The 130,675-nt window shown below is 42.7% G+C and overlaps 1 protein-coding gene across 2 annotated transcripts; it reads right to left on the bottom strand.

Annotated features, from left to right (window-relative positions):
• Nucleotides 1–14,869: 14,869 nt before the first annotated feature.
• Nucleotides 14,870–93,181, bottom strand: Mrm2 (Mitochondrial rRNA methyltransferase 2). 2 transcript variants are annotated; one of them, XM_067117255.1, is made up of 6 exons: nt 93,047–93,181; nt 81,075–81,258; nt 50,017–50,156; nt 49,177–49,316; nt 15,322–15,462; nt 14,870–15,079 (listed from the first exon to the last, which is right to left on the bottom strand). In XM_067117255.1, the coding sequence occupies exons 2-6, from the start codon at nt 81,245–81,247 to the stop codon at nt 14,933–14,935; spliced, it is 741 nt and encodes a 246-aa protein (XP_066973356.1). In that variant the 5' UTR covers nt 81,248–81,258; nt 93,047–93,181; the 3' UTR covers nt 14,870–14,932. The 2 variants fall into 2 exon arrangements, with proteins under 2 accessions (XP_066973356.1, XP_066973357.1); XM_067117256.1 differs by lacking the exon at nt 93,047–93,181 and adding an exon at nt 92,812–92,841.
• Between the last annotated feature and the right edge of the window lie 37,494 nt (nt 93,182–130,675).

The raw sequence follows: 130,675 nt of genomic DNA, 5'->3' as shown, positions 1-130,675 counted from the left end.
AGGACAAGGTGTTATGTCTTTTCATCTGATGTCATTTGTTCCAATGTTACTTCATCCACGTCTTTTGATCCTACGTCTTTTGTCTGATGTTTCTCTTATCCAACGACATTTTTTCTAATTTATTATGATCACTAGTAAATAAACTTGATAAAAAAAACGGTGAATATCAAGAGCAAAAAATCCTTGAGAATTTTATTGATAGGATACAAGTAAAATACAGTGATAAAATGTATTTAAAAAAAAAGGCATTTAAGGAAAGTGATAAGATATAACTAATGATTTATTATGATCACCAGTAAATAAACTATAAAAAAAAGGGAAATAACAAGACCAAATAATCATTGAGGATTTTATCGATAGGATACAAGTAAAATGCAGTGGAAAATGTATTTAAAAAGTCATTTAAGAAAAGTAATAAGATATAACTAATGATTTGTTATGATCACTTAAAATTATTAATACAAATTATATGCCACATTCCTCAAAAAATCAATTTTTCTTGTTGAACCATATTCAGTGACCAATCTTTTGAGGTGTTTATTTATTTTTTTATATTGCGTATATGAATTTGACAGATCTCCCCTAAGAATTTGAGACTTTTTACCTTTAATGAACCCTTCCTCTTCCTTCAGAGTTCTGATTAATTTCTAAACATTCAAAGGTGCTTCACCCTCAAAACAGTTTATCACAATGAAACCCCTCAGCAGCATTATTTGTTCTTGGTAGAGCTGAAGAATGCGCTGATTAACATTCCATACAGCTATCGGGAATGTAGGTGGTTCTCCCCTTCGTCTAGCACCACATCCTCTCACAATGCCTATGTAAGTCAAGTTGAAGTAAGCGATGAATTCAGCAGGTATTTCTTCATCATCTATTAAATCTTCAGAAGTCTCTTCAACGTCTTCAACAGGGAGGAAGGCTAATGCTGAAAAACATTGAATTTTAAGACAGAATTCAGTCAGTATCGTATAGAATTCAGTCTGTATCGTATTTTTCTTTGAGCCTAAATCTGTAATTTTTCGAAACACTGATTGGCTCAAATGAAACAAACACGCCACGACAGATGAATTATTGGATGATGAATTAACTGCCTTGTGCACTGCAACCTTGAAATCTGCCATGATATCAAGCAGATCTGCATTAGGTTACATAATTTTCAATTGTTTAAAAAATAATTTGTATGTCTGCTTTGTTTTATTTGGCAGTAATACAAAGACCCGTGAAAAACTGCTACCTTTAACTTGTACATGAATGCAAAAAAGTTGAAACCACTGTTCTGGCACAATTTTGAAGGTTCCATCACATAACCAATGACAATATAATGCTATATCCTGAAGAGCACTTTCTGATGCAAATACTAGTAAGTGCTGTTGATCCTCGATGGCTGAATCATATCTCAGAAACTGTTTGCCATTATCAAGTTTACAATATTCATCAGGTATTTCAAAACCATGTCTAGCCGTTGGATTAGCTGGGAATCCAGAATTTTTTTGTTGGCACCTCTAAATAGCCCTTGAAAATATGAGCAACCTAGAAGTTGAGAGAAAGTATTTTCTGTTAGCTCCTTAAACTTGGCTGCTATTATGCTATGCGAACTTGCTGCTATGTTTTCCGCTGCTTCATGCTTTATTTCTGCAACTGCTTTTCTAGCATTTAACGAATCTACATCAGTTGAATGAAGGTGCTCACTAGAAAAATAAATAACTGACGGCTCATTTTTTTCCATTACCATGTGAATTTGCACTGAAAACAGCCTTCTTTTCTCACATCTCCAGTATTCTTTTCCTAGTTTTGTATTGCTTGAAAGAAAATCGTAGATGTAATTACTTTCATCAACTACTTTTCTTTTGTTCTTGGTCGACACAATGAACTTTGCCATTTCAGGGTGGGCAAATTCAGAAAGTTTACAATAATTTTAGCAATTTCTATATACAGTATCAGACTTAGAGAGAGAATGAGTATATTACAGTACTTTATCATATGGTTTTAACAACACAAATGACAGCTTTTAACAGAGAAGAAAAGAGAACGGTAATAACAATCCTTTAACGAGCTCATTAAAAGAAAGGGAACGGTAATAAGATTCCTTTAACGAGGCTCATTATAGTTTTTTTCTAAGGAGTTTATTTACAATTGGACAAAAAGTCACTGGACAAAAAAATCATTGGACAAAAAGACGTAGGACCAAAAGACATGGATGAAGTGACGTCAGACAAAAAGTCGGGTCACGGGACAGAGATCTGCTTCTTGAGTTTTTGTCACGACCTGGGTGTAATGATCATCTTTGAGAAGTCAGATCTCACGCCCAAGCAGAGGGTAAAGTATCTGAGCATCGACAGGTTTACAGAGCCAGTGCAGAAGTTCATGTTTCAACCTGCTTGGCAGTGACATGTCATTCTGGGTCACCTGTCATCATTGGAGAGGGTGGTCCCTCAGGGATAGCTTCACCTTTGCTCCCTTTAGTGGAGGATGAAGGAGTATTGGTCTCTGGTGAAGGACCCTCCTTTCTCTCCTGCTCCTATGTTAGAAGTGAGGAGAGATCTAACTTGGTAATTAGGTGATAGGAGCCTCTTTTTATACATATAAGTATTATCCTACTTACGGCAGGGTTAGGTTCCAAAAAACCCATTGCTGAAAAATAATGTATCTCGAATATAGCCTAGCCTACACTAGGGTATTCAGTACCATGAATACATTATGGCAGCCTAGCCTACACTATGAAGTATACTCTATACATACACGGAATAGTAATTATTAATATCAGCTAATTCTGGAGGTTCATGCAGAGTGACTTATGATAATTCAGTACAATGAGAAATTGAATAACAAACAAAAATTAGCTTAGCCTACACTATGGTAAATTGTATACATATACTCTGGTAGCCTAGCCTGCATTATACTGTACTCTATATTCACTTATTAGTATCATATTATACATACATCAACATAACGAATATGCACCTTTTCCAAGGATCTTATATTGCTTTTGTGTTATAAATTGCGAGCATAGCAATCAATGTTTTGGTTTGGAAATCGATTACGCGGTAAGTTTATTTTGCCATATTTAACTCAGTTCAGAGCACTTTTCTTGCTTCTAGTTAGTGTAAATGAATCTCTAGATACTTTATTTATATGGGTCAAGGTTATTTTTCGTTATACAAAGTGTTTTTAAGTCGAAAGTTGTTTTGTGTAAAAAAAAAATCAAGATTCTGTTCGCTATTTTCACTTGACATCATCATAATATGAGCTTTATGTATTTATTGTTTATCAGCGTAAAAACAGCAGTAATATGTGTTCTTTCATGTCCAGTAGTTTTGATTAAAATGCTTTCTCTCCAATTTTAATTATGGTAGAGTTTCATCCATGTTGCCGATGCTCAATAATTTATAGTCATTAGTAGCTTGAACATTGTTTTCTCAGCTTCAGCCATAACTTGCAGCTTAAATTTATAGCACATTTCCTTGCCGATCTTTTATCCATACCAAATAAGGTTATAATGTAAAAATATATCAGTCCTATTCTACTTAACGTCATTTGTAACAAAACTATGGTAATTGTTTACTACCGTATGATGGTCGAAATACAAGCAAAATGGCTGTTGTTATCCGATTCGGTTATAAGCAAAACAACAGTTTCTCGTTCGGTTGTTTATGGCTGTATGCATTTATGCAAGAGTATAACGTTTCTAACAATACTTTTACCATTCTCTTTTACTTTTTTAACTAGAAGATGGGATAAAGAGATGGAGGAAAAGAAGTTGATCTATTGTAATTTGGTCTCTCTTGCTGCCTTACTGTATGCTGCTACCTGCGCCTGCACAAAATTTAAAAATATTTTATAAATATTGTTGTATTGGTATTAATTGCTTACCCCATTGCAAAATCATTATTGTAAGGCAAATTATCATAACTTGAGCACTACAGTACCTGGGTACCTGAGTATTTTAATAGTTTTATCACAAAAAGTGCATTTAGTCATGAAAATGATACAAAAATACAGTAATTAGTAAATATTTTTCAGTGAAAAACACCGTGAATTGGCGAATTTTCAGTGAATAATGCGTATCTATGTTCCACAGAAAAATCTTCAAATAGGTGAGTCACAAATCGTGAGAAAGCGAATACTGTACAGGAGGGGGTTTACTGTATCAGCTAGGCCAAGACAGATGTGTCTAAGAACACAATCTGACAAGGTAGACAGGAGTTCAGTCCTGGTGAGAGCTCACAAAGTTAGAGGTATCACCCTGTCCTTTGCATTCCAGAAGAACCTGTCGCTTCAGCAGGTAATACAAGCAGGCATGTGTTTGCGGCAGACCATATTTACTTCTTTTACCTTTAGGACATTGCCCACAAGTCCTTGGACACATTTTCCCCTGGGTCTTGAGGTGGCTGCCCAACAAGATGTGTAGCTCGTCCAGCTCCTCTAAGGAGACTGGAAGCATCTTGTCTAAGGTGTTCGGTAAGTGAGAGAGAATGTGTGCAAGTGACTGGTCTCCTCCATTCTCTTGTACCTGTCTCCCTCGTAGGACAGAGGGGCAGGTAGCGAGCCGTCACATGCTGGATGGATGAGTTTTGCCGGTGACTACATGACGAGGGCATCCTGTCTTTCATCTTTTTGTAGACTGATTGGATGCATGTCCCCCCTTCTCACTAGACAAGGGGGGAGATGGATAAACAATGAAACAATCCTTTGGTTTTATTAGCAAGTTTTATTGTCTCTGCCACTTTTGGGTTCCTCCAAGCCTTCTTCAAAAGTAATGATGCAAACTCATTACTTTAAGCCCAGAAGTCTTACAACGTTGTAACACCCCGTATGTCCAACAAGCTAGAGGTGTGGGATTACTTTCTCAGCTCTTCCAAACATCCCAGGTGGGTAGAACCAACCCGTCAGTTCAGAGATTTGCCCAGACTCCCCCCCAACAATGAGTAAGTCTCATATCTAAAGAACGAGGGTTTGTATTTGTGAAGGAACAAATAGCAAATTTGTGAAGTAATTTGCATTTTTCCTAACATACAAACCTGAAGTTCTTTACATTTACATCCCTACTCAGCCACCCCTCATTCTGGTACCTAGGCTGAAAGGAAAGTGGAGAGCAGACTGACAAGTGGGCAGGGCGTCCCCCTACCGTCGGTGGTTAACGACCTTCTCTAAAAGTTAAACAGCCATTCCAGCTTACGTTTACAAGCTAAATCCTATGTTAGAAAAAAAACCAAATTACTTAAAAATTTGCTGTTTTAATAACAAAAAAATTGATGAAAGTTTTATCAAATATTCTAACCTGGGTAGTCTTTTATCCTCATTAAAACAGTTGATGCCCTTTCACCACCTAGGACAAGAAGTGCAGGACTGATGGTCCTCCTGTACTTCTGCAAGTGTATCAGGGTGAGCTTTTCTTGGGTACCTGGTCACCTGGTCATGTGGGTATAGATGGAATAAGAGAGCCGACAAGGCATCTAAAGAATCGTTAGGACTACATAACCAGGCATTCATAAATCCCCCACACTTGATTTTAAGCAAATTTTCCTTTTTAAATAAGTAGGAAGTGGCAAATTAGTTGGGATAACATAACTGGTAATACAAAGTTGAAGGCAATTCGACCTCCAGTTAAGAAATGGCATTTGTCAGATCATCAGGCGATTTGACCTTCAGTTACGTGATGGCAGTTGTCAGATCACCCAGACTGGAGGACTAGCATTATTGTAACAAGGCCACATATAGGAAATACACATGCTACATAGATACAGTACAGTAAAGCATTTTTTAATTGATTTCCCAGTTTTTACCCAAGAAACGAGAACTGCCTCACTACATGGCAGGTCCATGAGTGAGGTACTTGATAATAATTGTGAAGTCAGTAAATTAATGTTGCTTTTAAAGAAAATTAACTTTTATTTTAGAATTTAACTTTTATCAGATTTTACCAGTTTGTTTATTTAATTCATATAAAACTATTGTATATTTTTACAATTTTTATACCTTAATTTACAGTTTTCCTACACAAATACAAACCGTCAGTCTTTGCATAGGATTTTGCTTGCGAACATGAGCTGGAACGGCTGTTAACTTTCAAACAAGGTTGTTGGCTACCGACGGTAGGGGGGAAGCCCCGCCCAATCATCGGTCTGCACTCCACCGTGTTTTTGGCCGCCGTCATGTGAAGACATCTCTGTGCTTCTCTGCCTGACTGGTGTTTGCTTTCTTTTGTTTTGTTTTTTGTTGATATATTTCTGAGTGATTACTGTTTGTGATACAATTATATACAAACCCCTCAATCACTTTAGCCATTTGAAGAGGAAACCGCTGCATTAGACGCTGTCCAGGGAAGAACAGACTGTGTATTCTGTTTCTCTCTTTTTTGAGGCTGATCCTCATTTATTATCATATGTTACACCATGATGAGTATAGTAAACAATCTAACCTGACTTCTTTTTTCAGGTGTTGTGGAGGCCGAGGGCCTTAGAGAGTTATGTGCCTCTCTAGGCCTCTCGGGAGAGCTGAGTGTCTTTTGAATTTAATGATCACTTTTATGTTCGAAGGGCATGCCAGTATCTGCTCCGACCATGCCAGGGACGACTCACTGGCCACGGTGCCTGCTAGCTGTAGGACTGCTCCTACTCCCTTGGTAACCCTCATGCAGAATGCAAGAAGAGTAGAAGGAAGTTGTCATTGTTGTTTTTGCTTTTTTGTCTTCGTCGTTGAGTGCTGTCGCCTCCTCCCCCCTTCTTCTTCCAAGTTGGCAAGCTGAAGAAGAGGAAAGTTGCCTCATGCTCCTGTTGCCTTGTGCATGTATAAGTGCAACTGCTACCTGGGGTTCTCCAGAACCTCAGTATACCAGTACTGACCCCAATAGCTCGCCTACCTGGACCACCAGTGTTGGCCCCCAGTACTAGGCCTGGTATCTCGCTAGCAGTACTGTGGTACCTCTGCTCACATTGCCTTGTGCAAGGGTGCAATGGCTACCTGGGGTTCTTTGGAACCCCAGTACTATACAGGCAGTCCCCAGTTAACGGCGATCCGGTTTTATGGCGCTTGTCTAGCGATGAAAATCGGCAATTTTCGGCTGAAAATTGCAGATTTCCACTTATTGGCGCCAATACATACCTAACATAGGTGCCGATGACTGAAAATCGGCGCTTTTCGGGGCCGATAAGCCCCGAAAAACGCTGAAAAAGCTCCAAAAATCGCCATTTTCAGTTATCATCACACCCTCAGAACCAGAACCCTGCCAATAATCGGGGACTACCTGTGCCACTACCGAACGCGGTAGCCCGCCTACCTGGACCACCGGTCTTCCCGTAACAGGCCTAGCCTCTTGCTAGCGGTACTGTGGTACCTCTGCTCCCATTGCCGAAAAAAAAGTTAAGTATACCTTAGTTTAACCAGACCACTGAACTGATTAACAGCTCTCCTAGGGCTGGCCAGAAGGATTAGACTTATTTTACGTGGCTAAGAACCAACTGGTTACCTAGCAACGGGACCTACAGCTTATTGTGGAATGTGAACCACATTATATTGAGAAATGAATTCCTATCACCAGAAATAAATTCCTCTAATTCTTTATTGGCTGGCCGGAGAATTGAACACAGGCCCAGCGAAGTGCTAGCAGAGAACAATATTGACTCGTCCAACAAGGAAGTATCCCATTGCCAAGCACACAATTGCAGCTGCTATCCAGGGTTCTTTAGACCCCTGTTGTACTGGCACCGGCCCTGGCAGACTTCCTAACCAGGCCTTCAGTATTGCTGCTCCCATTGCCAAGCGCATGGGTGCAGCCACTAACCAGGGTTCTTCGGATCCCTCCCTGTGATACTGGCACCGGCCCCGGTAGGCTTCCTACCTGGGCCTTCAGTACTGCTACTCCTCTTGCTAAGCAAACAGTTGCAGCCACTACCCAGAGTTCTTCAGACCCATGTGGTGCTGGCACCAGCCGCAGTAAGCTTACCCGGGCCTTCAGTACTGCTGCTCCCATTGCTGAGTGCACAGGTGCAGCTGCTACCCGGGGTTCTTCGGACCCCCCATACTGGCAGCGGTGGCACTGGCCCTGGTAGGCTTCCTACCCGGGCCTTCAGTACTGCTTCTCCTGTTGCCAAGTGCATGAGTGCAGCCGCTACCCGGGGTTCTTTGGACCTTGTGGTACCAGCACCAACCCTGGTAGGCTTCCTACTTGGGCCTTCACTACTGCTGCTCCCGTTGCCGAGCATACGGGTGCAGCTGCTACCCGGTGTTTTTCGAACCCTCATGGTATTGGCACTGGCCCCAGTAGGGTTCCTACCCAGGCCTTCAGTACTGATGCTCCAACTGCCAAGTGCACAGGTGCAGCTGCTACCCGGGGTTCTTCAGACCCCCGTTGTACTGGCACTGGCAGCACTGACCCCAGTAGACTTCCTTCCTGGACCTTCAGTACAGCACTGCTGCTCCCATTGCCAAGCGCTTGGGTGCAGCTGCTACCTGGGTTTCTTCGGACTCCCACTGTACTGGTACTGGCCCTGGTAGGCTTCCTATCCAGGCCTTCAGTACTGCTGCTCCCGTTGCCGAGAGCATGAGTGCAGTCGCTACCCAAGGTTCTTCAGACCCCCTCTATACCAACACCAGCCCCAGTAGGCTTCCTACCCAGGCCTTCAGTACTGCTGTTCCCGTTGCCGAGCACACGAGTGGAGCCGCTATCCAGGCTTCTTCGGACCCCCATGGTACCCGCACTGGCCCTGGTAGGCTTTCTACCTGGGTCTTCAATACTGTTGCTCCTGTTGCTGAGTGCATGGGTGTAACCACTACCAGGGGTTCTTCAGACCTCCGATGTACCAGTCTTCCTACCTGGGCCTTCAGGATGGGTGCAACCACTATCTAGGGTTGTTTGCACCCCCGGTCTATCAGTACTAGCAGTACCATAGTACTGCTGCTCTTACTGCTGACCACACCAGTGCAATTGCTACCTGAGGTTCTTCAGACCCCTGGTGTACTGGTACCAGCCCCAGTGGCCTGCCAGTTCTGGCCCCATGCTGGTGCTGGCCCTGCACCGGTGCCATCCCCGCTCTAGTGCAGACCCTGTGCCGGTACTGGCCCCGGTAGCCCATCTACTGGGGCAGCAATGGTCCCTGGTTTACGGACCTGGTGGCCCAGCAGCCACTTTGGTCATTCGGGCAAGGCAAGACAGGGTCCCCTGCCCAGTCTCCTTCTCTTGTAGAAACCTTGACTTCTAATTAAAATGAAACATGTCCGTGGGACAGTCCCCGCTCAGGCGGACATCATCATTGCTGGTTGATGACCGCCCACAGCCTCGCTTACCTGCTGGGGCTTTGGTCTTTAGCAGGTGGGGTGAGGGTGTTCATGATCTATCTCTTGTTCCTTCCTCCTAGAATTTTATTCTGGGAGGCAGGAGCCAGACAGGTTTGGGGCTTGGGACTGGAAACGTTGTTCCCATTCCGTCCCATGACACAGAGGCTTACGTCCCTATACAGTCCAAGGACTAGACAAGACGCATGCTGAATGGTCAAGAAATTGCCAGGGACTCTGGTGAATGTTTCTCTCTGACAGAGTTAGAGAGACTTTATGTGGAGATCGTTAGAATGATATGTCTCTTTAATGATCCTGAGGAAGAGACAGGATCTTTTCTTGCTCCATGCTTTCCTGGCCAAGAGAACGCTTCCTGGTCCAGCTGTTCATACAATGCACTTTCTCTACCTCTAGCCCACCAGAGGAAATATCATGTTCTCTCAGAGATCATTGCTGTCTTTTAGGGTGGCCCTGACCTGACTCATCCGTGTCCCAGTCTGTCCCTAGAATGTCACTGTGTGAGAGAATCTCCCTATCGCAAGTGCAATGGCGCTGGACTTGACTGCCAGGGTAGCATTCCAATTAATCTCATAGATCGATCTTTGGCTTATCATTGACCAAGATTGTTTTTATCCTCAGAGCTCCATACACCTGAGGAAAATGCTGCCCTCAAGACAGTTACTCTGGGTGGTAGCGATATTATCTACCTTCTACACTAGACAGCAACTGGTGGGGGTGAGACACAGTATTGCTTCAAACTTCTAGGTCTGTTAGTCCTGAGTCAGCTTTGGTGCTCGAAGGCAGACTGGTTCTAGGATCCTTCCCCACTCTTTGCTAGAGGGAGGGGGAGGCTGCAGTGGATGGGCTTTGGCTCGTTCACAGGCAATGGCTAAGTCCTTTAGGTCTTTGCAAGGCACTGCAGTTTGACCTTTGGGTCAAGCTGGCCCTTCATCTTTGGTCAGAGAAAGTCCCAGACTTTCTTGACTCCTCGTAGAGGTACTCAGACTACTTCTACCCAGGTAGAAGACAGAGGACGCCAGGGGTGCGGCAGTCTTTCCCACTTGCTGCCAAAGGATGTGATGCCTGTCGAGCCATTGGGCAAGCTTAGCAGTGGCATGGATTGGAAGTTCGTGGTAGAGGATTGCCCGTCAGATACAGTTCTGCTACTCTTGGAGTCTTCTTCATCCCTCACCCTCTTTCCGGTCCAGTTCCAAATGTTTGTTCCCGGCTCATGGAAAGACCTCATCCTGAACCAGTTCATTTACCAGAACTGGCCCCAGGAAGAATTGCAGTACCCTCATGTGGAGTATTCCAAGACTGATGAACTTTTCAACGGATGCAAGGGTTCCTAAGAGACTCATCCACCTGTTGGACGAACAGGACAGGATGGAGAGGAAACCGCAGACTATATGAATGCATGATTGGACTCAATTGGGGGATGGAAAAGCCTGAAAACTCAGAGTCAACTGTCATCCCCAAATAGAGAATTACTTGAGTTGGAGTCAGTTGAGAATTTGGTAAGTTGATGAGTAAACCCAGCTCCTGGGCCAGAAGAGGGGTTTTCCGAAGGTCCTCCGTGCATTGTGCTCTTGATGAAAGCAAAGAAGCCAATTGTCTAGGTACAGGGAGACGTTGACGTCCATGAGGTGGAGCCCTGCGTGAGAGGGGCAAGAACACGAGTGAAAACTTAAGGAGCTGTAGAGAGGACGAAGCCCAGAGCCCAAAACTGGAAGACTCTGCCCTGAAACACAAACCTTAGGTATTTCCTGGAGTCCAGATATATGGGGACATGGAAGTATGTGTCCTGCATATCGACTGTTACCATCCAGTCGCCCTGGTGAATGAATGAATGACAGAACTGATTGGCTTGTTTCCATTTTGAATTTCGTTTTCTGAACAAAGAAATTCAGGGTGCTGACATCAAGGACAGGTCTCCAATCCCCGATGACTTGGGGACCACAAACAGATGGTTGTAAAAAACCTGCTGTGCTGACACCCTTGACCACCTCCACAGCTCTTTTCTTGAGAGGAGACGAGACCTCTTCTGTAAGGGCGAATACCTCTCTGAGCCCAGTGAGTAGGCTGTCAATGCGATGGGTGTCGACTCTAAAGAAGGATTCTCCCTGAACGGGAGAGAGTAGTCCTCTTTCAGAACTATCGAAATCCACTGCTCTACACCTCCGTCTTCCCATTTTTCCCAAAAATGGAGAAGCCTGGCTCCCACTGGACAGGATCTTCATTTACAAGCAGAAGGTTTTGTGGGGGCCTTTTTAATTGGTTAGACTGAGCACACATTGGAGTGAGGTCTGGGCTGGAATCTTGCCCTACTGCCATGAAAGGGCTGCTGCTGTAAAGGAGACACCATCTTAGCACCAAACGGGGCTGGCTCTTTGGGGCGTTTGGCTGACTGAGCCAGATGATCTTGAGTCAACTTCTTTTGAAGATCTGAGCCTATCTTTTGTACTCTTGCTTGAGGAAAAAGATGAAGACAATCCAAATGTGAAAACAGGGATGCAGATTTCTGGGTGGAAGTAACACCTTTGGTGGTGAAAGAATACCAAAGTTCCCTCTTCTTCAGTACACCCATGGAAAACAAGGAAGCCAACTCCAGGGAGCCATACCTAATGGCTTTGTTTGCGCAAGAAAGCACACCCAGCCAGTCTGCAGACAAATCCTCTGCGAGATCGCCACAGTCTTTGATCTTTTTTGTAAGAGCGCCAACGGTCCAGTCTAAAAAGCTAAGTACTGTACTTCAAATACCTTAAAAACATTCTTTACTAAATGGTCTAATTCTGTAGATGAGAACATGATCTTGGCTGACGCAAAGGCCGACCTTCAGGACGAATCTTTAAGGCCAGAGAAGTCCCCTTGGGAGGAGGCAGTGACTCCCACAGAAGGAGCTTCTCCAGTGGCGTAAGAGAGATATCTCCTACATGAAAGACGAGAAGGAGAAGAACAGAAGACCGGCTCGTCCTGCTCTCTCTTCTCTGAGAACCACTCTCCAATGTCTCCAAAGGCTTTCCTGGACAAAGGACAGTACCATCTTAGGAAGCCTGGAACTCTCAACAGGCTGGAGAAGGAGACATGTCCGGAGGGTCCTTTGTTACTGTAGGCGTTCTCTGAAGAAGGCCTAGAATATCGAGTTGGTGCTGAATGGACACAAGCGAAGGATCATTCTCCACATGACTGGGAGTAATTGCAACTGAAGAGGTGGTATCAGGCGCTTGACAGCTGGCACCAAGCAGATGGAAGATGGCGCCGAGCACTCAGAAACTGGCGCTGGGTGCTTGGACGCTGGGTGCTGGGCACCTAGAAGATGACTGGATAGGTGCTTGGGCACCAAATACTGGCGCTCTTCCACTGGACACTCAGGAGAAAGATGTTCTGAGAAGTCCCAGAAGCTATACAGGATAGCTGAGGACTGTGCTCAGACTCCTTGAGTCACTTACAGATCGCTCTTCTCTGCCTCCCTGCATGCCTCTTCAAAGGTTGGGATTCATCAGAGAAGCACCTTTGGTGCCTATTATCCAGGCTGGAATCCAAAGCACTGGAAGAAAGCCCATGCACATTCTCTTGGACACCTTTCCAATGGCTGTCTGCCGCTGAGACCTGGGGCCAGTCAACAGGCTCGACTGAGGGGGCAACTACCCGTGGGCAAACCCTGCTGACCTCCCTTGGACTTCCAGTATGCCTCCTTCCAGGTTTAGGGGAGTCTGACAGTGACCTTTGTCTAGGACCGTTGCTGGGACGCGTAGCCAGTTCTTCCACTGACACTGCACTTGCACTTGAACTTTTAACATTCACTTTGTCCATAATGACTCTCACAGATGTCCCCAACTGAGCAATAAAATTAACTATGAGACCCAAATTTCTGGCCAACACAGGCTTCAAGACTGGAATGGCATTAGGGTTGGAAGCATGGGAGCCAGGTAAAGGAGTGGGTGAATAATCAGAGGGCTGGTTAATGGGAAAAAAGCAGGTAAAGGAGATGACAGAACAGGTAAATTGGCTAAACTCACTTTAGGAGTACATTCTAAGCTGGCTAAGCTCCTAGCTTCAGCTCTAGCAGCTGCCTTCCTTTTCCTGTCTCTTTCAAGCTTATCTAGATGAGCTTTTAAAGTCTTCCATTTCCCCTCATCCCAGTCCTTGCATTCAACACACGTCAAATCAATTGAACAATTCTGCCCTCTACAATTACTACAGATTGTGTGTGTATCATGGGAGGCTTACATCAATCTAGTCTTGCAGCCTTTGCTGCAAAAACGAACTCTAGATGCACTAGAGTTAGACATCGTCAGAAATAAAGTTGTAATCAGTGAAAACTAGGTCTAAATAAACTTAAGCTATCTAGAAATAATGTGAAGGCTACCAAAATAATGAATACTTCACCAAATGGAGGACAAGTACAACCATCCGGCGACCAAAATACAAAATGAAGCTGCTCAAGACAACTGAAGTTCATTCGTTAACTGGCAGAAACAAATTGAGGTCTTCAGCTGTGTTGTACCTATTCTTCCCCAAAAGTGGGTGGGGCTAGCCACCTCCACTAAAACAAAGGAAGCACTATTGCAAATTTCACAATTTAAGCTGCCACAATAATTAGAAACTATAGCTATGTAATTACTTGGTAAGTTACTCATAACAAAATCCTGTGTAAAGACCTTCAGGTTTGTATGTCAGGAAAAATACAAATTCCTTTCAAATTTATAATTTTTGCATGAATTTTAGTTATACTGATATTAAAATCTAAGCAGTGAATGGCCTTAGTTGCCCCAATGCTTGACATGTATGCCTAAAATCTATAAATCAATCAACCAATATAAAAGGCAATTATTTGTATTCTTGTAAGGACAAATTTTCATTAATTCAAGGCTAAGAGAGTTTTTGATCAATGAACTGATAGATACCGTACTGAAATGAGATGCAGAATATAAATGATTAAATGTAGAAGTATGAATTAACCCACTCTCTCATATGAATGAAAAAGGATTCTTATTTAGTCTGCAAAAAGCCTTGCATTTGTTTTCACAAAAGTGATTACAGTATAACTTTCTCTTATGCAAGGACCTGGTGAAGTCGTAGTTGCATATTCAAGTCAACCTCAAGTAACAGCGTACAAGAAGAACGAATGGTAATGATGCTTTTCACGTACAGTAATCCTCAACTTGTACTTCAATTTATCATATTTCTTTGTTTATTGGTTTTACTACTATACTGTAGTAGCTTTTGCTAGGCCACCTGCTGACATGATGCATTTTCTTGATAAAATTTTACTGATAAATAATCTGAACTGAATGATAAATGCAAATTAGTTTAGGCTAGAAATCATATGGCATTAGTGTTAGCTGTTGCATATCTTAAAGTTTCTGATGTAGCCTATTGTGCCTGTTCCTTATCAGAAGGACATACCCCTAACAGCATCTGGTATGCTGAGGGCTACTGTATTATGGTGAAATGTTTTTTTACATATAACGTTAATTTCAACCATTTTTTCCAATATTTTCCTAGCGTGTGTTATCAAGCTCATGTAAGCCAATTCCATCTTGGGTCAAGAGCTGACTGTCGTGACAAAGAAGTGAATTCATAAATACAACCACAGTTACATTCCATTAAAAATGAATGATTTTATTGCAAAAACTATCCAATTTATTATTACAACTAGTTATCTACCAATCCCCTGAAAATTTTTGCCCAACAAAAACTTTTCTGAAGAATCTTTTCGACTAGCATTAGGCTTGATAACCTTGACACTGCCGTAATACCTCTCCATGTCACTTTTAAGCTTTGTGTCTCTACTTCCATCCCAAACCTGTAACAAGAATTGTTGTTGTTAGATTTAAGTTGGCCTTGTGTTAGTATACAGTCTTTGCTCTTAAAAGCAATCCCATGATGCATGAATAACTACAAATACTGTAATAAGTTTTGAAACAAAGGGTCAGAATACAGTAGTAATCTCTGCCCATAACCTGGGAGTAACCTATGTTACTTATAAATACATGGGACAATTACACAAATGAAAAATAAAGTATATAAGAATGGTCTTACACTTGCCTTACACAAGAAAGATGCTCTTAAAGCAGAATGCTGCACTGCAAAATTCAATGCTGAATATGCTAGATCGATTATATTTTCATGATCCAGTGCTCGTGTGCCACTTGCATTAGGAGCCATGTCAGAGAGCACCACATTAACCTGAAACAAAGAAGTGTCAATTTTCTCTACCTCAACCAAGATGAGAACTGAAGGGTGAGGCTTGAAATTAACCCTATCTATATTATACCCCAATGATAAGATTTAACTACTTTAATATAAAGTATTGTAAATATCAAAAAAATACTTTGGAGGATTATTCCCTTTTGTGTTAAATCCTGATTCCCTTTTCTTTATTGAAAAGCTCACATCATAGTTGTCCAGTTTTCATTAGGCAGTCCCCAACGTACATCGGAGTTCCATTCCTGAGGCACAACGGAAGTTGGAACACTGTATAAAAAATTTATAAAAATGAAAAATGGGGATGAACATTCTAACATGCGAGTGAATGACCCAGAGTAGGTCACTGTCCGGTCAACTACAATCTCAGAAACTAGTTCCAGTCTTTCGTTGCTTACGGTATTTATTTATTTTTATTTATTTATTCATTTTGATTTATTTATTTTTATTTATTTATTTATTTTCATTTATTTTTTTTATTTATTCATTTATTTTTTATTTATTTTTATTTATTTATTTATTTTTATTTATTCACGGCACCATAAGACTGAAATGATGTAACTTCCGAACATCCGCTGTAACCTGGAACCAATTTTTTCATGAATATACAGTATTTGAAAAGCGCCGTAAAATCAGAAGGACCTAAGTCAAGTCCGACATAACCCAGGGACTGCCTACATTCATAGAGGGGTTTAACACACTCATGGTTTTCAGTTTACTAATAAAATTACATATAAAACTGTGGATATGGCAAATGTACAAATGGATTTGACTGTTATGATACAGGGTATCTTATATATGGCTTGGTTGTAATGACAGCTTATGTTATAATGAATTAAGGTGAGAATGACTGCAATGTTTATGTGGTGACTGGGCAGGAATGTAGTTGTGCCAACATTTTCTGTAGTTGACCATGGGTGCTCGTCGCTGACTGGCTGAAACCTTTCTCAATCTAGTACTGTATTTGGCTAATGGTATATTTTCAATGATCATCGGACAGGTGGATGGCTCAGGATATTCTGAGCACATCGTTCCACAGGGCATCTCATTAACCCTTAAACGCCTACTGGACGTATCATACGTCAACTAAAATTGTTTGTTGGGTGCCAAGTGGACGTACCGTACGTCGACTACACAAAATTTCAACCTTCGGTCAACTTTGACTCAACCGAATGGTCGAAAAACGCAATTGTAAGCTAAAACTCTTACATTCTAGTAATATTCAATCATGTACCTTCATTTTGCAACAAATTGGAAGTCTCTAGCACAATATTTCGATTTATGGTGAATTTTTTGAAAAACTTTTTCTTATGCCCGAACAACTCAGCCAAAAATTTCAGAAATTCTTTCGTCATTTTGTCGTAATTTTTGCACTGTTCTATATTAGCCGTTACATAAAGTTTTATATATGAAAATGTGCGCAATTTCATGTAAAATACAACAGAAAATAACTCATGGTTGCAGCTTTTATCAGTTTTGAAATATTTTCATATAAATCACAATAACTGCCAAAATTTCAACCTTTGGTCAACTTTGACTCGACCGAAATGGTCAAAAACGCAATTGTAAGCTAAAACGCTTACATTCTAGTAATATTCAATCATTTACCTTCATTTTGCAACCAATTGGAAGTCTCTAGCACAATATTTCGATTTATGGTGAATTTTTTGAAAAAACTTTTTCCTTCGTCCGCGCCATAAATTCTTTAAATCACGTTGTCGTAATGTTTGCACTGTTTTATATTAGTCGTTACATAAAGTTTTATGTATAGAAATGTGCGCAATTTCATGTAGAATACAACAGAAAATAACTCATGGTTGTAGCTTTTATCAGTTTTGAAATATTTTCATATAAATCACGATAACTACCAAAATTTCAAGCTTCAGTCAACTTTAACTCGACCGAAATGGCCAAAAACTGCAATTATAAGCTAAAACTCTTACATTCTGGTAATATTCAATCATGTACCTTCATTTTGCAACAAACTGGAAGTCTCTAGCACAATATTTCGATTTATGGTGAATTTCGAAAAAAAACTTTTTCCTTACGTCTGCTTGCGCTGTAACTTTCGGCCAACATCTCAGAAATTCTTTTCATGTTGTCGTAATGTTTGCATCGTTTTACATTAGTCATTACATAAACTTTTATATATGAAAATATGCGCAATTTCATGTAGAATACAACAGAAGATAGCTCATTGTTGTAGCTTTTATCAGTTTTAAATATTTTCACATAAATCACGATAACTGCCAAAATTTCAACCTTCAGTCAACTTTAACTCGACCGAAATGGTAAAAAACGCAATTGTAAGCTAAAACTCTTACATTCTAGTAATATTCAATCGTTTACCTTCATTTTGCAATAAATTGGAAGTCTCTAGCACAATATTTCGATTTATGGTGAATTTTTGAAAAAACATTTTCCTTACGTCTGCTCGGTAACTCGGCGAACATCTCAGAAATTCTTTCGTCTTGTTGTCGTAATATTTGCACCGTTTTATATTAGTCGTCACATAAAGTTTTATATATGAAAATGTGCGCAATTTCATGTAAAATACAACAGAAAATAACTCATGGTTGTAGCTTTTATCAGTTTTGAAATATTTTCATATAAATCACAATAAATAGAAAAAAATTAGACTTTGGTCAACTTTAACTCGACCGAAATGGTCGAAAACTGCAATTGTAAGCTAAAACACTTACAGTCTAGTAATATTCAATCAATTAGCTTCATTTTTCAACAAACAGGAAGTCTCTAGCACAAAATTTCGATTTATGGTGAATTTTTGAAAAAAACATTTTTTACGTCCGCTCGTTAAAATTCATGCATCATTTTGTGATAATATTTTCTCTGTGTTGCTTTGATGGTTTTACAATTTGTTATATACCAAAATCATCGCAATTTAGTGTACAATACAACTAAAAAAATTAACTCATTAGCTTTAACCGTTGTGCTTACAGCGCAATTTGTATACAATTATATATGTTTTTTTTTTGCTGTCATATATTCCAATATTTATATATGATAATGATATCTTTTTCATTTCTGATGGTTGTATACTAAACTTCAGGCAATGACAAAAGAAGGAGCCAAAATGAACTCTTAATCTTAAAAACTAACCGTGCTGTGATTTTTAAAATAACTTTTTTCCGCTTCGTGCTAACTCACCGAACGCCGCCGGCATACAGGAGACGTTTTTGTAAATACAGGCTCGGCGTTTAAGGGTTAAATGGGCATGGTCCTGATGGGTAGTGTTGCTATCATGAAATGTGTTTGCACAGTGTGTCTTCCAATGATCATAAGCAGTAGGAAAATTATGAAAATTAAGAATTTCATCTAAGTGCTTTGGTTAAGATGTAGTGATGTTAGGGAGAGAGAGAGAGAGAGAGAGAGAGAGAGAGAGAGAGAGAGAGAGAGAGAGAGAGAGAGAGAGAGAGAGAGAGAGAGAGAGAGAGAGAGGCTAACCGAAGAAAAACTTCTTGCACGAACTCAAAACAGTGAGCGAGTATATCGCGCCCAAAGCCATAAAACCGACCGTAAAAGTTGGAAACTGTGGCCTCACAATTAGCTTACTCAAGTCATTGGTCAGCACCGCCAAAAAGCTAACATCAGCCAGCCCTATAACCCCGCCTTCAATAGGAGGCGTTTTCATGGAAATTCCAGGAAATTGGGGGCCGGACAAAGTGATGTACTTCAACACCCTCCAATCAAACATTCTAGGGAGGGGTCTTTCACACCCCCTCCTAAGACCATTTCCAATCAAGTCCTCTAAGGAGAGATTTGAATCACACCCACTGAAGTCCTTCCCAGTCAACTGTTTGAAGGGGAGGCCTTGCAGATAAATTCTTCCAATAGGACTAGAAGGAGGTGGAGATTGCAGATAACAAGAAATCCAGGGGTTCGAGAACAGGAGAGGGACTGAGGAGAAGCAGATTCAAGAAACCATCCAACAGGGAGAGTACGTCTCCCCTCGCTTTCGTGTTCCCTATAGACTGTGCTGAACTAATTTCACAAGAGTGATTTCGTTTATACTACTGTAACATGTTAAATTTGTACTGATCATTTATAACTTATATTTCATTATCAAAGTGAAGAAACTACAGAACTTGTCTCTATACACCTTCCTGAGAGATATCAGTGTTTTAAGATAATTTCTCTTCAAAGAATAGACTCATTTTATGACGAGAGAGGCGCTGTGGACAGCTGTATCGGCACTTAGGAGAATCTTGAAGGTAAGAACGTGAGAGTAACAATACTTAAAAGGGACGCATAACAAATTTATTTAATAATAATAATAATAATAATAATCCCTGCCAGAAGGCTGGGTTCCTTCTGGATTTTATATTATAAGGCTGATGATCTGGCCAGGATTGACAGGTTGGACATGACAGACTATGATATCTCTTATGGCATGTTCATGATGTTGGTACATATTTGGAAATCAAGTAGCGTAGTAGCACAGGAGGTAGTGAGGTTAATGTGGGTTTTTAGCAACATTCACGTCAGGGTACGATGTCCCTGCTTACATGAGTTACAGTAGAAGAGACTTTAGCCTTGGCAAGCAACTCTTCTAGGAGAATGATACCCAAAAATTAAACCAGCAGGTAGAAGGGACCCTTTAGCTTTGGCAGGCAACCCTTCTATGAGATGGTTACTCTGATTACAAACCTTGTTCTCCAACCTTGGACTATGCCATAGCCATTGTACTGTGGCCTTCCATGGTCTTGGGTTTGAGTTCCCTTGCCTGAGGGTACAATCAGGCATTTATCTTCTTTTTTGTTCACTTTTCTGCTTTTTTGACAAGTGTGTAGGACAGCCTGATGAGAAAGCAAAAGTTGCTTGGTGGATTATCAGGAAAGTGCCTTCATCTTTACCTAATCTTTTTCTTCTGAGCATTTTATAATTTCTTAATCCAGCCTGTCTGTTCTCTCCCAGTTGTTATGGCAAACCTGGTGGATTTCTTATTTGCCTAACACAGTGTGCTTGCCCTACCTTGTTGACTAGTTGCTGCTGGCACTTTTTTCAATGAAATAAGGTCACATTTATGTATAGTTTCAACAGAATTTTTGTAAATACTATTCTTGCTGATGATGATGTTGTTTATCATTCTGTTTATCATTATGTTGTTAATTTTAATTCTTTCAGGAAGCATTGAGCTGAAGCCTGGGCCTGTTACTCATTATAGTAAGAAAGCTGCCAAGTACTTTACTCAAATATTCGAGGCTTAAGGTCAAATGTTCTTGACCTTTAGAGTTGTGCCCATAACTACAATTCGATATTTTTATCTGAGACTCTTGTAAGTAGTAACAAGTCAAAGGCTGAGTTTTTAATCCCAGGGTTTGATGGCCAAGATTTCATTTATCATCACAACATCCCACGTGCACGAGGTATGGTTATATACACTAAGTCCGGATGACCTATTTATTGTCAGAAAAATTTGGAGTATAGTTACCATTAAGTTCTTTGTTTTAAAATTTTCAGTAAGTTCTACAATGTGTATGTATTTGCTGTTTACCGCAATCCAAACATCGATAATTCGATATATGACTGTCTCTTGGAAAGGATCAATATGGCTGTCTCAGAATTCAAAAGCTTCATTCGTTATTTGTGGAGACTAATGCAAAGCAGTGAGTGACTACATTCAAATCCACAGATCAACTTGGCCAGTCTGCTCTTGAGTTCTGTGTACCCTCTGATTTTGTCCAGCTGACTGAGGAACCAAAGCATATTTCTGGTAATAGATTTGACCTCATACTCAAAAATGTTCCAGCCAATGTCAAGCCCAAGGTCTGTGAATAAACATTATAGGCACTTATGATCATTGCACCACTGAGATGGGCATATCTGTCAGTCAGTATAAAGGTAATCCTAATGCCACCACTGGAAAAAAAGTCTAGCTAAAATCTACAGCCAACTGGGATCACATTAATGAAGCTTGTCAGGCACTTAATATTTCAGATGCTATTTTAGATCTTGATCCCAAGAAGAAGTTAAATGAAATGCTGATGGCTATTTTAATATGGTATATGTCCCTAGAAAGGTCATCAAATTCAGGACAAATGACCAGCCATGGTTTGGTGATAAAGTACATGTAGACGAGCTTATCATGACAAACAGACCAAATTCAACACATGGAGATGAAATAGTTCTAATGAAAATTACACTATTTTTCTTGAGTCTCGTTGTTTTGTGAACAGAGCTTACCATGCAGCCAAGAGGCTTGCCTTCCATTCCACCACTACTAACAGATGACAGTAGATTGGTTACTGACCCTAGGGAAAAGGGTGAACTGTTTCATTGAGCTACTGAAGCAAAGCTATCAGCTGAGGATGTCCCTCTCCCTGATACTTCTTATCCTGAACCTATTCTTACAAAATTTGCATTTCGCTAAAGGGATGTTAAGAAAATTCTGGATAATCTTGTTAGCTGGGGTGGAGATCTTGAGGGCTTCTTCCCTTTGTTTTTTAAAAAAGTTTCTAGTGTGTTGTCTCCCCAGATTAGTAGATTCTGTGGATTTTTATGTCGACGTAGTATCTTTGTGGATGAGTGAAAGCTTAGTAATACAGTGTCATTCCAAAGTGGCATATCTGCAGACTGCAGTAACTACAGGCCAATTTCTATCCTCCCTGGGTTCTCCACAGTTGCTAAAAAACTTTAAAATATTTTTAAGCAACTAAACTAGATTTAAGCCACTATGCTATACAGTATAAGTATCTGGAATCTAAAGGATTGTTAGCTGACAGTCGATAAAGTGCTACCCTGCTTTCTTGCACTTCACTTTCCGTGCTTCACTTTGTCGCGGATTTTTGTGGAAAATATCTTTCACTTTTCTGCAGGAACTTTCACCAATTTGCATATTTTTTCTGTGGACCGTATCTCTAAAATTATCACTACATAATTCACTTTTTTCATAGAGCAACACTATTTACAGTATTCACTAATTACTGTACTTTTTCATATTGTGTTCATGACTAAATACAGTACTGATTTTTAATATAAAAATGATTTACAGTGTACTGTACTTATTATGATTTACAGTGTATTTGTTATGCTCATTCCAGCTTGGGCCCCAGACTCAGCATAACAGGTGTACAATTCAATTCAATTCGATTCGATTCGATTCGATTCTCTCTCTCTCTCTCTCTCTCTCTCTCTCTCTCTTTTTCTCTCTCTCTCTCTCTCTCTCTCTTTTTAAGGGTAATGTAAGATGTATTTGAAATGATATTACTGTAAAGTGCGTTTGGATGATAGAGCATATTGTACAATATTCAAAATATTCGCTAATTATTTTAATTTTATTTCCAGTAAAAGCAGACTGAAAAATAAAATTAAAACAATTAGCAAATATTTTAAATATTTTACAATATGCTCTACCCTCCAAAAACACTTTACATAGGAAGAAGGAAAGAAAGGTCTCTTCCTGGAGACCAGAACTACTGTGGCCTTCACTGAAGGGAGCGGAGATGAAGCCATCCATAAGGGACCAGTTGCTTCATGGATGACAGGTGACCCAGAACGACCCACCACTGCCGAACAGGTTGTTCCTGTCGAGACAGGAACTTCTGTGCTGCTTCCCTGCACTTGCTGATGCCAGAGCCTGAAGGGAAAACACTCAGGGCTACCTGATCTATCAGTATGCCCAGGTACTTTATCTTCTGCTTCAGCATGACAACCATTTTCTCAAAGTTTATCACCACGCTGAGACTATGACAAAAACTTGAGAAGATGGTCTCTGTCCCAAAGCAAAGCAGCAATGAACTGGCTAGGACTACCCAATAGTCCAGGTATGTCAACAGACATATCCTGTGCCAATGGGCCTAAGCATTAGTCAGCATGAACACTCGAGTGAACACCTAGGGGCGGTTGAGTGCTTGAAACTGGAGCACCATCTCCCCCAGGGTGAAGTGGAGGTATACTTTCAAGAGGGCCGATGAATGGGTATTTGGAAATATGCATCCTTTAGGTTCATCATAAGCATGAAGTTGCCCTCTCTGATGGAATCTAACACCGAGTGATTAGTTTCCATCTTGAACCAGGTCTGGCAAACAAACCAGTTCAATAGAGAGAGGTCAATGACTGGTCTCCAACTGCCTGTCGCCTTCTCCAGGAACAGGTGGCTGTAAAAACCTGGAGACTGATTCCTTAAGACTTCTATTGCACCTTTCCACAGCATCTTATTTACCTCGGCCCAAAGGGCGAGATCCTTCTGCAAGCTGGGAACATAAGTCTGGAATCGGACTGGATTGACAGTGAGGGGTGGGGGACACTCAAAGGGTAGTAGATACCCTACCCGAAGGACATCCACTAACCAGGTCTCCGTTCTGTGTCACCGCCAAGTTGCCCATTGGCTCAACAGGCATGCCCCCACCATCGGCAGCAAGCAGAGAGGAACTCCACCCCTTGCATCCCTTCCTTGAATGGATAATGGGCTGAAAGGGACATGGCTGCATGCCTTTTGCTACCAAGGCAGAAGGAGGCTGGATTCCTCAACAAGAGGCAGAGGAAGTCTGGGGCTTTCTCTGACCTGAAGAGGAAGGGCAAGCCTGCAGTGGCACACAAAGACCAAGAGGTTTTTGACACTGCCTGATAGACAGGCTTGTCACTGTTCTCGACTCAAAGCCTGTTTACTGCAACTGCCATCTCATTCCGTGGAAAGAGAGAGGAGGATCCCAACACAGTCTGTTCCTGAGTGCCAATGCCAACTCTGGTTCAATAAACCTTGAAAGCTGAGACAGAACTGAATCTCTCCTCTTCAACACCAGGTTTGCCATCTGGTGGGCGAGTTAAGTGATGGCTCTACCTTCAGTTAGTATCAGTCTCTCAAAGGAAGCAACCTCCTTTGGTTTTCACTCTTCCTATGAGGATGTGATCCTGGCACTCTTGCGATGAGGATGCGACCCTGGCTACTGTGCGGGACCAAAGATCCAGCCAAGAGACCGTCTGAAGCGCTGACATGGCAATCAACTCCAGGGCCACTGCCTCCGCCTGTGAGGAGGAGACTATCTGCAAGGAGACGGTCGAGTGCCAACTAAGGACAGAGACGAGTCAAATCCGAGCCCACCTATTTGGTTGGTAAAGAACTCTTTGAAGAAACATATTTCCTCTGATTAGCCAGAGGTAGAGAGAGAGCAACTTACTGGACCACAGAGAATTTTCTTGCCCAGAAACAAGAGAATTCACCAGGTCTAAAACCCTGACAGCAAATCTCGGCCATAGTAGGCCGATCAGAGCCCTGGGTTCCTTCTGCAGTCCCTACAAAGACTTGATGGCTGAAGAACAGTCTGCAGAGCAGGCCACAATCTCTCCCCCAAGATCATTAAAAAGACAGATCACTTTAATGATCTCCACAAAGTTCCTTGGCAATTTGGGGGTGTCCGAGTCCCGGGGCATAGGACCCTCCAGTTCCCAGTCCTCTAAAGTTGTTCCCTCTGCAGGAGAGGGGCACTCACCAGAGCCCCCTGGTGATCTCTCTACCGCCCAGGCATACAACCCGTCCACTCTGAGGAATGACACAGGTATGTAAACCCGTGGTGGGGCTGGGATGGGATCGAGAACAGTCCCGGTCCCAAACCCCAGGCCTGTTTGGCCTCTGGCTCCCACAAAACCCCAAGAAGGTAGAGGGGACTGACAGGTGACAGAAGCCATGGGCAGTTGTCAACCTGCGGTGGTGACATTCACAAAGGTGGGGAAAGTGGCTCCACTCATGCAAATATGGACGGGATCTATCCTTTGAGCATGCCCTAGTCATCCTAGACGCTGAGGCTTCTACAGGAAGTGAAGACTTGAGTGTGGGACCTCATCTTGCTAGGTCTACGTGACCAGCCTGGGTGGAATCCCTGGGCCACTCTCTTTGAAGAGCAGGAGGGGGTGAAAGAGTATGCTTGCTCACATTCACCTTCTCTCACTAGGCTGTACTGGCAGATGGGCCTCGGTCCATAGACCAGGAACCCGTGCTGACTCGGGTAGGGGTACTGCTGAGGCCAGTGCTGGTACACCGGGGATCCAGAGAACCTTGGGTAGCAGTTGCACCCTTGAACTTGGCAAAGGGTGCGGCAGTAAACATGTTACTGCTAATGAGAGTCCCATCAGTCCTCTCTGCAGCAGAGGACTGACCGCTAGAAAGTCTATGAGACTTCTTGCAGGGAGATGAAGCAGACTTCTTCCTTCGCTTACTGGCTTTGGAAGAAGGGAAGGAGGTGACAGCACTCGATGACAACTACTCCTCTTCTTCGACTTCTTGGTGAGTGCAGCAAATGTCAATACTGAAGAGAGGGGTCTTTGACCGAACACCACAGGTTGCCGGTGGGTCCCCGTATCTTCTCAGTCCTAAGTGGGTAATGTTTTAAAGCCCTCACTCGACAAAATGCTCTCTCTTAATCCTCCAAATCTAAAATTCTACTAAATTCTTGATGCCAAAAGAATGAGACCTGGGTTTTGATGGAATCTCGTTCTTTGCAAGAAATCCAAGGGTATAAGAGCAGACCACATTGCCTTGAGCGAATCCAACTCTTCTGTCAATTGCATGTACTTCACTGACTCTCATAGCAGTGGCTAAGGCTACCAGGAAGAGGGTCTTCTTAAGGGACGTGGAGCTAAGAGGTTCAAAAGAGGGCCTGAGAGCCATTTTAGGACCACTTCTAGGTTTCATGATACTAGTTCCATATTCCTTTGCTTACAAGTGTCAAAAGATCTAATAAGATTGGATATATCCTGGTTAGCGGATAAGTCCAGGCCTCTATGCCGAAAAACAGAGCTAAGCATGAACCTGTAACCTTTAATTGTGGAAGAGGACAAATCTCTGGTGGTCCTCAGAAATAACAGAAAATCTGCAATTTCTGTTGAAGATGTCTTAGCAGACGAGATGCCATTTCTTCTACACCAAGTCAGAAGATAGACCACTTGTTCTGGTAGACATTGGCAGATGACTGGCGTCTGCGTTTTGCAACAGATTCTGCAGCCACCCTTAAAAATTCCTTAACTCTGAGTAATTTCTTGACAGTCTCAGGCCTGTCAGAGCTAGATCTGACAACCCTTGATGAAACTGTCTGAAATGAGGTAGTTTGAGAAGATTGTGCTTTTGTGATTGAAGTCTTGGAAAGTCTACCAGAAGTTCCAGGAGATCCGAGAACCACTCCCTTAGAGGCCAAAATGGGGCTGTTAGCATCATTGACACATTCTGGTGGGACCAGAACTTGTTCAGGACTTCTCTTATCATCCCGAATGGAGGGGAAGCATACAGGTCTTTGTTTGACCAGTCCTGCAACATGGCATTCATTGCCCATGCCAAGGGGTCTGGAACTGGTGAACAAACCAGAGGAAGACGATGGTTATTGGAAGTCGCGAAAAGGTCCAGAGTCGGTCTTCCCCAGTCTCCACAGGTCTAGGCAAACTAGTGGATTCAAAGTCCACTCCATGGGAATGACTTGATTGTGTCTGCTCAGCTGGTCTGCCAGTACATTCAGTCTGCCTTGGACGAATCTGGTTACCATTTTCATCTGGTTCCAATTTACCCAGAGGAAAAGATCCCTTGCTGCTTCGCAGCGGGAGAAAGAATGCGTTCCCCCTTGGTTGCTGATGCAAGACGGGGCTGTGGTATTGTCCGAGTGGACTGTCACTGTCTTGCCGAACACCTCTAAGGAAAAGGCTTGAACCCCAAGTGGACCGCCTTTAACTCTTTCACATTTATGTGAAACTTTTCTTGCTCTGGTGACCATGTCCTGGAGACCTCCTTGTCTCCCACGATAGCTCCCCAGCCTAAGTCCAATGCGTCTGCATAAAAGCTTAGGTTGGGGCTCTGAATGAGAAGGGGCTTCCCTCCCAGCAACCTGTCTTCAGAACTCCAACAGAGCAGGTGCCTCTTGATCTCGTGGGTTACAGGAAAAATGAAAGAGTCTGGGTGTTTTCCCTGTCCCAGCTGGCTCTGAGGAAGAATTGAAGAACTCTTGTGGTAGGCTCAGTTTGGGTTTGTATGATGAAAGACGTTTGTGTGAATTGATTGTTCTGTTTTTGTTGTTGTGATTTTTTTTTTTCCTATTAAGTTTATTGTGTGTGTATATGTTGTTTATGAATGTGTTGTTGGTGTATGATTGTTTAATTAATCGTTATTTTTACTTTTTTACTTGCAGTTTGCTTGAGTGAGTGTGTTAAAATAGGACGAGCTCCCCTTCACCTGAGCTGTTGGAGCCTACAGATTTAATAGGATTTGCATTGGCAATTGCCAGATTAGGCTAAGAGCTGGAGAGGATGAAACAAGCTGATTGCATCCAAGGAGCATCACTGCCTTGACCACTGGGATCGGAAAGCACTGATGGAGTGGGAGGACAAGAGATAAAAGGCAGATGGGACATGGGTGGTCGTAATGTGACACTGGTGGAGGAAAGTTAGGAGTAAATTTCTGGGGGCACATCTGTGGTTCATTCAGCTTTTTGTACTCGAATTCAGTTTCTGTCAGGAGGTGTAGTGTTTGAACAGAAGAAACAGAAAACTGTGCCAGATTGCAGAGGCAGGGTCATGTGTTTGGGGTGTTGTTGAGTTGCTCATAAAAAAGTTGGTGGGTTCTTGCCGAATCTCAATACTTTATTTATATGAGATAAGGTTATTTTTAAGTTATCTGAAGTGTTTTAAGTCAAAAAATAAACAAATACGTCTGATTGTGAAATTAATAATTGCTATTTTTTCATTAATAGATGACGCGTTAGCTTAGGGGAAGTTTGTTTTGTAAAAAACGAGATTCCATTTCATCATAAAAAGTTTACGTGATTTACTGTATTTTTATCAGCATGAAAACAGCAGTAATATGTTTTTCATGCCCAGTAGTTTTGATTAAAATGCTTTTCCTCTCAATTTTATTTATGGTTCAGTTTCATCCATGTTGCGATGCAAGATAATTTATAGTCATTAGCAGCTTGAACATTGTTTTCTAAGCTTCAGCTACAACTGCGTGCTTAAATTTAGCAGTATAGTTCCTTGCTGATCTTTTCCATAGCTTAATAAGGGTATAATGTAAAATTAATCAGGCCTATTCTACTTAACATCATTTGTTACATAACTACGGTAATTGTTTATTACGCATGATGGTTGAAATACAAGCAAAACGGCTGTTGTTATCCGATTCACTGTGATACAAGCAGTTTCTCGTTCGGTTGTTTATGGCTGTATGCATTTATGCAAGACTATAATGTTACTAACAATACTTTTATCATTCTTTTACTTTTTTAACTAGAAGATGGGATAAAGAGTTGGAGGAAAAAGAGTTGGTCTATTGTAATTTGGTCCTCGCTGCCTGATTGTATGCTGCTGCGCAGTTCAGTGGAAATTTAAAAATATTTTATAAATATTGTCGTATCAGTATTAATTGCTGACCTCATTGCAAAATCGAATTATCGTAACTTGAACACTACCTGAGTATTTTAACAGTTTTATCACAAAAAAGTGCATTTAGTCATGAAAATGAGATGGAAGTACAGTAATTAGTGAATAAATCTCAGTGAACAGTACCGCTATGGGCGAACTTTCAGAATAATGCGTATAAGCGTTATACGCCCCTTTACGTATTTTTATTCCTTTCCCCGCATAGAGAAGTCTAACATCGGGAGGAGAAGAGCAGGCACAGCCATGAGTGGCGAGCATTGTAGGCAAAAGTATGGAGAGAATGAAAGTGTGTGGATGAAGTGGCTGGGAGAGTTTTTGGATGAGCGGTTGAAGATGTGCCATACGAGTATGTGTGAGGGCGAACCAGGGTATGAGTCTGAAGGCTAGAAGTATCAAGCAGGTGTTGAGAATGAAAGGGCAGGCTGTGTACAAGAAGGATGATAGGCTAAGGAGCACAAGATGAAGGCTGGAGAGAGGAAGTGCTTATGCTCAGGCTGGAAGTGCTGGCCAGAAGGAGTATGGAGAGGAAGGACAAAGAAAAACACTCTCATGGAAGTTCTTGGCCACTATCCCTGAGAAGATTAGGGTCATTTTAAATGAGAAGGAAAAGATTGAAGCTGTGGTCAGAAAGCTAGACTGGGAGGGATGGCTTTGAGACCTAGAAGATATGAGAGTAGATGAGGATGAAGTGGGCTGAAATGTATGCTGGTCTGGTGGTAAATGGAAGGACTCATAAGTAAGGACGCTTAGGTGACTGAGAGTTGGCAGGATGCAGCCTTGTTGGAGGAATGTAAGAAAGACAGGACAGAAAGAGGAAGAAAGAATGTGCAAGTGAATGTGGGGAGTAATGGAAAAAGGAGCTCGAGCAGAAGTTGGGAGAGGTTTAGGAGTGGAAGTGTGGGTAGAGCAAATGGGAATATGAGGGAGAGGCAGATGGGAGTGAGTAGGCAGGTGGGTGCTTCTAGTGTGGGAAGGACTGGTCATGTGAAAGCGGATTGCAGATGGGCCAATGGCGAGTGTTTTGGCTGTGGAAAGAGAGGGCATGTGTTGAGGGATTGCCCGCAAGTGAAAGATTTGAAGTGTTTCAGCTGTGGAAAGATAGGGCATTGAGTGAGAGACTGCCAGAGTGGAAGGAGAGTAGGAGTAAATGGAAGTCATTGTGGAACCTGTGGAATGAATGGGCATTTTGCCAGAACATGTAAGAACCCTCGGAGTAAGTGTGAAGGATGTGGAATGGAGGGTCATGTGAAGGAAGTCTGCTGTACCAAATCCCAACCTCAGGGAAACTAATTGTGAAGGGGCTTACTGCAGGAGCTCCTCTGGTATGGAAGGATAGATACTTGCAATGTGGAGAGAAGGATTTGTGAGTTGGAACACTGGTTTTGGGGGGACAAGTTGATCATTGTTTGTGTGTTAGCCAATGTAGAGTGTTAATGAAAGCATTGATTGATACTGGTTGTAGTGGAAATGTGGTTTTCAGGAGAGGCATATGAGAAAATAAAGAAAGCATGGCACAGAATTAAGGAATGTGCTGGGATATGTGACAGGGATTGAGGACTGAGTAAGGGTGTGTGCGCAGGTTTGTTGAGTCAGCTATGTTGCAGGAATCGAGAGTGAATGAGAAGTATGATATGTTGCTGGGGTACACATTTTTGAAGAAAATAGGTAAGCAAAATTTAGAGGAAGAAATGATAGAAATAATGAATGGGAAATGAAACCAGTGTAAAGTTGTATGTGAAGGAAGATGGACAAGTAAGTTTGAAGATGGTTTCTGGAGTGGAGGTGTATGCGATGGAGGATGTACAATTGCCAAGAGATTCAGGAAGTGTGCGGAGTGTGAAAGTAGGGTGGAGGACTTAATGTTGGATTCGTGCAGAGAGTTTGGGAGAAATGTTTATGTTGGATGGTAGCTCTGCGTGATATGAGATAAGGTGGGTCGCACACGTGTTTCATGGGATTATGGATGTAAAGGACCCAAAGGTGTGTACAGGTGTGTGGGGATGTGAAAAAGAAAAGGTGGACAGGCATACATCTTGGTGATAGATTAGGAATTTTGAGAAGTGTAGTTGATATGAGTGATAGTAAGCATGTTAAGGGGTATGATGTGATGGCTGAAGGGGAAAGGACAGAAGAGTGGAGTAAGGAAAAGCTTAGGGAAAAGGTAAGGTTGAATGAAAAGTTCAGTGAGAAAGAGAAAGAGCACGTGTATGAGTTGTTATGGGAGAGAAAGGGTGTGTTGAGTCAAGGGATGAGGACTTTGGGATAGCTAGATTGCTGGAGTTCCATATTCAGATGACAGATGAAACACTGACTTATCAGAGACCCCAACATTTCCTGGCTCTGGTAATGCGAGAGATTGAACAGCAGTGTGAAGAGATGGAAAAGATAAGAGTGATTGAACTCAGTAAGAGTGCTTGGAATAGTCCAATTGTGCCTGTAAGAAAGCCTGATGGGAGTCTGCGAATGTGTATTGATTATCGGAGAGTAAATGAGGTAACAGTGAAAGAAAGATTCCCTATGAGTGTGGTATCAGACTGTGTGTACAGTATGCAGGGGATGAAAGTGTTTAGCAAGATGGATCTGGTAAGGGGGTATTATCAGATGCCAGTGGTGGAGGATTGTAGACTGATAACTGCCTTCTCGACTACGAAAAAACAGTATCAGTTCTATAATCTCAGTTTTGATTGGGCAAATGCCCAGCTGCCTTCCAGAGAGCACTGAATGTCGTACTGAGTGGTTTTCCGAATGTGTTATGTTTCTGGATGACATTTTGGTGATGAGTAAGACGGGAGAAGAGCACAAGAGGTTGTGAAGCTGTGTTGAAGAAGAAGTGTAGGTGAAGGTCAAAGTGAGTAAGTGTGAGTGGTCTATGGAAGAGGTGGAGTTTTTGGGCCATAAGGTGAGTGAGTCTCAGTGCGAAAAGTGGAAAAGTTTGTGCAGAAAAGTGAGAAGTTTCCCTTGACCCAGGACTACGTGCGAGTTGTGTGGATTTTTGGGATTGATCGAGTTTGAAGGAAGTTTGTGGAAGACTGTTCGGGAATTGCAAAGCCATTGTCGAATGGACAGGTTGCAGGGAAGAGTACAGCTGTGAGGTGGGCGAAAGGATGCAGAAAGCAAGCCGAGAAACTGAAAGAGAAATGGTGAAGGATGTGGAGCTGGTTCACCTCACGGCAATGCAGACAAGTAAGCCAGAAGTGGTATGCAGTGGGAGTGTCAGATGGGTGGATGTTTGATGCAGAAGCAAGTGGTGAAAGGAGTTGAAAGGGATAGAGTGATAGCATATGTAAGTAAGGTGTTTAGTTCGGGAGAGCGAAAGTATTCGACTGTTGAGAGAGAGTTGGCTGCCCTGCGGTTTTGTGTGAAAGCGTTACGACCGTTTCTGTATGGTGTGAGGTTTGTGGTACGTACTGGCCATCAACATCTAGTGTATCTGCAGAGAATGAAAAGAGTGGATGCTAGGATTGTGCGAACGGAGGATTTGAGGATTTTGATTTAGAAGCTGGAGTACATCCCAGGTAAAAGAAAAATACACATGGGGATGTCTAGACTACCTGGGGAAGGGAAAGAAGAGAAAATAAAAGACATAAGACCAGAGTATCTGCCGAGAGGATTGGTGGTAGCACATGAGAGTAAGGGGGGTGGTGATTCAATGTTTGAAAGTTTTTGGTATGGATTGAATGAACTGGTAGATGAAGGCTTGAAGGTGCAGGTACCTGGAAGTGTGAATGAACTGAGGGCGGAGGTGATTGAAGAAGTTTGCAAGAGACCTGGATGTTTGGGAGTGTCAAATGTAGAACGGTATCAGAAGAGTCTGAGGGCTATGATGTGTCCTGGAGTAGCCCCATTTCAGGATGTTTTGGTAGCAGTGAGTAAGAAGTATAAGGTGATTATGTCCGTACACATTGGTGGTGAGAAACCTATAGTGTATCGACATGAGGGAGTGAAAGAGAGTGAGCGTGAGTTGTATCTGCAGTGTTTGATTGGGGTGCACTATAACTGGGTCGTAGAGAAAAAGAGCTATGAAAGGAAGTATGAGAAGGAGGAAAATGTTGAAGAGAGAATGCCGGAGTTGTTGGAAGTGGAAGATGACAGTAAGAAGTAAGTGAAGGAAGTGGAAGATGACAGTAAGAAGTAAGTGAAGGATGTTTGGTTAGTGGAAGAGACAGATGTATGTGTGTACACAGAAGAGCAATGCAATGATTGTGACAGATGTCAATGGAGTGACAGTATTGTGGTTTGCTGACACCAGAGCGCAAATATCAAGCAGAACGACTCATAATTAGGGATGTTGAGAGAGTGAATTGGGAACGTTAAAAGGAGAATGGTGAATGTGTCAATAAGGGGTATAGCAGAAGACTGGGGTTGGAGGAGGAAGGAGGGGTTGAAGGTGAGGTTGAGAGAGTTTAAGGTAGTTTCTTTCAGTACTGGGAGATAAGCAGATGCCATATTGTTTATTGTTTGGGATAGATTTTTGAGGAAGAAATGGATTATAGTGGGATGTTGCTGGGACAGGAGTTCTAAGGAAAGATGAGGTTGTAATAGGGAAGATTCAAAAGTGAGGTGGTGAATAAGGCCAGGTTTGTCGGAATGACTGATAGGAGTCTGAGTGAGGAGGAGGATGTGGTGGAGTTGGACAAGAGTGAGAATGAATTGTTGGCAGCAGAGGACATTGAGGAGATGCAGCGGAAGTGTTTCATGGTGAGTGAGTTGAGGAGATGTATTAGAGAGGGAGTACCTGGGAGAAGATGGCCTCTGTTGTTGAGTAAATGGATGTGGTTTGCTGAGGGATTTGTGCTGTGTGAAGGAGTGGTGTATTTTTTAAGAGAGAAGATGGGAGAGTTGATGTATGTTCCAGTGTTCTAAATCAGTGGAGCAGTAGGGATGTGCATTTTAGTCCATGAGAAATATGGACATATGGGGAAGTTTAAGTTGATCAAGTGTATGAAAGAGCAGATGTTTTCCTCGTATTTGAGGAAGATTTGTATGGATGTGGCAGTCACATGCTAAGAATATCAGAAGGGAAAGTATCAGATCAGAAAGCGTATGCTAGCCCACCTGTTATGAAGCCGGGTATGAAAAAGCCGTTTGAGTTAGTGGCAATTGATTGTGTGGCTTTGCCAGTAACTGCGAGAGGAAACGTAGGAGTGGTTGTTATGATAGATCATAAGAGGAAGCTCTGTAAGCCAGCAGCTGTAAAGAATAAAACTATTGAGAACGTTGCAAGAGTGGAGTCATATGGTCTTGTTGCCTGTGTATGTGAGAAAGCCAGCAAGAATGTTGGAGTGATACGGCCAGAGTTTGCTGGTAAACTGTTTGGAGCAAATGTTGAAAGAATGGGGTATCATGCTAATGTAGTAACAACTCCATACATGCTGAAAAATAAATGGGTTGGTGGAACGAACCATAAGGACTCTGAGGAGATGTTACAAATGTTGACTGATAGAGAGAATGAATGGGATTTGTTGTTAAGAAGAGTGATAGTGATGTATAATGGGTCAGTACATACAAGCATACCTCCGAGTGAGTATGTGACGAATTATGAGAGGTATGTGAGAGCGAGGTTGGATTTGAATGAAGACGAGCGGGATGTGTGGAGGCAGGCAAATGAAAGGTTTGAGAGTTTCAGAGTGAGTGATAGGGTGTTGAAGGAAGTTGTTGAGAAGGGAAGATTGACAGCGAATAAGATGCGTGAGAAGTATGAAGGTCCGTATGTAGTGAAAACAGTTTGGTCTAATGGATTGAATTATGTGCTAGAAGACAGGAATGAAGAAGGAAAAGTAGGGGTAATACAAGCACATTATAATCAGCTGAGGAGATGGAGAGAACCACCTAAATACATAATAGAGCATAGTATTAGGAAGTTATTAAGGGAGGAAAGGGAAAAGGAAAATGAAGAAATAGAAGAAGATATAAACTGGGGAGATAAACAGCTAGTGTTGGTGGAACATAAGAGAAAGCCTAAAAGGAGGTGTAGAAAGGGTAAGGGTACAGTCAATGAGTTGTTTGCGGAGAGTAACCGAGATGGGTTGTTTGATTTTGAGGGGCTTGAGAAACCAGTAGGCATGAGAAGTGAGAATACTCTTGCTGTGTTGTTTGGTGGTAGTGAAAATAAGGGTGTAATTGATTTTGAAGGATTTGAGTGGGATGTGGAAGGAGTGAACTTGGTGAGTACAAGGAATGTGGATAAGATATGCAAAGAGTTGGGTGAATTGGAAACAACGCCAAGTCGTCAGGAAGACGGTACGTATAGTGTGTGAGTTTCTGAGTGAAAGTGTTGAAAGAGTGAGGTGAGTGAGAGGAGCAGTAACAGCTGGAGAGGCGGAGGAGTTTTGGAGCAGCTTGAGGCAGAGGAAGAATAAATGAGTAAGGGAAGAGATGATAGCAGCCATGTCAGGTGTGAGTGAGGTTGGAGCCAACATAAGTCTCCAGAGTTTGAATGAGCTTGGTGTAAGTAGTCCGAAACCAAGGCTAGGTGAGTCTAGTGTGGTTCTAGTGAAAGTGAGTGAAGAAGAGATGGTGCATGAGAGGCCGTGGACCCGAAGTCAAGGTTCAGTTCAGGAGTATGAATGGGTGGTAAGAAAGGGATTTTGAAGAAAAGGAAATGAGATTTCCTTTATTTTAGTAAGGGGGAGTGTGGTAGGCTAAGTTTGGGTTTGTATGATGAGAGACGTTTGTGTGAATTGATTGTTCCGTTTTTGTTGTTGTGATTTTTTTTTTCTATTAAGTTTATTGTGTGTGTATATATTGTTTATGAATGTGTTGTTGGTGTTTCAGATTGTTTGGCAATTGGCTATTTACTTTACTCTGCAGTTTGCTTGGAGTGGGTATGTTAAAATAGGATGAGCTCCCCTTCACCTCAGCTGTTGGAGCCTACAGATATAATAGGATATGCATTGGCAATTGCCAGATCAGGCTAAGAGCTGGAGAGGATGAAACAAGCTGATTGCATCCAAGGAGCATCACTGTTTTGACCACTGGAATCGGAAAGCACTGATGGAGTGGGAGGACAAGAGATAAAAGGCAGATGGGACATGGGTGGTCGTAAAGTGACACTAGTGGAGGAAAGTTATAAATTTCTTAAAGTACATCTGCAGTTCATCCGCTTTTTCACTAACCAATTTCTGCAAGGAGGTGTTGCGTTTGGACAGGAAGAAACAGAAAACTGTGCTAGATTGCAGAGGCAGGGACATGTGTTTAGTATTGCTGAGTTGTTTATAAAGCCAGGGTTCTGCCTCCACTGGCAGCCTCAAGTAAAGTATAGTTTGTAAAGAAAAGAAGAAACCAATTTCAAAGAGGGAGACAGAAAGAGTAGATCTGAGAAGTTGAGGTGAATGAAGAAAGTGGTACATTGAAGAAGTTGATGTTGACAGCAAAACTAGAAGTAAAAATATATAACATTGTATTTGATTTATTGTCAGTAAGGCTTAAAAGGATTTTGACAAAGGAAAATCTATTTGCTCAACTGTATGTCAACGCAGTGAAATAATCCATTAGCACTGATTTCTAGGTATAAGTACAAGTGGGCATACCAGAGAAAAAGCTAACCATAATGCCAGGTTACGACTCCCTGGATCGAACGCCATTAGATGGTGTCGGTATACACAAAGGGTGAGTGGTTGCCACTACCACAGGTCTCTGTCCTTATAGATCTCTCCAACCTCAAAACCCGGAAAAGTGAGGGGCCGTTCTAAACCTCATCCTCCGCACCCAGCCAACCACCACCCCGGCCGCCATCTTATAAACATCCTGCTAGCACCCCAAGCTTGGTATGCCACCGGGAGGGAAAAAGGCACAGGGATGGAAGCCGAGCTGGGTGACACAGGTTCCAGCAAAATAGATTTTCCCTTTGTCAATCCTTTCTGAGCTTCGACCTAGTCAAAGAAAGAAATATCCCTTTATTAATACATTTCTAGGTATAAATATTACAACATACCAGAGAAAGAAAGCCACCTGGAATGCTGAGAGTTACTACCTCAGAGCGTATCAATACCTATTATGTAACAGATGTCGGCAGGTAGGGTGAGTGGAATCTGTCCACTACCACAGGACTCAACTCCTAGAATGTCCCATTGTCATAACTCCCCGGTACGAAGAGTCAGTTTCCAGCGGCAACTCACCCGGACCTGTACCTGACGACCTGAGCGCCATCTGCCCACATTCCTTATTAGCACGCGTTTCTGTTATCACGCTTTTGCTTGTGCTCTGTGTTCTTCTCGGTTAATTTGGAATATCATGTCTTCTGTCACTGAAATCACCCCACTAAGTTAAGTACTCCTCTCCTAGCGGGTTTTAGTACAGTTGAGGCTGTATTTGGCCCTTAATCTAATAATTATTGGGTCAACATTGGGCTGCTCTCTGCGCCGCCTGCCCCGCCATGATGACTCAGCGGTACTACATAGACCAGTTCAATAGAGGTTTCATGGGTCATTTATGATAATGTTTTGTCTTACAATTGACGCTACTCTCTAGAGTTCATTTTGGGAATTTTATCTTACTTGAGCGGCCAGTGTGCTGGTATTAATATTTGGTGAAGTATCAATTCTTTAGGAGCACTGTCCCACGGTTTTATGCTTTAACCCTTCATAAAGAATTTGGCTGCCGGCAGATTTCCGGACCTCAGGCTGGTGCTGTCTTACAGTCGGTTTCTGAATTGTGATACAGTGGATGCACAAGTGATATTTATGGATTAATATTATCTTTTAGCTTAAGGCCAGAGCGCCATTTTGGTTGCTCACTTCCTGTTCGCCTGGGCCGTAGAACATAATTCTCAGCAATGTTGCTGGTTATTTTATAATTTTTTGACTTGTTTATGGCTGATGTATTGTTAGTTAAATTTTAGCAGTTTATATTTGTGTTTTTGTGGTACTAGCCTGACCCTCCTAATTTAACGTGGGTTGAAATGCGAGGTTGGGGCTTGCTCATTGACTCTGCTCCTTCTCTCCCAACTTTGTCGCTGGAGTCGTACTGGTAAAATGTGAAGGGAGCGCCATTGTCATGTTCCATCCACTGTTCCTCGTATGTTTTGGGCATGCTTGGATTCTCTGTTAATCCTACTCCCCCTCTAATGAAGGGAGAAAAGTGATTCGCAATGCATAGCCCTGTGCCCTACATGTCGGTCTTCGGTTGGCCTTCTGAACAAAAATTCTCTCCCCTTCACAGTTCCCCCCTACCTCCCCTTCCTCCACTCTCTCCCTTTTTTCTCTTTATAGGCTTCGTCTTCAGGGAAAAGATGGGAGTTGGGTTGCAGTAATCCAATGTGCTTAGCCTAACCTCTTTTCGTAACTTCTGGCAAGTGTCTGGCTCGGTACATTTCAACACCCAGTAAGGGGGTTGAGGTCAGTGTCTGGTGGTTTCCCCCACTCAGTCGGCCTTAGTATCGTGACACAGCCATGTCGTTACTTCCCACCTTTCCCTGTATAGCAGGTGATGTGCCATTCTCCTCGCGGTGTGGAGTGTCAGCCTCAGGGCAGTCACCAGGGGACTAGACTGGTCTCCTAATCGGAGGTTATCCACCTCCTGGTATCCGCTTTAATGTCACACACCGCTAGTGCTCTCGCTGTTCGCTTCATTTATTCGCTGGAACTCCGACACTTTCAGGGCCTACACAACCCTAGCTGACTCACGGTACCCCTGTTACCGCTTGGGTCTTTTCCACTCCGTGGCTTGTCTTGTAGGTTGGTTTTTTACTCACTTTTGTTCTCCTAATGACATTTATGAACGGTTTCAATAGTGAACCACCCGCCCCACATCCCGCAGAATCCAATGGCGGTAGTTGGTTTCGTCTTCAGTACTGAACGGACATGTCCTGCATTAAAAACTGCTATTCCATGTATTTAACCAGCGAATTTTCGTCGGTCTCCGCACCTATGGGCAATTATATTTAATTCTAAGTGTGCATGACTTTAGGTTAAGGTATATATATCATTCACGCCGATTATATCCTGCCAATTTAACTTACTCTGTCACGCTGCATGATTTTAGTTATATATTATTTCCACGTTTAACTCCGGCGTTCCTTAACTTATTTGCCATGAATAATATATTTGATTTTGTTTCACCCGACTATCCGTAGGACTGATCTACAATGCGAAGCACCTAAGTTATCTGCTCGAGCATAAGGTCTCTATCTCCGCCGGAGTTACTCCGCGCGCCTTCAGATAAGCATACTATATACAGTTTATCCATACAGATGGTACGCTGCCAGAGTCCGGTGCACCGTGAGCTGCACCAGCCTCTGCGGACATGTTATTCTGCCGCTCCCACCGCGCAGTCGGTGGAGACTTGATCGCTGCACCTGGATGGATGTGAAGTGTACACTTTGTTTGAGCAGTTCTAGGACGAGCCTGTAAGCCTAAAGTTACTGCCTTTAGTTTACCTGGTTCCTAGATCATTTTGATAGTTTATAAGGTTCTTGTTATATCCCTTATATATATTAAGTCCCGATGTGCAATTAGTTAGTCCATGTTATTTTTCAGGCCAACTGCTTAACGTTTTTTCCTTGGCCAAATTCTTTAGAGTTGGGTGGCTGGCTTTGGGAGGAACGTCCTGGTCGGGAGTGCCATACGCTCTGTCGGAGGCCATTCAGCCTCTTCCCGGCGCTCGTTCGCATGCATCCCAGCAGAAGTGGCAGCTCCCTTGATTGAGTCGAGATCTCAAGCACGAGCCCTCCCAGGATGTCATAGCAGAATGAAGTGTCAGCAGGCGATGTGCCATTAATCTGACCGGAGCCCATGAATGTGAAACCGGGACCAGGAGTGTAGGTAGTGTTGGTGGTGTGGGAGCGACTTCGCTTTAATTCCCCTTCATCCTCTGTATCTTCTTTCAGGGTTTCCAAACTCTCCTTACCTTGAGGATAGGTCGACATCGACCATCCCCAAGGCAAAAAGTCACTAAAAGGTAAGCGGGATATAAGTCCCTTCTCCGCAAGGCAACTCCCTTCGAAGTCACGGGCTTGGCCCGGCAAGCCTGCTAGTGACACTCCCTCTGTAAAGGGGTCGAGCAAGGGCAGCTGTAAGCCAGCCCCTTCAACCTGCTTCCAACTTCAAGAATCTAGCATGCTGCTTGATACAAATTAACAAGCAGATGGAAGAGAGGTGGAAGAACAGTATTGAAAGCTGGCAGCCAGAGACCAAGATCTCCGGCTCAGAGCCCTGTAGGTCAGTCACTCTTCAATTATTCGGACACCTCCGCCTTTCCTCCTTTCGAGCAAGTGGGAACCTCTTGGCGTTTGGCTCTTCATGCTCCCCAGCATGAGGATACATTAACCATTGAGGGCTCAGGGGACGCGTAGACTCAGGAGTTGGAGTTCTTTCCAGGTCTGCTTTCCCTCTCTACCCAGGCTTCGCTAGATTGACAGAGGAAGCGCAGAGAACAGATATGTCTCCAAGGAGACAGTCATCTTTCCTAGGGATCAGATCATCGCTCTGCTTCGCACTCCTTGGGCGGAGTGGGAAGCAGAAAACACAAAGTTGACCTCTCAAAGGAAATTTTACGATGTTTTCTTCGGGGATAGATCGTGAACCTTGCATGTCGAAAGTGGCTCAGGCAACTTCGTTCAGGGCATGCATGGAGGGTAAAGTCGCATGCCGCAGCCCGTGGAGACCATCCACCCTTGGTCCTCCCGGTGACCCGAATTCTGAATCCTAAGTTCATCCCACTTTACACAGGCAAGTCATCCAGACCAGGCCCACTCTCTTCATGAGCAGCTTCCCAAAAGTTCCGGGAGGCCCTCCTGGCTTCAGGTAGAGTTCACTGCCAGCAGCGGCTGATTTGCAACAATGAACTCCTTGGTGCATGGCAGACATGCACAGCTGTGCTGTATTCAGATGAACCCTTTTCCAGGTCCTACCAAATCTCTGCTGGTGGGATCTCCAAGAGACTATTTTGACTTTACAGTGCAAAGATTAACTGTCAAACATATTTTCGCAGATCGCCACTATTAGCACTTCCAGCCTAATAAACTGATGAAAAGCTCGATTTGGGGGCTAATTTATTCACCAGACCCAGGTGAATAAACATCATGGGGCAAACTAGGCCAACCAGAGCCTCCACTCCTGTGGGGTATTCCCCACAAACGCAAAATCTGAAATCTCGGCGGTTCCAAGTGGCAGGTCGTAGGAAATGGTATAAGGCTTAGAGGCCACAAACCCCAACCGTAGTTCAGGCTGCAACAGCCTCCCTGGTCGGTCAGCCTTCCACCCTCAAAGGCCCAAACCCCAACAGTTTGTGCTGGCAGTCAGCAAGGTACCCCCTTTGCCCCACCTTTGTGACGCCTCCGGCGCACAACTCCAGCCTATAAGTTTTCATGGTTCTTCTGTGGCTTCAATAAAATGGGAGCAGAGCAAGGGCTGCCTTCAGAGGCAAGGCACAGATTAAGTGTGTCCTCTCCTGGGGAAGATATGCCGGGCAGAGGAAGTAAACCTTCCCTTCCCAGTGAGAAGATTCAGGTAGGCGGAGGCTTCTACCTGTTTCTGAATCAGTGGACCTTCAGCCCAGGCCTGTTGCAGTTCCAAGGGGATCAGATGTGAGTTGGGTCAAGGACCCACCACCAACAGGTCTCCATCAACCCCTTCCACAAGTTCTGCGACTTCGCTAAGGAACTACCTAAAACGGCTAGTAAAGAAAGTGAGGCACCTGAAATTCCAAGGCAGACTGTTCAGTGTCCTCAAAAGGCCCTGCTCAACAAAGAGTAATCTGGATCTGTCTCTGCCTCAACCTTTACATACAGCGGCACAAATTTCGCATGCTTACAACTGTTAGTATCGACTTCACTTCCTCGGAGTCACAACACGCCTATAGATCTTTCAGACGATACTATCACGCTCCGATTATGGAGAAACTTCTCCTCCTTACCTAGGATTCAGGCTGGGAAGGCAAAGCTTATGCATTCAGAGTCATGCCATTCAGCTCAAATATGTTTCAACATTCACCAAGCTGGCAGAGACAGTAGTACAAAGTTGGGTTATGGTCCTTGGGGATCATGCTAGCCGCATACCTAGACAATCCTGATAATTTGGGCATCCACCGCTTCAGAATGCTGGAGAGCAGCATAGTGACCGCAGTTTCCTGGAGTCCCCAGGCTTGACAAACAGGAGAAATCCCGCCTAACCTCGAGGCTCGCTCTGTGGCCAGGTATCCAGTGGGACCTAGACTACAGACCGTCTCTTCCGCCAGCCAAAAGGAGAGAGATAGCAGCCAAGGCTACCAGGTGCCCTCAAGTGCAGAAAGCTGCTCGCAGGACTCACAGGAGAGATCCTGGGTTCTCTTTCTTCTAGTTCGCATCTGTCACAGATCTGTTGCTGAAGGTAAAGCTGAAAGATTATAAACAGAGTGGCGGAGACGAGCCAATATCAAACCTGAGGCAAGGTGTTCTAGTCCTCCAGTTTTGAGAAAAAGACTCGCCATGGCTGAACAGCCGGGCGGTCTGTCAAAATCGGGTGCTCTTCAATTTCCTCCTCCATCACTAGTAATTCAGCATAGACGCCTATTGCTGCCAGAGTGATATTCTCGCACAAAAAGGGCTAAGAACATGGTCCACAATGTTCCGCCAGTTCCATATCAAATATCCTGGAAGCAATGGTATGTTTTCGACTTGAAAAGCAAGCCTCTGCCCTTCCAAACAGATCCATATCAGGCTGAGCTTGGACAGTGCAGTGGTGGTACACTGTATAAACAGGGGAGGCTCCAAGTCGTAGCTGTATCAATCATGTGTTGATAGCCGCCTTCTCTCTCTGGCGTGAGTGCTAATGCGGCACCTATCAGCCACTCATCTTGCAGGGTCCGGGAACGTCATCATGGACTCTCTGTTCAGGTCAACTCGCTGGAGTCAGAGTGGTCTCTGGACAGAGCCTGCTCGATTTGCTTCAGGTTCCAGGTCTCCAGGCAGACTTGTTTGCTGAATGCGGAGAACAAATCCACAAACTTCCTTGTTATGTGGCCCTCAACCTGGACCTCTGTCATGCCACAGATGCAATGACATTAGACTGGAACAAGTGGCAGAGATTTACCTGTTCCTCCGGTAAACCTGCTGAAAGTGCTGCACAAACTCAGGTCTTTCAAGGGCAGGTGGCTCTGTAGCCCTAATTGGTCAAGAGCAGTTGGTACCCTCTGCTGAGCTGAAATCAAGTGTCATCTGTTACCCACCTGCTGACACAAGTAGTGTACAACAAGGACTGTGTCAGCTTCTCAAGAATCTCTGAATGCCCTGCTTTGTGGATCTTATGAAATTCGCTACCAGAGATGGCGGATATAGACCCAGTTAACACTCTGTTCTTGGAATCAGATAAAAGAGAATCTACTCTCAGGCAGTACGATTCAGCAGTTAAAAAACTGGCATCTTTCCTTAAACATTCTGAAGCTCAGGTTATGACCGCGAATTTGGCAATCTCTTTCTTTAGGTCATTGTTTGAAAATAACTAGCTGGCAGCTACACTCAATACAGCTAAGTCAGCCTGAAGAAAGTGTTTTGCATGGCTTCAACATTGACCTAACAGACTCATACTTTCATCAATCCCAAAGGCATGTGCCTGTCTGAGACCAGCAACCCGTCTCACACGTGTTTCTGGTTTCTAACGATGTTTTTGAACTCAGCATCAGAAACTGATAATGATAACTGTTCATATTTGCGCTCTGTTAAGGAAGACGTGCTGTTCCTAATTAGCTAGCTTCAGGTATGATATCGGAACTGTCCGCTCTCTCTAGAGGTGTTAATCATGTAGATTTCTCCGCTAGGAAAGCTCTTTCTTCCCCACCAAAGCCTTTAGCAAAGAATGAAGACCCTCAGGATAGTGGTCTCCTTTGGAAGGTTGTTCCTCTTCCACACAGATCCATCCTTGTGCCTAGTCACTAAGCACTGGGCTTACTAAGGAGAACTTCTCAGGTTTTGTCTGGTCCTCTTTATTAGGGAAAAAGGTGGGACACTTTCCTTAAAAGCTATCAGACAACAGATTTTATATTTCATTAAACAAGCTAACCCAGATTCAGTACCGAAGGTACATGATATCTGGGCAGTGGCAACCTCCACAAACTATTTCTACAATATGAATTTTTGATGACCTAAAAAGTATACGGGTTGAAATCTGCACCAGTGTTTAAGCACCACTATCTTAAATCACTGAAGATCTGAAGTTCCCTACAGGCTGCAGGAGTATTATCCCCTCCTAGTTGGGTCTTTCCCCATTCCCTCCCGCCTGCTTGCCCATTTGCTTTCCACATTTTTTCCTCTGCCACGCATGCTTCACATCCGGCCTCAGTTTATGTATATATAATTGTACCTGTTTTGGCAGTGTTAGGTTTAAGTGATTGTAAATTTTCTTTGTGTTAGTCTTAAGTTTGAGTACTGTTAATTGCTCATGTTTTACGGTTACTTTGGGCTTGATACTATCTGGTTCAGAACCTTGTTTGTCCAATAAAGATTCTTAGTCTAAATTTAATGTTTAACTTATTTTTCTACTGCTGAGATAATTAAATTAGCTTGGTAACGGTGCTTTATTTCTATTCTTTCTACCTTATTTGTCACTTATAATCTTTCACCTTTGCTTGGTATGATTCTTCTGATACAATTTCACCGCTGACACAGGTCCAAGCTCAGAAAAACACGTGTGATCTGAAAGGCGTATAAATTGGAAATGTTTAAGATGGCGGCCGGGGTGGTGGTTGGCTGCGTGCGGAGGATGAGGTTTAGAACGCCCCTCACTTTTCAGGGTTTTGAGATTGGAGAGATCTCTAAGGATGGAGACCTGTGGTAGTGGCAACCACTCACCCCTTGTGTATACCGACACCATCTAATGGCGTTCGATCCAGGGGTCGTAACCCTGGCATTATGGTTAGCTTTTTCTCTAGTATACTTAGCAATACTTATACCTAGAAATCAGTGCTAATGGATTATTTCACTGGGTGACACAGGTCGAGCCCAGAAAGGTTCTTTTGGGGATTGTGGTAGTATTACGTTAGGCTAAGTTAAGTACAGGAAGATTGTTTTGGTAAACTTTAGTGGTAAGTAGGAAATAAGTTAGTTTAAGTATGATAAGATGGTAATTACTAAACTGTGGCAAATGTAAATAAGATTAGGATAAGGTTCTGTTTGAAGGTCTTCAAGCCACTGTAATATTAAGGTAATACATTAGGTTAAGGAAAGTCAGAGTTTCTTTAGTAACCTTCAGACCTGTTCCCATCATCCTGCACCAACTGTGTCAAAATAAAAAAAGCCCCTACACTCTCATACGTAATCTTCCCAGGGAAACGAACTGTTCTATGGATGCCAGAGTTCCGAGGAGACTTGTCCATTTGTTGGCAGAGCAGGTCTGAAGCAAGAGAAACTTGTCTACCATTCGCAGACAGGATTCCACTCTCTTGGGGGACGGAAAAGCCCGAAAAACTAGAGAGTTCAACTTCATCCCCAAATATACTATCTTCTGAGAAGGAGCCAGCTGGGATTAGAAGAAGGGTCTTGCGAAGGTCCTCCATGAATTGTTCCTTCAATGGGGAGAGAAGGAGCCAATTGTCCAAGTGGAGTGCGATGTTGATGCCCATGAGATGGAGCCATCCTGCAAGGGGAGCGAGAATGTGAGTGAATACTTGTGGGGCCGTCAATAGCCCAAAACACAGGGCTCAAAACTGGAAGACCCGGGCCTGGAAAACAAATCTTAGGTACAGGTACTTCCTTGAATCCAGGTGCATGGGGATGTGGAAGTAGGCATCTTGCATGTCTATTGAGACCATCCAGTCTCCTTGACGAATGGATGCAAGAATAGTGACTTGTCTCCATTCTGAATTTTGTCTTCTGAACGAAGACATTCAGAGCACTGACCTCCAGGACTGGTCTCCATCCTCCTGAAGACTTGGGGACTATGAAAAGACGATTGTAGAACCACTCCTAGCTCACATCTTCGACTACCTCTACTGCCCTCTCCAAGAGGGCAGAAAACCTCTCTGAACCTATGGAGTAGGCAGTCAAGACGATGGGCTTCTTGACTAATGGAGGTTTTTCCCTGAATGGGATAGAGTAGCCCTCCACTGCTCTGTTCCCTTCTTGCTCCACCTTTCCCAAAAGAGATGGAGTCTGGCAACTATTGGGGAATGGAGGACATGATCTTCATTTCCTTGAAGAAGACATAGTTGTGGACTTCTTGATGGCTTGAGACATAAAGCGGATGTTCGATCAAGGTCTGGATGAAGATCTTTTTCTCCTGCCACGAAAGGGATGAGGCTGCAAAGGGGAGGCCGACTTCCCACTGAAAGATGGAAGATCCTTTGGGTGTCTTGAGGACAGTGACAAAAGGTCCTGGGTTGACTTCTTATGTGAGTGTGACACAACGTCATTAACGGTCGACTGTGGGAGAAAAGGAGTGCAGACTTCTGGGCTGTAGTGACTCCTTTGGTGGTATAAGAACACCAGAGTTCTCTCTTCTTTAACACTCCCATTGTAAAAAGACGGCTAACTCCTTAGAACTATCTCTGACGCCTTTATGGCGCAAGAGAGGACACCAAGAGCGTCTGAGACAAAGTCCACAGGCAAGGCAGAGCAGTCCTCTATCTTCCTTGCCAAGGTGACCACTGACCAATCCAAGAAGCTGACTACCTCAAATACCTTGAACAGGTTCCGAAGCAAATGGTTAATCTCGGCTGCAGAAAACAGCTTTAGCCGATGAAAAAAGCTTATCTACAAGAGGGGTAAATGAGCCAGGAGAAGTCCCGCTGGGAGGAGGCAGTGGCACCCAAGGAAGGAGCTTCTCCAGTGGCATAAGAAGTATTTCTTCTATGTGATAGCTGGGCATGGGGAAAACTAAAGGAAGCCTTCCCTTGCTCCCTCTTGGCCGAGAGCCAAGCACCTACTTCGCTCAATGCCTTCCTTTCCGAAGTAGAGAGCACCATCTTGGGCGACCTAGAAGACGCGACAGGTTGATTGCTAAGGAACGTGGACGCAAGAGAAGATGGGGCTGCGGGTGAGAAAAAGGCAGGAAAACTTCGGAGCAAAAAACATAGAACAGCTACATATGCAGAAGAGTCATCATCAACATCCTTATTGGACTCCTCTTCCACAGAAGACACTGGAGATAATGACAAGTCTGTAACCAGCTTAGCAGCAGGAGGCAGCTTTTTCAAAAAAACCTAGGACATCATCCAATCGCTGTTGGATGGGAGCCATGCTGGATCCATGACTGAAGAAGCTGAAGTCTGGCACCCGAAAGTTGGTGTCATCAAAGCTGAAGCTGGCGCTGAGCACTCTTTGAAGGAGACTGGGAAATTGGGCGCTACTGGGCACTCAGGGGTCTCTGTACCTCCGGGAGCCATTGGGCGCTCAGAGGCCACTGGGCAGCCAGCTCCTCCATCAACACTTCACTTGCACTATTTACACTAACTTTATTCACTTGGTCCATTAGGGCTTGAACTGAAGTCCCTAATTGGGCCACAGACTCCACTATTAACTCAAACCTCCGATTGAATTTCGAGTCAAGGTTGGCGATGGCACTGGGGTCAGAAGTGTGGGAGCTTGGTAAAGGATCAGGTGGGACAGCTGGAGAAGTGGGAATAGGGGACATTAAAGGCACAGATACAATAGGCACGTCAATACTACTAGGAGACTTAGCAGATTCATGACTAACTGCAGTCTTATTGTCATTCCTAATTGATGCTTTTCTCTTTCTATCCCTCTCTAATTTAGACAGATGAGAATTTAAGACTTTCCACTGTTTAGGATCCCTGTCTACACATTCACCACAAGGTAACACTAAAGAACAAACCTGACCCCAGCAATCTGAGCAAATGGTATGAGAACCATACTTTGCTGGAGTCAACCTGGAACTGCAGCCTTTGCAGCAATAACAAGTGGAAGACGTACTTGCGTCGGACATCGTCACAGACAAGTTGGTTACCAAAAAGTCTTAAGTTGGGAAAATTAAGTATAAATCTTGAAAAACAGTAAAAAATATGAAAACTTCCGTCTTTTACTAAAAACCTATCACTGACTAATTGCCAAAAGGCTACCAAAAGCAAATATACTTCACCAATCTGTCTCAACCAACAACCAGTAGAGAAACAAATTCCAAATTTAGCTGAGAGCTAACAACCTTCCTCATCAGCCGGCAGAAACAAATTGAGGTTCTTTGCCGAGTTGTTCCTCTCTTTCCCAAACCCCAAAACAAAAGAATCGCTACTGTGAACTTTCAAATTTTAGTTGCCGTACTAGTTAGAAACTACAGCCATGTCATTACTTGGTAAGTTACCTATATAAAATGAGGTATTTGAGGCATTTTATTTCAAACAGAACTTAAGAATTATACAGCAAAGTATCATCAAAGAAACAAGAATGCATGGAAGTCTGCAGAGAGGTCTGTATGTGATGGTGGCCAGAAGCAAAGTCGAGTGTATACTGACTGGTGGGCAGGGCTTCCTCCTACTTATCGATAGTTAACCCTTACAGGCTGAGCTAAATATGCATTAAAAATACCCAAACACTAGACAGACTTTAAGATCACCCAATTAAATAAAAAAATCACTGGAAAGAGGATGATATGCAAATGGTATATGAAAAAATTCTAAATAATTTTCTGTACCTTCCACAGGAAGCTGAAAGTAAAGATTTCCAACCATGAATAATAGACTCATAAAAATATACCAATTTTAGCAAGTTATACATGTCCTTTCTAATATTTTTTTTAAGTTATTTTGCAAAATTATAATTACACCCCACATAATATCACAGAGGATGAGGACTAAAGTCAGCAACAATCACTGTACATTTATGGACAAATATTTTTGAGATGTACTGGGCTGGGGAGATGTAGTACCTTTTAGTGGGTTATATGTTCTTTCTAATATTTTGTTTGTACTTTCCAAAATTACAACTACAGCTGACATACTACTGTAAAAGATAAGAACTAAAACCAACAGTAATCCCTAAGTATATTTATTGGTAAATACATAAAGGTGTACTGGGAAAGGGAGATGTAGTACATTCCACATGAAATCTCAACAAGTCAGACTATTCTCCCTGTATCCTGAGCTGAGATGTGTGTTACCATAAGCACTGTCATATAGTCATTTGTGGCCCATTCAAGCAATGGAAATGATTTTCTGAAAAATTCATTCAAATATCATGGCGGAAAGTAACAATAATCATATGATCTGAACCTGAGATTTTCATATGCAATTATTGGGGGGATCAAAAGATCCCTCCCATCCCTAGGGGGTTATCAGACTTGCCTGAAAGTTTAACAGCCATTCCAGCTTGCGTTCGCAAACTAAATCCTATGCAAAGAAGGAAGGTTTGTATTTGTGTAGGAACAAAAAAATGTTAGAAAAAAGAAGTTACACTGTTTCATTTACCTTTCTACCATTGAGAATTTTTAGTATCTCCTGCTGAGTTTCAGGGTGTGTAAAATTTTTACCACATAAAAATATAGCTCCAGGTAGTGGATGAATACCCAAGAGATCAATACCTACAACCAGTCCTTGTTTGTTTTTTACTGAAAAAAAATCAGAAGATATTTTAGCACTAACTGGAAGAAAGGTTTTATGCATTTTTTCATTTTCTTTAAAAGTTATAACTTATTAATTTCTAGTGAAGACTAAGGTCCTAAGGCATTAATACAATAATAGGTACTGAATTGCATAACCACCAAAGGCATAGCTGATCATCTTTTTGTCAAAGTTCTCTGGTTAGTCTGGAGGAATCCCAGACTACAATTAAAGTTTTACCATGCTTAGTTCCTACTTACAACACCCAAGACCTGACCCTATCTTTTAAAATAAAAGGTTTTAGGACTTTAAGGATTTCCACCTCTTTCAAAACTTTCAAACAGCAGTCACAAAAAAGTGAACAGTTACTTTAAGTACTTTAGGTGAAATGTTCTCTCTCTCTCTTACTTATTTGTTTGGCTATACTGTAGTTGTATTTACAGTCTTCCATATTGACTTCCTAAATGGGTTACATGGTATGAATTCGAAACAAGCAATATAAATTTTCAGCAAACCCTGCAAGTTCGGTTACAAAGTAACGAGTCACAAGAATTATACACGACAATTTCCTAAATACGTCAAAACAGTAATTTGTTTTATTAGGTGGTTAATTTAATAAGCAAAAGTAGAAATTATGCCAATACTTTGTAAGGTATATGATTTTAAGTAATACTTTAGTCATTAAGGTGTTAATACTTAACACTTAACCATTTGGTAAACTGTTGACTCTGGAGACAGCCACTTGAGTCCAGGCACCTGGAGCAGCCCCACACTCAACAACTACCTGGCCAGGATGAAGGATTTTGTGATGATCATCAATTTCTTTTAGCTTGAACGCGCTTCGAGCTCTGTCAAAATAAAAAAAAATAAAAATATGTTTAGACACAAGAATGGTCAAACTTGAAGAATAAATGAACGATGAAATTTAGTCTATGAAGCTAAGCACTAGGGTGTTTTCAGCCAATCAGTGCTTAAGAATGGGAGTGTTGTTTTGGCACTTCAATATGGGAATGTTGTTTCGGCTCTTCAAATGGGAATGTTGTTTCAGCACTTCAAAACAAGAAAAGTCGAACACATAATTATGCTTTATAAAACGTATGTACGTAGTCCACTTGAATATTGCAATATGATATGGTACCCACACTACTAAAAGGATATTGCACAAATAGAGAGTGTACAAAGGTCCTTTACAGCTAGAATAGAAGAAGTTAAGGACCTTGACTACTGGGAAAGACTACAATTCTTAAAATTATATAGTCTCGAAAGGAGAAGAGAACGCTACAAGATAATACAGGCATGGAAACAGATAGAAGGAATCACCAAAAACATCATGGAGCTAAAAATATCAGAAAGAGCAAGCAGAGGTAGATTAATAGTACACAAAACTATACCATGAAAACTAAGGAAAGCACACAGGTCATTAATCCACTACGCACCAGCATCAATAATGCAGCAATTATTCAATGCATTACCAGCTCATCTGAGGAACATATCAGGAGTGAGTGTAGATGTGTTTAAGAATAAGCTCGACAAATATCTAAGCTGGATCCCAGACCTCCAAGATTGGAAGATGCATACCGGAAGATGCATTGGCAATTCTCTGGTAGACATCAGAGGTGCCTCACACTGAGGGACCTGGGGCAACCCGAACAAACTGTAAGGTCTGTAAGGTCTGTAAGAAACTGGAAAGAGGGAGATGGAATGGTTGAACATAAAAGAGGTCCACAAAATAGATAAGATGAAGTACAAAGATCTAAAGTTAAAACTGGGAGAAAACAGTTAAGAACTCAGGTTTGTTAGTTATGAAAAATACAAATTAATTTAAATGTCATATTTTCACTAAGAAGCAATAGTTAGAGAGGATGGACAGCAAGATGGAAGTGAGCAGGAATGGATGTAAAATAAGAGATTAAAGACTTACTTTTTATATTTACTTTTTTGTGACTTATCAAACAATTTTAAAATAAATGTATACAATAGAGGGTCTCTGATTCTGATGTGCTACAGTGCTGCCTGTAGGATACCAACCAACACCCAATTAGAGACAGTCACTGAAGTGTCATGGATTACTAAAAAGACTTTACTAACAATCAACCCCACATGAAAGGGAAACAGTGCTTTTATGAAAAAGAAAACAAAGAAATGATGAAAAGGATGCAAATTAACACATGGGCATACTTTAAAGTAAAAGGCTATGCTGTACATGAACTAAAAGGTGAGGTAAATGAGACCTGTTGGGTGTACAAGCTGTAGAACGTTTCAAGAACATACTTTTCAGTCACAAAAGCCTCATAAACAATAGCACCTCAACTTAACAGACACTTTGGGGTCTGGGTTTCTGAGAATATTACAGCCCGCACTTGCATTACGTATTTTCTAGCTATCTTACAGCTAACAGCAACTCCCTGTAGTTTTTAACCTGAACTAACCTGCAATTTACACTTAATATTCAATTTAAGAGATTTATCTAAAAATGAATCATCTAAAATGATAGCAAAGAAAAAGCCAACCATACTAACATAGCTGAAAGGTACAGAAGTTGGCTCAGTTGAGGTCTGTTAAGTTCAGGCATTTCTTAGTGCTGCTTTTTCATACAGAGCATTATTCTAGCACTATACAAAAAAAGGAGATCCTGTGGGTTGCTAAATGTCTCAAATGGTGCCTCAATCAGTAAAACTGGGGTTTCCTCCGAATAATCTTCATAATTCTTATTTTCTCTACCATTAACTCTGGCACTATGATGATGTATGTAAGGGAAACAAAAAGCAAGAGCAGTACCATAGGGGAAAAAATACTGATTAACCACTCTCTTGCACTGTGAGAACGTATGACTAAGAAAAAGAAATGTTCTAGCATCAAAAAAACAAGAGGGATGAAAAATGATTCTCTGGTTCACAGGCTGTACATAACCAATGGGAATGTGGAACAGATCAAATCCCACATGGAAAAGAGGCAGCAGAACAACAAAAAAGATTCTAAGAGATTTAATGGCTGTTTTCTATACAAGTCAATAAATAGTACCATTACCTTAAGATACAAAATTACCTTTTCTGGGTTATCCGACCTGTGTCAGCCGGTGAAATAACCATTCAGCACTTATTTCTAAGTAAAGCTATTGCTAAATATACCAGAGAAAAGCTAAATGCCAAGTTGGAGTTACTACCCCCAGTGCGAGCTCCATGAAATGGAGTCGTGTATGAGAAAGGGTGAGATTGTCACAATCACAGGCCTGCGCCCTGTACACATTCCCAATGTCAAAAGTCCCACCGAGTGAGGTGCCGATACAAACCCCCGCACCGCTCGCGGACTGTAAACAAACCAGCGTCACCTACATTCCATTTTTAGCACGCGTCGCTTTTGTTAGCCTTTTCTGTGTGCGCTCTTTTGTGCCTCTTTTTCTTGGCTTAATGGCATCCTCCCAGGATTCTTTATCACCTAAGTTGAGTACCATCTCTTTATTTTATTTTAGGCGGTTGAGGCTCCTTATTTCCCTCTAATTTAATAACTAGGGGATTTATAACGCCCGCCTCGTCCACCTTCTCCCGGCCTCATGTGACCTTCAGTCTCGGTGCAGGATTTTTATGTAGGAGCTTTGTTCCCCTTCATTTTCTTATGTTTTGTGCCTTATGCTTACCCTATATTCAATTTGGCATTATTATTTATTGTTGTGTTACCCATCTCTGGGGAAGTTCGGGTCCTTGTCGTTTAGGCTACGGGTTTCCCCACTCGGGCCTATCCGCTCTTTATCAATTCTTATATGTGTTGTATTTTGGACCCTCACTTCCTCCAGCTTTTGGGTATATTGTTTGAGGTGGTACAGTTATGCTTATTAGGTTTATTTTAGGCCTAGCGCACGGATGTTTTTGATATTTATGGATTACGTCCTTTGTTTTCAATGTTGAAGGTCAGCCATTTTCCCTCCGCACTCTTATCGCGTTGGGTTTGGTCCTCCCTTCTACATGTGTCTTTATGATTATTTGAATTATTGAATTATTTTATTTATGCCTAGGTTAGGTTAACTTTTTAGGCTAGTCTGGTAGATGCCTTCTCCCCCCTGGGCTACCTCCTTCAGCCAGCCGGCTGTGTTAGGTTAGCCTAGGAGTTAGGCTATGGCGTTCTGTTCCCTTCCTCGGAAGTGAAGTTTAGGTGTGTAGGAGGGCCTCATGGTTGGTGCTTCCCTTCGGTTTGTGTTATGGGTAGAGGTGTTGGGCCTGCGTTATCTCCCTCTCCCTGTTTCGGCCTTTCCGTTTGGATTGTTGAGTCCTAGTAAGGTTAAGCTGGAATAGCGAGGGTATCTTGTGTAGCCTACCCTTGTCCGATCCACACCTTTGGGTTAGCTTTCCAACTTCATGTATATCCCCTCTCTACCTCCTTTCCCCCTTCCTTGCTCTCTCCCCCTTGGTTCACTTTCATGTACTTTGTTACTTACCAAGGCTTGAGAGCTTTACCCTGTTCCTTACGCTATAGCTTACATCCCCTTCCTCTGCATTGATTGGTTTTGTCCTCTCGGTACTGGGTTTCCGACCTTACCCGGTCGGCACCCTGTCGAGGTCTTGTTTAGTGACCGGGTGCTGCCCACACTCCTGTTCACCATTCCTTTACCTTTCCTTGCTCATTTGGCCTTTGAGGGTTCCCCATTCTCTCCTCTCTCATTAATCGTTCGTACATGTTCGACCGATCGAGAGGAGAGAAAGTGGATCTCATGGCGCCCGGGAGTGCTCACTCACCCCTGGTCGCCGCTACTGGTCCCCCTCCTCTGGCCTGTCCCAACTCTCCCCCCTCCCTCTAGCGTCAGTGCGTTGTTTTTCCCCAACCAGGGTGTCGTTCTCCCAGACCGTCACCTCGGGGAAAACATTGTGTACATGTAGCCAGTTAGAGTTTCCCACCTGACTGTCTTCTGTCTTATTCACACGCCATTGACGTTTACCTTCGTTCTATTCATTTAGAACTCGTGCACGTTCCCTAGTATCTACCCTCCGCCGACTAGCTAATTTTGTATTTTCCGCTAGGTAGTTGGGCATTCTCGTCGCTTACCACTCCGGTGGGTACGGTGTATGGTCGGTCGGTGCTCACCACACCTCCTCCGCTGTCACTGTATTAGAGTAACAGGACTCCCCGACTCAAGCGGAAACACCCAACTCTTACTTATAGTTGACCTTTCACTAGCATGTATATATATATACTGTATATATATATATATATATATATATATATATATATATATATATATATATATATATATATATATATATATATATATATATTATATATATATATATATATATATATATATATTTTTTTTTTTTTTTTTTTTTTTTTTTGAAATTTTGAATTTTACATGTCTTTTTCGGACCTTCCTGTTGCTCCGGATTAACTCCGGCGGTCCCTTTATGTTGTTTTTGATCTTGCATGATCTAGTAGACCCCTTATCCTTCCGGTATGCTCCGGTGGGGTCTATCTGGTCTAATTATCTATTATCCTAAGACACTGCTCCGGCACCCTACTCCGGCGGCCTTATCAGCATACTCATGTACCCGTCCACTTACAGATGGTGCGTTGTCAGGAGCAGGGGTGCACGGCAGTCCTGCAGCAAGCTAGTGGACATGAGGTTTGCAGGTCCCACTCCGGGTGCGCCGTTCACATAGGGGACCTGGTCGTCTGGCACCCTGATGGCTGTGAGGTGTGCTACGCTCTCTATGAGCGGGTTCTGGATGAGTCGGTAAGTTAGTTATTTCCTTTCCGATTCATGCTTTTCTTTGAGTTTCGTCTCTTATGGATAATTGGAAGATATTCTCTTTTTAGGAGGTTTGGTCACCTAACTTTCTCCTTCTTTCAGATTGACCGCAGCTCTCGTGACTCTTCGCTTATGACCCTCAAGACCTGGGTCAGCGGCTTCGGGAGGAACGTCGGGGCAGGGAAACACTACGTCCTTCCTAAGGACATCCGCAGCATTCTCTTCCCCGGCGCCTGGATCTCAGCGTCAGTTGCTGACGAGGTAGCTGCCCCTTTGATCGCTGGGATCCAGATGACTCAGCCTTCCCAGGAAGACGTGGCCGCATGCGGAGAGGTCACTGAAGATGTTGCGGCTCTTAATTTGAATCTGGAGCCCATGAACGTGGACCTGGATCTTCAAGCAGGTAAGGGGGTAAGTGAGGCAGGTGAATATCTGTTTAGCTCTCCTTCTTCTTCTGTTTCTTCTTTCCGGGGCTTTGTGAAATCCTCTTACCTTATGGACGGTGCAAGGTCTACCGTCCCTAAAGTTAAATCTATAAAGAAAAAGACCTTGAAGACCCAGAAAGTCCGCTCCGGGGTTCCCTCGAAGACGTCACGGGCTCCTAGCCCCGTGCCGTCTACGAGCAAGGCCTCTACCTCTGGGAAGGGAGCACGACCCAAGCAAAGTAAGGAGGTTCCCCCCCCTCCTTCCTTTGATGCAGAAGCATTTGCCGAGCTTCTTATGCAGAAGCTCGACAAAAGAGTTGACGACAAGCTGTCGCAACTCTCGAATCAGTTGTCATCCTCTAATGCTTCCGTGCTTTCCCTATCGCAGCAGGTTAAGTCCCAAGGGACCTTAATCTCTGGATTTATGCGTGGCGGAGCGGCCAACAGATCTTTCTCCATTCTGGACACCTCCAGCCTTCCTCCCTTTGATAAGGAGAACCCTTGGCGCCTGACCCTTTATGCTCCCCAGCATGAGGGTACCCTTACTATCGAGGCCTAGGCACCCGTAGGTTGGAGGAACTCGAATTCTTCCCTCCTGGTCTGGAATCTCCTTACCCAGGTTTTGCCAGACTCACTGAGGAGGCATGGATTCGGTCCGATAAGGTCCCCAAGGAGACTGTCATCTTCCTGAGAGACCAGGCCCAGTCGTCTCTGCTAAGGACTCTATCGGAGTGGCAGGCGGAGAACACCAAACTCACCCCGGCCAAGGGTGCGTTTACGATGTTCTCTTTGGGAGAGGTTCTTCCCACCCCTTGCACCTCAAAAGTGGCTTCCCTCACTAGCCAAGCTTGCATGGAGGGTAAGCCTCTTCCTCATCTCCGGGAGACAGATCCCACCTCTCTTGTCTTCCCCGGAGATTCTGAGTTTTGGGAAGGAGCCCCAGCCACTTTCACGGTAACACGACTTGACCCTGACTGCGCTTCTAACCTGTTCAGTGAGCAACTACCTAAGATCCCGGAGTCGCTCCTGAAAGCTGAAGCTGAGACTAAGGACAGGCTTAGCAGGTCCTTAAACTCTCTGACTTTGGCGGAAGCAACGTCAGTGGTCTACAGCGAAGACGCTTTATTCCAGGTACTGACGAAATCTCTCTTAGCGAGTTTTCAGCAGGACCTGTATGACTTCATCAAGGCCCGGATGAACTGCCGAAAGCACATCTTTTCGGCAGCCACCATCCGTCGTGAGCCTAACAGGCTTATGAAAAGTTCCATCTGGGAGCTAATCTCTTCCCCAGGAAGAGGTTGATGCGGTCCTAGCTGAGGCAACTAGGGCCAATCAAAGTCTCCGCTCCCGTTGGGGTCTTTCATTTAAGAGGAAACAGTCTGAGCCCGCGGGAACCCACCCTAAGTCCAGGAAGAAATTTAAGAAGTTCAAACGGCTTCCGGCTCAAACTGTCTTGCAGGCTGTCCAGGTTCCCGCTCCCGTCATCCTTCAAACCTCCCAGTCCCAACCTCAACCTCAGTATGTGCTGGTTCAACCAGCCCATCAGCCTCTCGCTGCCCCTTCATATGTCTCTTCCCCGGCTTTCAATGCTTCATATGAAAGCCAGGGGGCATTTCGTTCAATACAGAATGCAAGGGGAACTAGAGCCAGAGGATACTTTAGAGGTAGGGGAACACCTTGTTCCTCCTCCAGAGGAAGAGGAGGCAGAGGCTCCAGAGGAGGCAGACCCTCTCCCACCCAGTGAGATATCTCAGGTAGGCGGGAGGTTGTATCATTTTCGGGACCAGTGGAGCTTCAGTCCCTGGGCCCAGAGCATAGTCTCCAAAGGACTGGGGTGGAGTTGGTGCAAGGGTCCTCCCCACAGTCAGGTTCCATCAATCACCGTCCAAGGCTCTGAAGGACTTTGTGAAAGATCTATTACAAAAGAGGGCAATAAAGAAAGCGAGACACCTGAAATTTCAAGGCAGACTGTTCAGTGTTCCAAAGAAAGGTTCCAGTCAGCGAAGAGTAATTCTAGACTTGTCCCGTCTAAATTCTTACATTCAATGCGACAAGTTTCGAATGCTTACAATCTCACAGGTTCGGACCCTACTGCCCCGTGGAGCCGTAACCACCTCTATAGATCTTTCAGACGCCTATTATCACGTCCCGATTGCGAGAAGGTTCTCTCCTTCTCTGGGGTTCCGACTGGGAAATCAAGCATACTCGTTCAGAGTCATGCCATTCAGTCTCAATATAGCCCCCAGAATCTTCACCAAACTGGCAGATACGGTAGTTAAGCAACTCCGGTCTCAGGGGATCATGCTAGCCACATACCTGGACGATTGGATCGTTTGGGCATCCAACGCCAACGAATGCCGGAGAGCGACAGCCATAGTAATCGGCTTTCTGGAATCTCTAGGCTTTCAAATAAACAGGAGAAATCCGCCTAGTACCGGAGAGTTGCTTTCAATGGTTAGGGATCCAGTGGGACCTGTGTTCACACAAACTATCTCTTCTGCCGGCCAAACGGAGAGAAATAGCCAAGGCAACCAGGCAGTTCCTCAAGAACAAGAAAGCTTCCTGCCGTACCCAAGAAAGAGTCTTAAGTTCTCTTCAGTTTGCTTCAGTGACGGATCTACTTCTGAAATCCAAACTGAAAGATATAAACAGGGTATGGCGGAGCCGAGCCAATGTCAGGTTCAAGGACAAGGTGTCCCTGATTCCGCCGATTCTGAAAAAGAGACTCCGGCCTTGGACGACAGTCAAGAGCTTATCGAATTCAGTACCTTTTCAATTTCCTCCTCCGGCATTAGTAATTCACACCGACGCTTCCCTAAGCGGGTGGGGAGGATACTTTCAACACAAGAAAGTACAAGGGACTTGGTCCACCATGTTCCGCCAGTTCCATATCAATATCCTGGAAGCTATGGCAGTCTTTCTAACCCTGAAGAAGCTGCGTCCAAACAATCTGATTCATATAAGACTGGTTTTGGACAGCGCAGTAGTGGTACATTGTATAAACAGGGGAGGTTCCAAGTCGAGTCGGATCAACCAGGTTATGATAGCAATATTCTCCCTAGCAAACAAACACCGGTGGCATCTGTCTGCTACCCATCTTGCAGGGGTCCGGAATGTCATTGCAGATTCCCTATCCAGGACAACTCCGCTGGAGTCGGAATGGTCCTTGGACAAAACATCATTCAGATGGATTTGCAGTCAAGTTCGGGTCTCAAGTAGATCTCATTGCAACAGAATGCAACCACAAACTACCTTGTTATGTTGCTCCCAACCTGGACCCTCTAGCTCACTCCACAGATGCAATGTCAATAGATTGGAACAAGTGGCAAAGGATCTATCTGTTTCCTCCAGTAAACCTGTTACTGAAAGTCCTTCACAAGCTCAGGACATTCAAAGGTCAGATAGCCCTAGTGGCTCCCAACTGGCCGAAGAGCAACTGGTTTCCACTTCTTCTAGAGCTGAAGCTTCGGTGCTTTCAAATTCCCAACCCAAAACTGACGCAAATAGTACAAACTCAGACTGTGTCAGCTTCCTCAAGAATTCAGAATGCCCTGGCTTTGTGGATTTCATGAAGTTTGCAGCTCAGAAAGATGCTAATATTAATCCTATTAACACTTTGTTCCTAGAATCAGACAAAAGGGAATCCACTCTCAGACAATATGACTCAGCAGTTAAGAAATTAGCACTCTTCCTAAAAGAATCTGAAGCAACTGTAATGACCACAAATTTAGCAATTTCATTTTTTAGGTCATTATTTGAGAAAGGTCTGGCATCAAGTACTATTACTACAGCCAAATCAGCTTTGAAAAGATATTTTTACACGGTTTAAAATTAACTTAACAGATTCTTATTTTTGTCAATCCCTAAAGCCTGTGCTCGTTTAAGACCAATAACCTGCCCACATACGGTTTCCTGGTTCTTAAATGATGTTCTTAAATTAGCTTCAGAAACGGATAATCAAAATTGTTCTTTCATAAATTTATTGAGGAAGACCTTATTTTTAATTAGTTTAGCTTCAGGTGCTAGAATTTCCGAGCTGTCTGCCCTGTCTAGAGAACCCAATCATATTGATTTCCTTCCATCAGGTGAAGTGTTGCTAGCTCCTCACCCTAAGTTTCTAGCTAAGAATGAAGATCCTCGAGATAGGTGGTCTCCCTGGAAGGTCATCCCCCTCCCACAAGACCTGTCTTTATGCCCAGTCTTTACTTTAAAGGCCTATTTAGACAGGACCTCACAGATAACTTCGGGGCCTCTGTTTGTAAGGGAAGGGGGAGGAACTATTTCTATGAAAGCCATCAGACAGCAGATCTTGTATTTTATTAAACAAGCAAACCCAGACTCAGTTCCAAAAGTACATGACATTAGGGCGGTGGCCACCTCCACTAACTATTTCCATTATATGAATTTCGAGGATCTTACAAAATATACAGGGTGGAAGTCTCCCGTAGTTTTCAAACGCCACTATCTGAAATCCCTAGAAGCTCTGAAGTTCACCACAGTGGTGGCAGGAAACATTGTTCCTCCCTCTGTTTAATTCTTTTTCTTGTACTGTCACTTTCCTCCCTCCTACCTGCCTCATTTATTCCCTTTCGATCACCTCCAGGTCAGGCATACTTCACAGCCTGTCTCCTGACCATGTTATAGTGTTGTATTGTCTCCTATGTTTATATTTAAATATGTTTTTGTGTCCTTTTGTCTTGTGGAACATAGTTCCCCCACCTTAATCCTATGTATATATTTAAGTACCTATATTATATATTTAAGTACTCCTTAATCCTATGTATATATTTAAGTACCTATATTAGATATTTAAGTACCTATATTTTTGCTACCTGGATAATTAAAACTCTTTTGGATTTATAGTTTTATTTCTTTCCTCTACAAGTTTCTTTTATTGTTTCAGGATGGTATTTTGTTTCTCTGTTATTATTTCACTGGCTGACACAGGTCGGATAACCAAGAAAAAGGATTTTGACAAAGGAAAAATCTATTTCTGGGGAGAGACCTGTGTCACCCGGTGACCCACCTCTGATTCTTTTTCCCCCCCCTTGATAAAATACCATTCCAGGATGGGGGTGCTAACATGGAATGTAGGTGACGCTGGTTTGTTTACAGTCCGCGAGCGGTGCAGGGGTTTGTATCGGCACCTCACTCGGTGGGACTTTTGACATTGGGAATGTTTACAGGGCGGAGGCCTGTGATTGTGACAATCTCACCCTTTCTCATACACGATTCCATTTCATGGAGCTTGCACAGGGGGTAGTAACTCCAGCTTGGCATTTAGCTTTTCTCTGGTATATTTAGCAATTGCTTTACCTAGAAATAAGTGCTGAATGGTTATTTCACCGGGTGACACAGGTCTCTCCCCAGAAATAGATTTTTCCTTTGTCAAAATCCTTTAACTGACCCCAAGACAGATCACAGGCACTGCTGGAAGTCCTAAGTGTACATACCAACCCAACAGTGTCAGCAGAAGTCCTAAGTGTACATACCAATTCAACAGTGTCAGCAGCAGAGTTTTAACACAAATCAAACCATTACATTACTTCTTACATTTAGCAGCTTATCTTAGCCACTGCTCTCCTTGGCTCCATGATATTACTGACTGACAGGGCCATAGCAAAACACTAGAGCATCCTGAAAATATAGCTGCTGAGCAGTGAAAACAGATCATGCCTCTCATTTCTAGCTTGAAGTTATTAATATCCCTATACAACCTGGGACCTGGGAATACTAAAGCCAATTTTAAATAAGAAGCCAATAAATAGTCAGGAATAGTCATGGAAAAATAGCAGTTTTTAAAGGTAATTTGTATTTCTCCTAATATACAAACTTGAAGTTCTTTACATTGGATTTAGCTTGCAAACACGAGCTGGAATGGTTGTTCCTGGGGTTTTTAACTGAGCTGGCTTTATGCCAGCACAGGCTCTTGCTCATAAAGTAGCCCATAAGTAATTTTATGATGAGAAAGTCAATTGCAGGATATGTACATGAAACCTTTATTATGATCTATGGTTGTGCCAGTGAAACGGTAGGAGTGAAATGAAAGAATTAACAGGTGAGGATGCATACCTCTTTGAACCCTAAAGTAGTACCTGTCAGCAGAAGATAAAGAATGATAATAGTGAGTACTGGCAAGTCAAAGATAGCCAGTAAGGAAAAAGGAAATTATTTATTATAAGAGAAAAAGCAAAAAAAACTGATGAAATCTGCAGTGTTATTATACTACAGTAAAGCCCCCGTATTCGCGGTCTCACGATTCGCGGAATCACGTATTCACGGATTTCTCTATGGAACATATATACACATTATTCGCTGAAAATTTGCCCATTTGCAGTATTTTTCAGAGAAATATTCACTAATTACTGCATTTTGATGTCATTTTCATGAGTAAATGCACTTTTTGTGATAAAACTATTAAAATATTCAGGTACCCAGGTAGTGCTCAAGTTACGATAATCTGCCATAATTTGATGGGGTAAGCAATTAATACCGATACAATATTTAGAAAATATTTACAAATTTCCTGCAGGTGCAGGCAGCAGCGTACAATCAGGCAGCGAGAGAGACCAAATTACAATAGACCACCTTATATTTCTCCATCTCTTTATCCCATCGTCTAGTTAAAAAGGTAAAAAGGTAAAAGAGAATGATAAAAGTATTGTTAGTAACGTTATACTCTTGCATAAATGTGTACAGCCATAAACAACCGAACGAGGAGCTGTTGTTTTGTTTATAACCGAATCGGGTAACAACAGCTGTTTTGCTTGTATTTCAACCATCGTATGGTAATAAATAATTACCGTACAGGCAGTCCCCGGTTATCTGGCGGGGTTCCGTTTCTGAGGGTGTGATGATAACCGAAAATCGCCACTAACTGAAAATTGGCGATTTCGGCAATTTCCGGGGGTTATCAGTGCCGAAAAGCGCCAATTTTCGGTTATCGGCGCTGATAAGCAGAAATCGGCGATTTTGGGCGCCGAAAATTGCCGATTTTTGTTGCTAGACAAGCGCCATAAAATCAAATCGCTGTTAACCGAGCCTGCCATTAACCGGGGACTGCCTGTAGTTATACTGTAGTACAAATGAAGTTAAGTAGAATAGGACTGATATATTTTTACATTATACTGTACCCTTATTCAGTATGGATAAAAGATTAGCAAGGAAATATACTGCTAAATCTAAGCTGCAAGTTGTAGCTGAAGCTGATAAAACAATGTTCAAGCTGCTAATGACTATAAATTTTCGTCAATCGGCAACAAGGACAAAACTCGACCGTAATTAAAATTGCAAAGGAAGTATTTTAATCAAAACTACTAGGCATGAAAGAACAAATATTACTGCTATTTTTACACCAATAAACGATAAATATGTAAAGCTCGTATTATCATGAAATCAAGTGAAAATAGCTAATGGAATCTTGATTTCTTTTTTTACACAAAATAAACATGCCCCCAAACAGCCAACATCATGTACAGTAAACCCCCCATATTCGCAGGGGATGCGTACCCCAACCCCCCGGAAATAGCTAAAATCCGCAAATACTTAAAACCTATTAAAAACACTTAGAACTGCCTATTTTGATAGTTTAAACAAAAGAAAACCCCTCTAAAACTGCTTATACCTGAGTATTTTAATAGTTTTATCATAAAAAGTGCATTTAGTCATGAAAATGATATGAAAATACAGTAATTAGTGACTATTTCTCAGTGAAAAATACTGTGAATGGGCGAAATTTTCGCGAATAATGGGTAGATACGTTCCACAGAGAAATCCACGAATACATGAGTCCGTGAATCGTGAGAATGCGAATACGGGGGTTTAATGTACTGATGAAAAAAATAGCTAATTTCACAATGAGACATACTTAAGTTATATTTCGACTTAAAAACACTTCGTGTAATGAAAAATAACCTTGCCCCATACAAATAAAGTATCTAGAGATTCATTTATGCTAACTAGAAGCAAGAAAAGTGCTCTGAACTGTGTTAAACACAGCAAAATAAATTTACTGCATAATCAATTTCCAAACCAAAACATTGATTGTTATGATCGCAATTCATAATACAAAAGCAGTATAATATATACAATATTATTGGATACAGAGAATTAAAGCATAACATTTTAAAAGATCCATGGAAAAGATGCATATTCATAACGCTGATGTTTGTATAATACAATATTATGTGAATATATAGAGTACAGTACTGTATAATGTAAGTTAGGCTACCTTATATGAATACAATATAAATTACCATAGTGTAGGCTATGCTAATTCTTGTTTGTTATTCAGTTTCTCTTTGTATTGAATTATCATAAGTCACTCTGCATGAACCTCCAGAATTAGCTGATATTAATAATTACTATACCGTATATGTATAGAGTATACTTTATAGTATACGCTAGGCTACCATATTTGCGTACATGGTACTGAATACCCTAGTGTAGGCTAGGCTATATTCAAGATACGTTTTTTCCAACAAACAATGGGTTCTTTGGAATCTAACCCCATCGTAAGTAGGATAATACCTGTATAAGCATTTTTGGAGTTTTTTTTGTTTGAGCTATCAAAACAGGCAGTTCTAAGTGTTTTTAGAAAGGTTTTAAGTATTCACAGATTTTAGCTATTCACAGGGGTTGTGGTACGCATCCCCTGCGAATACAGGGGGTTTACTGTACATTTCATCTACTCAATAGAAAACTAGCATTGATCTTTGGTGGAAGAGACTGATGGAGGGAAATAAAAAATTAGAAGTTGGAATAATAGGAGCAAGAGGGGGTGGAGAAGGAAAAATACATATGTGGAAAGGTACAAGGAATAGGGAGAGATTTTGCTTAGGGTGTGAAGGGAGAAGTTGCAGAAAGGAAAAGTGGTTAAAGATAATGGTTCAACAAGTGTTTCATCAGGGCAAATGATGGTTTCCTTATCATGGGCAGATCCAGCAAGGTCCCGATCCTTCCCAAAGTGATAGTTAAGTCATTTATTTATTTCCTACCTTGGTGGTGGGTAGGAACAAAGAAAACCAGTAAAATCCTGAATGTTTTCGAGTATGTACTTTGGTAATTTCGTTGCTGTTCTATCATTATCTACATAGTTTCCTCTTACCTGCATAGCTTCTGGGCATTCTAGCAAAGAGTATTCTAATGGCTTGTCAGCAACAATTTTGCAGTAATTGCATGCTCTTTGATCATTCTCTGTTCTTTGCCAGTTGCACAGATATCCAACCCTTAATCTGTGAATAATTACTGCTAATATATGTCAGGTTTCTCTGGGTATATTATGAGACTGTAGGGTGGTGGTTTCTAAATACCATTTGGCAGTTCTTGAACCTTCAGAGAAGGCCTGCCTGACACTGCTTTCTTCTTGTTGACAGTATGCTACTGCTTCGCTTTTGAACTGGGTTAATGATGGTCCCAGTTTAATGCTCATGCTGCTGCACTGCAGATCATGCTTTGCAATGGCATCTGCTTCTTCATGTCATGGATACCCACGTGACTTGGGATCCAGTTTAATGTTATTTGTCTACCTCTGTTTTGCTGAAGAGAGGCAATTACCCAGATACATGTAAGGAGTTTAATATTTTCCTTTTGCTTTCACTTTGGTTATGTTTTGTATGGCTTGAATGGCGCCTCTGGAGTCCAAGTGAATCATGGTATTTCCTTTTTTATGCTGGGAGTCTTCCATAGCTTTTGCAATGGCTATTAACTCTGTCTCAAGGGTGGAGGCATTCTTGGAGAGCCTCCAACTTTCTTTGAATGAGGCTGAATGGACTGCTGCTGATGGAATGTTGAGATCAACTGATCCATCAATGATATACATATTGGCGCTGCTGTTCTGTCCATTGCATCTTGAACTGCTTGTTGTTATTGTTCAGGTGTGCAAGCTGCCTTGCTTTCAGGGAGGGTTTCAGAGTTTATCTTCCCAAGGTGCTGGTTCAATGTATGACTCAGAGGGGGTGTCTTTCTTGGTCACAGTAGCATCTTCCTGCATACCAATCTTCTTTATGGTAGCAAGGAGGCTCCCAGCATAGGTTTTGGGTGATTCTAATTCTTTGTGCAGATTTATGCACCTGCTCACTGTACATTTCAGTGGACAAATCCTGTTGTTTTTAACTGTCTTTAACAGGATAGCTGCATTCCTTGGATCTATTCTATATGCCAGTGATTGCAGTCGTGTTTCAGCTCTTGAGAAGGCACAATCTTGTCCACACTGGAGCTCCTGTGATGAGCCTGAAACTTGGCCGCTGAAAGCATTACAGTATTTTTAATTACTTAAAGGGTTTTCTGCTGATTGCTTTGGAGGCATGTGAGTACTGGGGCTGCATAGTATTCAATTCAACACATGATAGTTTGATTATAGAAGGTCTTTAAAGTATGATACATGGCACCTTGCCTAAGGGATGTGATTTTCCTGAGAGCACTGTATTGACTTTTTGTTTTGTTCTTAAGTATTTCAATTTCCTTGTTTGGTGATAGCTGTTTGTTTCTGTTTACTCCTAGGTATATGTGGTTTCTACCCATTCAATGAGTTCTTCCATTAGCAGTAGCTCATTTAACTCTTGAGAGTAATTCATCACCACTGCTTTGGTTTTGGTTGATCTTTAAACCAAAGCAACTTATCTTTCAATTTGCAGTACAGTAATGCTCTCTGTATTTTCTGATGAGCTTCAATTTTGTCTGTGCTCACAATGCAGACATTGTCCGCATAAATGAAAACTTTGACTCCTGCAGGAGAGTTGACTGAAGCTTGTTCAAGAGGAAAGGGCTGAGAATCCTTCTTGAGGAGTTCCATTTTCTAGCCTGAGGAACTCAGAAATGTCTCCCTGAAGGTGACTCTGGCTTCTCTATTTTGAGTGTATTCTTTTGTCCTCTTACCCTTTTTTCCACTAAGGACATGAGGATAGCAGCAGCACTGGCTAGTTCATATGCTTTCTCTTAAGGACATGAGGATAGCAGCAGCACTGGCTAGTTCATATGCTTTCTCTAAGTTGAGAAATACCATGATTGCTCTTCTGTTGTGGATTCCAGAGGAGCCCATTTAGGATCATTCTCTCAGCTGTCTTTTCTGTGCAGCTGATGTGGAGATGGACCTGTAAGAGGTTGGTTCTTTTGGTTTAGGGATAGGCTGTGTGTTTTGCTGATTCCACAGCCTAGGCCTGACATAGTCTACATATGTTTCATTGACTATGTGGAGGCACACTTCCTTGGCTGGTATACCCATATTCTTCAACATGCTGTATGTCTTTCCCTTTTTTGAAAACTGTGTCTAGTTCCCTCATGAAGGGTATATCTGTACTGTCTGATGCACTGATTCTCCTCCATCTTTCAGGACAGAGGGCATTTTGCCTGTCTCTTGTGGATAAAGGCAGATGTACTGATCTCATCCTGTCTGCAAAATCTTCAGCTAATCTGTCAGCCTCTCTTTGTGGGTTGAGATTATGGGCTTGCTTTTTCCTTGCTTTCCTGAATACTATGTCAAACCATCACCATATTTTTGCAATAGGGGTTAGACAAGTCGTCTGTACACAACACTGTAGCCAGGTTTCTCTCCTTACTTTGCTGGTTACTTGTGCAGCATGAGAGACGACTTCTCTCAGTAGTGCATGCATTTCATCTGTGGGCTGCTGCCTCAAATGCTTCCCTGTTCTGTTTACTCCCCCATTTGTTTCCTGGATCCTTGAATTATAATATCAAGAATCTTTATGTAGGTTTGAATTATTTCTGAGAGATTTCTCTGGCATGGAGGATTTGCAGCACCCTGAAGGCATTTAGAAGTTTTCTTGTAATTCATCTATGTTACTAGCAGGAAAGAGGATGTACTTGATGGCCCATTTTGCCATAAAACTCTCAAAGGCAAACCATTTGGCTAAATCCAGTCTACAACCCACTGTTGGGGGTGGAGGTTGATCTCGACAACAAAGTGATTTTAAAAATCCTTATTTTTAGGTTGATCTTGACAACAAAGTGATTGAAATCTTTTTTAAAAAAATTAGGGCAATAACAGGATGCCAAATTCAACAGGCAGTTGCGCCAATCTCCTTGATCTTCGTTTCTTGCGTTGTTGCATCTGCCTGCGCAACCATCCTCAGGGTTCACACGGTCTTTTTGAAATTAAAATGGTTGCTGGCAATAAACCAGTTGATGAAAGGGTCTTCATTAGTAAATGACTAATCTTCAAACGATATTCCCATGTTATTGCTAGCAATAACAGGATGCAAATTCCAGTCTTCCTCCATGGAGGTGTGTTTTATTTCTGTCATTTAATAATTTCACACCCAGGAATTCCTTCATTAGAAGGTTTAGATGTCTTCTTGCTGTGTTTATTGCACTTGACAAGAGGAAACAAGAGTGGTGTGCAATAAAATCTCCAGCAAAAATGACATTTTTATGACAAAATAAAGTTTCATATATACTTACCAAGTAATTATATACCTATAGTTTCAACTTTCACAGCAGCTAAAATTTTCAAATTTGCAGTAGCGATTCTTTTGTTTTGTGTAAGTAACTAGCCCCACCCACTTTTGGGAAAGAGAGGAACAGCTCAGCAAAGAGCTTCAATTTGTTTGTGTCCTTATGTCCATGTGAGGTGAGGAGGGAGGGCTCCCATTCTGTACTGTACTTGGTAAGTATATATAAAAACTTATTTTATATACATAACAAATAATTACATAGCTGATTCCCACATTGACAGGAGGTGGGATACATGGACATTCTACCTCAAAACATTATTACTGTATATGTAAAAGATTTGAGAATAGAAAAAACTGCTAGCATTGATACAATGCTTGTTATTTCCTTACCTGGTAAGAGAGCTACTGGTTGGTACTCATCTTAACCCGTAACCCATAGCAACGTGGCAGTACAGCCAGGAGCACCTGCTACTTTAGTGGGAGCTTTGCAGTGAAGGACATTTCCAAAGGATAGCAAAGCATCAATAGTTGCCCATGCCCTGGGTGCAGTACATCACAAAAACCAACCAGACAAACAACACTGTTACCTACACTGCATAATTAAAAAACCACCACCCGTCCACTAAAAACTGGTAGGTATCCAGGTACACGGTACCCCCAGGCTCCCCTAAGACTCAACACCCAAAGTCAAGGCGAAAAGAATAAGGATGGAAGGGATGCTTCCTACACTTCTTCCCCAACACCATGCCAGCCACCAATAAAGGACCCAGAGTACTGCAACTGTTAAAATCCTTTTCCACTTCCAGTGAGTAATGGGATGCAAAAATCGACTTGCATTTCCAGTATGTTTCTTGGAGAATGGAAGAGAGACAGAGGTTTTACTTAAACGCTAATGATGTAGCTACAGCCCTGATTTCATGAGCTCTAATTTTAAAAACAGGTAGGAGGTCTTCTCCAATCTGAGAATGTGCTTCAGGAATGGGGTCTCTTAAGAAGAAAGATAGGGCATTCTTTGTAAGGGGTCAAGAGGGGTCTTTGACCGAACACCATAGGCTACTGGAAGGTCCTTGTATCTTCTCAGTCATATGCAGATAATATTTTAAAGCCCTCAACGGACAAAGTGCTCTCTCTTCATCTTCCGAACCCAAAATCTCTATTAACCTTTTAATGCTAAAAGAACTAGGCCAGGGTTTGGGAGGAGTCATGTTCTTCTAAAGGAACCCAAGGGTATAGGAGCAGACTGCATCTCCTCAAGATAACCCGATCCTTCTATTAATGGCATGAATTTCACTGACCCTCTTAGCAGTTGCAAAGGCTACCAAGAAGAGGGTCTTCTTGGTAAGATTCCTTAAGGACATAGAACTAAGGGGTTCAAAAAGAGGGAGTAAGATTCCTTAAGGACATAGAACTAAGGGGTTCGAAAAGAGGGCTGGAGAGCCATTTTAGGACCACATCTATATTTCCACAATACTAGCTCTGCTTTCTTCTGCTTGCAGGTGTCAAATTATCTAATGAGATCAGATAGGTCCTGGTTTGAGGATAAGTCCAAACCCTTATGACTGAAAACAGAGCTCAGCATGACCCTGTAACCTTTACTAGTAGAAGAGGACAAGTTTCTGGAGGTCCTCAGAAATAGCAGAAAATCCGCTATTTCTGTTATGGTCGTCTGAGAAGACGCGAAGCCATTTCTTCTACATCAAGTGCTGAAGATAGACAACTTGTTCTAATATACGTTGTTGAATGAGTGACGTCTACATTTCTCAACAGCTTCTGCAGCCGCTCTTGAAAACCCTTTTTCTCTGAGGAGCTTCCTGACAGTCTATAGCCTGTCAGAGCTAGTGGACAACCCTTGATGGAACTGCCTGAAATGAGGTTGTTTGAGCAGACTTGGCTTTTGTGGTAGAAGCCTTGGGAAGTCTACCAGAAGCCAGAGGAAATCTGGGAACCACTCCCTCAGAGGCCAAAATGGGGCTATTAACGTCACTGTCACAATCTGGTGGGACTGGAGCTTGTTCAGAAATTCCCTTATCATGCTGAATGGAGGGAAGGCATACAGGTCCTTGCTCGACAATTCTTGCAGCATGGCATCCATTACCCGTACTAAGGGATCTGGGACTGGGGAACAAAACAGAGGGAGTTGATGGTTTCTGGAAGTCGCGAAGAGGTCCAGCATCAGTCTTCCCCACAGCCTCCACAGGTCTAAGCAAACAAGAGGGTCTAGAGTCCATTCTGTGGGGGTGACTTGATTGTGGTGGCTCAGCTGGTCTGCCAAGACATTCAGTTTGACTTGGATGAATCTCGTGATGATTCTTGTCTGATTCTGGTTTGCCCAGAGAAGAAGATCCCTCACCGCTTCACAGAGGGAGAAAGAATGGGTTCTCCCTTGCTTGCTGATATAAGACAGGGTTGTGGTGTTGTCCGAGTGGACCACAACCCATTTGTCAAAAACTTGTTTAGAAGGCTTGCAAACCCAAGTGAATTGCCTTCAACTCTTTCACAATGATGTGCCACTCCTCTTGCTTCTGAGACCATGTTCCGGAAACTTACTTGTTTCCCAGGAGAGCTCTCCAACCTAGGTCTGACGCATCTGAGAAGGCATCTAGTTCGGGGTTCTGATGGAGGAGAGACTTCTCTTCCAACAGTCTGTCTTGGGACCTCCACCATAGAAGGTCCTCTTAATCTAGGTCACGGGGAAACACAAACAAATCTGGGTGCGTTTTCCTGTCCCAGCTGGCTCTGAGGAAGAACTGCAGAACTCTCATATGAAGTCTTCCCAAGGAAACAAACTGCTCTATGGAGGCCAGAGTCCTGAGGAGACTCATACATTTGTTGGCTGAGCAGGTCTGGAGAGAGAGAACTTAGTCTACAGTTTGCAAACAGGATTCCACTCTCTTAGGGGACGGAAAAACCGGAAAACTCTTGAGAGTTCATCATCATCCCCAAATATACTATCTTCTGAGACGGAGCCATCTGGGACTTCTGAAGGCTGATTAACCCTTAAACGCCTATTGGACGTATCATACGTCGACTAAAATTGTCTGATGGGTGCCGAGTGGACGTCCCGTACGTCGACTACAACAAATTTCAACCTTCGGTCAACTCTGACTCAACCGAAATGGTCGAAAAACACAAATGTAAGCTAAAACTCTTACATTCTAGTAATATTCAATCATGTACCTTCATTTTGCAACAAATTGGAAGTCTCTAGCACAATATTTTGATTTATGGTGAATTTTTGAAAAAAACTTTTTTCTTACGCACGGGCGGTAACTCAGCCGAAAATTTCATAAATTCTTTCGTCATTTTGTCGTAATTTTTGCACTGCTCTATATTAGCCGTTACATAAAGTTTTATATATGAAAATGTGCGCAATTTCATGTACAATACAGCAAAATACAACCCATGGTTGTAGCTTTTATCAGTTTGGAAATATTTTCATATAAACCACAATAACTGCCAAAATTTCAACCTTCGGTCAACTTTGATTGACCGAAATGGTAAAAAACGCAATTGTAAGCTAAAACTCTTACAGTCTAGTAATATTCAATCATTTACCTTCATTTTGCAACCAATTGGAAGTCTCTAGCACAATATTTCGATTTATGGTGAATTTTGAAAAAAACTTTTTCCTTACGTCCGCCAGAAATTCTTTAAATCACGTTGTCGTAATGTTTGCACTGTTTTATATTAGTCGTTACATAAAGTTTTATATATGGAAATGTGCGCAATTTCATGTAGAATACAACAGAAAATAACTCATGGTTGTAGCTTTTATCAGTTTTGAAATATTTTCACATAAATCACAATAATAAAAACACGATAACTGCCAAAATTTCAAGCTTCGGTCAACTTTAACTCAACCGAAATGGTCAAAAAAAATTATAAGCTAAAACTCTTACATTCTAGTAATATTCAATCATGTACCTTCATTTTGCAACAAACTGGAAGTCTCTAGCACAATATTTCGATTTATGGTGAATTTCTGAAAAAAAATTTTTTTTTCCTTACGTCTGCGCGCTGTAACTCGGCCGAACATCTCAGAAATTCTTTTGTCATGTTGTCGTAATGTTTGCATCGTTTTACATTAGTCGTTACATAAACTTTTATACATGAAAATGTGTGCAATTTCATGTAGAATACAACAGAAAATAGCTCATGGTTGTAGCTTTTATCAGTTTTGAAATATTTTCACATAAATCAAGATAAATGCCAAAATTTCAACCTTCGGTCAACTTTAACTCGACCGAAATGGTAAAAAACGCAATTGTAAGCTAAAACTCTTACATTCTAGTAATATTCAATCGTTTAACTTCATTTTGCAATAAATTGGAAGTCTCTAGCACAATATTTCGATTTATGGTGAATTTTTAAAAAAACATTTTCCTTCGTCTCTTGTGTAACTCGGCGAACATCTCAGAAATTCTTTTGTCTCGTTGTCGTAATATTTGCACCGTTTTATATTAGTCGTTACATAAAGTTTTATATATGAAAATGTGCACAATTTCATGTACAATACAACAAAAATAACTCATGGTTGTAGCTTTTATAAGTTTTGAAATATTTCTATATAAATCACGATAAATAGAAAAATTCGACTTTCGGTCAACTTTAACTCGACCGAAATGGTCGAAAACTGCAATTGTAAGCTAAAACACTTACAGTCTAGTAATATTCAATCAATTAGCTTCATTTTTCAACAAACGGGAAGTCTCTAGCACAATATTTCGTTTTATGGTGAATTTTTGAAAAAACATTTTTTACTTCCACAGCGTTACGAATTCATGCATCATTTTGTGATAATATTTTCTCTGTGTTGCTTTGATCGTTTTAAAATTTGCTATATACCAAAATCATCGCAATTTAGTGTACAATACAACTAAAAAAATTAACTCATTAGCTTTAACCGTTTTGCTTACAGCGATTTGTATACAATTATATACGAGTTTTTTTTTCGCTGTCATATATTCCAATATTTATATATGATAATGATATTTTTTTCATTTCTGATGGTTGCATCCTAAACTTCAGGCAATGAAAAAATGAGCCAAAAATGAACTCTTAATCTTAAAAACTAAGCGTGCTGTCATTTTTTTGAAAAAACTTTTTTCCGCTTGAGCTAACTCACGAACACCGCGGCATACGGGAGACGTTTTTGTAAATAGGGCTTGGCGTTAAAGGGTTAATAAACCCAAGTCCTGTGTTAGAAGAAGGGTCTTCCAAAGGTCCTCTGTGCATTGTTCCTTTGTCGGGGATTGAAGGGGCCAACTGCCCAAGTAGAGTGAGATGTTGATGTCCATGAGATGGAGCCACTCTGCCAGGGGGTGAGAACACGAGTGAAAACTTGAAGAGCTGTCAAGAGGCCAAAGCATAGGACTCAAAAGAGACTCGGTCCTGAAATACGAATTTGAGGTACTCCCTGGAGTCCAGATGTATAAGGACGTGGAAAGTAAGTGTCCTGCATGTCTACTGTGACCATCCAGTCTCCCTGGTGAATGGATGATAGAATAGAATGATTCGTTTCCATTCTGAATTTCGTCTTCTGGAAGAAGAAATTCAGAGCGCTGACATCCAGGACCAGTCTCTACCCTCTTGAAGACTTGGGGACTACAAAAGGATGATTGTAGAACCCTTCCATGCTGACATCTTTGACTACCTCTATTGCTCTCTTCCTGAGGAGGAAGGACACTTCCTCTGAGAGGGCCAAAAACCTCTTTGAGCCTACTGAATAAGCAGTCATGACTAATGGAGGTTTTTCTTTGAATGGGATAGAGTTACCCTCCTTCAGGACTTTCACAATCCATTGCTCCTCTCCTTTCTCGCTCCACCTCTCCCAAAACTGAAGGAGCCTGGCACCTACTAGGGCATGGAGGACGTGGTCTTCACTTCCTTGAGGATTTCTTGAGGAATGAGACGAAAGCTGGACATTTTTTCAGGGTCTAGTTTGAGTTCTTTGTCTACCGCCATGAAAGGAATAAGGCTGAAGAGGGGAGGCCAACTTGGTGCTAAAAGAGGACAGTTCTTTTGGGCACCTTGTAGACTGAGACAAGAGGTCCTCAGTTGACTTCTTATGAAGGTCTGACGCAATCTTGTTGACAGTTGACTGAGGGAAGAGATAACCATGGACACGAGGGGAGAAGAAGAGAGCAGTTTTCTGAGCAGCAGTAACTCCTTTGGTGGTGTATGAGCACCAAAGTTCCCTCTTCTTCAGAACCCCCATTGCAAAGAGAGAGGCCAACTCCCGAGACATGTCTCTGATACCTTTATTGGTACAAGAGAGGACACCAAGCAAGTCCGAGGCAACATACGTAGGCAAAGGACAGTCTATCTTCTGGGCAAGGGCAAACACAGACCAATCCCAAAAACTAACCACCTTGAAGACCTTGAACATATTCCTCAGATAATGATCTATCTCAGCAGAAGAAAACACTACTTTGGCCGACGAAAAGGCCGATCTTTGAGAGGAGTCAACAAGCCCGGAGAAGTCACCCTGGGAGGAGGCTCGACACCCAAGGAAGGAGCTTCTCCTGTGGCATAAGATAAATATCTTCCACAAAACAGCTGGGAGGGGGGGTAACTGAAGGAAGCCTTCTCTTGCTCTCTCTTGCCTGAGAGCCAATCCTCAACTTTGCTTAATGCCTTCTTTGCTGAGGAAGAGAGCACTATCTGTGGCAACCTCGAAGGTTCCGCAGGTTGATTGCTCATAAAGAAAGCGGATGCAGGAGAGGTCAGGGCCACTGGAGAGAAAAAGGCAGGGCAGCTATGTAGCAAAAATTGCAATAGGGCTGCATAAGCAGGAGGAGAATCCTATCCAAATCCTTATCCAAATCCTCCTCACCTGACGACACTGGTGATAAGGATATGTCACTTGTAGCAGCAGGGGGAGGCTTCTTCAGAAGTCGTAAGATGTCATCCAGTTGGCGCTGGAGAGGAGCTAAGGACGGATCAACCACCACAGGTACGGAAGCTGGGGCTGCAAAAACAGGTGCTGGAGCCGAGCACTTGGAAGAAGAGACTGGGCGATCAGGCGCTACTGGGCACTCAGGTGTCACTGGATGTCCATGCACTACCGGGCGCTTGGGAACCACTGGGCCCTCAGGCGCTACCAAGCACTAATGGGCGCTTGACTGCTGCTGCACCAATGGGCGCTACTGGGAGCTTGTGCTTGTGAGCGGAAGAAGAACATTTGGGTGCCAAAACTTTATGCTCTTCATCTGGTCGCACTGGAGAAAAGCATTCTGGGCTGTCCCAGAAACTGCAAGAAGGCTCAGACTCCCTGACCCTCTTGCAAGACACCTGAGGGGAGCAGACTGCATCTGCTGTATGCCTTTTCAACGGCTGTGATTCATCATGGAAACGCCACTGGCGTCTCTCTTCAGGACTACACATCTCTGAACTAGAGGATTATTATTATTAAGATAGTTTAACCAGACCACTGAGCTGACTATTAGCTCTCATAGTGCTGGCCTGAAGGATTAGGATGAAATACCAGGTCTAGGTCATAAGCTTAGAACTGGGACCAAATAGTCACCTGCGTGATGATGAATGAATGAAGATGAAATTTAAAAGAAAAAAATGTATAAGGTATATTCTTTTACACTGGAACACATGTACATGTTAACTACACTTGCTTGTTTCCATACAAAAAAAAAATAAAAAAATCAATAAAAAACTAAATATTGAAATTCAGAATAAATTATAATTTTTTTTTTTTATTAACTGAATGCCCTACAGGCTTTTGTATTTGCATTATTTATTTACTTTTATATTTTGTCTGTTAAATTACAGTTCCTCATGAATGTTAAAATTGGAATGACTGAAAATGTAGAGGATTCTGACAAAATTTCCCCAATCAATTTACCTCCAAAGGTTGATAATTGCTGTTGGTTATATTTTGCACATTCAGACAACACATGTTTGACTGTTATCAACACTTTGCACTCTGGGCATTTGGGAGGAGGGCCATGTGGACTGTTCATTAAGTGTCCATACGTCAAACGAATATGGCCTATTCACAGACGCGTCAGATTACTTGTGTGTCTCTCTCTGATATGATGAACTCCATTTTCCAACACAGGACTTTATTTGTTTCAATTTATTATTTATAGGTTCCTCATTCCATATATCTTGCCATTTATTTACAATGATTGTTTTTATATCTCTTATACAATCATTAATTGGGATTTTTACATTTGCTCTTGTCATGTGGACTGCTTCTTTAGCTGCTTTATCGGCTTCTTCATTTCCTTTAATTCCTACATGGGCAGGGATCCAACATATTTCAATATTTTTTCCATTATTATACAGTTTATGGGGTTCAAATTTAATCTGCAGTACAATATTATTTTTTTGGTAATAACTTTGAACAGCTTCTACTGCCGCTTCTTGAGCCACTAAAAATCACAAAATTATTGAATGATATTTGTTTTATAATTTTGATGGCTACTGCAACTGCACACAACTCTGCTGTGAAGACTGAGGCATTATTAGGTAAAGAAAATTGATGTTTTGTTCTGGGATATAGCTGCAAATCCTACTCCAAGTTGTGATTTAGACCCATCGGTACATATTGCGTAATATGAACTTAAATATTTCAAGTGAGTGCAAGTCTTTACTTTATTCATAGTTCAACGGGGTGGTAACCTCACTGTTGAAGGTAATTGTATACTGTATTCATATTTAATGACTCAAACAATCTATTAGCTCTAATTAAGAAAGGTAGAGAATGATTGTTTATAAACATATCCTTTAGATATATATATTTTTTGTTGGTGAATCACTTGTCTTGATTCTTAATGCATTTTTCATTGTTATGAATTCTCTATGGAGGAACAGTGGCAGTTCGTCACATTCAACTTGTACAGAGGAGACTGGTGAGGATCTAAATGCTCCAGTGAAAATTCTTAGTCCTTCATTGTGAATTGGATCTAATATTTTCAGTGCTGCTTTTGACGCTGAACCATATATTTCACTTCCGTAATCAATGATTAATAACACTGTTGCTTTATACAGTATAGTATGAGTATGTCTATCAGCTCCCCAATTAGTTTGCAACAGCTTTTTAATTAGATTTAAAGCTCTATTGCATTTTGATTTTATGTAAGTTAAATGGGCTTTCCAACTCAGGTGTGCATCAAATATCAATCCTAAAAATTTTGCAGTTTGGCTATTTGGTTTTGGAACAGTATGTATTTACTTCGTTGTCATTCAGACAACAGAGATTATTAGTGTCCATTAAGATTTCTATTTTTTCTCCATCTTTATCCGGTATAATATTGTTATAGTCCCATACTGTACTGTATTATGTGCATTGAAATCTCTTACAATTAATATGGGATTCTTAAATTCTTTTATTATTTTCTGTAACAATATGTTCAAATCATACTTTTTATTAGGCTGGTTGTATAAGTTAATACTGTACAGTAATATCAAACATATTAGTTTCTATTTTCACTGTTACAGTATTGCTGAAATTTGTAATTCAGTGTAATCTATATCTACTCTGTCATTTATCATTTTATTATGGACATATATTGCTATTCCTATATTATTTTCATTTTCCCTTTGATGTTGTGGCTAGTAGATATTTACCTATACAGGCAGTCCCCGGTTTACGACGGGTCCGGCTTACAACGTTCCGAGGTTACGACACTTTTCAAATATATTCATCAGAAATTATTTCCCGGTTTACGACGCATGTTCCGGGGTTATGACGCGTCGTATGCCTATCCGACAGAAGAAATATGGCTCCAAAATGGCAGAATAATCAAAATTTTGAGTTTTTTTATGAAAAACTCAATAAAAATGCAGTTTACATAGTTTTCAATACACCCAAGGTATTAAAAGTAGGGTTTTCTTAGGATTTTTGACGTTTTTCAACGATTTTTTGGTTTACGATGCGGCATAAAAATGGAACTCCCGTTGTAAACCAGGGACTGCCTGTATTTGGAATAAGTTTTCGTACATGGTGTACTGTATACATATATCATTGGTTCGTATTCACTTATAAGTCGTTGGACTTCACCTAAGTGCTTTCTTGTTAATAATCCTTTTATATTCCACTGAATTATATAATGAGTGAATGGTGTAATATGAGAGTGGTCAAATTACTCTAGATTAATTAAGGTGATATTTTAAATTTTGTTATAAGTAAATTTGTATTTTTGTAGGTCTTGATTCATTTTTTGTTGTACAGCACTGTAGTTTGAATCTGACTTTTGTTAATTGTTACATTTTTACTACCTTGATTTAATTTTTTCATTTTGATTTTCTTTAGAATATTATCTACAATATTGGTATGTTTTTCTTTGTAATATGCTACGTGTTCAATATACATGCAACCTTCTTCATGAGATTTGATGTTTGTTTTTTCCTTATTCCTATACCTCATGAAATTTCTTATGGTGTAGGTTATAGTTTTATTTTTGTGGCACATTGTTACAAAGCATTTACTACAATCACATGTATCTTTGTGTTCATCAGTTTGTGGTGCCTATAATTGGTGATGGGTGAATTTCTTTGCCTTCATTGTAGTTATCTATATTTTGGATTTCCATTTCCATTACGGGAAAGTCTCCCCCAACAACTCTAAACTCACAGCCATAGTCAGAGTGGAGGTGAGGGTCAGAAGAATGATGCACATGATTATGAAGAAGGGAAAGAGAACACTTCTATCTCCTTCCACCACTGTCGAAAATCTCCTTGTCTACAGTAGTTGAGACTCACAGACTACACACAGAAATCAGAGGAATAAGGCTACATAGCCTATTGCCAAAGAATAAAAAAGAAGGCCCATGATAGCAGGATTACCTTGAATAAGGTAAACCTTACTGTCATGGCTAAATCTACCATGTCTGAAAGGTAAATATATTAGTAAGTATATAAAAGAGTGTTGTGTAACTACCAGATGATGTTATGTGTCCGATGAAAACAGTATTCATAGCAAGAAGGAAAAACCAACTTACTTCCTTGCAAGAAGGCATATTTGATGGATAGGTTTGAAAAATTGCAATACAAACACATAGTCCACAACCAAAAAAGGAGGAGAAATACTCAAGCTTAATCAACAAAACTTTGAATGGCAAAAGTCAGGCACAGAGTCGTGATAGATGTCTGGACTTCATGGTGGCTGGAAGCAAAATGGAGTAAAAACTGACAGGTGGGTAGGACTTTCCCTTGCCTGTCGGTAGTTTATTACCTTGTCAATAAGTCTGAATGGCTGTTCCAGCTCATGTTTGCAAGCTAAATACTATGTAAAGAACAAAGGTTTGTATTTTGTAGGAACAAAAGGGTTTGTATGTTCATGGAAATATAGCACTCTCATTATAAAGAGGTGTCATCAGCGTAAAAAAACTTGGAATGGTATTACACCTCTAGACAACACATGAATCTTACATGTGAAGTACCAAGGGGTGATAAGTCTTCGCTAATCTGTCTATGAAGTAACTGACTTGCTGAGGTAAAAGGAATCCTTCTATGCAGTTAGTCTCTGTGCAGCATTGTAGAATTAAATACAGTACTGGCCTTTTTGAGGGAAACCCAAAGGAAGAAAATTTTTCATGTTGGGGTATCACTGTTTGAATTGAATGTAATTAAAATAAGTAGAGCAAGAACCAAAGATGTGAAAAAATAATGAAAAAATGAAAAATTTTAAAAGTATAGTAGCACCCTCAGATAATGGACCGTGGTATATCGTATTTTCATATATATATTGGTGTGAAATGGAAATTTCGATTTGAGGGTTTTCATCTCTGGATCAAGCCTAGGCTAATTTCATTCATTTTTATTTATTACACCTATTTTATTCAAATATTTTCCATGTTTATTGTGCAGCTAGGTAAAACTTGTTATTGTTACTGTTTCTTTATTAATTTACATTGCTTTCAACTCTAAAAATTATGCTAAAGCTGTTACTGTCCTGCAGTTTATATTAATAATAAGGCTTTTATCTTACTTGATGGGTACTGTTTGTTTATATAAATATACGCTTTACAGAAAAAAAGAAAACGGAATGGTGCTTTGAGAGAAAACGACTATGCTTATGTATACAGGGGTAACTTGATTAGTTGTCTTACTTCTGTAAAACATTTATTTAATTTGTATTATATAGATATTTTCCTGTATTTACATTAATATTGATATCTTAAAATTAGTAAATTGCTGTTATAAGCATTTAAGGGGTGTATATACTTAAGAGTAACAGCTGTAGGAGGGTAATGTAAGATGTCTTTGGGTGTTTTGGGATGATGGTTTGGAATCAAAGTCGGGTTAGTAGGGGCAGTCTCCATTCATACTGAGGGGGATTCCTCCCCTTCAACGAACAGAGGCTACCGAAGGGAGGTCGCCCTACTTCCAGTCGCCCAATGATGAAGCAAGAGAAGATGACAAAGGGGAAACTTCTTCTGGAGGAGAGGTAGCAAAACAAGGACGTTTTGCTGGAGGGAGGAAAGTATCCAAAGGATTAGCCACCAAGGGAGTCATTGGGGGCATATTACCCTTAGACGACAACTTGGGGAGCTTCTTCTGATACTTCCTCCTCAATGAATACTTCGCTCACTGCTCTGGAGTCCAGTCATGGCACTCCTCACACACAGTCATGATTACACTCATACTCCCTGCACAAAGTGCAAAGGGTATGAGGATCTACATCAATCGCCAAGAGGTAATGGCTACAAGCCTTCTCTGAGGTACCAAGGCACTTCCAATTGGGTGCTGCCTTACGCTCGGTTGGCTCAGATGATTTGTGGGTTTGCACTGCACTATTTCACTATAGCAAACACACAAACACATACTGTATACAGATGTAAATAAACAAAGATGAAATGATCCCACCAGGAAAAGAATGGATATTCACAATGCAAACAAGATAACAACGGCAAGCAGGGCAGAGGGTAGTGAAGCACAACCTCACCGTAGCATGGCCAAAGGTAAAGTGACGTTCTACAGACCGGGTGAGTGAGACTCCCCCACCTGGTTGTACGGTGGTTAACTATCATACCACCTTGTTTACAGGTTAAATGGCCGGTTCCAGCTGCACTGAAGATAATTCCTACATAAAGACCGAAAGGTTTGTATATTGTGTAGGAACAAACTAAGATTTTTCAGGTACACCCAAAACTATACAAATTACAATCCAGCTACCTTTCCGGAATAAAGTAGTTTAAGGAAAACCACTAGTCAAGAAATGAACCAGTAACTTGCCTATAGTTTTCATGACGGGCCAGTTTGACATAAGGATCATTGAGTTGTCGAGTTAACCAGTCTTGAGAGCTTTTACTCCTGCCTTTTAAAGATTTTGGCACAATCTTTCTCAGTGCAGAAGATGTATGAAGTGAGGCATAGATTATGGAGTTCAAGCTGCTTCTTGTGATCATCTTCCAGTCATCTGTCAAAAAGCAAAGGAAAGTAATTATAAACTTATGTAACTGTTAGCATACAAATATGTATAAATAAAATATAATTGAAACTACAGTTTTACTAGATTCTTCATTACAAACTATAATTGTGCTGTATTAAAAACAAGCAAAAACTTCAGCTATAAATTTGAACTGAAGAACCTATCTCAAGTCTGCATTTTGAGTGGGGAGCATGACACTTGCCCTTAATCAGCCACCCACATCCTTAATATTAAACAGCAATCTTAGCCTTTGCAGAATAGAATGAGAGAATTTGCCAAAAACAATTATTATACCTGTATTTCTAATACAATTTATAAGTTTGAGGCTAAAAGAGAGCCCTTTTCTAGAGTGTAAATCCTGGTAAGTTGTTAAACATAAACTTAACATACTTACGCTCTATGAGGACAGTTTTGCGTTTATGTTAGTGTTCTGTATTTTATAATGGATGCTATTAATTCACCTATACTTTAAGTTATCAGTTCCCAGCAGCAGTGAGACTCTTAAATAAAAACTAAAAATAGAGCTACTAGCAGTGTAAAATATTGTTTCTGAGCAGTCCTACAGTAGGTACTGTAATTGTTCTATTTCTGCTTTAGCAAGAAGAACCAAACTGACAAGACTGTTAGCATAGTATTCCAGATGAAGTAATGTTTTGTAAACACCTTCATGATGTGCATGATGGGGAAACAATAAAAATAATACAAAGAAGACCCCCTTCAGTATTAATGTACCATATAAATCATTACCATTTTTCTGTCCTTATGCATTGGAGAATGGACCCATGATGACACTGTTTATTGTCTGACAAAGTTGAGAATGTAAGAATCATGGCAACTATTTCAGCAATGGCACTAATTAAATAAGGCTTGGAGCAAGGACAACAACAATGTACACAAATAGCTCCCTTGTGTGCTAGTGAAATTTGCATTACTGTACTGCTGCAAGCTGCTGTTCCTTCCAAAAACTTATTTACAATACTACACAGTATCCAATGTTACAAATCCAAATTTACAAGCGCAAACAATGCTTCTTTGAGAATGGCTACAATTTGCCTCAATTTGGCAATCATGCATTCCTGTCAACTCAAGGGAACATTTCTGGGGTGAACCCTTTAGCAATTATGCAAAACAAAAACTCAAATACTTAAATATACCAAAATAAATGCAATAAAAAATATACAAACATACATCATAAAATCATACATGTATTAAAAAAATAACAAACTTTTAAATCAATTTGGATTATTCCTAATATACAAACCCAAAATTCTTTACATAGGACTTAGCTTCCAAACACAAGCTGGAACAACCTTTTAAGTCTCAGACAAGGTCATTAACAATAAACAAGTAGGGGAAGCCCTACCTGTCTTGTTGGTCTGCACTCCACTTTGCCTTTCAGCCCAGGTACCAAAACAAGGAGTGGCTAAGGTGGACCATTAACATAAAGAGCTTCAGGTTTGTAAGTTAGGAAAATAGCAAATTTTTAAAGTAATTTGTATTTTTCCTGACATTCAACCTGAAGGTCTTTACACAAGGATTTACCTTGTGAACACGAGCTGGAATGGATTTTTAACTTTCACGCAAGGTCGTTAACTACCGATGGAAGGGGATGCCCCATCCACTTGTCGGTTTGCACTCCACTTTGCCTTTCGGCCCAGGTATCAGAATGAGGGGTGGCTGAGGTGGGCTGTAAATATAAAGATCTTAGGTCTGTATGTTAGGAAAATACAAAGTACTTTAAAAATTTGCTATTTGTTCCTACACATATACAAACCTTCGGTCTTTACATGGGAGACTTACCCATTGGAGGGTGGAGTCTGGGTAAATCTCTGTACTGACTGGTTGGTTTAACCCACCCAGGAACACCTTCCTGGTCTGGAAGAGATAAGAAAGGAACCCTGCACCTCTAGCTTCTTGGAAATATGGAACGGTGCAACTGCTAGACTTCTGGGCTTAGAGTAATGAGTTGCATCATTACTTTAAAAAAAGGCTTGGAAGAACCCATGAGTGTTAGAGACAATAAAACTTGCTAATAAGACCAAAGGGTTTGTTTTATTGTCTATCCCTCTCTCCTCTTGTCTCGAGAGGGGGGACATGCATTTAAACCATCTACACAAGATGAAAGACACGATGGCCTCATCATGCAGTCACCTGCAACCTCGTCCGTCCAGCTCATGATGGCTCACTACCTGTCTCTCTGTCTTAAGGGAGAGAAAGGTAAAAACAAGAAAGGAGACCAGTTACTCACACACCTTCTCTCCCACTTACCGAACACCTTAGATGAGATGCATATGTCCCCTGAGGAAGCCAGATGAACCATACAACTTGTTGGGCAGCCACCACAAGATCCCAGGAAAAGCATGTCCAAAGACTTATTGGGAAGTCCTGAAGATAATACAAAGTAAATGTGGTCTGGGGCAACCACATACCTGCCCGTATTACCCGCTGAATTGACAGGTTCTTCTGGAATGCAAGGGATATGGCAATGCCCCTAACTTCGTGATCTCTTGCCCCGACTGAACTCCCGTCTACTTCGTCAGACAAAGAGTGGGCCCCTTGCTGTCTCATGAAGCTCGAAAGAGGATTTGCTCTTGGACACCTCTTCCACGGCCAAGTCAGTACTAATGAAGAGATGCTGACACTCAGGCCTGAGATGCTGAGTTCTCTACAGGTGGTACTGCAGCACTTTAACCGGCAAAGTAGCATCTTGTTCCTATCATATCTACAAAGTCCTGGAGGGGATGGAAAAGGACTTAAAATCACAATTTTTTAAAGTAAATTGCATTTTTCATAACTATACAAACCTGAGGTCCTTTACATTAGGAATTACTTATAGCAAAGCTGGAAAAGGCCGTTAAACTCTTGGACAAGGTGGTTAGGCAGTACAGTAAACCCCCCGTAATCGCATTCTCATGATTCGCGGATTTCTCTGTGGAATGTATATACACATTATGCGGGAAAAAATTCGCCCATTCGCGGTATTTTTCACTGAGAAATATTCACTAACTACTGTATTTTCATATAATTTTCATGACTAAATGCACTTTTTGTGATAAAACTATTAAAATACTCAGGTATAGGCATTTTTAGAGATTTTTTATGTTTGAACTATCAAAATAGGCAGTTCTAAATGTTTTTAGAGGGGTTTTAAGTATTCGTGGATTTTAGCTATTCGTGGGGGGTGTGGTGCGCATCCCGCACGAATAAGGGAGGTTTACTGTAACTACCGTCCAGTAAGCAGGAACACCTGCCTGCTTGGATGTAAACATTCCAGTTTGCCTTTCGGCCTAGGTTTCAGATTGAGGGGTGGCATGAGGTGGGCATAAATGTAAAGGACCTCAGATTTGTATAGTTAGGAAAAATACAATTTACTTGAAAAATTTGTGATCTGTTCCTACATGATATACAAACCATCATTCCTTTACATTAGGAAGATTCACTGGTTGGAGAGAGGAACCTGAGTGAGTCTCTTTGAAATGACTGGAGTTCTGCACACCCGGGTTGCTCCTCCTGGTTGAAAGAACGAGGAGGAGTACCATGCCTCTGACATATTGATCAAAATATAGGAACTGCAAGATCAAATGTCAGACATCTGGGCCTTTTCAAGTGCGTGAGGAATCATAACTCATACGAAAACAGGCTGGGAAGAATCTAAAAAGTTGGAGGCAGTAAGGTAAAGACCTTATTGCCAGGGTCTCCTTCCTTCCCTTGCTAGAGGAAGGAGCGGGACTGCTTCTATGATTCTAGAGAAAAAAATAGAATGGGTGCTTGATGTGTGGACTTACTGCATCAGACGCCAGTTCCAGCAAGTGTTAATTTGAGTCCCATTCTCAGCCCAAAGGAAGAGAAGAAGTAGGACGAGGAAGGAGGAGGAGGAGAGGCCAGTCACTCTCGGAATCCTTCTCACTTCTGGAACCATACACCTTAGTCGAGATGCTACCTGCCCTCTTAAAGGAGCAGAGTAAGAAAATACAACTTCTTGAGCAGCCACCACAGAACCAAGGAAAAAAGGTTCGAAGGGCCTGTGGGTAAAGACCTGAAGGTAGAAGACATAAATGTCAGCTAATGAGACAACATCTTGCTTCCAGACCAACAGAATCTTCTGGAATGCGAGTGATGGACCAGGCCACTGATTTCGTGAGCGGAACAATTAGGGGTCTGCATATCGGTAAAAATATAGCAAACAACAACAGACAATCATATATTTCAAAAACAGAGAAAGAATAAAAGCAAATGGCAGTCTGGCAGAGAGTGCAAGAAGACGTCTGTAAATGACGGCGGCCGAGAGCAAAGTGGAGTGCAGAGCAATGAGTGGGCAGAGTTTCCCCCCTATCGCTAGTAGTTAATGACCTTGTCTGAAAGTAGAACAGCCAGTTCCACCTTGCACTCATAAGCTAAATCCTTTGTATAGACCAAAGGTTTGTATTTGTGTAGGAACAAACCAACAATATATTCACATTCTAATAATTCACTTTCACATTATTTAAAAATGTCATTTTCATAATAAAATAAAATTTTACACATACTTACCTGATAGTCATAATAGCTGTCGTCTCTGACGTCTCCGGCAGAAATTCAAAAATTTGCGGCAGCGTCGATAGTTAGGTCACGTAATGCCCCCTTCCCCTGGCCCTCTACAGGGAGTGAGTGGAACTACCCACCAATACAGTCAGATGTTTTATGCTACCCTTGCCCATGATTGGGGAGGAGGGTGGGTTTTGTATGACTATCAGGTAAGTATGTGTAAAATTTTATTTTATTATGAAAATGACATTTTTACACATATGACTTACCTGATAGTCATAATAGCTGATTGGCACATTATAGGCGGTGGGTTCATGGCAGGTAACACACTAAACAATGTAAATACAGGAAGTCCCCGGTTTCGACGGTTCCAGCTACGGACGTTCGAGGTTACGACGCTTTTCAAATATATTCATCAGAAATTATTTCCGGCTTACGACGCATGTTCCAGGGTTACGACGCGTCGTGATCCGACGGAAGAAATATGGCCCCAAAACGGCAGAATAATCATAATTTGAGGGTTTTTTGATGTAAAACTCAATAATAATGCAGTTTACGTCGTTTTCAATGCACCCAGAGCATTAAAAGTAAGGTTTTCTTATGATTTTTGACGATTTTCGACGATTTTCCGGGTTACGACGATTTTTAGGTTACTGAAGAACGGAACCCCGTCGTAACCGGGGACCGCCTGTATATGTCAAGATTCAAAAAGAATCCCGGTAGTTCCTTACCTTTTGAGGTAGCTGAAGTCACTGGTACTGCCTTTTTTCATTGCTATCCTCAGTCGCACCGACAAGGTATATAGACCTGATTTGCCGAGTGCATGAGAGCTTACATGTAGTCGAGGCGAACCGTGGACTATCATGCATAATAGATACTAAAAGTGCCCTGCTCTGGGCTTTAGCATCATCAACAACCTTCACCATAAGGGTATCACCACTAAATATATAAACCCAATTCACCTAAATATAACTGTAGGGCACTTCCAGACACACGTAGTGCCCCCAGACTTCCCAAAACCAACAAACCCATCTCAAGGCGAAAAATTAATAGGTTTCATTAGGAAGGAGAGACTTCCTATACCCATTCCCCCAAAACCGTGCCAGTCACCATAAATGGCCCCAACATTGAGCAATTTTCAAAAAATTTTTCAATTTCTCTTAAGTAATGCATGGCGAACACTGAGTTACACCTCCAAAAGGTAGCCTGCAAAATATTGTCTAATGACAAATTTTTCCGGTATGCCAAAGACGTAGCCACCGCTCTAACCTCATGGGCTTTCACTTTAAGCACTTTACAACGATCGGGATCCAATTCAGAGTGTGAGTCCATAATAATTTTTCTGAGAAAGAAAGCTAATGCATTCTTAGACATGGGCCGCCGGATCCTTTACCGAACACCACAAATTTTTGCGTTGGACCTCTAATGTCTTTTTCGTCCTCTCGAGATAAAACTTTAAAGCCCTCACTGGACATAAAGTTCTTTCTAATTCTTCAGAATCGAGTAACTCTGATAGGCTTTTTAATTCGAAAGAACGCGGCCACGGTCTTGCAGGGCGCTCATTCTTAACCGAAAAACCAACCATAGAGGAGCAAACCACTTTCCGTCTGGAAAAGCCGACTCTTTTATCCAGAGCATGAATCTCACTAATTCTTTTCGCAGATGCAAATGCAACTAAAAAAATTGTCTTCATTGTTAAATCTCTTAATGAAATATCTTTCATAGGTTCGAATCTACTTGACATAAGCCAATGAAGAACTACGTCGAGATTCCAGGAAACTACTTTCTGAACATTTTGCTTAGTAGTACCAAACGACTTAATTAAATCTGTTAAGTCCTTATTAGAAGAAATGTCTACACCCCTATGTCTAAAGACAGAAGATAACATGGCTCTGTAGCCTTTAATGGTCGAGGACCAGAACTTCTTAATCCTATTCAGGAATAACAAAAATTCTGCTATCTCCAAAACAGAGGTTTTTGTAGAAGAGATTCCATTCTGCTTGCCCCAATCTCTAAAAATAGACCACTTGGACTGATACAGTTTTTCTGAAGAGACTCTCCTTGGTCTTGCAATTGCCTCAGCAACCTTTCGCGAAAATCCTTTCTGTCTAAGGATTCGCTCGACAGTCTGAATCCTGTCAGATGTAGAACGGACAGATTCTTGTGGATCAACTTCGAATTTGGCTGTTTGAGTAGATCTATCCCCTCTGGCAATATTCTTGGAAAATCCATCAGTAGATCTAAAAGGTCCGAAACCAATCCCTCACCGGCCAGAAGGGTGCTATTAGTGTCATTCTGCAATTTACTTGTTCCTGAACTTTGCCAACACTTGCCCTAAAATCTTGAATGGGGAAATCGTAAACCTCCAGATGAGACCAGCTCATTAACATTGCGTCTATTCCCCAGGCTCTTTCGTCCGGCACTGGAGAGCAGAATATGGGAAGACGGTGATTTTCGGCCCGAAAAGTCGCTGAGTTCATTGTTACTCCCAAATAAGTAATAGACTGCGATGGTGTTAGCTGCGACTTCTGAAAGTTTACAATAATCCCCAGCTCTTTCGTCAGAGACAGAGTTCTCTCTAAATCCTCCACACACTTCTCTCTCGTCTCTGCTTTTAACAGCCAGTCGTCCAGATAAAAACTATCCTTATCCCTTCCAAATGGAGCCATTTTGATCAACTGGAGTTAGGATTCTCAAAAGACTTGAGGAGTCGCTGAAAGGCCAAACAAAGGACTCTGAACTGAAAAACTTTGTTCCCAAACACAAACCTAGGAACTTCCTTGAATCCCCGTGGATTGGAACATGGAAGTAAGCATCTTTCATATCTATCGAGGCCATCCAATCTCCCTCTCGAAGGGATCCCAACACCGATTGAATTGTCTCCATAGCAAACTTTTCTTTCTTTACAAACCGATTTAATGCACTTACATCCAGGACAGGCCTCCAATCTCCAACGAGGCCTTTGGGACTACAAACAGGCGATTGTAAAAACCCGGAGAATCCAACACCAAAACTTCTTCTATTGCTCGCTTTCTAGCAACGCCTTTACCTCCTTTTCCAACGCACAAAATCTGTCCGACCCTGGAGAGTATGCAGCTAATGCTATAGGTCGCGTTGTCAAAGGAGGATCCCTTAAAACGGGATCTTGTAGCCCTCTGAAAGAACTGAAAAAATCCACGGATCTATCCCCTTGCTCTCCCAAATCTTTACAAAACTGTGGAGCCTCGCTCCCACATGTGTGTGAAGGTTTAAAACCTCATTTCTTGTCAGTCTCAGACTTCTTGATTGCTTTCGGTACAAAACGTCCTCTCCCTCTTGCTCTGGGATATGGTCTGGTAGCCGCTCTGCCTCGAAAGGACCGATCTTTAAATGAAGACGAAGACACTTGTTGTCTAGGAGTAACAGACCCCGCTTGTCTAGGCCTCCTGGTCGACTGAGCTAGAAGATCCTGCGTAGTCTTCTGTTGAAGAGAAGCCGCCACTTCGGAAATTAAATTCTGAGGGAATAGAAAACTTTTGTCCAGAGGCGCAAATAACAATGCAGATCTCTGTGCCCTAGACACTCCTTTAGCCAAAAAAGAGCAACACAACTCCCTCTTTTTTAACAACATAAACAGAAGGGAAGTGGAGAGTTCTGCTGCCCCATCCCTTACAGCTTTGTCAATACATGACATTACTCCAGAAAGGTCTTCAAATTGGTCTTGATCTAAATCCAGTTCATTCAGTTTTCTACCCAACGCACCAAAAGCCCAATCCAGGAAACTAATAACCTCAAAGCTCTTGAATACACCATTAAAGAGCCTGTCCAGTTCCGAAGTGGCGAAAAATACCTTGGCAGCATTAAGAGCAGACCTCCTCGCCGAGTCAACAATTACAGAAAAATCTCCTTGTGAGGAAGCTGACACTCCCACGGAAAAACACTCACCAGTATTGTACCAGTTCCTCCTTCCTGAAAGGAGCTTAGAAGGAGGGATACAAAACTGCATCTTTCCAAGTTGCCTCTTCTCCTCCAACCACTCTTCAATCCCCTTCAAAGTCTTTCTTGAGGAGATTGATAAAACCAACTTGGTTATTAGAGACGGACGACTACTCGTGTCCCTAGCATACTGGGATTCCAGAGAAACTGGTACTGCTGGAGAGAAGAAATCTGCAATATTCTGCACAAAAAATCTCAAAAGTTGCTTATAAGCAGAAGAAGGACTCTCCTTTTCTACTGCCTACTCCTCCTCTTCTTCCCTTATTGGCAGATCTTCCTTAGAAGAAACTGGAGAAACCGCCACAGACCTCACTGCAGGCTCAACTTCTAAAACTTCCACTTGATCCTGATTCTCTCCTACATTATCTCTTGAATGATTAAAATATTTAAGAATACTCTCCATCTTCTTTTCTAAAGAAGTTAACACCTTCTGTTGTCTCTCAACTTTCTCAGTTAACAAGTCCTGATTCGAGGAAGACCCCGCAGGTGGCTGCAAGGCATGAACATGTACAGCAGCCGCATTAATTGCGCTATTAGATTTCGAAGCCGAAAGCGCATGACGGGCTGGCGCCACACGCAGGAGTGCAGGACGGTTGGGCTCCATTGAACGCGGCTCATGGTGGTCTGGCGCCACTGGCGACGCCCGATGCGGCGCATGGCGATCTAGTGCCTCCCGATGCGGCACATGGCGATCTGGCGCCACCCGATGAGGCGCCTGGCGGTTTGCTGCTCCAGAAAGTGGCGAAAAACGCTTATCAGGCGAAGAAAACAGCTCCTGGCGGTCTGGAGCCACAGAAAATGATGCCTGGTTGTCAGGAGCCACTGGATGCGGCGTATGGCGGTCTGGCGCCATCGAAAAAGACGAACGCTGATCTGGAACCCCCGAATGCTTCGCATGACGGTCTTGAATGTGAGAAATCGACGTACGAAGGTCTGGATCTAAAGAACGAGGCGCTTGAAAACTAGAAACCTGTTTCTCCTCCGCTTGAAAGTTTCTTTCAATCTTCCTACCTTTTTCCACTGATCTTTTCACTTTACTTTTATTAACTTCTGGGAAGAGAAACTCTCGGAGAGTCCCAATAACTACACCCGGGCTCTGGATCCTCTTGCAACACTCTCTTCTTCAGAACCTCCCAGGAGACACACCTCTAGACCTTTTCAGCGGTCTACTTGATCTTTAAGGCGCCAATCTCTCTTACGAGACCTCTCTTCGCTAGACTCACTCGAAGAGAGACACTTCCTCTGAACACCTTTCCAATGGCATTCCATGACATCCTGGGAGCGTTCTACAGGACTGTCTGAGGGGGCGACTGCTCGGGAGCAAGACCCCCGCGCCTCCCTTGGACTTTCGACTTGTCTCCTCCCAGATACAGGGGAGTATGACAGAGGTCTCGGTCTAGGAGAGCGACGGGGCCGAACAGCCACCTCCTCCACTGCACAAACACTTTTCACTTTATCACTGGCAATTACTTCCAAAGCAGCACCCAACTTTCCAATTGCCGACATCACAGTAGAGAAACGATTCTCTAACTCTACCTTAAGACTGGCAACAGTTTCGGGTTCCGGGATAATAGGGTCTGGGTTAGGAACGGGTTCATTAGTCGGACATATGTTAGAAACAGACAAAGAAAATTCTGCATTACTACTTCTAGAAATGACAGACGAAGCCCTAATAGCGGCTTTGCGCTTTCTTATCCTTGTCTAATTTCCTGAGATAGCTAGCTAAATCCTTCCACTACTTCTCAGTCATACTATTACATTCTACACATGTTAGAGATGAAGTACAGACTTGCCCTCTACAAATAACACATACAGAATGCGGGTCCAGTCTAGCTGTTACTAGTCTAGTTTTACAGCCTTTGCTGCAATACCTAGCCTGACTCGAACCCGTGTCCGACATCCTAGACTGAATATCCCAAAAAATAGCTAAATTATCAAAAACTATTTATAATTAACAACTATCAAAAACAACTGCTCAACTGAGTACATCACCAAGATTCCAAAGCAAACCGATGACTTCCTCAGAAAACGAATTCCCTACCGAGCAAAATTCAACCATGTTACAGTTAAATCGGCAGAAAACATCTGACTGTATTGGTGGGTAGTTCCACTCACTCCCTGTAGGGGGCCAGGGGAAGGGGGTATTACGTGACCTAACTATCGACGCTGCCCCAAATTTTTGAATTTCTGCCGGAGACGTCAGAGACGACAGCTATTATGACTATCAGGTAAGTCATATGTGTAAAACTTACTGTATTTATATGAAGAATGTTAATTTCTCTTTTACATTTTATCTAAATAATGGCTGACAAAAAAGTTTTTTTATTTGTTTCATGTTTTACAACACTAAAAATCTAAAGAAAGTCCAGTGCTACCTCTAAGAATATGTTCATGTTACCTGTATACCAGAAGTTTAGTACTGTATGGGATAATCTAATGCATGTGCATATTGAACCTATGTATGTTTCCTTGTATGACATGCTTTTTCTCCTATATGCTAGTGCCCTATAGACTGCTGTATTAGTTTATGTTAAGTTAGTGAATGTATGATTAGGGTATTTTACTTTATGTAAACCATTATTGCATTTTTGACTTTAAAATGTCTTCCCATGTTTTAATGTTTGCTCTAAACACTTCTGACAGACGTTTTGCTAGCAAATGAGTAGCCTACCTTTAGAGATAATGGACCCCTCCCTTATATCCTACAATCTGGGGGACCACAGGGAAAGCAGGGTTTCTGGGAGGGGAAAAATGCAAAATGACTAAAATACAAGGACCTTAATTGCACTGATAGTTCTAAATCAGATTAAGTTAAGTTTAGGAAATGTTTTTAAACTAATACCATGCACTACGGTAAGGACCTGATACCCTTGGTTAGGTTGTGTTAGTTGGGTCAGGGTCATCTGCTAACAAAACGAACGCCAGAAACGTTCATGGGACACATTAAAAGGTACATTAAAATTTTGAAATATTATCTTTTCAAATTCAAAATGCAATGGTGGTTTAAAGGAAAATTTTACCAAAGACGTTTCACGCTCCCACCTCAACCAGGTTAAGCGCCAGGGGCATACCAGTTAGGGGAGGTTGTTTTGTGACTGAAGCCGATTACAATCAATCTATTATAGGAATAACAGCCTATACCGCCTATGTTGCCGAATTGTGTCCCGAATAAACATTCCGGCCTCCCAATGGGGAAGTAAAATGGAGTGGTTTGTGGCAACAAAATGGTGAGAAATACATAAAACACGAGCTAAGCAATAAAAAGTGTATAGCTCACGTATTTGGAGGAAAATAGAAGATTGGAAGTATCATAGAATCGCTCTTCCCTTCGACAAATACTACATTAAATTGTGGTAGTAGAGCCTGCAGGGTAGAGGCGGTAGTGGCATAGGAGGTGCAGTAGTAGTAGTAGTACATGGAATTTGTATGTGAAACAGCTCCCTTGCTCGTTCTATTCCTGCTTTACTTGTGTTTGTTAAAGTTTATTGTCTCCGTAATCAGGCGCGGACTAGCAGTACTTGGGGCCCGAGGCTACTTCAGGTCAGGGGCCTTTTTAACAGACACGTACACATTTATCATATTTTGTTTTAGTACATGTTTCGATATGAACAGTAGTAGTTAGTGTCATGTTTTGGCGGGTTCTGCGTTTAATTTATATTGAAACGATTGATCTATTATGCTGTATCATACTGTATTAAAGAAGAGGTAATTCCATTGCAAAGTTGAGCAACAGAAAACAATGAAAATATTAGATTGAACAATTCATATGTTTGATTGTATAATTTACATATGAGACGAGTATTGCCGATGTCGTAGGTAAGCAGTTACAGAAAATCGATGGCATCACTTACATTTTTTAATCATGGCCTCATCGGGGCCCCGTCAGTACCCGGGGCCTCAGGCTGCAGCCTCATTAGCCTCAGTGTAAATCCGCACCTGTCCGTAATACTATATATCTTTTTTAAATTTCCTCCCACTTTCAATTTCTTATTTCGACGGATCTGCAAATAGAAGGGTTTAGCTATCAATTCCTCTTCATTTTCTTGATATGGCTGTTACACAAATCTATATCTAGTTCTAATGTCACTGTCTACAGGGCATTCGAGTAAGAAATGTTCTAAGTTTTCTGTTATTTCGCCACAGCGCAAACATTTTGCATCTTTCCCCTTTAACCTGTTCCTCTTGTTTAATTCTAGTGTGCCTATGTCATCATACCAGGTTTCTCCTCCTATGTTTTCCTCACATTTCCTACAAATTTTTAAGGTTTTCTTGTCATTTATTTCTCTTAGCCATGCTTTTTTCCCCAGTCATTTATCATTTCTTGTAATTTTTTACTCTATATTGATTCAATTTTACTCAAGTTTATGTTCAACTCTTTCAGATATTCTTTTATTTACAGATTCCAAGGAGTTTTATTATTTTCATACTGGTCTGTGGTTATCCCATAAAAGTGCCTATTTCCACCACTCTCAAGTGTGTGCTTTAGATAGAATAATTTATTCTTGATATCCCTTGAGTGGCAGGAGGAGGCCTGTATTTCAGATCTTAAAGCACAACTTGCTGTGGACCTTGGTGCCCTTAGAATTGTCCAGTACATTTGGGTTATCTATTTTTTGTAATTTATTTACATCTTTCTTGCAGTTTCATGACTTCCATGGCATTCGTGAAGGATGGTATCGCTAATCCCTTCCAGTGCAACATCCCTGGCTTCACCCTATTACGGCTTTTACTAATGACTGCATCTTAACTGCTTAACCATTTTAATTTCTTCAATGTGCTGCATATTTTCTATATCGTTCATACTATACCAATCGTTGAATATTAATATATTGCTTTTGTTCTTATTCGCTTGTTGTTTCCATAGGAATTCTTATGGGTTATGTTATTGCATTCAAGGGAGTGTCCTAGGATTAATCCAATGTCTTCATACGATGGTACCACGATTGTTATAGTTTCATTCCTGAATCCTTCCGTTATACTTTCCAATTTTTTTATCATCAAGTAATTAACAGGAAGAATATGGGTGATTCATTACACCCGTGCAATATACCGTTTTCAACATTTAGCTGTTTTTGCTCTACATTGTTGACATCGTTAATATTTCATTGTGTTTGGTTACTTGGTTGCAGTTAGTAGTAGTAGTAGACGAGGTTATCGTTCTGTTTTCCCATTGCTTATGCTTGTTTATTGTCTCTGTAATTCTATATATTCTTATAATTCCTTCCTATTTTTAATTTCTTCTTTCGATAAGTCTGCAAATAGTATTGTCTTAATATAGTTGCTGCACGAATCTATATCTATTCCTGATGTCACTGTATGCTGGGCAGTAAGTAAGAAATGCTCTAACTTTTCAGCTATTTCTACACTGCACAAACATTTTATATCTTCCCCTTTTAACCTATTCCTATCACTTAATTCTAGCATGCCTAATCTAGCCCCCATTAATCAGCACTGATGACAGCGTTATCGTACCATTTCTCTACTCTGATGTTTTCCTTTAATTTTCCCAATCATTTATCATTTCTTGTAATTGTTTACTCTTATTTGATTCAGTTTTACTTAAGTTTGTGTTTAACTCTTTCAAATACTCTTTTATTTGCAGAATCTAAGGTGTTTTCTTTAAACACCTCGGGAGGGGGCGTGCAAAATGGCACCCCTAAAAAGAGGCTCATGTTGTCTAACTACCAAGCTACTGTAGAGCTCTCCTCACTTCCTCCAGTAGAGGAACAGGAGAGAAAGAAGGGTCCCTCGCCGGAGATCAATACTCCTTCATCCTCCACTAAAGGGACCGGAGGTGAGGCCGCTTATGATGGACCATCTTCTTCAATGACGACAGGTGACCCAGAACGACATGCTACCCCTGACCAGGTTATTTCTGTCCAGACAGGAATTTCTGCACTGTCTCCGAACCTGCTGATACAAGAATCCAAAGGGAAGACCCTCATTGCTGCCGTATCCATCAGCATGCCCAGATACTTTACCCTCTGCTTAGGTGTGAGATCTGACTTCTCAAAGTTGATCACTACGCCCAGGTCATGACAAAAACTCGAGCAGCTGATCTTTGCCCTGAAGCAAGCGCAGCAATGTGCTTGCCAGGACCAGCCAATAACCCAGGTACTCCCACAGACATACCCGTGCGAATGAGCTTGAGCCAAGGTCAATGTGAACACCCGAGGGAACATTGAGAGCCCAAAACAAAGCGCCCTGAACTAGACACCATCCGCCCTAACGGCAAAGAGGAAGTACTTGTGGGAGGATTGATGGATAGGTATTGAAAATACACATCCCTCAAATCCACCGAAAGCATGAAGTTGTCCTCTCTGATGGAAGTGAGATCGAATGGACAGTTTCCATCTAATACTTAGTCTGGTAAACAAACTGGTTCAGTGGGGAGAGGGGTTGAAGACTTCCACAGCACTTTTTCGGAGCATGGCATTTTCCTCTTCCCACATGGTAAGGTCCTTCTGCGAGCTTGAAATGAACATTTGGGACTGGACCAGATCAAGGGTGAGGGGTGGCGAAGACTCGAGGGGTCATAAATACTCTACTTGACAGGCATCCACTGCCCAGGTCTCTGCTCCAAGTCATTGCCAAGTTGCCCAGTGGCTCGACAGGCCCCCACCCACCATCAGCAGCAAACGGGGAGGAATACCAACCCCCCCTGCAGCCTCCACTTTTCCTCTTTCCCTTTCCTGAAACAGGAGGGCTGAAAAGGGTGAGGATGGGTGCCTTTCACTACCTGGGTGCCACTATGAGGGGTTGAGGAAGCCTGGGACCCTCTCTGACCCTAATAGGAAGGGCCAGCCTGACCCAAGGGTCGGGCCGCAGTGCCATGCAGAAAAGAATATGTATAGAATACTGAATTTAGGCCAAAGGCCAAGCACAGTGACCTATGAAGTCTTTCAGCGCTGAAAGGGAAATTGACGGTTAGAAGGTTTGAAAGTTGTAACAGGAAGAAAATCTTGCAGTTGCACTAGGAAACAATTTTTAGAGAGGGTGGAAAGTCAGATGGGAGAATGAGAATATGAATGGAGGTACAGTATAAGAAATGAGGAAAGTTGCAGCTAGGGGCTGCTGCAAAGACCTTAAGTAATGCCTACAGTGCACCATGTGAGGTGCACTGATGGCACTAACCCCCTATGGGGGTGCCACGCAGAGTCCTAGAGGCCTTAGCCACTGCCTGGCCTCCACCTCACCTCTAGCAAAGAGGGAGGAGGATCCCAGAACTGGTCCATTTCAGTGTGTCAAAGCCAACTCGGGACACACAAACCTAGAGATTTCAGACAGCACAGCCTATCGCCTCCTCAACACTAGGCTAGCCCACAGGTTTGCTGTCTGGTGGAGGAGGTAGAAAATAACCCAGCCTTCGAACCATAACAGTATCTTGAAGGCTGCATCCTCCTCAGGTGTACCAATGCCCAAGGAAGAAGCAATCTTCGATAATGACAGAGCCCAATTATCAGTCTACAAGACTGACTGGAATTCTGCGATGGTAGTCAATTCCAGTGCCACTGCCTCTACCTGTGAGAGGGAGACTCCCTCCATATGGAGACATTCTAGCTACAGACTGGGGCACAGACGAGTCAAGTCCAGGTTACCTGCTTGGTTGGCAGCGGGCTCTCCGAGGGAACATGATATTTCCTGTGTCTTGCATGAATGGCTGGACCAGGGAGAATTCTCTCGCCCAGAACCAAGAGAACTCACCTGGACCAAAACCTTATCAGCAAGCCTAGACATACCAGGTTGATTGAAACTCTGGGCTTCCTTTAGAGTCCCCAAAAAGACTCTTCCTCGAGATCATTAAAATGACGAATCATTCTAATGATCTCCACAAAGTGCTTATGCAACTCAGGGATGTCCCTGTCCTGGGGCACAGAACCATCCTGTCCCTCCAGGATCCAGTCCTCCCTGAGTCACTCCCTCCGCAGGAGAGGGACACTCACCAGAGCCCCCTGGTGATCTCTTCACTATTTGGGTGTATGTCTGGTCAGGTCTGAGGACCGAATCAGGAATGTAGACCTCCGTGTATGGGCTGGGATGGGAGCGAGAATGGTTCTTGTCCTGAGCCATGGACCTGTCTGGCTCCCAGAAAAAACTCTGAGTAGGTGGAGTGGACAGGTGAGGGACCATGAGTACCCGTACCCAGCCTATCAAAGACTCAAGTCCCAGCAGGTGAGCAAGGCCATGTGGTGACGACGAATGCGGACTGGTCCTGTTACGAGAGTGTACCCCAGCTTTTTTTTTTTTAAGTCAAGGCTTCTGCAGTAGAAGAAGACTGAGCAGGGGACCTCCTCTTTCCTTGTCCAGGTGACTGGGTTGGGCCACTGTTCCAGGACCCCTGGGCCACTCTCTTGAAGATCAGGAGGGGGGAGGGGGTGGGAGAGCACCTGTGTGCTCTTTGTTCACCTTTCCTTACTGGGGCATGCTGGCATTTGGGCCCAGGTCCATAGACCAGGATCCTTTCTGGCCTGGGTAGACAGGTTACTGGGGCCAGCACCAGTAGCTTGGGCAGGCAGGCCTCCAGGACCGGTACTGTCACACCGGAGGAGGTCTGGAGAACCCTGGGTAGCAGTTGCACCTGTGTGCTTGGCAACAGGAGCAGCAGTACTCATGCTAGTGAGAGACCTGTCAGTTCACTCCGCAGGAAAGGGCAGGATGCTGGAAGCTCAACAAGGCAACCTCCTTCTTCCTCCGCTTGCTAGCTTTAGAAGAAGGAGAGGAGGTGACAGCACTCGACGACGAAGACAAAGATGATGATGACTACTTCCTTCTCCTCCCCTTGGGTTTTTTTCTACTTGCCGAGTGCAGCCTTCTACAATAGCGTGTGGAGGAGGTCATCACCCAAAGATAACGTATACAGCAGCACCTGGGGACACATCACTGATGCTGCATGAGGGGTTACCAAGGAAGTAGTAGCAGTTGTACAGTTGGCAGATACTGTGACTGATAAAGTCATCCCGGTCACGGCTGAAGGAGATATTGGAAGGCCTCTCATGGCCTACGAATGATCAGCAAGTTCAGAGACACTTGGCTCCCTCAAGAGGCCTAGAGGGGGTCATAATTTCCTAAGTCCCTTGGCTTCCACATGTTATTTTGGTTACACTCATGTTTACAGGATGACACATAATGAGTGAGGGTCAACCTCAACAGAGGTGAGAAACCGATTACACAGCCTGTCTTTACCTGCACAGCGCCTAAAACAAGTGGTTTTCTCTCCAAAACAAAGCTAACGTGATTGAGGGTTTTGCATGTATGAAAACAAACAACAATCACGCAAATATATTTCAAGCAAAAAACATAAAACAGAAAGCAAACAGAGTCGGGCAGAGAGACGCAGAGACGTCTTCACACGACAATGGACAAAAGCAAAGAGGAGTGCAGACCGACGAGTGGGCGGGGCTTTCCCCCCTACAGTCAGTGTAGTTAACGACCTTATCTGAAAGTTAAACGGCCATTCCAGCTCGCGTTCGCAAGCTAAATCCTATGTAAACAACGAAGGTTTGTATTTGTGTAGGAACAACTTATTGTCCTATAAAGACCTTCTACTAATAAAATGTCTTTGTGCTCTGGTTCTTCTTTACTTAACTGAATTTCTCCTTTACACCCATTCGTTATTAACAGACCCCTCCTTGGATGTTTCCTTATCTCTCATAGTCTACCAAACAAATGCCAGGTAACTTTTGCTCCTTCAAATGTGTTTAAGTGATGCACATGACTGTATTTTCTTGCTTTAATTCTAACAAAATTGAGTATTTATGTGCCTTATTTCAAAGTTTCTTAATGTGTCCTCTTTAAATTGTCTACAGCATGTGCTTTTTCCTTATAACCTAAACTGTTTCTACCATCTAACTGTTTGTATACAGCTTTGTAGATTGTTGATCCAATTATTTTAGCTTTGAATATCTTAATGCAATTCTGGCAGTTTGGACATTGAACATTCCTGGTGCAGTTCTATGGGCTTTGGATACTCTCAACAAAATTGTTTCAGCTTTGAACAGTCTTAATAGCATTCTATCAGTTTTGAATATTTTTAATGCAACGTCGGCAAGTTGGGACAATTCTGATATAATTCTGTTAACTTTCGTCATTCTTAATGTGATTCGGTCAGCTTTGGACATTCTTAATCCAGTCCTTTACGTTTGGATATTCTAAATGCAATTCTGCCTGTTTTGGACATTTTTCATAATCCACTAGCTATGGGGATAATTAATGCATCTTTTTTGAGATTGGGACATTCTTAAAAAACACTGTCAGTTATATACATTCATAAAAAATTATGTCTTTGGAATTTCTTACTGTAAATCTGTAAGTTTTGGGATACAAGAAGGAATTCTGTCAGTTTTGGACATTCTTAACGAAATTCTTACAGCTCTGGACATTCTTAATGTAATTATGACAGCTTTTGACACTTAATTAAATTCATTTAGCTTTGGACAATCCTTATGAAATTATTTCAGTTTTGGACACTCAGTGTAATCATGTCAATTTGTTTTTTCTTTGAGAATCTGTGATAGTTTTGAGTAATAAATCATGACTGAAAAGGCCAAGATGGCCATCATGAAAACTTCCACATCTTTATCACTCATATGTAGACAGAAAGCTAGAACAAAAAGAAATGTTGTGAAGTACAGACACAAATGAAAAATGTCACGAATCGATTTGAATATATATATATATATATATATATATATATATATATATATATATATATATATATATATATATATATATATATATATATATATTATTAATTTGCAAGAAGTTGCTAAAAGCCAACCCTGTAGAATGTTAAGAGTGGGTTTGTCACTGCATGGCTGACCCAAGTTGACCCAGATACCAACACATAGATCTTATCAGTATCCTCATCTGTCCCTACCTTACCTGGGACAGACACTTGGGTGGCACGGTCAAAAAGAGGCAAGGATGAAAGGGTGAGTGCCACTCCCTTAAGCAGCTTAAATGAGCTAAGCTGCTTAAAACAACCATTCTATGAGGCAGAGTGATCGTGCTGAATTGTCTTTCCACAGGACACCTGGAGAGATGCAAGAAGATGGTCAAGACACCTGGAAGATGACACATCTTGGGCACGGTCACCATACAGGCCTGACATTGGGGCCACTACCCCCCAGATGCCTTAAAAGGAGCCAGGACAGGGGATCTTTGCAGTTAGCAGTTAGCCAGATGCACGGGTGATTGCTACAAAACACTGAGAGGCGCCCCCCACAACCCCTGTCACCACCTGAAGCTCCTGATGCATATCCAGTCCCTTCGTCACCACATGGAAAGACTTCCCAAGCGAACTAGTGCAGAGTGCCACGAATGCAACCACTCATTCTTCTTTGCCAGAGACCTGCTTCCCCATGGTAAAGTACAAGTGAAGGCTTTTCAGTCACGACATTTTGCCCTTAGAAGTGTTTATTGAGTACCAGTACATCCCCGTATCCATTGTGCCATTCCCCAGTGCTATTTCAAGTGTTTGTGTCCCAGTGTTAAGTGTTCATTCATTCCTCAAGACCTTGGCACCATCAGTGCAGTCTTGATACATCCATATGTTTTCTATTTTCCCTTCCTGGCGTGTAATTCTTAAATCTCTCTTGCAGAGGGACACATTTGCCATGGACTCTTCTTGGACAGTGCCTTGCGACCATTCAAGTCTCCAGTAGGAAGAACTCCAGGCTTTGCCAGCCTCCATATTATTTACTTTACCATTTCTTTGGATCTTCTATTGTAAATACAATTACTTTAGTTACCCCAGTGTTTACGTAACATTCCCTCATGAAGTAGAGCCTTAAGCTCATATGAAACATCCCTGTTCTCTTTTCTTTTTATGATTCCCTGAACATTAAAGTCAGATTGCCAAGGCCAAGTGTGTAAAATTCCGTTGCTGACCTGTTAAAGTGCTCTACAGATCCTGAAAACCAGGGAAAATCATAAAAATGGCGTTCTTGCCAGGATCGCATTTTGCAGTTGCAATTCCCCCCTATTGTTGCTTTGTTGTGTTTGCAACTTGTGAGACAATTCCGAACCTGATGCCAAGTGCACAGACCAAGAAAGTTCCATGTAAGTAATGTGTTTATTTTTAGTATAGGAAATTCTTTTACAAAAGTGACTGATCCTAGGAAATTAGGGAAATACGGACGCATGTAACAACTGAGAGAAGAGAACCACTGTGTTAGATTTTGTTAATGCATGCCTTTCATGATAGGTATTTAGGAAACAACGAGTGCGAAATCTTTCTTTCGAGGAATAGTGCGACAAATTCCTCTGTATAAAAATTTTCATTTCACATTTTGGAATTGCGAATTATTTAGGCACAGACAAACTCCCACGTGGGACAAGACGAAATCAGTTTGCATTGCTGAAATACTCTCTCTCTCAGGTTAGCTAAAACTAAGTTCAAGTGTTAGGAAAGCTAAGTTTGAACTCTGCTTCTAGGCAAAAATTACAAGGTTATTTCACCATTATCCGCCCATCCTGGGAATTTCCCCGCAGTCAGGAAAGCCCAGACAGTGTTTGTAAACAGATGGGTTCTGTCGAAACTTCGACAAGAGAGATTGTACTTTTCCGCAAGTTGTGGTATAGTTTTATGTATTTTCTTTAAATTTACATAAAGTGGAAATGCATATTATGTTATGTAGAAGAAGGATATTATGTTTTGTTGTTTGTGTTTAGTAGTGAAAAACGTTGTCTTAGCTGTTTCGCGTGTTTAATTGTAAGTATACTTGTAAATTTGCTTAATTATCGGTACTGGTTGTTGTTGCGGTAGTTAGTCAAGGTTTGGTTTCGGTCAGAGACGGCCGTGAACTCAGTTGCTTCATAGCTTTAACATAGAGTGGGTCGAGCTAGTGGAGGACTCAAGAATGCAGCCATAATTGTTGGTGTCTACAAATCCATTTAAGTATTCCTATTCATCTTAAAGTACGTTTAGGGAAACTTTCTTTAGGAGATATGCATATCGAAATGTAAGGAGAATTTCTTGAGGTGTACTTTGGATGAGGGTAGTGAAATAGAGACTGTGTTCACGCCAGTCTAACTGTACATCGAGCTAGGAACAATTGAATATGCCAATAGTAAGTTCATATTGTCAGTTTAGTTAATATACACAACACAATGTATTGATATAATCACAATTTAAACTAGCATAAGAGTGAAGTAACCTGGGCGTCATAGCATAAGACTTAGGTTACGATTTGGGTCAGTACGTTTCAGATCGTGTAGGCTATACGACAACACTGACGATTTGAGATGCCATACTTATTCTGAATGAGTCGGAACAGGTTCATTCAGCCAGAGTCTAAAACAAGCCTGCATCAGCCTAGAGTCAGACGACCTTCATCCCCCCCTCCCTGCATGCCTATCCAAATCTTCATTCATCGCCCGAGTAGTTGTCCCCGTAACATACTCGAGCCCCTCTCAGCAAGATTTTTTTTTTTTAAATCCAAATTCCACGTCCTACAAGACGGAATTTCCATGTCCTACGGGAGGAAGCCAATTTCCACATCCTATGGGACAAATCCAGTTTCCAAGTCCTACGGGATGAATCCAATTTCCAAGTCCTACGGGACGAATCCAGTTTCCAAGTCCTACAGGACAAATCCAAATTCCACATCCTACTAGACGGAATTTCCAAGTCCTACGGGACGAACCCAATTTCCAAGTCCTATGGGATGAATCCAATTTCCAAGTCCTAAGAGACAAATTTCACATCCTTTCATGACGTCCTCAAACACGTCCACAGTGATGTCCTCCTATTCCACGTCCTTCGTGACGTCCATCCACGTCCTACGTGACGTCCTCCAATTCCACGTCCTTCGTGACGTCCATCCACGTCCTACATGACGTCCTCCAATTCCACGTCCTTCGTGACATCCATCCACATCCTATGTGACGTCCTCCAATTCCACGTCCTTCGTGATGTCCATCCACGTCCTACGTGACGTCCTCAAATTCCATGTCTTTCGTGATGCCCATCCATGTCCTACATGACGTCCTCAAATACCACATCCTGCGTGACATCCATCCACGTCCTATGTGACGTCCACCAAATTCCACATCCTTAGTGGCACCCACCAATTCCATGTCCCATGTGGCAAGACAAATTCCATGGACTCTGCGATGAAATTAATTCTAAGTCTTACGAGATGACTAACCTACTATCCCCGCAAATGACCGGCCAAGGCTGTGAGAGAGATAAAGTATATTTTTCATTTTGGCCATTTAGACCACGCCCCACGTCTTATTAAAATATCTCAGTCCAAATTCATTCAACTTTAGAGGGCTCTACCAAATAAAGTTGTCAAAATGTTGACTGAAAAGCCCAACACAATGAGGACTTTAAGTTCCACATGCAGGCAGGAAAAGACCTGAGAATGTTGGGCCAAGAATTACGAGACTGGGTCCAGGGGAACCTAGACGCTGCAAAGGCAGGGAGGGAGATAGAAAGAAAGAAAAGGGAGAAAGAGAGGCAAGAGAAGGAGAAAGAGAGAATCGCCCAGGAGAAGAGAGAGGAGGCAGAAAGAATTGCCCAGGAGAGAAGAGAGGAGATAGAGAGGCAAGAGAGAGAGAAAGAAAGGCAAGAATGGGAGAAAGACAGAATTACTCAGGAGAAGAGAGCGGAGGTAGAAAGAATTGCCCAGGAGAAAAGAGAGAGAAAGAGAGAGATGAACAAGAGTGACAACGCACCCATGAGGCTCAAGTGCTAGCCCAACGGAGTGCCTCTCCCCCCTGCTCCCACTGAGGGGAAGAGCGCTCTCAGCCAGGCCCATTTGTTTATGCTGAAGTGGACTGAGGCAGAACCCAAAGTACGGCTCGAGCGCACCGTAAGGGTCCTAGACTGCTGCACCCTTTCCCCCGCTGAACTTTCCCTTGTCCTTACAAAAAACGGGATGTTCATTGTAGAGAACCCGTTGAGCGGGAACTTTACAATACTCCCCCCGCCTCCACAAGACATGGGTAATGTCTGATCAGAGCAGGTATCTGCTGGGGCCGTGGAGGGGGCCCCGCCTTCTTGACGCCAGCTGGGGGGGGTGTTCGTCTTCTTTGGTGCCCTGTGGATGGGTGTGTTGGTTGCCCTCCTGCCTGGACCTGGGGCCTTCCGGGGGCGCCCACAAGGTTTTCTTGCAGACGGGGCGGGCTGTGGGGGCACCACCTCCTGTGGGGGGCTTTGGGAAGTGCCCTGACGTCTTCCTCCGGGAATGCAGGATTGAGGCGGTCTATCAATACCCAGTCTTCCTTCCTGTGGATGGCCACCTGGAATGCCCTCTTGTTTCTCTCAAGTACGAGGAAAGGCCCCCTGTACAGCCTGGTTAAGGGTAAGTGTACGGCGTCGTCCCTGATGAAGACGTGGGTGGCGGAGGACAGACCGGGAGGGATATGTCCCCCGGCAGGGGGTGAACTTCCCAACCCTGTTGCGGAGCCTCTGCGTTGTTAGGTCGTCCTGGTCCTCTGTGATGAGTTCCCCTGGAACTATGAGGGTCTCCCCGAAGACCTTTTCTGCTGCGGACAGGTCGCCGTTGGCTCTGGGGGCAGTCCTCAGCCTGAGGAGGAACCAGGGCAGCTGGTACTTCCAGTTCTTGGAGGTGCAACGAGCCATGAGGGACGCCTTCAGGGACCTGTGAAACCTTTCCACCATTTCATTGGCTGCGGAGTTGTAGGCGGTGGTGCTGTGGTAAGTGGTCCCCAGCAGGCGTAACAGGGCGGTCCACAGCTCGGACAGGAAAGTGGGGCCCCTGTCCATAGTTATATGGTCCGGGACACCGAACCGGCTGATCCAGCTGGAGAGGAGGGCCTCTGCACACGCACTGGAAGTGGCTTCTTCCTTGGGCGTAGCTTTGGGCCACCTGGTGGAGCAGTCGACGACTGTTAGAAGGTATCTTGCTCCTCCTGGTGGGGGAAGAGGACCCACTACGTCGACGTGGATGTGCCCGAAACGTCTCCGCAGCTGAGGAAAGTCGCCCACCCCCGATTCGGTGTGCCTCCCTATTTTGCTGGCCTGGCACTGTATGCACTGCCTTGCCCAGGCCGTCACGTCCTTCCGTATGCCGTGCCAGATGACCTTCTACACCAGCAGCCTGGCCATCGTTCTGCTGGAGGGGTGGGACAGTCCATGGATGATGTCGAAGACCAGCCAACGACGGGAGGCGGGCACCAGTGGGCAGGGGTGGCCAGTGCTTACATCGCTCAGCAGTGTTGGCCCTCCAGGGCCAAGGGGCACGTCCTTCCACTTCAGCAACATGATGGTGGTGCGGTATGCTGGAGTCTCTGGGTCGGCGGCTTGTTCATGGGCGAGGTCCTCATAGTCGATCCTAAGCTGCACTGCATTGATTTCGATCCTCGAGAGGGCATCGGCTACTGGGTTCTTCTTACCAGGGAGGTACTTGATGGTGCAGGTGAACTCTGCGATGGCCGCGAGGTGCCGCTACTGCCTGAAGGACCATGTATTCCCTAGCTTTGTGAAGGTGTGGACAGTGGCTGGTGGTCTGTCCAAACTGTGAAGGGCATACCCTCCAGGAGGAATTTGAAGTGGTGTACCGCATGGTACACCGCGAAGAGTTCCCTGTTGAAGGTGCTGTAGCAGGACTCGGTGGGGCTGAGTTTTCTGCTGAAGAAGGCGATGGGCTGAGGGGCTCGTTGACGACTTGCTCCAGGACGGCTCCGCAGGCAATGTTGCTGGCGTCCGTTGTCAGCTGGAGGGGAGCACTGGGGTCCCAGTGGGCCAAAGTTGTTGCCTTGGCGAGGGTGGCCTTCATCAGGGAGAAGGCCCTTTGCTGGTCGGGGCCCCACTCCAAGGTCTTTGGATGGTCCTTGAGGACTCCGTCAGGGGGGGCCATGGTGTGCACGATCCCCAGGATGAATCTCCTGTAGTAGTTGACCATTCCGAGGAATTCTTGTACGGCCCTGACGGAGGTAGGGTTAGGGGTAGGGAACCTGACGACGGCCCCGACTTTCGATGAAACTGGGTGGACGCCTCCTGGGGATATCTCGTGGCCTAGGAATTCCACCTTATCGACGCCAAAGGTGCACTTGTCGAACCTGACGACGAGGCCACTCTTCTGCAGGTGCTGCAGGACCTTCCGGATGTGCCGTAGGTGTTCCCTGTGGGATCTGGAAAAAATTAGGATATCATCGATGTAGCAGACGCAGAAGTTCAGGTTCCCCAGGATGCTGTCCATCAGTCTCTGAAAGGTCGCCCCTGCATTCCTCAGGCCGAAGGTGGAGAAGGTGAAGATGTAGGACCCGAAAGGCATGACGAATATGGTTTTGGGGATGTTCTCTGGAGCTACTGGTACCTGAAAATATGATTTCAAGAGATCTAACTTTGAGAATATTTTGGCCCCGTGGAAGGAGGCTGTTAGGTCCTGCATGTTTGGTAGAGGCTAGTGGTCGGGTTCTGTAGCGAGGTTGAGCTGCCTGTAGTTGCCGCAGGGTCTCCAGGTGCCATCTGCTTTCTGTACCATGTGAAGGGGGGAGGCCCATGGACTGGGAGCCTTCTTGCATATGCCCATCCATTCCATCTCGGCAAAGGCCTGTGGGGGAAGCCTCCGGAACTTTGCGTGCATTGGGGCGCCCCTTGTCTTGATGTGATGATATATCCTGTGTTGGCAGGGGCCCTGGGCAACTGATGGAGCTCGGGTTTGAACACCTCCGGGAATTCCTTCAGGAGGAGCCGTACTGGTGGGGAGTGACGGAACAGGTTGTGGGTTCCCTGGGGCCCAGAGACAAGGGCAGGGACTGGCAGGACTTGGTGTCCAGCAGGCGCTTTGCGCCGGCGTCGACTGCCAGTCCGAAGGTGGGTGAGGAAGTCTGCACCAGGAGGCGGGGTCCTAACGTCCGCAACGATGAAGTTCCACTCCTACCTCAGGCCAAGGATGGAGAACGACAGGAGCCTGGTGCCATAGGAGAGGATGGGGGACCCATTGGCAGCCGTCAGGGAGGCAGTCAGGTCCGGCGGACATCTGCGGTCCTCTCTGGAAGGCGGGAACACTGACCGCATGGCCCCAGTGTCGATCAGCATCATCCTGCCGGAGACGGTGTCACAGACGTAGAAGCCTACTGGTGCGGGCCCCTGGGTGTTTCGGATGTTGCTGCCATGGCGGACTGTGAGTGGCCGCCGCTTCCCCGTTTTTGGAGGAGAAAAGGCAGGGGCTTCGCCAATTTCGGGCAGCTTTACCGAACCTCTGGTGGTAATAGCAAAGCCCCGGCCTTTCCTTCTTCTGCTGGTGGGGTGGCCTCCTCCTGTCAATGGCGTTGATGCCCTCTGTGGTGGGATCCTCTGGCTGGAGGCAGTTGATGGGGTGTGCGGGCATGGACGCCCACTTCACTGCCCTCATAGAGTCCGTCAGCTGCTGCGCCACTTTGATCAGGTCCTCGACTAGCAGGGTGCATGGTTCTGTGATCTGCCCACAGACCTCTGGGAGTAGCTGCCACAGAAGGATCTCCCTCGACAGGCTAATCTCTTTGTGCCTGCCATTGCTGTCAGTCTCAGGGAGGAGGAGGAGGTCCTGGAGGGCATGCCACGTCTCCAAGAGGTTCATGTCTTGCCAGGGGTTGATGGCGAGGTCGAGGGTGCGGGCGGCTCTCTTAGAAACTGGCAGGGAGCAGGTCTCGACGAGAGTGGCCTTTAACTCCTGGAAGGTGGCAGGGCTCGTCGTTGTCATCACCCACGGGGCGACCTTCTTGTATATCTCCTCTGGAAGGGTGTTGATGGCGATGTCCGCCTTCAACACCTCGTCAGTCAGGCCTGCCACCCTGAATGCCCCTCGACCCTGCAGAGCCAGGGCGCTGGGTTCTGATGGGTGAATGGCGGCAGCTTTATGCTGAGGGCCGCCCTTGGTTGGTCCCTCAGGTGGGGCATCGCGTGGGGAGCGGGCACCGGCGTGGAGGAGCACGGGGAGGGGGTTGCGCGAGGGAGATGTCTGCCTCCGAGAAGTTTGCGGTAATTTGTATGTGGATGGGGATGTCTGTGTCCATGCTCATTTGTTAGAGTGCCGTCGTTAGTCCGTTAGGGGCGTGGGTTGGTTCATCGGGCCAAAACTAAGTCGCCATTTGGGTCCGTTAATGGCTCCGGGAACCACTCCGGGGGTCGCCACTGTGAGAGAGGTGCGAAATAATGGGCAGGAAGACAAGTACTGCTGGTTTAGTGATGAAGCGACCGGCTTATAAAGTGGTGTCTGGATGTCTCGTATCGCAGAGACCACGAGTACAAAAATTTACAAGTGACCTGAGGTCAAACTATTTCTCTACACAAAACAGGACAGGCACATACAGAAAACATGATGATTAACAATTCCTGGTTGGACATAAAAATACTCTGACACATATACGTGGTACAAGGGCAAATGAACAGGTAATAAATATACAATTCACAATAATGATAATAAGATTGTGTACGTGCAACCTTAGGACGCCTGTGAAGGCACTGCAGAAAACGGGATGTTCATCGTAGAGAACCCGTTGAGCAGGGACTTTACAGGCTAAGGACGATAACTTTTAAGTACGCAAAACAAATACCTCACTCCCCCATCATGGGCTCTAATGCCTATATCACTTACCCTTTTACTTATTTATTTAATTTTTCTTCCTCTATTTGTTAACGAATTGCGAGTCATAGACTCCTGCCCTTGTGATTTTTAACACCACCTTCGTGAGCCAAGAGACGTGTCCCGCCCTTTAGTAAGCGGTCACGCCCCTCATTTGTGTCATTCTGTTTATATGTTTTATTTTGTGGGGAATCTATTCCTGTTCCCATCCCCTTTTCATTCGTTTGTTTGTCCATTCATGCATTAAGCGAGTAACCATTTATGGCTTCGCCCGCTTAACAGGAAGTAAAAGCATAAATTTAGCATCATTAAAGTCAGGGGAAGAGAAACTACATTTAGCGACATATAAATCATGGAAAGTATCTTTGTTTATTTGCTGTGTCTTAATGTTAAAGTCTCCAATATAAAATGTATGTTCAGTCGCGCATTAATTGTATACCCTTTGAGACTTTGCCCGAGTAACGGGAAGTCAACGCATAAAAATTGGCGTTGTTTAAATTTAGCGAATTAAAACTCGCGAATACTCTCTTTGCCTCGCTCACTCACACAGCTGTCAAATCCTCACTGTCAACTGTCAAGTTGGTGATCCTTTGAACTGTTAACTAAGCTTTGAGCTTGTAGAAAATTACTGCCCTTTGATTACAAATGTGAACTGTGTATCGTCATTACAATATCTCGTAAAGGGGATGTCATTTGAAAAAACAAATGCTGTTATCATTTACACCGCCTCTTCAAGGCATACTAACTGCATGCCTCTGTTTATCTTAGAATTAAGGACACATGTATATGTAATTTAATTATTAATATTTTGACACCCGCCCAGAATTACCTTGACCTCGTAATCTTAGATAATTCATGCTCTTAGAATCAAATGAGATTTATATGCTGTGGCATTAAAGTAAAGTAATATCAGTTTGTGTTGAAAGGAATATCCTAGTAACGTAACATAAAGCATCTTTACGGCTCCTTGATTATCAACATTTCGCACCCAGTGAAGGTGCGTATGTTATCTTCGATGAGGAACTATTGTAATTTGCAGAAGTCGCTAAAAGCCACCCCTGTAGAATGTTAAGTGGGTTTGTACAGCTGTAGCTGACCCAAGTTGACCCAGATGCCAACACATAAATCTTATCAGCATCCTCATCTGTCCCTTCCTTACCTGGGACAGACACTTGGGTGGCATGGTCAAAAAGGGGCAAGGATGAGAGGGTGAATGCCACTCCCTTAAGCAGCTTAAATGAACTAAGCTGCTTAAAACAACCATTCTATGAGGCAGAGTGATTGCGCTGAATTGTCTTTCCACAGGACACCTGGGGAGATGCAAGCAGATGGTCAAGACACCTGGAAGATGACACATCTTGGGCACGGTCACCATACAGCTCCGACATCGGGGCCACTACCCTCAGCAGATGCTTTAAAAGGAGCCAGGACAGGGAGATCTTTGCAGTTAGCAGTTAGCCAGATGTGCGGGTGATCTCTACAAAACGCTGAGAGGCCCCCCAACCCCGTCACCACCTGAAGCTCCTGATGCAGATCCAGTCCCTTCATCACCACGTGGACGGACTTCCCAAGCAAACTAATGCAGAGTGCCATGAATGCGACTGCCCATTGTCATTCTTTGCCAGAGACCTGCTTCCCCCATGGTAAAGTGCAAGTGAAGGCTTTTCAGTCACGACATTTTGCCCTTAGAAGTGTTTATTGAGTACCAGTACATCACTGTATCCATTGTGCCATTTCCCAGTGCTATTTCAAGTGTTTGTGTCCCAGTGTTAAGTGTTCATTCATTCCTCGAGACCTTGGCACCATCAGTGCAGTCTCGATCCATCCATATGTTTTCCATTTTCCCTTCCTGGCGTGTAATTCTTAAATCTCTCTTGCAGAGGGACACATTTGCCATGGACTCTTCTTGGGCTGTGCCTTGCGACCATTCAAGTCTCCAGTAGGAAGAACTCCAGGCTTTGCCAGCCTCCATATTATTTACTGTAGCCTACCATTTCTTTGGATCTTCTATTGTAAATACAATTACTTTAGTTACCCCAGTGTTTATGTAACATTCCCTCATGAAGTAGAGCCTTAAGCTCATATGAAACATCCGTGCTCTTTTTCTTTTTATGATTCCCTGAGCAGTAAAGTCAGATTGCCAAGGCCAAGTGTGTAAAATTCCGTTGCTGACCTATTAAAGTGCTCTACAGATTCAGAAAACCAGGGAAAATTTTGTATATACATATATATATATATATATATATATATATATATATATATATATATATATATATATATATATATATATATATATAAATCACACATCACCACAAATGAAAAATAATAGACTGGGTGTAAGACCTACACCCAATCACGTATTTTTTCACCTGTGGTGATATGTGATGAACAAATCAGTGTTAATATGATTATAATCACATATGTGTATGTATGTGTATAGATATATATGTGTATATATATATATATATATATATATATATATATATATATATATATATATATATATATATATATATATATATATATATATATATATATATATATATATATATATATCTATATAGCCAATAAAAATAGCAAAAAGATACTGAATGCATGAAGCGAACAAAAGAATAAAGAGTATTAAAAAGACCAATGAAATTGTGCTTCCTTCTAGTACCAGGTCCAATTAATTTCCTTTGGGAGCCATAAACTAATAGTTCACAAAGACCTTCAAAGATCGACTTCTTTTCAGGACTACTGTTATTTTCCAGACATTCCACCGTCAATGACTCTGTGTTAAATAGGTAATATAAGCGTGAGGACAGTTTTAGGATTCTCTGCTGATGTTTGAGGTTTGCCAATAACGAATTGTGCTAACAAGAAAAGGTGATTTTTAAATTTTTTATTCCTTGATTTTCAATTTGTTTAATTAAGAGATCTTTCTCAGTAGAGAAAAATCTCTTATTTCTTTACTTATTTATACTCAGGGATGAAGCAAAATTCTTCGACTTATTCTTTTCACAATCCAAGAGTCTTGGAGATTTAAAAGATTTCTAGGAACTGAAAATAATTTTCTGCGTTTGAATATGATGGACTCTGAATGGCCTGATATAGGAGATCGGAGATGTGGCAACGCATATGCCACGTTTCTTTTCATTGTGATGGCGGAATGATTTAAAGACAGTAACGATCAGAGACTGAGCATATTACTTACGAATTAGTTACTTAAAGAGTCGTCTTATTTAACCTAATCACCATATAGCTTCCTTTTTCTCATTACGTTTTCCATTAAAGTAAGTTTGGCACAGCTTGTATATGGCGCTATTCCAGCTTCAACGGCAACGCTACAGTAGCCAGAGTACAGGCGCAGCCCAAGGTTTGAGAGCATTGGCTATACGACGACTGCACTGCCGAGCGAAAGGCAATAAAAGAGGGCACCCGAGGTAACTTTAAAAGCACAAGTAACGATACAAATACTTCAGTCTGTCAAGCAATGAATAATCAGAGCTCTATAAACACTGCAAAAAAAAATAATAATAAATAATAATCCAAAAGAGGCTACAAACAGAAACCAACAAGGAACGTTTAAGTTACACTTTTTGGTACCAGAACGTTACCGTTAATTTCGAACAAGTATGATATTAATTCAACTACATTATAATGCTTCTCAGTTTACAAAAGATTTTAGTGTACAGCTGGATCAATTGCCAATCCACTTTCATTGTTATTGTGATATATATATATATATATATATATATATATATATATATATATATATATATATATATATATATAAAATATATATATATATATATATATATATATATATATATATATATATATTTATATATATATATATATATATATATATATATATATATATATATATATATATATATATATATATATATATATATATATATATATATATATATAGAAATAAAGATCAGCAGCTGCCGCATGAATAAGGATTCAGTTTCATCGTGATTATCTTTGTCAGTCATGACGACAAAATTCACATCAGCTGATTTCTCCAATACAGCTGTACTGAAGTTGAGTTTGATGACGCCCTAACACTTCATACACCGGCGATCTGTTGACTGGGGCATAAATAATTTTCGGGGATGGTCAAGTTGTTGATGGGTTAGATATTCTGGGACTTGGTTTCTACCGGCTGGATATTGGGCGAGACCAGGGGATGGATGGCCTGCCGAGGAGGAAGACGAGAGGGCGATGTTGCAGAGGCAGAGGCAGGGTAGGTCAGCAGAATGCTTTGGGAGGTAGAAAGGGGTTTCGGGTGGGTTAGGAGAAGTGAAGGAAGGCGGAGCTTACAGTTGGAGGGCTGTGGCGGCGGATTGTTGGGGGAGAAGGGGTTCAGGGAACACCCCTTAGCAACATCGGCTCAACACCCCAGTTCATGCGGCGCTGTTGAAGACTTTGCAAAACACGCCATCTCCTCGTCCTTCTTGGTGGTGGCCAGACTGCTGCTGCTGTTGCTGCTGCTGCTGCTGCTGCTACTGCCTTGATCAATGCAGCCTCGAGGAGGCAGGGAGGGAGGGCTAGGGAGAGGGTGAAGGTTACAGGATGTTAAACCCTTTTTGCAATCTTTCTCTCTCTCCCTCTACCAAACGTGCGCGCACACACACACACGCACACAAGCGTTATTCATTCATCACAGAACAAAATGGTTGGTTAATATAGCTTTCCTTTTACCATGTATATCTTCCTGTATGTCAGCGTTAATATGACTTTATCTTTCAGACAGTTTTTATTTACTCTAAGCGTAATGTACGCCCAGACACGCTCACATACGCCAGATCCACACACACACACACACATGCATATACATTATATATATATAGATATAGATAGATAGATAGATATACATATATGTATATATATATATATATATATATATATATATATATATATATATATATATATATATATATATATTGTGAGCAATTAGATGTATCAAGATATGAACAGGTATACATACATAAGAATGTGTAAACAAATAATATATATGTATATATATATATATATATATATATATATATATATATATATATATATATATATATATATATATATATATGAGAAAGCCCAATGATGAAAGCGTAAACTCACTAATATGTCTGAGGCATATAGTACGATTCTCATTCAAAGAGCAGGGTGCTTTCATGAATGAAAGTCACGTGCCCTTGAAAACAGAGTGGAAACGTGAACCTGGAATTTGCAAAAGCCTTGTGCAGAAATCGCAGAGAAAGAGAGAAGAAGAGCGAAAGACGAGCCAAGCAAAATCTCCCCCAACCAACCCTTTCTCTCCATTCTCTCACTCTCCCTCTCCTTCTCCTCCTCCTCCTCCTCCTCCTCCTTATGCCGTTGCTAAAGTCCCTCGGAGGGCGGTCCTTCGCCATGCAACGTTTTCCGTTGCAAGGGGCGGCCAATAGAGTAGATTCCCGCTTGAGCGGGTCTCTCCTATTGGCCCTCTGTCTCATGTGACCTGCCTTCTTTTTCTTAGCATCAGGTGAGGAAGAAATCGGAGAGAGAGAGAGAGAGAGAGAGAGAGAGAGAGAGAGAGAGAGAGAGAGAGAGAGAGAGAGACAGGATTTGATTTGGAAGTTTAAAGTTGCTTTGATGATATACTCGCATATGTGACCAGTAACAGTAGAGATCTGCTACTTTCGTGGACGACATAAAACAATGCGATGCTTCGAAATAATTTACTTGAAGTTTCAGATCTAATATAAATAGTATAGCACATACGATATATATATATATATATATATATATATATATATATATATATATATATATATATATATATATATATATATATATATATTATATACACACATACACATAGCCTATATATATATATATATAAATTATATATATATATATATATATATATATATATATATATATATATATATATATATATATATATATATGTGTGTGTGTGTGTGTGTGTGTGTGTGTGTGTGTGTGTGTATACAGGAGTGAAATTATTTTGACCTATAGTACATATTTTATTCATTGTGTACCCAGGTGCGTAAGTATATTTATATTATATTATACTGTAAATAGCAAATGAACGTTTTTGTTAATTTATGTATATCAAAATGTGTGTATATATATATATATATATATATATATATATATATATATATATATATATATATATATATATATATATATATGTGTGTGTGTGTGTGTGTGTGTGTGTGTGTGTGTGTGTGTGTTTTAAACAAAGTGCATGAATATAAAACGGGTACGTAAAGGACGCGTCTCATAACAGTATTACATCACTAGCGTACACTTTGGGTACAGTGCATCCGTTCCGTATTTTTAGAGAAAAACCTCACTCTTCCAAATAATTTCACCTTTTTTTTTGCAGAGTTGGCATCTTCCTTCTTATGACTGTTCAGGAAGATTGTTAGAAAATCTGGAACTCTTACTGAACTTATATTAGGAATCAGCGTACATGAAAATTAGAATAATAAATGGCTACCGTGGTTCTGATATACGATCAAAGAAGGAGCTACGCGAGGACGAAATGTCAAGAAGAGAAACGAAGCTGTGTGGAACTTTGGCTGGTGAAGAAGCTCTTGTACTCCCTCTGCAGGTGTACCACTGGTAGGAAGACCTTCGGCAGGGGTTGGGTTGGCTGTTCTCTTAGGAGACTCCCCAGGTCCGATACTCAATCCCAGACGCCAAGGCCCATCGATTTCTCGCCGTACCAAGGACGTTGCCTCTCTGCTGGCTAGTCTTCACTTGTTTTTCTTCTTCTTCTTCTTCATTAATGAGTCATTCTTTAATCTCGTATTATTTTTTATTTGCAGAGAAACAATGCACATTAGTAGCCGGTTTGGTACATTTCTAAAAGATACATACACTAGTCATGATCGGTAAGTAAATTGATAAAAACGGTACAAATGAAGCGTGTCACAAAAACATGTGGGGAATGTGCACAGAAACAGTTGCATCCCGTTGCTCATGTCAGCCCTTGTATGCCAAACTACTCAAGTTGGGTTGGGTCGGGACCTTTCGAGCGAATTGTATACTACGATCTTGAATTTATGAAATCCGGAAAAGAAGGAAGGTCCCGGCGTGATGATGTAGGGTCCGCTTAGAGTACGAAGGGTACGAAGGGGTTAGGCCGAGTACGAATATGCTTTTTTTTTTTTTTTTTTACCTGAATACTCTTTTAGGTTCACTGACGTTCATATTATCCATCCGTTTGTGCGTGTGTTCGGATGTGTGATTGTTTTTATAAAGAAAATAACATATTCAGCTGTATACGAATAAATTGTTTAGTTTTCACCCCGAGAAACTGCTCCATAACAGTCATTTTTATTCCCGGATGTTCTGAGAAAATTGTAAAATTGTCCAATCGCTGAAAAATCTGTATTCCCAGGTAGTGTATATACTGTAATCACGGATTACGCCGCTCGCCACTCGCAGGGCACCTCCTGGCCCCATCCCCCGTGGTGAAATGCAGTTGGATCCTAGGGTCCTGGAGATAACGGGTGCTCTACCCGGAGTTTATATGTTGCTGTTGAAGGTGGACCAATGTTGTCAATGTGCAGATATTGATGCAGCTGGCAGGAGTAGGAGAGAGGATGTTGCAGTTTTCATACAATGCACCTGCATCACTGGAAGGGGCGTTGCCAACGTACGTAGGATTTTAGCGACTGATACTCGGTAGAGGCAAGTAGGGAAATGCTATAATTGATCACCCCCACTTTTTTTGTGGCTGGGAAGGGTGGGGAGCTATGCCAGTAGCTGGGCAGATACGTTTATTACTGTGTGTTATAATACCAGGTGCATGTACTGAGTACAATGGTGATGAGATATGACTATTGTCTTCATACAAAGCGACCTAGTATCTGATTGATATTTGTAAAAAATCTTCCAGAAGCAATTTATGCTAAATATAAGCATTTTGCAAAAAAGTCTGGTAAAACTCATTTTGTATTAAATATGAAACAGAAAAATATTATATGAAGCTTTTGTACTAAATATGAAAATATTATTTCGTAAAAAAGCACTTTCTACAAAGTACAAATACATTAGAAAATATTGTGAGAATAATTTTGTACTAAATGTAAATGAACATTGTGTGAAATATCTTGTAAAAAGGCATTTTGTACGGAATCAGAAGGAATAGTAAAAAACTATTTTGTAAACAGCATTTTTGGCTGACCATGGACGCAAATATTTGAATGCTTTTGCTATGCTAAGGCTGGCTACATACCAGCACGGAGAGAACATAGTGTATGTTTGCGCATTAGTCTGTTGTCGGATTAAGGTTGTGCTTTCAGCATTCTGTCGGATGCAGAATTCTATGGGCTAATTTATGAAACGTACCTTTCAAATATCTAAGATTTGTTTCTTTTCTGGAGTGCTAGGATTTTTACCCAGAGGTTACACAAAACCAAGATGACACGTAGAGCTCTGGTCTTAAGAACCAGGAAGCTATTCAAAATGTATTTTGGATTTGTAACGCTGAATTCTTAGTTGAGTCATTTTAAGCGTGAGAAAATTATACATTCGGTACCCATAACAGACTTGCCCCAACTCCTGCAACTTATTTCGCCCTCCTGTCAGTGAAATCCGCCAGTGCGTCGACTTTGTTCTAAAAGCCGATAGACGCTCCCTGTAAACTCACAAAAAAATGCTAACTCTCACATCGCCACTTATCCTAGCTAAGAAACGTTGGACGTATCTCTGTAGTTTCCACTTTGTAACTGATGAAATGAATGAAAAGTTCAGCAATGCCTCTAACAAATTTATCTAAATTATTCAAATTTTTATGAGGCTTCAAATTTACTTCAAGCTATTTCATATCTTCTAATCTGTTATCTTGAGTTTACGTTACATGGTCAAGCCACTTTTACGCTCTAATTAAAGTTTTCAGAGATATCAAACTTTTTTATAATGTATTTGTATTTCTTCATTCACCACCATTTCTGCCTTCTTCCTCCAAGCATGCTGCAGAGATTAATAAAGCTTCTGCAAAGCGTCTGGTGCCTCTCTCTCGTTCGACCATCATTTGGATCATGATAGTCTTGAATTTTCTTCCAGCTCTCCGTTCATCGTACTCAAATCACTTACATCATCGTTCCTACTATGATTTATTCTAATATCTGTATGCATGCAGAAATTTATTTCAAGTTTTTCGTAACAAGTGTATTTCATTTCCTCCGCCAGCTGCTAAATTGTCTTCTTATTGTCCATGACACACGTTATGTTTCTTGCACAGTACTTTGAAAATTTGTAACGTATTCTTACCCTCTGTTTCTTCGTCACTTCATTTACAAAACGTCAAGTATCCAACGATATAATGAATCGTCTTAGAACTATCATTTTCCTCGAATGAATAATCACTCTACTGTCACAAAATTCTAAATCATACGCAATGGTTCCTTGCGTAATACACACTATTCTTCCCCTGCAATACCTCCCGTCACCAGTTAAACTCCCCTTAAATACAAAGCTAAGTAATGGTCCAACAGTTAACACATTATTGACATCTACCTCTTCAGTCATGAAAATCATAGTTTTCATTGTTTCTTTCTCTCGTTAGCGATCTTACACTCAGCCAATCTTGGACTGTGCATATGGGCAGACATTCGTATACCGCGTTTTTGGACTGAACTTGTAATATAATCCATCTGCGGAATTTCATAAAACGCAGAAAGAATATTTTGGTAGAGGGTTATTGAAGAGTGGATAACTGAAGTATTGGCACAATAAGCTATACATACATACTCAAGTGAAATCCGAATGAAACTGACGGGGCACTATTTTACATAAATTACAACAAGTATCGAGAACGCAGGTTATTGCAATACACTAATGGATCGAGGATAATCTTTATTGATTGATTATATGTTTATACTTATCTACAAAGAGAGAGAGAGAGAGAGAGAGAGAGCATCCGATGTCATATTTGACTATAGGAAGTTTATTGACTACCTATATAATTCATGCTTAGGTCAGCAGACGCATGGTGGTGTTTTTTTTTATTTTTGTATAAACACTTTTGGTCTCACCAACAGATTTATCTCGTCAGCATTAGATTTGTTCTATTTCTTGGGGTGAGGTATAAACAGGTGACCGTTTTATGGATGTTTTATTAGTGTTCGATCATGTTTACTTCTTCAACATATTGACAGTAGATATTTTCATTCAACTGAAAGATATGTGGGACCTCGTATTTAGTTATGGTGAAAATTATTTTCTTAAATCCATTAGCTGATTGCCCTGCTTTATTATTTCCTACACTACTTCCGATGTTTTGGTCAGTTACTATTTTATTTATCTAGTTTTTTAATTGATTCATTGAAACCACGTACTTTACATTCTAATTGTTTTCCCTTGTGTTCATGCTTGTTCTGTCTTGGGAAATCCAGAGCTCGGTATTGCTACATTGGGCAATTTTTGTTTTCCTGCGAGTTAACATGTGTTGACGACGAAATTTAAAGGATTAACATCCAGGAATAAACTCACGTTCATTCTAGAATTGAAAGTTGTTAATAAAGTACAAATTTCAAGTCGGATTTTCGGTGAGAAATGTGTATGTTTATGAGTAAGAAAACTGCGGTTTTAACAAGCCACTAAAAATTGAAAAAGAAATTAAAGACCAGTAACTAAGGGAAGAATACACGGGCCTATTATCTCTTGAAGCGCAGACAACCCAAAACCCTTCACTCCGGTTTTCAGCAAGATCATTCAACAACGGACGATTTTTCTTATATTCAGATACTTTATGGTTACAGTCGTATTGTAGATAGATTGCATGATGGGCTAAGGAATGTTCTTAATTCCAAGCCAGTGACAGATTTGACTTGTTTTTACTATTATATATTTATAAATATCTTTACGTTTCCTTATAAACTTGTATCAAATTTTAATAGTCATGTTTCGAGGACATTACAAGGACATTACATACAAATCGCATGCAGGTACATCATTATGATTTCGCATGTGAAATATATATTAGACCAAAGTTTTGGTCAAATTGTGTCAACTTTGCGTGCTTGACATTTTGTGGCATTTGTACTGCATGATCATATCAGGTCAGCTAGTTTACTGTAGCGCTTTGAGATAATGACGAGAAAATTCTATAGGAAGTCAGATAGTGAAATAGAGAGCCAGATATAGAGACATATCCCTTGGCTATTTTCCTGAACTGGTTCGAAAATAATCTTAAATCTCTCGACCAGATTTCCATTGTCCAGTTTCCTTGAGCCTTTTTCCGCTGAGTCAAAGATTGGTGGGTTCATCTGAAAGTGTCCAGTGGCGCTTTCTAAAGAATTTTGCCTTGATTTTTTTAAAATATCTGTCTCTAGGATGTTTACCCATGCCAACTGTCAAGTCTAGGTATCGGAGGTCGTCAAACTTATGGTGATCATTACTGTCGCTGCGTGCGCACGCCATGATACACCCTCACGGAACTCAAGGTCTAGTGGCCATGACGATCCCGTCACCAGGCAGGGACAGAGAGATATTGAGTTCATCAGGAGCTACTGGGCCTCTCTATCAGCGTAAGAAATAATCTATTTGTGTGTGTAAAATGACACTCCTTTTACCCACAAGATATAGTCATTTAGTTTCAAATGTCTTCATAGGATGAGAGTTCTAGCTCCATACCCTTGACCACTCTAGATGCAACTCACCAGAGTCGACTAACCTCCGAGTATTTGATTCAATTCTTACATCAAATGAGGACAAAATACTTTTCAGGAACCGGGCTAAGACTCTCCTCCCTATGAGGGTTGGTTGGTAACCGCACACACAGCCACGGAACCATGCCAACAATCTTTTTTCGGATCATGTCAAGAATCTCGAACCCACTCGCAGCAGGGTTTGCTATTACAGGCGGTCCCCGGTTTACGACGGGGGTTCCGTTCTTGCGTTGCGTCGTAACCCGAAAATCGTTGTAAACCGGAAAATCGTCGAAAATCGTCAAAAATCATAAGAAAACCTTACTTTTAATGCTGTGGGTGCATTGAAAACGACGTAAACTGCATTATTATTGAGTTTTACATCAAAAAACCTTCAAATTATGATTATTCTGCCGTTTTGGGGCCAAATTTCTTCCGTCGGATCGGCGCATTTACGCGTCGTAACCCCGAACATGCGTCGAAGCGGGAAAATAATTTCTGATGAATATATTTGAAAAGCGCGTAACATCGGAACGTCGTAAGCCGGAACCGTCGTAAACCGGGGACTGCCTGTATTTACAAGAAGAGTATTGGGTTCGTTATTCTTTACATGGGAATAATCGGGTTCGCTGTTCTAGACATGAACACTTCGGTACCAGACATTTGATCCCCCAGGGGCTAGTACTAAACAAGGCGAAATACACTGACTCCCCAGGCGCTAGTAGCCTACTAAACAAGGCGAAATACATTTGACCCCTCAGGGCCTAGTACTAAACACGGCGAAACAGTGTAGATGAATCACTGTTTCGCCATGTTTAGTACTAGCCCTCATGTGGAATTGGAGTTCGGACCGGAAAGGGTTGGCCATTCTTTACATGGGGATCATTGGGTTCGCTGTTCTTGACATGGAGATGTTGGGTTCGCTAATCTTGGCATGATCCCTTTTTTCTTTTAACTTACCGTCGAAACGAATCTAAAAAAACCACGTTTTGGTTTGGTTGGTTGGTTGGCTTACATGAAGATGGCTTGATGCCAACAAGGGTCCTTGCCATAAGTGTGGTAAGAGGATAAGAGACCTGATGTGGCTCTCTGGACCTTTTCCAAGCAAAAGAGAAGTATTAGAGTTAAATACCTTTCCCAACCTGCTAGGTGTGGGAGGAGTGGTGCAGAAGACATTTAAACTTGAGTCAGTCGCAGCTCTTCATAGTTATACCTTTTGAACATAAAGCTCCAAACATTCAATGAACGTTAAGAATAAGACGAAAAGAACTGAGATGTTTTTTCCTTGTATCTGTCAGGCTTTCACTTTCTATCTTGGGAAAGCGCACAGACAGTTGACAGTTAGCTCTAAGCAAGAGCTTGAAAGAAAAACATATTGGGTATTTAAATTGTAAAGTCACCACATCGGCGCCAGGATAGTGTTTGACAGCGGCGCCATTAATTAAGTCTCCGCTGAGCTTGTTTTCTTTGGTGACTTCCCATTTTCTTCAAGCTCAATTAGTCACGCCTAAAACGTGCCAGGTCACGCATTTTTAATCATTTTTACTTTATGGTATTTATATGAATGTCACACATTGTGTATCACATGTTTCTTCATTCACAGGCATCAAGACTGTATCCATATTGTAGCTCTGTATGTTTTGTATTGTAATTTGTACTCGTTCACTGCATATTATTGTTTATTGTTTCGACCTCAGGTCACAGTCAATTCCATTGTCTCTCACGGCCCGGCGTCAGTCGCCGCAATATAAGCTGCCTGGATCTGTAATAAAGTAGCAGTAACTTTTACCTGCTCGTTTCTTTGACACCTTACAGTGGTGACCCCGGAGTATCCGGAGCCATTAGCGGACTCACACGGCGACTCAGTCTTGGCTCCAGGATTTCTCCAAAACGCTCTTAAGCGGCCTAAACACGGCGCTGTAACCAGCGTTTGAGCGTGCTGACTCGTCGGCATACCCCACCAGCGTCACTAGCGGAACCACACGGCGCGACGAAAGTGCGTACTGACGCGAAAACCCCACTCCAGTAAGGGGTCAAAGGAGCGAGCATGGACGCCGATATCCCCTCCTTCATGCAGTTAAACGCGCGGACCCCGCGGACTCGAGGTTTACCTACCTCCCATCACAGCCGCGCCCGCCCCCGCATCGAGGCCCTCCCGCAACTCCACACCAGCGCCCCAACACACCGGCGGCCGGGCAACACAATCGCGGGCCGCCCTCACCGTAAAGCTGCCGCCCGTTTCACGCCAGGGGAACCCATCGGCGTGGCTGCGCAGGGTGGAGAGCCACTTCAGAATCGCGGACCTCATGGACGAAATCCTACAGGCCGACACAGTGCTCAACGCCCTTCCGGAGGACGTGTACAGAAAACTCATCTCGCGAGTACCGAAACACACACCCTCACATACAGCACCACAAAAGTTCCTCCTCGAAGCTTGCTCCTTGCCCATCGCCGAGCGGGCCGCCCGTGCTATCGACCTTGCCATAAATCCACGCCGACCTCAATTCAAGAGACGGCAGGGGCATGGTCGTAGATCTCCTGTCAATACCAGACTTGGGTGGCACAAACAAGCGGCAGGAGATAAGCTTCACACGGGAAATCTACCTGCCCAACTCCTCCCGGAGGCACGCAACCAGATCGCTCACCCCTACACCATGCCTGTCGAGGACCTCAGAGACGGCGGCGCAACACCTCACAGACTCCGTCAAGGCTTCACAGCGGCTAAAACCGGCCACACAGCCGGTCAGCTCCGTCCAGCCTGAAGAGGGCGTGAGCAGCCCGTCAACGCCATCGCCAACAGACGTCCACCGAATCACAGCAGATGGAGGTCCCGGGCTTCTGTCGCTACCACAAGTGGTTCGGAAAGGATGCCCGAAACTGCCTGCCGCCCTGCTCGTTCAACCATTCAAAAACGGGGGTGGCGGCGGCCAGCAGGACAGGCTGCCATGGCAGCCGAAGAACCCAGGGCCTCAAAAACAGTAGGTTTTTACGTCCGCGACACCGTCTCCGGCAGGATGATGCTGGTCGACACAGGAGCCTTTAAATCAGTCTTCCCAGCATCCAGAGAGGACCGCAACCAGACACCAGACCCGGCCGCTTTCCTGACGGCCGCCAACGGAACCCCATCCTCTCCCTCACGGCACCAGGCTCCTGTCGATCTCCATCCTTGGCCAGAGTTACTCCTGGGACTTCATCGTCGCGGACGTAGGAACCCCACTCCTGGGGGCCGATTTTCTGGCGCACTTCGGCCTGCTAGTCGGCGTGGGGCGCAAGCGCCTCCTCGATACCGACTCCTGCCGGTCTCTCCGTTAACGGCGGGACCCAGACCCACCATCAGCGCCGTCGCCCCACCAGTATGCACACCTACTGTCGGAGTTCCCTGAGGTATTTAAGCCCGAGCCGCCAAGTCCCCGGGCCCCAGCCAAGCACGGCATATACCACCATATAGTGACTAAAGGGCCCCGACACATGCGAAGTTCCGCAGGCTTCCCCTCAGCGCCTTCAGGAGGCGAAAAAGCATGTGGAGATGGAACAGATGGGCATCTGCAGGAAAGCCTCCAGTCCATGGGCCTCCCCCTCCACATGGTGCAGAAACCGGACGGCTCCTGGAGACCCTGCGGCGACTACAGGCGGCTCAACATTGCAAGAGAGCCCGACCACTACCCTCTACCCAACATGCAAGACCTCACGGCCTCCTTTCACGGGGGCCAAAATATTCAATAAATTGGACCTTCTTAAATCTTATTTCCAGGTACCTGTTGTGCCAGAGGACATACCAAAGACAGCCATCATCACGCCCGCCGGGTCCTGTGTTTCGCCTTCTCCACCTTCGGGCTGAGGAACGCCGGGGCCACCTTCCAGCGGCTCATGGACAGCATCCTGGGGGACCTAAAATTCTGCGTCTGCTACGTCGACGACATTCTCATATTTTCCAGGTCTCTGGCGAACACCAGAGACACATCAAAGCAGTCCTCCAGCGCCTTCAAGAGAACGGCCTCGTCGTCCGTTTCGACAAGTGTACCTTCGGCGTCCAGAAAGCAGAATTCCTGGGTCACGAGGTGTCTCCGACAGGCGTCCGCCCTCTTACATCGAAAGTGGCAGCCGTAGCCAAGTTCCCGACACCCACCTCCATCAAGGCCATCCAGGAGTTCCTTGGGATGGTAAACTTCTACAGGCGGTTCATCCCGGGATCGCACACCACGGCCCCCTGACGGAAGTCCTAAAAGGTCAACCGAAGTCCCTGTCTTGGGGGCCCAGCCAGCAGCAGGCCTTTTCCTGACGAGGCCGCCCTCACCAAGGCAACCGCCTTGGCACACCAGGATCCCAAGGCTCCCCTCCAGCTGACGACAGACGCCAGTAACGTCGCCTGCGGTGCTGTTCTGGAGCAAATCATCAACGGCGCCCCAGCCCATCGCCTTCTTCAGCAAAAAAGTTCAGTCCCGCAGAGACCCGCTACAGCACCTTCGACAGGGAACTCTGCGCGATGTACCGCGCAGTTCGGCACTTCAAGTTCCTCCTGGAGGGGACGCCCTTCACAATCTTCACAGACCACCAGCCACTGGTTCACGCCTTCACGAAGCAGGGGGCGCATGGTCTTCCAGACAGCAGCGCCACCTCTCAGCCATAGCCGAATTTACCTGTTCCGTCAGGTACCTCCCGGCAAGAAAAATCCCGTAGCAGACGCCCTCTCCAGAGTCGAGTTGAACGCAGTGCAGCTTGGTGTAGATTACCAGGACCTTGCCAGAGAACAGGCCGCTGACCCAGAAACCCCAGCATACCGCACTGCCATCACATCCCTCAAGTGGCGGGACGTGACCCTCGCCCCCGGAGGCCCCAGCCTGCTCTGTGACATCAGCACAGGCCAGCCCCGCCCTTTGGTTCCAGCCTCACGCCGCCGCCAGGTATTCGACATAATTCACGGCCTCTCACACCCCTCCGGCAGGACCACGGCCAAACTGCTTTCAAAAAAGTTCGTCTGGCACGGGGTGCAAAAGGACGCCACAGCCTGGGCAAAACAGTGCCTGCAGTGCCAGACCAGTAAAGTGGGTCGTCACACGCAGTCGGGGGTAGGCGAGTTCCCACAGCCAGGGCGCGCCGGCCACATCCACATCGACGTCGTCGGGCCCCTTCCCCATCAGGCGGATCAGATACCTCCTGGACGGTGGTAGACCGTTCGACGAGGTGGCCTGGCCACACCCATGCAAGAAGCCACCGCCAGCGCGTGCGCGCTGAGGCCCTGCTCTCCAGTTGGGTTAGCCGCCCGGCGTCCCCGACCACATCACAACCGACAGGGGCCCCGCTTTCCTCTCCGAGTTGTGGTCTGCCCTGGCTCAACTGCTGGGAACCATGCACCACACCACAACAGCGTACAACCCAGCGGCCAACGGCCTGGTCGAACGATTCCACAGGTCCCTAAAGTCATCCTCATGGCCCGCTGCACCGCCGAGGACTGGAAACATCAGCTGCCGTGGGTCCTCCTCGGGTTGAGGACCGCCCCAGAGCCGACGGCACCCCATCCGCAGCTGAACAAACCTATGGGGAACCCCTCGTGGTGCCGGGAGAGCTTGTGACGGATGAACGCCACTCCCCATCACTGCAGAGGCTCCGCGGCGTGGCGGCAAGTTAGCCCCTTGCAGGCGCTCATACATCGACAAAGCAACCACCTTCATGCCGCCACAGCTGTCATCCGCCACCCACGTCTTCGTCAGAGTCGACGCCGTCCGTCCACCACTAACTAAGCCCTACAGGGACCCTTCCGCGTGCTGGAGCGAACAGCAAGGCGTTCGGCTGGCACTCCCAGGCAAGAACGACTGGGTTTCCATAGACCGCTAAAGCCCGCCTTCCTGTCGGAGAGTCCCGGCAGCGACGCAGCACCCTTCCGCCCAACCGCACTCCAGCACGCACTCACCCCGCAGGCGCGGCCGCCCCAGGAAGGACCGCCCAACCAGCAGCCTCACAGGCGGGAGGCCCCTCCGTTATCTTCAAGGAGCCGCGGCACCCTTCAGCGTCCCAGCAGATACAGGGATTAGTCAGACGCGTCCCTCGTCTTGGGGAGTATTTGTAAAGTCACCACATCGGCGCCAGGATAGTGTTTGTGGCGCCATTAATTAAGTCTCCGCTGAGCTTGTTTTCTTTGGTGACTTCCCATTTTCTTCAAGCTCAATTAGTCACGCCTAAAACGTGCCAGGTCACGCATTTTAATCATTTTTACTTTATGGTATTTATATGAATGTCACACATTGTGTATCATGTGTTTCTTCATTCACAGGCATCAAGACTGTATCCATATTGTAGCTCTGTATGTTTTGTATTGTAATTTGTACTCGTTCACTGCATATTATTGTTTATTGTTTTCGACCTCAGGTCACAGTCAATTCCATTGTCTCTCATGGCCCGGCGTCAGTCGGCCGCAATATAAGCTGCCTGGATCTGTAATAAAGTAGCAGTAACTTTTACCTGCTCGTTTCTTTGACACCTTACAAAATTACAGCGGGTAAAATCACCTCACATGAGACAAAAGTCTAATTAAGGCATGCATGAAGAAAATGCGATTGCTTAGCTTAAGACAAGACATTTATTTAAGTGTGGGGTAAGGAGGCAACTAAACAGAGGCAATTTAAGGGGCGTGAGAAAGAGAGAGAATTCCATACCCTAGGAGTGAATTGGGTATGATGGTCTTGGCATCGCCAAATGAGAAGAGCGTTTCCGGCAGCTGTAGACAACCACATAAAGTAGCCTGTAGTTGTTGGTGACAGTACTGCGGGTGGTACAGTAGGAAATTACAGACAGCCAAGGAGAACATGGTAAGTAAACTAGAACAACAAAAGAGAGAGAGAGAGAGAAAAGTGGGTCCTTGGGCCGTGAATTTTGGATTATGAAATCTACTGACAACTACCGGAACAATAATTAGGCCACTTGAAAACCTTGACAAGTCTGCTTACCATCTGAACAATGACACAGAAGCCATAACCTAAACTGTCAATGAATTTCATGGAATATGGTGATTATGCGACTATGAGTCAACCAATAAAGGCAGGCTTGAAAGAAGAATATGAAAAATGTAGATGATATCCTAAAAATTTACTTGCAACACAAGAAGAAACAGACAAAAGCAATCAATATATGTTAAATGTTTGTGCAGCCATATTTACCAAATAGAAATAAATTGAAAAAATCCTAAATAAAACAAAACGTGTCAGCGGAATGTATATTTAGACAAGATATGTCAACCAAACCGAAGGTGTCGCTGTAGAAATTCATTGAATTTTACGATTGATTATCCTTAATAAAGCATTCACGCTCCACCATGCTGCAAGCTCGAGCCCCATTGTTAGTTATTACCACTGACACTGGACGAGACTCCAGGCATGTTTCGCAAATTTTTGAAAACACCGATATTTTGGGTGAGGTTGCTAGCCCCACGGTCTAGATAAATAACGTCAGACGACGGGCAGACTACCTGGCCAGCAGTAGGGGGGCATGAAGTCATGTGAAAGAGGAGAGAGAGAGAAGAGGGAGAGAGATGGAGGAAAGATGTAACAAGTTTGTTCTTGATAAAGGATTTGTAACAGCCATTTCTTAAAAAAACACCAGGAATATGTTTGTTTGAGTCCAGGGCAAGATCGCCGAGAGATTAACATACATATAAGACCCCCAGATTGTATTGACTGACTTAGTTGTAAATCAGAATCTCAAGCAGACGTTTCGATATACAGTGCGACTCTAGACGACGTATCATAAGAAATATTTACAAGGCTTTCATATCTTCTTGTGGCAAAGGACTGTGGCGAAATAATCATGCCAAGTAACTGTGCGGCTTATGAGTGTTTTAACAGAAGAACAGAGGGTTCAGGAGTTCGATTTTTCAGATTTCCAAAAGACAACCATTTTAGGAATAAATGGATTATTTCTTGTCGTCGTGCTGATTAAGTCAATCCCAACAATGCAATCAATTGCTCAACCCCTTTACTCCAGACAACTAATCTACGATATAAATTCTCGCTTGCTTGGAACTGAAAGCACAGGAAACAAAAGACTTCAGAAAGAACACGCAGTTCCTTCATTAAACCTTTACAGCAAAGGCAAGTGTTTCACTTTTTTATTTGAAAGGTTACAATCATTACAAGTGCATACGTATGTGGATTATTTATATACTCTCTCACACACACACAATATATATATATATATATATAATATATATATATATATATATATATATATATATATATATATATATATATATATATATATATATATTTATTCATTTACTTTCTTTCATTTTAACAGGTTGCAGTTAAACTCCGGAATCAACACATCGATTCAATAGAGCAGAAAAGCGTGGCTTCAAGAGAACCGTGCAAGATCTTCTGAGAGATGAGAGTGCAGCAACAGCAGGCATTTCAAATGCTAATAATGATAATATTGCAGCAAATAGTTTAGAAACTACAGGAAGCATTGGGAGTAATATCGTAGCGGAAAGTAATACGTTTTCACATGAATTATGTAGTAGGGGAATTTCGAAATTCCAGGAAAAAATACATATATTAGAGGCAGAAGTCAATTGTTTGTAAACCCAAGTGAAACATCTTAAAGAAAAAATGAGGTTAAAGTTAGGGTTATGGTAGAAGATATTTTAAAACCCCTTTTTAGTGCAACACAATTAGGTGCCTTGTTGAACAAAAAGAAGTCTAAGCATTGACCCGACGATGACATATCAACATCTGCTTTTACGTTAAGAAGTATCAGTTCCAAGTGATATAACTACTTTAAGGGATGACAAAACATTTCCACTGCCTTCAGTAACTACTTTCAATGAGCGAGCTAGTTTTCCTTGTGAGCCAGTGTTTTGACATCAGTTTTGTCATTAATGAAAAGCAAAGTTGTAACTTTTACTGTAGAAGAGAGGCTAGCCGTAAAATCTTTTGGTGGAATGAACATCACAAAGCACTGGAGTTACCATAAAAGAACAGATAGATTATATAAACCTCATGGAAAACTTCAGGTTATCATGCTGAGGGTCTGAGGTAAATGGAGACTACCAAATTTTTATGATTTTGACAAATCATGTGTCCGTGAGTTGATAATAGGAATTATTGTGGAGGTAGAGAATGCAATTAATTACAAATGTCATGATCTAGGCCAGAACACTCTTAAATTATGGAAGGCTTTTGGATAGACCCAGTGAAATCAAAGCAAGTTTCAGTAAGAAAAATCCATGTCATGATAGGGACATATTCATATTTGCCGATGCCCCACACATGATAAAACTGATAGGAAATCATTTTTAATCAAGGGGTTTTGTTTTGATTCTTGTATAAGAGAAATGTTAAATATGACCCGCACAGAATATGGTCTCGATCACAAGATTAGCGAAATTCGGGGGGTAAAATATGCTGCGCAGGTGATGTCAAATACCTGTGCTAAGTCTATGCATATTTAGGAGAGGGGCTGTTGGGAAGCGGTAACTGGATGGTTACTGGAGAATTTATCTTACTGATAAATGATTGGTTTGCTCTCAAATTCATCATGTTTGACTGGAAATGTAAAATCAAGGATAACAGAAAACTCTTCTATATCAAGTTATCAGTGTAATGCCAAAAATGAGAGTATGCAATGCAAAATCAAGCCTACATTACAATTTCCTAAAGAGAGTGATCTTATCGTGTCACTCACTAATATGTCTATATAGAATGTTAATCAAAAATTATA

The sequence above is a fragment of the Macrobrachium rosenbergii genome, chromosome 15, assembly GCF_040412425.1.
Source record: "Macrobrachium rosenbergii isolate ZJJX-2024 chromosome 15, ASM4041242v1, whole genome shotgun sequence".
Lineage (NCBI taxonomy): Eukaryota > Metazoa > Arthropoda > Malacostraca > Decapoda > Palaemonidae > Macrobrachium > Macrobrachium rosenbergii.
This window is presented reverse-complemented; position numbering and strand designations above follow the sequence as displayed.

Coding starts and splice junctions, on each gene's coding strand:
- Mrm2 (XM_067117255.1), bottom strand. CDS start 81,247: ATGATCACAAGAAGCAGCTTGAACTCCATAATCTATGCCTCACTTCAT. Junction 15,463..49,176: donor AAATTCTCAATGGTAGAAAG/GTAAATGAAACA, acceptor TCTTTGTTTCAG/GTTAATGTGGTGCTCTCTGA. Junction 15,080..15,321: donor GAGCATCTTTCTTGTGTAAG/GCAAGTGTAAGA, acceptor TTCTTGTTACAG/GTTTGGGATGGAAGTAGAGA.